The 144,179-nt window shown below is 40.6% G+C and overlaps 3 protein-coding genes and 1 long non-coding RNA gene across 19 annotated transcripts in view; 2 read left to right on the top strand and 2 right to left on the bottom strand.

The window, feature by feature from the left end:
- The window catches only part of LOC138852691 (uncharacterized), a 7,227-nt gene extending 3,203 nt beyond the window's left edge, over positions 1 to 4,024 (top strand). The window contains exons 1-2 of the long non-coding RNA XR_011392015.1: positions 1 to 2,044; positions 2,704 to 4,024. The exon at positions 1 to 2,044 is cut by the window's left edge and continues 3,203 nt beyond it. This is a non-coding gene — a long non-coding RNA (uncharacterized lncRNA). The remainder of the gene's footprint in view (positions 2,045 to 2,703) is intronic.
- A 3,008-nt stretch (positions 4,025 to 7,032) lies between these two features.
- Positions 7,033 to 56,659, bottom strand: LOC128689652 (GDP-D-glucose phosphorylase 1). 6 transcript variants are annotated; one of them, XM_053778013.2, is made up of 11 exons: positions 52,621 to 52,720; positions 42,268 to 42,628; positions 41,245 to 41,472; positions 39,901 to 40,047; positions 38,914 to 39,021; positions 27,818 to 27,996; positions 18,685 to 18,787; positions 13,159 to 13,259; positions 10,753 to 10,901; positions 8,282 to 8,347; positions 7,033 to 7,282 (listed from the first exon to the last, which is right to left on the bottom strand). In XM_053778013.2, exons 3-11 carry the CDS (start codon positions 41,467 to 41,469, stop codon positions 7,152 to 7,154), a joined length of 1,209 nt encoding a protein of 402 aa, XP_053633988.1. In that variant the 5' UTR covers positions 41,470 to 41,472; positions 42,268 to 42,628; positions 52,621 to 52,720; the 3' UTR covers positions 7,033 to 7,151. The 6 variants fall into 6 exon arrangements, 5 of the variants coding, with proteins under 5 accessions (XP_053633988.1, XP_053634003.1, XP_053633996.1 ...); XM_053778028.2 differs by lacking the exons at positions 42,268 to 42,628; positions 52,621 to 52,720 and adding an exon at positions 56,395 to 56,659; XM_053778021.2 differs by lacking the exons at positions 42,268 to 42,628; positions 52,621 to 52,720 and adding an exon at positions 42,165 to 42,253.
- Positions 56,660 to 75,803: 19,144 nt separating this feature from the next.
- LOC128689682 (endoplasmic reticulum membrane-associated RNA degradation protein-like) lies at positions 75,804 to 95,672 on the bottom strand. 8 transcript variants are annotated; one of them, XM_053778053.2, is made up of 10 exons: positions 95,033 to 95,672; positions 94,711 to 94,775; positions 94,343 to 94,602; positions 91,001 to 91,224; positions 89,532 to 89,683; positions 89,232 to 89,342; positions 88,477 to 88,566; positions 81,582 to 81,782; positions 80,705 to 80,847; positions 75,804 to 77,366 (listed from the first exon to the last, which is right to left on the bottom strand). In XM_053778053.2, the coding sequence occupies exons 4-10, from the start codon at positions 91,170 to 91,172 to the stop codon at positions 75,938 to 75,940; spliced, it is 2,298 nt and encodes a 765-aa protein (XP_053634028.2). In that variant the 5' UTR covers positions 91,173 to 91,224; positions 94,343 to 94,602; positions 94,711 to 94,775; positions 95,033 to 95,672; the 3' UTR covers positions 75,804 to 75,937. The 8 variants fall into 8 exon arrangements, with proteins under 8 accessions (XP_053634028.2, XP_069940986.1, XP_069940965.1 ...); XM_070084885.1 differs by having other exon boundaries at positions 95,400 to 95,672; XM_070084864.1 differs by lacking the exon at positions 94,343 to 94,602.
- Positions 95,673 to 103,014: 7,342 nt separating this feature from the next.
- On the top strand, positions 103,015 to 139,563 carry LOC128689688 (uncharacterized). Of its 4 annotated transcripts, XM_070084836.1 has the most exons (3): positions 103,721 to 103,858; positions 122,978 to 123,054; positions 132,787 to 139,563. In XM_070084836.1, the coding sequence occupies exon 3, from the start codon at positions 132,795 to 132,797 to the stop codon at positions 134,895 to 134,897; it is 2,103 nt and encodes a 700-aa protein (XP_069940937.1). In that variant the 5' UTR covers positions 103,721 to 103,858; positions 122,978 to 123,054; positions 132,787 to 132,794; the 3' UTR covers positions 134,898 to 139,563. The 4 variants fall into 4 exon arrangements, with proteins under 4 accessions (XP_069940944.1, XP_069940927.1, XP_069940935.1 ...); XM_070084843.1 differs by lacking the exons at positions 103,721 to 103,858; positions 122,978 to 123,054 and adding an exon at positions 103,015 to 103,177; XM_070084826.1 differs by lacking the exon at positions 122,978 to 123,054 and having other exon boundaries at positions 103,585 to 103,858.
- Positions 139,564 to 144,179: the final 4,616 nt, after the last annotated feature.

Here is a 144,179-nt window from a genome sequence, read left to right as displayed (position 1 = left end):
GCAATCGTGTCATTATGATTTCGTGAGTCACAGTAATAGGTTCAGTGGAATAACAGAAAAGAGCAGGAAGGGTAAAGAGAAAGGAGGGTCCTTAAATATATATTACACAAATAGTCGTAGTGCTAGGAATAAGATGGACAAGTTGAGACTAGTTGCTATTGCAGGTAACATTGATGTATTTGCCTTAACTGAGACATGGTTTAATATGAAAAATCGGGTCATGCCTGCTGAATGTCACATACAGGGTTTTAAATTGTTCGAAGTAGACAGAAGTATCAGGAAGGGGGGTGGGGTGGCACTCTATGTCCGAGATCACTTGAACTGTTGCATAAAAATGGGTATTAAGTCTGAAGTAACACATACAGAGTCTGGATAGAATTTTCAGAGGGACATGAAAAATTGATTTTAGATATGATATACCGTCCCCCAAAATTGTATAGGGACCAAGGGAGACTACTATGGGAGGAAATTGTTAATAAGGCCACAAGGCACGATAACGTAGTAATTCTAGGAGACTTTAACTTTAGTCATATTGATTGGAATTTCTTGACTGGGAATTTAGAAACAAACAACTTCTTAGAAGTAGTTCAGGATTGTTTTTTGAAGCAGTTTGTGACAGAGCCTACAAGGGGAAATAACCTGCTTGACTTGGTTTTGGCAAACAAGGAAACCCTTGTTAATAACTTAGAAACTACAGAGGAACTCGGCACAAGCGATCACAAATCAATTACCTTTAGCATTGAAGTATGATAGTAGGGATAATTCAGTACTGGTCCCTGATTTTCGCTTAGCAGATTACAATGGGCTTAGAGAACACTTATCATCTGTGGACTGGGGTAACGAAGAGAGCTATCAGTATGACAGCTTTCTTAACACAATACATGCTGCCCAAAGGACATTTATCCCATATAAGGAAATTAGATCGAAAAGAAATGACCCCAAATGGATGAATAATAGGCTTACATATCTTTTAGGACAAAAAAGGAATTTATAGGCGTATCAAAAGAGGTGAGGGTCATCTTATGAATCGGTATATTGACATTAAGAGGGATGTTAAAAAGGGGATAAGAAAAGCTAAACGTGACTATGAAATTAAAGTTGCTAGGGATTCGAAAACTAACCCGAAAAGTTTTTTCCAGGTTTATAGAACAAAAGTTAGAGATAAGATAGGTCCCCTTAAAAATAACTCTGGGCATCTCACTGACAAGAAGAATGAAATGTACTCTATTCTTAATCATTATTTTCTCTCAGGAAGACACTAACAATATCCCAGTAATTAATTTTTATAAGTGGGCCTGATGATGATAAATTATGCAATATCACAATCACTACCGAATTGGTTATCAAACAGATAGACCGGTTAAAGCAAAATAAATCCCCGGGCCCTGATGAACTTTTTTCAAGGGTTCTTAGAGTGTAAAATGGAACTTTGTGAACCATTGACTGATATTTTTAATATTTCTCTTCAAACAGGTGTAGTGTCTGATATGTGGAAGATGGCTAATGTAATTCCTATTTTTAAAGCAGGGGACAAGTCGTAGTTACCGTCAAATTACCGCCCAATAAGCCTAACCTCAATTGTAGGCAAATTACTAGTCAATTATAGCTGATAATATAAGAAACCATCTCGATAAGCACAGCTTGATTAATGATACTCAGCATGGATTCACGAGGGGCCATTCCTGCCTAACTAATTTATTAACCTTCTTCAGTAAAGCTTTTGAGGCCGTTGATCATGGTAAAGAATTTGATATTGTTTATTTAGATTTTAGTAAGGCTTTTGATAGAGTACTGCACCAGAGACTGTTAAAAAAAGTGGCAGCTCATGGCATTGGGGGAAAAGTGCTCTCATGGATCGAGTCATGGCTCACTAATAGGAAGCAGAGAGTATGCTTAAATGGGGTTAAATCCGAGTGGGGATCTGAAACAAGTGGCGTACCACAGGGATCAGTCTTAGGCCCGTTGTTGTTTATAATATATATCAGTGACCTTGATGAGGGTATTACTAGTGATATGACCAAATTCGCCGATGACACAAAGATAGGTAGGATGAAGATTGAGACACTTATGCAGCATATGGGAATCTTTATTCAGGAAACGTTTCGCCACGCAGTGGCTTCATCAGTCCAATACAAAGAAGGCGTAAGGAGAGGAGGAGAATGAGGTAATCAGTCCCTCAACCTGGAGTCGATGTGTTCAGTCCATCAATCTTGTAGAATGTACAGCATAGGGCCGTAGACGTGGCTTATATACTGTAGAGATGTGAGGTGAAGCAGGCGGAGGCGGGGTCATAGTGGTACCATCCACTAGTCGAAGTAGGTCTTCGTCCAAAGGTTGAACAAGTGTTGAAGAATTCTTTGTAACAAGATCCCATGATGCTGCTGTGTCTGACAGTTGTGATGAATGGTTTGAAAAACCGACAAGTTGAAGATTGAGACACTTATGCAGCATATGGGAATCTTTATTCAGGAAACGTTTCGCCACGCAGTGGCTTCATCAGTCCAATACAAAGAAGGCGTAAGGAGAGGAGGAGAATGAGGTAATCTGATTACCTCATTCTCCTCCTCTCCTTACGCCTTCTTTGTATTGGACTGATGAAGCCACTGCGTGGCGAAACGTTTCCTGAATAAAGATTCCCATATGCTGCATAAGTGTCTCAATCTTCAACTTGTCGGTTTTTCAAACCATTCATCACACACATAGGTAGGATGATTGATTCAAATGTGGATGTTAGGGAACTTCAGGACGACCCCTACCCCGCCTTCCTTCCCCTATAGATTTGAATGCTCTCCATGTCATTCTACTTTGATCCATTCTCTCTAAATGATCAAACCACCTCCGAATTTTCTGCACAATATTTACACCACACATTGCCCTTAGACAGGACGCCTCCAACCGCCTCCTCCGCTGCTGCATTCACAACCCAAGCTCTTCACACCCATATAAGAGTGTTGGTACTACTATACTTTCATACATTCCCTTTTTTGCCTCCATAATGTTTTTTTTGTCTCCACATATACCTCAACGCACCACTCACGTTTTTTCCCTCGTCAATTCTATGATTAACCTCATCCTTCATATTCATAAGTCCATCCGCCGACACGTCAACTCCCAAGTATCTGAAAACATTCACTTCTTCCATATTATATATTCTTATATAATTTTAAAATTGGTCTCTCCAAAGAGCCTTTGTTGTCCAGTCAAAATAGATGAGTGTGTTTTAGATTCATGACTAAAAGAAAGGTATCTAAAGATTACCTGGCATGATATCCTCCCTTGTTTAAGTTTGACATATAAGTATGTATGTACTGGTATACTGTCTTAAACTGCAGTTTATAAGAACACTTTTAAAAGGAGCAATGTTCATATTCAAGTTTGGTAAAACAAAGCACTAAATTTGAAATGGTTTAGTTTTGTCACTTATGAGAACATAATGTTCAGTACATATAACATTGAACTCCTAATCCCACTCGAGAGTTCTCAAGGAAGGTTCCTTGCTGCTAGTGAGGGGCTCTTTAAGCCTTAAACTATCCAAATGCAGATCGATGTTCATGCGCGTAGCGCTCCGAACATAATCTAAATTTTTTCACATAATGCATGTAAAAATGGATGTAGATCTACATTTGGACAGTTTAAGGGTTAAGTAAATGATTACAGAAGGGCCCTGCTTATACAGCAGGTTAGATTCTGGGCCACCACTAAGTGAAACAGCCATTTTTTTCACCTTTAAATGCATATAAAACCCTGATATGTTAGTTTAATCATATATTAAGTCAGCAATAGAGCTAGGCCTAACAACTGCATATACAGTGCACACATTAGTCACCTTAAAGTATTGTCATACATAGCTAATAGTGAGTGGTGAATAGGTAGGTAGCCTGAATATTAAAGACCGGGTATAATTTTAAACTGCTGCATTAGCGAAGCATTCCTGTTGTTATAATCATAACTAAATGCTAAACCCATAAGGGTCATGCAGTGCTGCTTTAAGTAATTAAACCTTTGTTCCAATTCCCTGAATCGAGCCTGAATGCCTTCTATACCCCCAGGTGCTGTATGACCCCTATGGGTGTAGTGCACCCTCCATGATTTCAGTAGTCCCTTAAGAGAGGTTCTTTGATGCTGGCAAGGAGTTCTTGATGAGCAAGACATGTGCAACAATTGGATATCTTTGTTGAAATGTTTGCCTACTCTGCAGATATTTCACCTGTAGAACAGGCTTCTTCAATTATACCCTTCAAGGGAGGTTCCCTGATGCTGGTGAGGGACTTTGCTCTGCTCCAGTTTCCTGAATTGAGCCTGAATACCTTCCAACCCACCCACCCCTCCCACGCGCTGGATAATCCTACGGGTTTAGCACTCCCCCACGATTATAATCATTCTTCAATTATAATATGCAGGATGCACAAACAAATTTATACAAGAGCAGTCAGGTGAGTGGCTAGGTCAATGTGGTCACTACATCAGTGAACTAGTATGTGACAAAGAACTGGAAGGGCTCCTAAGACCAGCTGGGTGTCCTTCCAAGACATCAAGTGTGCACCCTGGTCAATATTCAATCATCACACATTTATGCAAGACCATTTTGGGTAGTGCTTAGCTAATAATAATAATTATTATTGTATCATGCATGAATTATTCATGTGATTCCTGCAAACATGCTGGTGTTCACACAACCAGATCTGTAAGCTACAGGAGATCTCTTCCCTAGCCACATGGAATGATGTAAATATTTAACCGAATTGTTGTGTTCCTGGAGTTTTTTTTCCTGGTCAAGTCCTTGATGTTAGCGAGGGTTTGTGTAACATATCCTGTAGGAAAGAATCTTCCGTCTGTGCTATTCTCTGGTTTTAGTGAAGTGAAAATTTTGTATGCACGATCTCTACAGTCCTGGATGGTGTGTGGGCGCTGAAAATTTTAGTCCAGATGATGTCTCTTATGAATGTTGCACTCTTCCCCCAGAAAGTCTGGGCTATAGATCCTGTAAGCATGTAAAACATGCCAGCAAAGGCATCGTCATTCCTACAGGCCACATCGCAGTATATATTACACACATCCTTGCCAACAACAACATGGGTATTGCCACTATCATGTCCAAACCATCAAAGACATGACCAAGCATATACAGGTGTGTGCATAATCCCATGTAGCAGGTGTAACCAGAAATACATGGGGAGACCTCTCATAGTTTACCAATCAGGGTGAAAGAATGCCTAAAGAACTTGCATGAAAAATGTAATGGAAGGATGCCCAGCTGGTCATAGAGGAAATGGACAAAATGACACGGATGCCTGGCTGTGCTAATCTGTACACAAAATACCCTTCCAGCCTTTTTCTTCTCTCACCTCTGATCCCCTCTCCACCTAGCTGTTTATAGCCTCAGCAGCATTTTCTGCCCCACAGTGCTGTATGACCCTTGTCAGTTCAGCACTTTCTTTGATTATAATAATAATGTACACAAAATACAGTTCAACAGAATCAAAGGAGCTTTCAATTTAGCCAAACCTGTAGTCTAACTCATCTTATGCAAGTAGGTCATTGGAAGAACTAGTAGGTCATTTGCAGTGTGCCTATCTTCCAATTCGCCTGCACTGTGACCTCACTGACCTGGACACTTGCCTGACTATGCTTGCATATTATTATTATAATCAAAGGGGAAGCGCTAAACCCGGAAGATTATACAGCGCCTGGGGGGAGGATGTGGAAGGCATTCAGGCTTAATTTGGGGAACTGGAGCACAGATCTATGCTTGCATAAATCTGTTTGTTGTACATCCCTGTGTACTGACAGAAAAAGCTTCTTCCACAGGCAAAACGTCTCAATAAATCTCCTTTCTGCACTTGTCTTTTCACCACTTTTTGGCTTTGTGCCATTGTTTCCAATAGTCCTAATAACTAAAAGCAGCCTGAAAAATCCAAACTTGTCATGCTATAAAAATTACTGAACTCCTCAAGGTGCCTTCATGTCAGTAAGAGGCTATTTATCTGAGGAACTACACCTACCCTGCTGTATAGTCCTTGTGGCTTAGCGCTTCTTTTTGATTATAATAATAATACACCTACCCTGCCTTAGATCAAACCTGAATGCCTTTCAGTTCCTAGGCACTGTATAACCTATATGGGTTCAGTGCTTCTCCTTGGTTAAAATAAAATTCTTTGGGAAATATCACTTATGTTACTATTATATTAATAGAAAAAGGCTTATCTTGTCAAGTTTAATGCCTAGTTTAGCACTACCCCATGATAATAATTAGTGCCTAGTTTTAATTGTAACAATAATTAACTTGTAAGAGTCAAACAGTCTGGGGAATGTGAGGTATTCAGTTTTGAGCCAAGGAAGGAGAGGGTACCTCCAATTCCTTGGATCAAGAGCCCTTGAGCATCAAGGCACTTTTGATACAAGTTATTGTACCTATTTTCCCTTGAATCAAACTTGACTGACTATTCTTCAGATGCTGTATGACCCATTTGAGTTCAGCATTTCCCCATTAATATATGCAAAATGACAATTCACTGTTTAAGAAGTATGAAGTGTATAGCCTCCTGAAGTAAAAGTCCAGCTATATTATTATAATGATTGGGATGTACTAATCTCATGAAGGTCAGTGTGTCCATAATAGTGATTTTTTGCCAAAGACATGAATGCTTTAATATCTAAGGTCCCCTCAAGGGAGGTTCCTTGACGCTGGCGAGGGGCTTATGATCTAAGGAATTTGATCTGTGCTCCGGTTCCCTGAATTGAGCCTGAATACCTTCCATCCCTCCCCCACAGGTGCTGTATAATCCTATGGGTTTAGTGCTCCCCATGATTATAATAATTTAATGTCTAAAACTATGCCCTTATAATTAAAAAATAAGCTGGAAAACTTAGATAGGCATTTGATAAAAATAAATACATGTATTTCCAACATCTGATGTAACATGACTTATAATCACAGGCAAATGATAAACCCATTAGTCATACAGCATCTGGGAAATGGAAGGTAATCAGATTTGGTCCTGAGAACACAACAATAATAATAATAATAACGAAGTACTAACTAATTTTAAGATTACCTTCACTTAACAGTTAAATACAATTAATTCTCAACCATACTTTAAAAGTGTTAAAAGATATGCTAAAAAAAAAAATGAACAGCACATAAAGATGAATTATTCTACATCATTATTGTCCAAGAACAACCTCATGATTTTTGGACTCATGTCTTCAAATTCTTCCTCACACACTCCTTTTATGGTAGGGATGATGTCTTCCTCTGACAGGTTGTTCCAATGATCACATGCTAAAGAAAATATTAAGTTTATTAGTGTAATGATCACAAGTTACGACATGTCAAAATACTGTTTGATTAAGTTCTCCAATATACAGTATCCTTAATCTAGAACATGTATCTAAATCAACCTGATGGACAAAAACTCAAGCAAAAATTCTTCCTTTGGGCACATACAAGTAGACCAACAGCACTGTGTGACCCTGGTGGGTTCAGCTCTTAGTTTTGATTGTAATAACAATTAGGGCAATATACTCTAGGTATGTGCCATGGGGAAGTGGAAAAGAATTCTTCCGTATGCCATGCTTGTCATAAGAGACAACTAAAACGTCAGGAGTAAGGGGCAAGTAACCCCTTCTGTATAAATTACTAAATTTAAAACAAAACATTTTTGTTTTTTTAAGTCACCCTGCCTCGGTGGGATACAGCCAGTTCATTGAAAAAAGAAAAGTGCACATTTCATGATATTGTATAGTTAACAGTATAGTAGTACAGGCTGACCTCTAATCCAAAACTTGAACCACTAAAAACATAACCAAAACATTTTTGTAAATTATAAACATGCACCTGGCCAGTGCTGTAGCCTCAGACTACTGTTAGTGTACATGTGCTAACCCCTCAGAATTTTTCCTTGGTAAAATATAGCTGAAGGTGATGTCTGACAAAATATAAAATGATCTGTAGTGGTTATACATTTTACATCCAATTAAAAGATAGCACCAAATTTGAACAACAGAATCTGCAGAGGCAACTCAACTTACTTTCCTATGCCTATGTGCATTTGCAATACTCAAAATTCAACCCCAGAAATAAATGACATTACCTTTCCTGTGCTATTATAGTTTACCCATATAGTAATACTTTTCATAAAGCATAATTTCCTTACACAAGTCTTGTAACATGATTACATTAAATTTCTCTGAAACACTATTTTAGATCAGCATAGTTTGGTTTGTGTGTGTATAGGTCAACTACAAAAATGATCTTGGAACAATAATCTGCAATACTTACAGTATATAGGTACATGTCCAGCAAGTTCACAAACTGCTGTAGCAAACACAGAAATGTCTTTAATACCTGAAAAATAGAAATATTATAAATATATCAGTATATTCCAGAAGCTGCTGCTACAAAACCAAATTATTTTGGCTGAGCAAGATACACACATGTACACATAAAATATTACTTTAGAGTTTACTGTCCATACAATTCAACATTAATTTATTTGATCTGAAATTGTCAAAACCTATTAACTGTGATAAAGGCATTTAAAAAATTAAAACATTAAAATAACACGTATAAGAAGTGTTTAAAATGTAATAGCCCCCATTTTTATAATAAAAAAAATAAAAAACTATTCTGAGCTATATTCTGGGATCCTGGTCAGCACAGATTAATCCAGGAAAGAAAAAGAATGCACTGGGAAGAATTTATATGATATTAAGGTCAGCGTTTTTATAAGACTTGAACCACTGTAGCAACAGTGTTTCGGTTACCTCAATGGCTGACTTTTTTTTTTTTTCAACAAACCGGCCGTATCCCACCAAGGCAGGGTGGCCCAAAAAGAAAAACGAAAGCTTCTCTTTTTAAATTTAGTAATTTATACAAGAGAAGGGGTTACTAGCCCCTTGCCCCCAGTATTTTAGTCACCTCTTACAACACGCATGGCTTACGGAGGAAGAATTCTGTTCCACTTCCCCATGGAGATAAGAGAATATAAACAAGAACTAGAAAGAAAATAGCAGAAAACCCAGAGGGGTGTGTGTGTGTGTGTGTGTGTGTGTGTGTGTGTGTGTGTGTGTGTGTGTGTGTGTGTGTGTGTGTGTGTGTGTGTGTGTGTGTGTGTGTGTGTATATATATATATATATATATATATATATATATATATATATTCTTTCAACAAACCGGCCGTATCCCACCGAGGCGGGGTGGCCCAAAAGGAAAAACGAAAGTTTCTCCTTCTACATTTAGTAATTTATACAGGAGAAGGGGTTACTAGCCCCTTGCTCCCGGCATTTTAGTCGCCTCTTACAACATGCATGGCTTACGGAGGAAGAATTCTGTTCCACTTCCCCATGGAGGTAAGAGGAAATAAACAAGAACAAGAACTAGAAAGTAAATAGAAGAAAACCCAAAGGGGTGTGTATATATATGCTTGTACATGTATGTGTAGTGTGACCTAAGTGTAAGTAGAAGTAGCAAGACGTACCTGAAATCTTGCATGTTTATGAGACAGAAAAAAGGACACCAGCAATCCTACCATCATGTAAAACATTTACAGGACGGTAGTACCTCCCTGGGCAGTTGCTGTTTACCAACCTAGTACCTAGGATAACAATGGCTGACTATTTTCAGCATAAATAGCAAGCGGATTTCCCCTTTCCTTAAATTTTAATGCGACTTGTAACTTGACTGTGATTGAATCATAGATATTGTATGGACTGTGACAATGAACTTAAAATAGCTCTGAGTACATTATATTGTGATTATGAGATGTGTGATACGACAAATAATTTAGTTGTGATGTTAGTAAATCAGTAATGATAGCAGCAGGGATATTTTGTGGAGGGATTCAGGGAAACCGGTTAACCGGACTTGAGTCTTGGAGGTGGAATGTACAATGCCTGCACTATAAAGGAGGAGTCTGGGATATTAGCTTTTTGGAGTGACATCTACACTGTCATATCAGGGTACCTCTGCAAAGACAGTGATTATGTGTGAATGATGGTGAAAGTGTTTCTTTCTTTTTTCGGTCATCCTGCTTTGGTGGGAGACAGCTGACGTGTTGAAAAAAAAAAAAACCAGCAAATTGTTAAGATAGCTGAAAATTAGTAATAACAATGCATTAATAATGTCGTTAGCAGCTTTATGTTTTAGTGTTATGTGCTTTGTGAATCATGCAACTTACTAATACACATGGATTTGTTCACATTTTAAAATAGTCTCTCCTCACTTAGCGACATACTCGTTTACTGACGACTCGGACTTACGATGGGCTCTCTGACTAGTATGCATACCTAAATAATATATATTAGAGATTTTTGTAAGTGCTTTTGTATGTGTATTTTTGGGGGTCTGAAACGGACTAATCTAATTCACAATATTCCTTATGGGAACAAATTCGGTCGGTAACGGCACCCGAACAGACTTCTGGAATGAAATAATATTGTAAGGCAGGGGTCGACTGTATACCAGAAATGTTATAAATGGTGCAAAGGTGACATTAAAACAATACCAGAGATGGTTGACACAAACCCATTATAGTATGCTCCTCAGTTAGCAACGAACTCATTTACTGACGTGGTCTTAGGAACGGAACTACGTCGTTAAGTGAGGAGAGGCTGACAGTACAGCACTTTATCTTCACAATATCATTTTCCCCATTTAATCCTTCACAGTCTATGCATGAATAATGCTCAAATTTGATTCAGAAACCCTCTAGACTTGAAGCATATTAAATACTGTACCTATAGTTAACTAACCATAGGAAGGTTTGCGTGCCCAGAGAATGACTCTTACGGTGTCATATTCTCCATCAGTGGAGTTGCCGTCCAGAGACGTCCCACGAGTAATGTAAAGATTGTGAGCTATCTCTTTACTGAGGAACAGCTTTATAACTTTCATTACAGATCTGTTGGGAGGAGCTAAATGATAACAAATGCAAAATAATAAATCTCTTTTAAGAGGAAGGAAAGAGAGTACATTCACTGAAGTTCATTCCTTTGCACATTCACACTAAGTACATACTATTGGATGGTCTGTTACATTTTTTCATATTCCTTTCAATGGCCTTGATACTGGTGAAGAACTGTTGATATAAGGAATTTAGATTATTGTCAACTGGATCAAACCTGATTACTTCCTATTTTCCTTAAACTTATAACCCGCTTGCATTTAGCATTTTCTTGTGAATAACATAATAATGACTTCTACAGGTTTAGCACTTACCCATAATAATAAAAATAAAATTGCTAGCTATTTTAAATAGCACTGCAGGTTTGATCTGGACATTCAATAATATATAAAATAAGTTAAATTTGTTGGTCACACAATGAGCTGATATGATATAAATAATGGTATTTTCCAGTGGTTATATTTAGTACAGTATTGTATAAACAATCATTAGAAGAATTTCAGATTTTGAATTTCATATTCAAATTTCATTTAAAATTTTTGTTTGGTTGTAAGGTTTGAATAACATGAGCACAAAAATAAAAATTAGTAAGATGTTCAAATTGTAAAGGATTTTTAAATTACTTTATTGGGCTGTAAAAAAATTTAAATTTACTTTACAGTATCACAAATAGCAAGACTACAGAACTTATGAGAAACCAAATGGTACTACAGTTAAGGTGAATGGGAGAGTGATAAACTTGTGAACACAATAAAGGAAATGATAGGAAAAACTGCAGGTGTTTGAGGTAAAACAGAATTAATAAAGCAAGTTTTTATTGGACAATGTTTTGCTGAAGTGTGACCTTAATCGAGTCATCGAGAAGACTACAACACCTGCTTATAAACTCCACAACAGTAGGCAAGGTGTAAGAAAATGTGGGAGTGACAGTACATGGGGTGGGCTTAACATCATTAGGTGAGATTTCATGTCATGTTCATACGAATGTGTTGCGCAAGAGGTGTAATGCTAATGAGAGCACCAACTTTTTCAATAATATTTTGTTTTTAGACATCTTTTCCATATTTTTTTCTAAACCCTTTCTTTGTCTCCCACATATAGACCTGTCTCAGTGGGAGACGACCGACTTGTTGAAAAAAAAAAAAAAATTCAGGCCTGTGGTTCTAACATATGTATTTTTTTAAACACACTGACCACCACCCACCATGGTAGGGTGACCCATAAAAGAGGAAAATTTTTCTTCTTTTTACATTTAGTAATTACATAAGGGGTTACCAGACCCTTGCTCCCAACATTTTAGTCGCCTCTTACAACACACAAGGCTTATGGAGGAAGGTTTCTTCACTTTCCCATGGAAATTTACAGAGATATTATGTGTGAGTGTGTTAGATAGGAGTGAATGGAGACAAATGGTTTTTGGGACCTGACAAGCTGTTGGAGTGCGAGTAGGGTAATATTTTGTGAAGGGATTTGAGGAAACCGGTTACCTGGACTTGAGTCCTGGAGGTGGGAAGTACAATGCCTGCACTTTAAAGGAGGGAGATTTGGGATATTGGGTGTTTGGAGTGACATCTAAACTGTCATATCTGAGCTCAGTATAATATCTATATTATGCACCCCATACTCATCCTGTGGGCGGCATATCTGAGCGCCTCTGTAAAGACAGTGATTATGTGTGAATGATGGTGAAAGTGTTGAATGATGGTGAAAATGCTGAATGATGGTGAAAGTGTTTGTTTCTTTTTTGGGCCACCCTGTCTCTGTGGGAGATAGCCAATGTGTTAAAAAAAAAAAAAAAGCACGTGTTAATCATATTGCCCTCAAATATGGGTGTGTGTGGTGGGTGTGTACAGTAGAAAACCAACCCTCCCCCACACAATGAATTATGGAAAATGCTTTCCTCTGACCTTGTGTTTGGGTTAAAACAAACTTTGAGGTGTTTTCTAAAGTGGTTTTTCATGGTTTTATTGGCTATTTCTTGGATCCACCTGATAGATTGCAAGGCATACTAGTGAAAAAGCATCAATGAATGGGTCATTTTATGACAAAAAACTGCGTTGGGTGATTTTCTCCTCACAGATAAACCAATATTTAACATCCTTTGTAGGACATGATTAAGCTCACACTTCAGTATAGTGTCCAATAAAAACTCACCCTATTAAGCATCTTTGTTTAATCTCAACATGGTTATTGAGAAGAATAATGTAAAAAAAAAAAAAAAACATAGATATTATAACAACATATGTACTATTACCTGATCAGCTCATCAACATCTTTATTTTCAAGCTGAAAAACAAAAGCTGGACATGGGAAGTCCTTGAAGACATAACAAGGCCCAGCTAGTCTCCGACATTCCTGTAATTACAAGAAGAAAGTAATCATTATACAATAAGCTGACAGCCACACTTGAATTTTATTAAATAAAAAACATAAAAATAAAGGAGAGGAGAGTATGGGATGGACAGAAAGTGTTGAGGGAAGGGATAATGAAAGTTTCAAAGGGAGGAAGGGGAGGGGAGAATTTAGTAGAAGGGTTACCGCACATGATGTGGTTGGTACTAAGTACAGCATAAGGGATTAGGGAACCTATCAATAAGAGTAACACTTATTTGGGACTCTAGAGTAGTCTTAGCTTGGGCAGTTGCTATGGAGAAACTATGAATTAATTAACAGGATTGCAGTGCTAAGTGACTCATATGGTTTAACATTTTTTTGTGAATACTGCATAGTAATCCTATGAACAACAACGATAGTCGAAAATGAAGAGGTACAGTTTTCAAAGGGTTTTATTGGTTTCTTTTTGGTGTTTTGACTGATCCTAGGATCTAAGACATTACTTAGTGCTTTTAATGATTTCTTTTATTCCTTTGAATCTATTTTAAATATTAATTTTGGACATTTCAATCATACTTTTGTGCAGAATCCCTTTGTTAATTTTTTCAAGATTAAGCATACAATGCACTTTTCATAGCCAAGAATCCCTCAAAGGAGGTTCCTTGATGCTGGTGAGGAGCTCTTGATTTATGGAATTGGATCTGTGCTCCAATTCCGTCAATTAAGCATGAATGCCTTCCATCCCCCCACAAGTGCTGTATAATCCCTACAGGTTTAGTGCTCCCGAGGATGATGATGATGATGATGATGATGATGATGATGATGATGATGATGATGATGATGATGATGATGATGATGATGATGATGATGATGATGATGATGATGATGATGATGATGATGATGATGATGATGATGATGATGATGATGATGATGATGATGATGATGATGATGATGATGATGATGATGATGATGATGATGATGATGATGATGATGATGATGATGATGATGATGATGATGATGATGATGATGATGATGATGATGATGATGATGATGATGATGATGATGATGATGATGATGATGATGATGATGATGATGATGATGATGATGATGATGATGATGATGATGATGATGATGATGATGATGATGATGATGATGATGATGATGATGATGATGATGATGATATAGGTAGTAGGTTGGTAGACAGCAACCACCCAGGGAGGTACTACTGTCCTGCCAAGTGACTGTAAAATGAAAGCCTGTAATTGTTTTACATGATGGTAGGATTGCTGGTGTCTTTTGTCTGTCTCATATATATGCAAGGTTACAGGTTTGTTGAAAAAAAAAATTACAGGTACGTCTTGCTACTTCTACTTACACTTAGGTCACGAGGGAGCATTCACCAAATTCAACTTCAATAACAAAAACATAAAGTGGGACCAAGTAAACCAAGTCCTAACCGATATAAGCTGGGAAGATATACTAAGCAACACAGACCCAAACTTATGCCTAGAACAGATTAACTCGGTGGCACTCGATGTATGCACAAGGCTTATTCCTCTAAGAAAAAGGAGGAGTAGATGTAAAATAGAAAGAGACAGGCGCTCCCTTTACAGGCGACGGAAAAGAATAACAGAGCGGCTAAAAGAGGTCAATATATCAGAAATGCGCAGGGAGACACTGGTCAGAGAAATAGCAAGCATCGAACTTAAGCTAAAAGAATCCTTTAGGAGTCAGGAATCGCGGGAAGAACTAAAAGCCATAAATGAAATCGAAAGAAACCCAAAGTATTTCTTCTCCTATGCCAAATCAAAATCGAGAACAACGTCCAGTATTGGGCCCCTACTTAAACAAGATGGGTCCTACACAGATGACAGCAAGGAAATGAGTGAGCTACTCAAGTCCCAATATGACTCAGTTTTTAGCAAGCCGCTAACCAGACTGAGAGTCGAAGATCAAAATGAATTTTTTATGAGAGAGCCACAAAATTTGATTAACACAAGCCTATCCGATGTTATCCTGACGCCAAATGACTTCGAACAGGCGATAAATGACATGCCCATGCACTCTGCCCCAGGGCCAGACTCATGGAACTCTGTGTTCATCAAGAACTGCAAGAAGCCCCTATCACGAGCCTTTTCCATCCTATGGAGAGGGAGCATGGACACGGGGGTCGTCCCTCAGTTACTAAAAACAACAGACATAGCCCCACTCCACAAAGGGGGCAGTAAAGCAACAGCAAAGAACTACAGACCAATAGCACTAACATCCCATATCATAAAAATCTTTGAAAGGGTCCTAAGAAGCAAGATCACCACCCATCTAGAAACCCATCAGTTACACAACCCAGGGCAACATGGGTTTAGAACAGGTCGCTCCTGTCTGTCTCAACTACTGGATCACTACGACAAGGTCCTAAATGCACTAGAAGACAAAAAGAATGCAGATGTAATATATACAGACTTTGCAAAAGCCTTCGACAAGTGTGACCATGGCGTAATAGCGCACAAAATGCGCGCTAAAGGAATAACAGGAAAAGTTGGTCGATGGATCTATAATTTCCTCACTAACAGAACACAGAGAGTAGTCGTCAACAGAGTAAAGTCCGAGGCAGCTACGGTGAAAAGCTCTGTTCCACAAGGCACAGTACTAGCTCCCATCTTGTTCCTCATCCTCATATCCGACATAGACAAGGATGTCAGCCACAGCACCGTGTCTTCCTTTGCAGATGACACCCGAATCTGCATGACAGTGTCTTCCATTGCAGACACTGCAAGGCTCCAGGCGGACATCAACCAAATCTTTCAGTGGGCTGCAGAAAACAATATGAAGTTCAACGATGAGAAATTTCAATTACTCAGATATGGTAAACATGAGGAAATTAAATCTTCATCAGAGTACAAAACAAATTCTGGCCACAAAATAGAGCGAAACACCAACGTCAAAGACCTGGGAGTGATTATGTCGGAGGATCTCACCTTCAAGGACCATAACATTGTATCAATCGCATCTGCTAGAAAAATGACAGGATGGATAATGAGAACCTTCAAAACTAGGGAGGCCAAGCCCATGATGACACTCTTCAGGTCACTTGTTCTATCTAGGCTGGAATATTGCTGCACTCTAACAGCACCTTTCAAGGCAGGTGAAATTGCCGACCTAGAAAATGTACAGAGAACTTTCACGGCGCGCATAACGGAGATAAAACACCTCAATTACTGGGAGCGCTTGAGGTTTCTAAACCTGTATTCCCTGGAACGCAGGAGGGAGAGATACATGATTATATACACCTGGAAAATCCTAGAGGGACTAGTACCGAACTTGCACACGAAAATCACTCACTACGAAAGCAAAAGACTTGGCAGACGATGCACCATCCCCCCAATGAAAAGCAGGGGTGTCACTAGCACGTTAAGAGACCATACAATAAGTGTCAGGGGACCGAGACTGTTCAACTGCCTCCCAGCACACATAAGGGGGATTACCAACAGACCCCTGGCAGTCTTCAAGCTGGCACTGGACAAGCACCTAAAGGCAGTTCCTGATCAGCCGGGCTGTGGCTCGTACGTTGGTTTGCGTGCAGCCAGCAGCAACAGCCTGGTTGATCAGGCGCTGATCCACCAGGAGGCCTGGTCACAGACCGGGCCGCGGGGGCGTTGACCCCCGAAACTCTCTCCAGGTAAACTCCAGGTAAACACTACACATACATGTACAAGCATATATATACACACCCCTCTGTGTTTTCTTCTATTTTCTTTCTAGTGCTTGTTCTTGTTTATTTCCTCTTATCTCCATGGGGAAGTGGAACAGAATTCTTACTCCGTAAGCCGTGTGTGTTGTAAGAGGCCACTAAAATGCCGGGAGCAAGGGGCTAGTAACTCCTTCTCATGTACAAATTACTAAATTTAAAAAGAAAAACTTTTGTTTTTCTTTTTGGGCCACCCTGCCTTGGTGGGATACGGCCAGTTTGTTGGGAATAAAAATGTTCCTTAATAATATGCACAGCATTGCTCTGCAAAGACTGCCAGGTCGAGCAGTTAATCTTATCATAATATAGCAGTATATCTTATCAGATAACAAGCAGAATTCACTTTTGACATCTGCAACGCCTTGGCACACTCACTCTAGTTGACCTCACTAAAAGCTCCACCCTCGATGCAGATTCACTCTTTGATTTTTTAACAGAAACTAACCCACTGCACTGACTTTGATATTAATTTTGCATCAGCATTAACCCCAATTTCATTAATCCATACCCTTCTGCATCCTCACACAGTAGAGTTGTATGATGTATAAGGGTTTAACACTAATAATAATCTGTTCCTTAACTTAGGTGTCAAGCTCTCTGGAAGTCTTGTCTATACTATAAATATATTTCAGATACCAGGCCTTGGAATAAAACAAAGAGCTTTTTAAACTGTATCACCTTAGACCTCACTTGTACCTGAAAGATGACCCAAGGACTCATGAATAAGTGATCCATGACATATTGTCATTACCACCATCACCTCTCTCATTTCCTTTGTTCCAGTTGTTCCAGCAAGTATGCATGTGTGTTCTTATGTTTTTTCTGTTTTTCTATAAATGTTGTATAGTTTCAACAAAATGGTGGCTGTCAAAACTGTCATAACTTTTTTGTTTACATGTTTATTCATACAAAGCACTGCTAAATATATGTCTATACCTCTTGGATCATGCCTTGTATTTACAATAATGAACATTCAGATTAAGAAATTTACCAAAAAAATTAGACATAGGTAATGGAACAACAGACAAGGCCCATATGTTCTAATAGTAAAAGTTACATTTACTGTTTAGAAATAAAAGCAACTGCCAAAAATGAGTAAAATAATGGTCATCTGTTTGAGCAAAACATGGTAGAAAATAGAAACACTAAACATGTCTAATGTTACACAAATGAATGCTCACAATTTTAAGAAATAAGCTTGCCAAGTCATTATATATAATAGACAACAAGAAGTACTTCCTTTTTCAGACCATGAAAGACCCATAGAAAGGTGTATTTAGTGAACTTAATTTTAAAATGCAGGTGGACTTCCTAATCAGGAATAAGTGTGAGATCCTAGATAATGGTGTTGACTGTACTCAAGAAAACCACTACATATAACAGCTGACAGAAAAGTTTGGGTATATCTAGGTTAAAGATATGCAATTACAAGGGAAAGGAGAGTTCCCGAGATATAAATGCCTAGATTAAGATATACCCACACTTACAAATAAGGTAATTAGAACCAATTAAATTTTTATGGAAGCCAATCTGCAGTTCCAAAAGTGCAAAATGCAACCATTCTTTGCACTACTGCTTCCTACAGGTAAAAAGTGTTCCGTATTACAAACAGCTCCCTGCCTAGCAGGGAGCTGGGCGCTCCCTGCTAGGCAACATTTGTTAGACAAAATACTTGTTAATAAAAGTTAGCACAGCACTTACAGCAGTTTCAATGTTAAGCTTGTGAGAGAGGTAGTACAGGTGGAAGTGGAAGTGGTTTACCGAAGCATACCCAGTCAGAGAATTAAATCCAATTCTAATGTCTCTGTAAAGAAAATACTTTTACAATTAAGAAGCAATATTAAATTTCCCTTAATTATATATAGAATAGTATTTACTAAAGATATACACAATTATAACATCTTTTAGGAGTGAAGAACAACAGGATGTGAGTGTGGGGGGAGGTGCGCGAGGCATGGCGTAGAATGAAAGGGGGTAAAGCAGCTGGAACTGACAAGATTATGACAGAAATGTTAAAAGCAGGGGGGATATAGTGTTGGAGTGGTTGGTGTTTTATTTAATAAATGTATGGAAGAGGGGAAGGTACCTAGGGATTGGCAGAGGGTATGTATAGTTCCTTTATATAAAGGGAAGAGGGACAAGAGAGACTAAAAATTACAGGGGAAAAAGTTCACTGATTTGTAGGTAGTAGGTTGGTAGACAGCAACCGCCCAGGGAGGTACTACCGTCCTGCCAAGCGAGTATAAAATGGAAACCTGTAATTGTTTTACATGATGGTAGGATTGCTGGTGTCTTTTTTCTGTCTCATAAACATGCAAGATTTCAGGTAAGTCTTGCTACTTCTTCTTACACTTAGGTCACACAACACATACATGTATACAAGCATATACATATATACACACCCCTCTGAGTTTTCTTCTATTTTCTTTCTAATTCTTGTTCTTGTTTATTTCCTCTTATCTCCATGGGGAAGTGGAACAGAATTCTTCCTCTGTAAGCCATGAGTGTTGTAGGAGGCGACTAAAATGCCGGGAGCAAAGGCCTAGTAACCCCTTCTCCTGTATAAATTACTAAATTTAAAAAGAGAAATTTCGTTTTTCTTTTTGGGCCACCCTACCTTGGTGGGATACGGCCGGTTTGTTGAAAAAAAAAAAAAAAACACACCCCTCTGGGTTATCTTCTATTTTCTTTCTAGTGTTTGTTCTTGTTTATTTCCTCTTATCTCCATGGGGAAGTGGAACAGAATTTTTCCTCTATAAGCCATGTGTGTTGTGAGAGGCGACTAAAATGCCGGGAGCAAGGGGCTAGTAACCCCTTCTCCTGTACAAATTACTAAATTTAGAAAGAGAAACTTTCATTTTTCTTTTTGGGCCACCCTGCCTTGGTGGGATACAGCCAGTTTGTTAAAAAAAAAAAATGTTTACTGAGTATACCAGGAAAAGTGTACGGTAGGGTTATTATTGAAAGAATTAGAGGCAAGACAAAGAGTAAGATTGTGGATGAGCAAGGAGGCTTTAGAGTGGGTAGGGGATGTGTAGATCAAGTGTTTACATTAAAGTGTATATGTGAACAGTACGTATTTAGATAAAGATAAGGAAGTTTTTATTGCATTTATGGATTTAGAAAAGGCACATGATAGAATGGATAGGGGAGCAATATAGCAGATGTTGCAATAGGTAGTAAGTTACTAAATTCTGTAAAGAGTTTTTATGAGGATAGTGAGGCTCAGGTTAGGGTGTGTAGAAGAGAGGGAGATTAGACAGGGATGTGTAATGTCACCATGGTTGCTTAATACGTATACAGTGGACCCCTAATACGTATACAGTGGACCCCCGGTTAACGATATTTTTTCACTCCAGAAGTATGTTCAGGTGCCAGTACTGACCGAATTTGTTCCCATAAGAAATATTGTGAAGTAGATTAGTCCATTTCAGACCTCCAAACATACACGTACAAACGCACTTAAATAAATACACTTACATAATTGGTCGCATTCGGAGGTAATCGTTATGCGGGGCTCCACTGTATTTATGGATGGGGTTGTAAAAGAAGTAAATGCTAGGGTGTTGGGGAGAGGGGTTGGATTAAATTATGGGGAATCAAATACAAAATGGGAGTTGACACAGTTACTTTTTGCTGATGATACTGTGCTTATGGGTCATTCTAAAGAAAAGTTGCAAAGGTTAGTGGACGAGTTTGGGAGGGTGTGTAAAGGTAGAAAGTTAAAAGTGAACATAGATAAGAATAAGGTGATGAGAGTATCAAATGACTTAGGTAAAGAAAAATTGGATATCACATTGGAGAGAAGGAGTATGGAAGAAGTGAATGTTTTCAGATATTTGGGATTTGATGTGTCAGCGGATGGGTTTATGAAGGATGAGGCTAACCATAGAATTAATGAGGAAAAAAAGATAAGTGGTGCACTGAGAAAAAAAATTATTTACCACATGAAATATACATTTTCCTACACACAAAAAGAAGGATACATGCAGAATATATATATTGTGCATGTACTAGATCACTAAATGAAGAATAAATGACACTTACTTTTATTGAAGATGTAGTGATGAGACACTGTGTCCTGGAAGTACCTTTTCCTCCTGAGTAATATAGGTCTTGTTTGGCATTTTCTTCCAGAACATGCCTTATCACACTATGTATGCCAGTACGATTCTTAAATCCCTCAAACCAACCTTTGCTGGCCTTAAATTCACCAATATGAGCACTAGTTCCAGGCATTTTTTCCTGTTCACTTGGGTGTTAGTCGACTGGTGTGGGTCGCATCCTGGGGGACAAGATTAAAGACCCCAATGGAAATAAGTTAGACAGTCCTCGATGACACACTGACTTTCTTGGGTTATCCTGGGTGGCTAACCCTCTGGGGTTAATTGTTTCTCGGTATTCTCGATAAGCCACACCAATAACAGTCTCTCCACATCTTCGAATAGTACAGCCGACCGTTGTGCAGCAGCAGCTGACCATGGTACAGCAGCAACTGACAGTAAGCACAGCAGCAGCAGCTGACCATGGTGCAGCAGCAGTAGCTGACAGTGGTGCAGCAGCAGTAGCTGACAGTGGTGCAGCAGCAGCTGATGGTGCTACAGCAGAAGCAGACCATGGTGCAGCAGCAGCTGACTGTGGTGCAGCAGCAGCTGACCATGGTGCAGCAGCAGCTGACCATGGTGCAGCAGCAGCTGACCATGGTGCAGCAGCAGACCATGGTGCAGCAGCAGATGACCATGGTGCAGCAGCAGCTGACCATGGTGCAGCAGCAGCTGGCTGTGGTGCAGCAGCAGCTGACCGTGGTGGTGCAGCAGCAGCAGCTGACTGTAGTGCAGCAGCAGACTGTGCTACAGCAGCAGCTGACCATAGTGCAGCAGCAGCTGACTATGCTACAGTAGCAGCAGACCGTATTGCAGCAGCAGCAGACCGTATTGCAGCAGCAGCAGCAGACCTGGGTGCAGCAGCAGCAGCAGACCTTGGTGCAGCAGCAGCAGCAGACCATGGTGCAGCAGCAACAGCAGACCGTGGTGCAGCAGCAGCAGACCGTGGTGCACCAGCAGCTGACCGTGGTGCAGCAGCAGCAGACCGTGGTGCACCAGCAGCTGACCGTGGTGCAGCAGCAGCTGACCGTGGTGCAGCAGCAGCTGACTGTGGTGCAGCAGCAGCTGACCGTGGTGCAGCAGCAGCTGACCGTGGTGCAGCAGCAGCTGACCGTGGTGCAGCAGCAGACCATGGTGCAGCAGCAGCTGATCGTGGTGCAGCAGCAGCTGACCGTGGTGCAGCAGCAGCAGACCGTGGTGCAGCAGCAGCAGACCGTGGTGCAGCAGCAGCTGACCGTGGTGCAGCAGCAGCTGACCGTGGTGCAGCAGCAGCTGACCGTGGTGCAGCAGCAGCTGACCGTGGTGCAGCAGCAGCTGACCGTGGTGCAGCAGCAGCTGACCGTGGTGCAGCAGCAGCTGACCGTGGTGCAGCAGCAGCTGACCGTGGTGCAGCAGCAGCTGACCGTGGTGCAGCAGCAGCTGACCGTGGTGCAGCAGCAGCTGACCGTGGTGCAGCAGCAGCTGACCGTGGTGCAGCAGCAGCTGACTGTGGTGCAGCAGCAGCTGACCGTGGTGCAGCAGCAGCTGACCGTGGTGCAGCAGCAGCTGACCGTGGTGCAGCAGCAGCTGACCGTGGTGCAGCAGCAGCTGACCGTGGTGCAGCAGCAGCTGACCGTGGTACAATAGTATTTCTCACCCTTTTTACCACAGGGTTGGCACTAGAAGCTTTCTTTGGGCCCATGATGGCTTATTTAGCAGTTACAAGCACTAAAAACACTGGAATAATCCAAAATTTATCGAATGTACGCATGCAACCATGTCCGCCCCGGCTTGTACACAATGTCACATTAGCTCAGCTGAGGCGCTCAGGCCAGACAGATGTGTGGACGCGTATGGGACGAATGATGCAAGTCGAGTTTTTCAACGTACAGTAAGACCCCGCTTTACTGCGTTTCGCCTTATGGCGTTCCGCTAATACGGCGATGTCAAATTATGACCAGAGTTTGCTATACGGCAAGCGGTCTTTCAAATATGGCGCCCCCACCCGGTTTGTTTACATTTTCCGTGACCACATCTATTATGTCAGGAAACTTTCCAAAATTTCAAGTGTTTTAAAGTTACTGCATATTTTATATGTACTCTGATAATTATACTTATGTGTACCTGTACCTAAATATACTTACACACTGTGCTGGTGTGCAGGTACACATTAAAATCACTAAGTCTCTCTCTACTCATGATGCCAATACTATGTAATAATAATCACTCTTGGGCACACTAAATGTCTTATTTTACATCAATATAGGCATTTTCATTAATCCATCTATGATATTTTCCTCAAAATTATATATGAAACCCATTACATAGCATATAAACATGACACATACACTCACAGAATAAAAATTGATGTAAATATAAGATTTGTTTACAAAGCAGCTGTGTAGGTAGTGTCGGAAGAATTATGTTTTCTCTAGTCAAACTGGGTGATAACTGTAGAAAAATATTCTTTTCGTATGCCTTTACTCTATATATAGCAATTCACGACCCGTGTGGGTTTAGTGCTTTTTATTATAATAATAATATTATTATTATTATTATTATGAGTCCTGGAGATGGGAAGTACAGTGCCTGCACTCTGAAGGAGGGGTGTTAATGTTGCAGTTTAAAAACTGTAGTGTAATGCACCCTTCTGGCAAGACAGTGATGGAGTGAATGATGGTGAAAGTTTTCCTTTTTCGGGCCACCCTGCCTTGGTGGGAATCGGCCAATGTGTTAATAAAAAAAATATTACTATTATCTTCATTCACTCTAAAAATGGTGTGTTGCTGTTTGTTTATTCTGTACTAACTTGTACAACTTGTACACAATGTAAGAGTATTTGTACTGTGAGGTAATAATTATTATTATAAAAAATACTGAGGTAAAAGTTTTACAAACTCTTACAAATGTATGTCGGGGTCAAATTTTACACTGACAAGCATCATAAGTCGGTTTTAACGTAGGTTGAGGACATCATAAGTTGGGGGTCCACTGTCTAGTGGGACAACACTCTTATATGGGTGTGAAGCTTGAGTTATAAATGCTGCAGTGAGGAGGCAGTGGAGATGTCCTGTCTAAGAGCAATGTGTGGTGTAAATATCATGCAGAGAATTCGAAGTGTGGAAATCAGAAGATGTGGAGTTAATAAAAGTATTAGTCAGAGGGCTGAAGAGGGATTGTTGAGGTGGTTTGGTCATTTAGAGAGAATGGATCAAAGTAGAATGACATGGAGAGCATATAAATCTGTAGGGGAAGGAAGGCGGGGTAGGGGTCGTCCTCGAAAAGGTTGGAGGGAAGGGGTAAAGAAGGTTTTGTGGGTGAGGGACTTGGAATTCCACCAAGTGTGCACGAACGTATTAGATAGAAGTGAATAGAGACGAATGGTTTTTGGGACCTGATGAGCTGTTGGAGTGAGAGCAAGGTAATATTTAGTGAAGGGATTCAGGGAAACCTGTTATTTTTATGTAGTCGGACTTGAGTTCTGGAAATGGGAAATACAATGCCTGCACTCCAAAGGAGGGGTTTGGGATATTGGCAGTTTGGTGGGATGTGTAATAGGATGGTATATATATAATTGGGGCCCTGATATTATATTCTATATGGTAAATAGTATAGTTTATTATTATTATTATTTCAAATCACTTTTTATATTGTATTTTTATATATGCTTCTAAACTGTTGTATCTGGGTGCCTCTGCAAAATCAGTGATTATGTATGAATGAGGTGAAAGTGTTGAATGATGATGAAAGTATTTTCGTTTTGGGGATTTTCTTTCTTTTTGGGTTACCCTGCCTAGGTGGGAGACAGCCGACTTGTTGAAAAAAAAAATACACACTTATAATAATGTTCAAAAAATGAATGAAGATAAATGCTGGTAAGAAACAACAACAGAATATAAACAAATAAAAATAATATAAATGAAGTGCTGAAAATATACCACAACAGACTTTAGAATTATGGATGCAACTGGAATAATTTCAGAATTAAAATTAAATAAATTGACTGATTTAGCAACAGTCACAGATGTTTAGAGGAAACTACCAAATACTTCGTAAAGTTTTTCTCTGCCATGCAGTACTGAATGTCTGTAGCGTAACCATTTAGAAATTATTTGAAATGCTCAGACATGTTAGTGGCTATTTGTGCTTAACAATATTTTATAACATGCAACAAAATAAAAATTTGAATTTGAATTTGGACCCTATTAGATGGATGAAATTGGATGAAATCTTTTTTTTAATATTTCTAACACCAGTGGGGTGCATTCAGACAACTGACATGAGGTATAGTATGTAATTTGAATATTACTAAAAATCCACAACATTTTACCCCTGAATGTTAAATATCAAATATAAAAAATAAATCAAACATAATACACGAGTTATGTTCTGAAAATCAATCCTTTATGTAATTTTGTATGTAAATGTGAATAATTAGGGTTAGGTTCTTAGCACCTTCAAAAATGCCGTTTTTCTTTTTTTAATTTCTGACACATTTATATACCCTACTGCTTGGTGATCTAGAAATGACTTATGTTCAGCACCTAAAATCTAAATAAAAGCTTACTCACTAAATAAAGTTACTTAAGTCAGGTTTGGAAAAAAGCTGGTTTGTGGCAATATATTGTCTATTTCTTCCAGATAAAATAGGCATGGCTCTCTTTCCAAAGAAAATGGACATTCCTCATGCAGGAGCAATGACTTATAATTTTTTTTATGCAATTTCAATAGTTTAACATTTTAAAATGAAGACTCAGACATGAAAATATTTCTGATAAGAGATTTCCATGGCTTGGGAAAAGCCTGTGTCTGACTCTGGATCAATACTGTATATGCTGTAGTGGCACTATGAACTTCAATAGATGAGTCACCGCTATCAGCCGATAGGTAAAAAGCAAGTGCTGCAGCCGACTACTGCATTGAAAAGATACAATCTCCAAACACTTCTATATAAACAAATCTGAGGAAAGAATAAAGAATTTAAGATAGGTTAAAATTCTTTCCTGTTAATTTAGGATATTTTCAGTCAAAAACACAGTACTATTTATTGAAAAGAAATATGGAAAGTGTTTCATTAAAAACAAGATATCAAAGCATGCACTATGAACGACTAACTAAAATGCTCTATGTTCCCATTGTATGATACAATCAAAATGAGACCTGATTTGTACCCAAATACACAAATAACCCACACATAGGAGAGAGGAACTTATAAAGATGTTTTAGTTTAACCTGGACCATGAAGTAGTCACACTAGTTAATGGTCGGACTGAAACATCTGTTTCTTTTTCCTATGGGCGGGTTATTTCTGTGTTTGTTACAGTCACGGTATTGTGCCCTTTTATTCTTTTTGTACCCAAATACATTATCTTTGGAATAGATGATCAAAACTTTTCCACCTTTCCCTCAACATTTCTTACTAACTAGTGCATGAACTGGAACACAAATTTCTGCATACAGCCTTCCAATAAATGAAAAAAAATCTGTAAATTACAGATAAAGGAGAAAGAGGGAAGCCACCTGCTACAAGATATGTCACTAACTGCCTCCTCTCACAAAAGCAAAATTTCATGTTGTAGAGTATGTCATAGGGATGAGGGAAGTCATTTGCAGAGATCATAACTACAGTTATTACTCAAAATGACAGGAAATTTTTGAAACTGACCAGGCTAGTTAGCTGGTTTACAGGTAATGTACTTCCACTAGAACAGTCAGATTTGAAGACTGATTTCATTATGGAAAATGTATTGCATATCTGCACTGCTTTATTGCTACTATAGTAAATATCCAAAAACTTCCTAAAAATCCACATCAACTTACTGGCAGATCTATAAAATAAAAAAACTTTTTAGACAAAGTACAGTTGACCCTTGAACAACATGGATTTAAAGTGCACGGGTCCACTTATACACAGAATTTTTCAGTCAACACACTGGAAAATTTTTTAGAGATTTGTGACCGCAAAAAATTAAGAAAAAGTTAGGTATGTCATGAATGAATAAAATATATGTAGATACTAATCTATTTTATCATTTATTAGCATAAAATGTACACAAATCTATTATAAAAGTTAAAACTTATCAAAACTTACACACACAAACAATTACAGATCGTACATGTTCTATTGGCACCTGAGAGAAATTTAAACATATGTAAAGATGCAATATTAAATCATAAATATGAATTTCTTTTTCACATTGTCTTTTCATTTCTGATGTCTAGAATTAGTGTTTTGTATCATATAAAACAATAGTGATGTAGTTACTGCTATCTAGACAGATAATTCATCTTTTAAACAGAAAACAAACTTATGGTATCAATACATACAGTACAGTATAGTACAGTACTGTAAATGCATTTTCTCTTCATTATGATTTTTCTTAACATTTTTTTCTCTAGCTTACTTTATTGTAAGAATACAATACATAATACATATAACATACAACATTTGTGTTAATCAACTGTTTATGTTATCAGGAGGGCTTCCAGTCAACAGTAGGCCATTAGTAGTTAAGTTATTTGTGGAGTCAAAAGTTATACCCAGATTTTTGACTGCACGAGGGATTGGTGCCCCTAACATCCACATTGTTCAAGGGGTCAACTGTATATATACCTCTCACCTTATGCATAACAATATATGGTAATTATTAAACATGGTATAGATACTCTTATTTAAAGTTAACAACAGGAACACTAAACAGATATAAAACTGTTTTCTATACCAAAATAAAATGGTTTTACTTTCTACTCACGGTGTCGTAGATAACAAAATTGTATGGAGAGCGATCATGAGTCCTTTCTCATTGAGTACTTGAGGCTGACACTGGTCCAGAAAAGGAACAAGTAAACTATGGTTGCTGCAGATAGGAGCATTATTGATGACCACGCTACCTTCCAAGACTGCTGTTCCTTTTCCTACTGTATCCACTGTCTATCAACAGCATAGGGCAAGTTATAGAAAACTGTCTAAATTTCAGTGTAAATGAACAATTTTAAACATCTCACACAAGATTCCTACACCTAACAAAATAAAAAAAAATCCAAACAGAGGAGTAAAGTTTTAGAATATTTTATGATACTGATAAGAATTCAAGCTTATTTAACAATGATTCTTTTATTTAATATTCCAGGATTGTAAGGTTATCTTAGTCTTACAATGACAAACCATATACAGACTATGTGACAGATTCCTCTATAAATTTAACATTCAACTACTTAAGCTTGCTAAAGTAGTTTTCCTGATTAAAAATAACATTTTACATCATACATGGATCAGAAGAGTTTGAGTTCACTTACAAAGTGAGTACTGTACAAACAATATTTGACTAATATTATCTGAATGTATCAGAGCTCTCTAGCACAGCAGAATATTCTGTTTCAAGAGAGTTTCACATTCTTATGGTGGATTTTTATATATTCCACACAAAAAAAACAGGGCAGTGGAATGTAAAGCTAAAATGTGTAGCAGACATTAACAAAATTAAGTAATGGAGGAAGAAATACGAAAGTAACTCTTATACACAACATTCCTAACATGAATTATAGACCTAGCTTTGTTTCAGATGTCCACCTCTCTCTCAATACACTGTCAAATGTTCTTATCTTCAGAACACTTGTGACCTGACCTGACCTGACCTTACCTTCACTTTCTCTTCACCTTTTCTACTGACTTGTTTTCTATAACCCCTCTGTCTTTCCTGTCTTCTGACTTTCTCCTGTTTTGCCTCCTTTTTTCTTTCTAGCATGGGCCAGTAAGCCTACAGCATGCTCTTCTGCCCTTTGGGGATAGGTGTTAGAATGCTAAATTATTAGAATATTGGAATACATGATAACTGTAAGTTAAATAATGTAGAACTTAGCCATACAGATTGCAAAAAGGACTTGGGGGTTATGGTGAGCAGCAACCTTAACCCAAGACAGCAATGCCTAAGCGTATGTAATAAGGCATATAGATTATTGGGATTTATATCAAGAAGTGTAAGCAACAGAAGTCCAGAGGTTATACTGCAGCTTTATACATCATTAACATGTGGAGTTCCCCAAGGTAGTATTCTGGGTCCCTTATTATTCTTATGTTATGTCAATGATATGCCTATCAGTGTCAAGTGCAAACTCCTACTGTATGCAGATGACAGTGCTCTGTTAGTGACATGTAAAGACCCACAAGATATTGCTAATGTTTTAACACTGGAACTGGAGTCCTGCAGCAAATGGTTAGTAGACAACAAACTATCATTATACCTAGGGAAAACTGAAGCCATTCTCTTTGGCACGAAACATAAACTGAGAAGGGTAATTAATTTTAATGTTCAGTGTAATGGGGAGCCCATCACTTTGGTTTCATCAGTAAAATATCTGGGAATCCCCTTTGACCCATGCATGTCAGGAGAATTGATAGGGAACAGTGTAGTAAAGAAAGCGAATGCCAGACTGAAGTTCTTGTATAGACAAGCACAGTGTCTACCTACTGAGGCTCGCAGGACCCTATGTCTAGTCCTTATACAATGCCATATGGATTACGCTTGCTCTTCATGGTACTCTGCCTTGACAAAAAAACTGAAAGATAGACTGCAAATCACCCAGAACAAAATCGTAAGATTCATCCTGGGGCTGGGACCAAGAGAACATGTAGGCCAGGATGAATTACAGCAGTTGGATATGCTGAATGTTGAAGACAGAGTAAAACAACTGAAGCTAAATCATGTTTATAAAATTGCTCACAAACAGTGTCCAGAATATCTTGCTGTCAATTTTGTCAAGGTTGGGAACCAAAGCAATCATAGTACTAGGGGGAGAGAGCACAACTTTGTAGTACCCACAGTCATTGGCCAGGCGTCAAACACCTTTTATTGTACAGCAATAAAGGAATGGAACAGACTACCCGCACATGTCAAAGCCAGTCATAGCATGAACCAGTTCAAGAAGAGTGCCAAAAGGTGTCTGATGAATGTAGCTACAGAAAGGGAGGGGAATGATTTTCTATTTTTTAGCTAACATACGTGTAAATTTTACCTTATTCCTAGTAATGACCCTAGTATTGTAGATAGTCTTAATGACCCTCGTGTAGTAGATAGTCTTTTTAGTATGATAATAAGATGTTATCTTCATTGTAGAATAATAAGAAAATATTATAACCTTTATATTATAATAATAAGGTAAAAGGACCCCAATGGAAATAAGTCACTCTGTCTGACTTTTTTGGGTTATCCTAGGTTCTCTACACATATGCTGCTATGTATGATAATTCTATGTAACTGTATTTGTGTATACCTGAATAAACTTACTTACTTACTTAACCCTTTGACTGTTTCAGGCCCCTCTCTGAAACTGTCATTTTATGTCGCTCAATTTTTGAAAAAAAAAAAAAAAAATATTTTTTCTTATGAAATGATAGAGAATCTTTTCCTGATGGTAATGACACCAAAAGTTCGAAATTTGGTCGAAAACTCGTGGAATTATGCTCCCGCGAAGTTAGCGGTCTCGGCGACATATGCGTATCGGCGATTTCGCCGACTTTGAGCCCAATTTTCAGCCAATTCCATTGTTCCAGTTGACCAAACTCATAGCTATTTCTTTAGAACTCCATTTTATCTATCAGCTGAGTACAAGAAACCTCCCATTTACTAATTTGGACTACCCAATATGGTGGTCAGAAATTGGCAATTTGGCCAATTTCACGCAAAATAAAAAAAGATGCCAATTTCAAAATAGGGTCCAGAATAAACAAGGTAGACATTCGTGGCACTAAAATAACATATGCTCTGTTCATTAGTCACATCTCTAGGCCCCTCTTATATTATTATTGCTTTCTATTTTGATTTTTTATTCATACAAAAAAATACAAAATTTACTGTTATGCAGACGACTGCATTATTGTAAAAATGGTATAAATAATATTAGTGCACTAGTGAAAGAATATTAGACTCCCCAGTTGACGTGTATTGGACGTGTGGTGTGATTTATTTACTCTTGAACATTGGTAAAAATCGAACATTTCCGCTACTTTGAGCTCAGTTTCAAGGTCGTTTTCATCGTAAAAGTAATGAAAATCATCTCTATTTCTGTAATATGTTTTCCATTTTATCACCTAAGACCATGAAAACGCGAATACAACGATAAATACTATACGAAAATACACCTCAAAGTCGGCGTTTTATTCCAAAAAAACGATCAGTTTTTTTTTCTCATTACGCAATGTGTGCTGCAGGATTTTTTTTATGTGGTGCACACTGACCACACAGACCCATTCTCTCACATGTGGGCCTACCAGCTTTCTCCCACTTGATTTGAAGCGGCTAGAATTATTGAGTATATATACGTCAGAAACATTGGCTCGTAAGACGTATTTATACGTCGAAAACAGTCAAAGGGTTAAGGCCTCACCTAGATTATGCAGCTCAGTTCTGGTCTCCATATTACAGAATGGACATAAATTCGCTAGAAAACATTCAGCGTAGAATGACTAAATTAATAAATGGCATTAGAAATCTCCCTTATGAAGAAAGACTGAAGACTCTTAAATTACATTCACTTGTAAGACGAAGAATGAAGGGAGACATGATCAAAGTGTACAAGTGGAAGATGGGTATTAATAGAGGGGATATTAATAAGGTCTTGAGGATGTCTCTCCAAGAGAGAACCCGCAGTAATGGATTTAAATTAGACAAGTTTAGATTTAGAAAGGACATAGGAAAGTATTGGTTTGGAAATAGGGTAGTTGATGAGTGGAACAGTCTACCTAGTTGGGTTATTGAGGCTAGAACTTTGGGTAGTTTCAAATTTAGGTTGGATAAATATGAGTGAGAGGGGTTGGATCTGAGTGGGACTTGCAAATGAGTGGATCGAGTTATCAGAGCTTATTTCTTGGGTAGCATTGAAAATTGGGTTGGGCAAATGTTTTGTTAGTGGGATGGACTGTAAAGGACCTGCCTAGTATGGGCCAACGCCTGCTGCAGTGATCCTTCTTTCTTATTTTCTTATGTTCTTACATTTCTTTTTTTTTTAACATGTTGGCTGTTTCCCACCAAGGCAGGGTGACCCAAAAGAAAGAAAAATCCAAAAAGAAAAAAAAAAACTTTCATTATCAGTCAACACATTCACCATCACTCATACATAATCACGACAGTTTAGACAGTCACTCCAAACTGCCAATATCCCAAACCCCTCCTTTAAAGTGCAGGCACTGCACTTCCCATTTCCAGGACTCAAGTCCAACTAACCAGTTTCCCTGAATCCCTTCACAAAATATTACCCTGCTCACACTCCAACAGCTCGTCAGATACCGAAAACCATTTGTCTCCATTCACTCCTAACACGCTCATGCATGCTTGCTGGAAATCCATACCCCTCGCCCACAAAACCTCATTTACTCCCTCCCTTCAACCTTTTCGAGGACAATCCCTACCCCGCCTTCCTTCCCCTAAAGATTTATAGGTTCTCCAAGTCATCTACTTTGTTCCATTCTTTCTAAATGACCAAACCACCTCAACAACCCCTCTTCAGCCCTCTGACTAATACTTTTAGTAACTCCACACCTCCTCCTAATTTCCACACTATGAATATAAGAGGTAGCCTGGCTAGACGAGTACTTCTTGTCTGGCTGGTCTACTTTTTTAAGATGTAGTAGGTTGGTAGACAGCAACCACCCAGGGAGGTACTACTGTCCTGCCAAGTGAGTGTAAAACAAAAGCCTGTAATTGTTTTACATGATGGTAAGATTGCTGGTGTCTTCTATCTCATAAATATGCAAGATTACAGATACGTCTTGCTACTTCTACTTACACTTTGGTCACAGTAGACATACATGTACACGTTTATTTATACACACTCATCGGAGTTTTCTTTGATTTTATCTTAATAGTTCTTGTTCTTAGTACTTTTCCTTTTATATACACCTACCATCCGACTTTAAGACCGAGTTCGGTTCCGAGAAACCGGTCGTAAGTCGACATGGTCGTAAGTCGAACTTTACTACTGAATATATCAACAAAACATTTTGGTAATGACTTTATTTTATTGTTTTATTTTGGTATTTCATGTTTTACTTTACTTTTTATGTTATTAGTACTGTATTTTATACTGTAAGGTTTAGGATAAACACTGTGTACAACACAAATAGTTGTTTATTTCCCAGAAATTTGGCATAAAAAACACGGTCGTAAGTCGAGTGGTCGTAAGTCGAGCAGGTCGTAAGTCGGATGGTAGGTGTACATGGGGAAGTGGAATAAGAATCTTTCCTCCGTAAGCCATGCGTGTTGTAAAAGTCAACTAAAATGCCGGGAACAATGGGCTAGTAACCCCTTTTCCTGTAATGGTTAATAAAATGAATAATAAGAAAATTGTCAAAGTGAGATGTCTGAATGTGCGTGGATGTTGTGCAAATGATAACAAAAAAAGATGATTGTGGATGTTCTGAATGAGAAGAAGCTGGATGTCCTGGCTTTAAGTGAAACAAAGCTGAAGGGGGTGGGAGAGTTTTAGTGGAGAGAAATAAATGGGATTAGGTCAGGGGTTTCAAATAGAGTTAGAGCTAAAGAAGGAGTAGCAATAATGTTGAAGGATGAGCTATGGCAGGAAAAGAGGGAGTATAAATGTATTAATTCAAGGATTATGTAGAGTAAAATAAAGGATGGATGTGAAAAGTGAGTTATAGTAAGTGTATATGCACCTGGAGAAGAGAGAAGTGTAGAGGAGAGAGATTTTGGAAAATGCTGAGTGAATGCATGGGGAGTTTTCAACCAAGTGTGAGAGTACTTGTGGTTGGGGATTTCAATGCTGAAGTGGGTAAAACTGTTGTGGAGGGAGTAGTAGGTAAATTTGGGGTGCCAGGGGTAAATGAAAATGGGAAGCCTTTAATTGAGCTATGCGTAGAAAGAGGTTTGGTAATAAGTAATACATATTTTATGAAAAAGAGGATAAATAAATATACAAGGTATGATATAGCACGTAATGAAAGTAGTTTGTTAGATTATGTATTAGTGGATAAAATATTGATTTGTAGGCTCCAGGATGTACATGTTTATAGAGGGGCAGCTGATATATCGTATCATTATTTAGTTGTAGCTACAGTTAGAGTAAGAGGTAGATGGGACAAGAGGAAAATGGCAACAACAAGTAAGAGAGAGGTTTAAGTGTATAAACTAAGGGAGGAGGAAGTTCGGGTGAGATATAAGCAACTATTGGCAGAAGGTGGGCTAGTGCAAGTATGAGTAGTGGGGGGGGGGGGGGTTGAAGAGGGTTGGAATAGGGTTGGAGCAGAGGTTTGTGGCTATAGGAGGGTGGGTGCAGGAGGAAAGAGGAGTGATTGTTGGAATAATGAAGTAAACGGTGTGAAAAAAGAGAAAAAGGTAGCTTATGAGAGGTTTTTACAAAGGACAAGTGTTATAAGAAGAGCAGAGTATGTGGAAAGTAAAAGAAAGCTGAAGAGAGTGGTGAGAGAGTGCAAATGGAGAGCAGATGATAGAGTGGGAGAGGCACTGTCAATAAATTTCAATGAAAAGAAAAAATTTTGGAGCGAGTTAAACAAGTTAAGAAAGCCTTGGGAACGAATGGATTTGCCAGTTAAAAACAGAGTAGGGTAGTTAGTAGATGGGGAGATGGAGGTATTGGGTAGATGGCGGGAATATTTTGAGGATCTTTTAAATGTCGACACAGAAAGGGAGGTGGTAATGTCACACACTGGCCAGGGAGGTATACCATCTTCTAGAAGTGAAGAACAGGATGTGAGTGTGGGGGAGGTGCGTGAGGCACTATGTAGAATGAAAGGGGGTAAAGCAGCTGGAACTGATGTGATCATGACAGAAATGTTAAAAGCAGGGGGGATATAGCGTTAGAGTGGTTGGTATTTTTGTTTAATAAATGTATGAAAGAGGGGAAGGTACCTAGGGATTGGCATAAAGCATGTATAGTTCCTTTATATAAAGGGAAGGGGACAAAAGAGATGGTAAAAGTTATAGAGGAATTAGTTTACTGAGCATACCAAGAAAAGCATACAGTAGAGTTATTATTGAAAGAACTAGAGGTAAGACAGAATATAGGATTGCGGATGAGCAAGGAGGTTTTAGAGTGGGTAGGGGATGTGTAGATCAAATGTTTACATTGAAGCATATATGTGAACAGTATTTAGATAAAGGTTGGGAAGTTTTCGTTGCATTTATGGATTTAGAAAAGGCATATGATAGAGTGGATAGGGGAGCAGTGTGGCAGATGTTGCAAGCATATGGAACAGGTGGTAAGTTACAAAATGCTGTAAAGAGTTTTTATGAGGGTAGTGAGGCTCAGGTTAGGGTGTGTAGAAGAGAGGGAGACTACTTCCCGGTAAAAGTAGGTCTTAGACAGGGATGTGTAATGTCACCATGGTTGTTTAATATATTTATAGATGGGGTTGTTAAAGCAGTAAATGCTAGGGTGTTCAGGAGAGGGGTGGGATTAAATTATGGGGAATCAAATACAAAATGCGAATTGACTCAGTTACTTTTTGCTGATGATACTGTGCTTATGGGAGATTCTAAAGAAAAATTGCAAAGGTTAGTGGACAAGTTTAGGAGTGTGTGTAAAGGTAGAAAGTTGAAAGTGAACATAGAAAAGAGTAAGGTGATGAGGGTATCAAATGATTTAGATAAAGAAAAATTGGATATCAAATTGGAGAGGAGTATGGAAGAAGTGAATGTTTTCAGATATTTGGGACTTGACATATAAGCGGATGGATTTATGAAGGATGAGGTTAATCATAGAATTGATGAAGGAAAAAAGGCGAGTGGTGTGCTGAGGTATGTGTGGAGACAAAAAAACGTTATCTATGGAGGCAAAGAAGGGAATGTATGAAAGTATAGTGGTACCAATACTCTTATATGGGTGTGAAGCTTGGGTTGTAAATGTTGCAGCAAGGGGATGGTTATAGGCAGTGGAGATGTCCTGTCTAAGGACAATGTGCGGTTTAAATATTATGCAGAAAATTCGGAGTGTGGAAATTAGAAGGTGTGGAGTTAATAAAAGTATTAGTCAGAGGGCTGAAGATGGTTTGTTGAGGTGGTTTGGTCATTTAGAGAGAATGGATCAAAGTAGAATGACATGGAGAGCATAAAAATCTGTAGGGGAAGGAAGGCGGGGTAAAGATCGTCCTCGAAAAGGTTGGAGGGAGGGGGTAAAGGAGGTTTTGTGGGCGAGGGTCTTGGACTTCCAGCAAGAGTGTGTGAGCATGTTAGATAGGAGTGAATGGAGACAAATGGTATTTGGGACCTGACGAGCTGTTGGAGTGTGAGCAGGGTAATATTTAGTGAAGGGAGTCCGGCTATATAAAGTAACCGGTTTCCCTGAGGAGGGGTTTGGGATATTGGCAGTTTGGAGGGATATGTTGTGTACGTTTATATGTATATGCTTCTAAAATGTTGCATTCTGAGCACCTCTGCAAAAACAGTGATTATCTGTGAGTGAGGTGAAAGTGTTGAATGATAATGAAAGTATTTTCTTTTGGGGGATTTTTTTTTTTTTGGGTCACCCTGCCTCGGTGGGAGACAGCCGACTTGTTATAAAAAAAAAAATACAAGATGACAATATACTGTAATAGGATATAATATACGAGGATAAAAGGAAATGAAAGATTTGATAAGAGAATTTCTTAGCATTGTACCTGCTACAGGGATAACAAAGCTCACAGTTGTAGGTTAAGGAAAAAAGTGGAGCCAAAGGGATACCTGGAGAGGGTTTTGGGGATCAATGCCCCTACAGCCCGATCTGTAACCAGGCCTCATGGTGGATCAGGGCCTAATCAACCAGGCTGTTACTACTGGCCACACTCAACCCGACGTACAAACCACAGCCTGGCTGATCAGGTACGTACTGACTTTAGGTGTCTGTCCAGTGCCTTCTTGAAGACAGCCAGGAGTCTATTGGTAATCCCCCTAATATATGCTGGGAGGCAGTTGAACAGTCTTGGGCCCTTGACACTTATTGTGTTGTCTCTTATCGTGCTAGTGGCACCCCTGCTTTTCACTGGGGGTATGTCGCATCATCTGCTGAGTCTTTTGTTTTCATAGGGAGTGATTTTTATGTGCAAGTTTGGTAGTAATCCCTCTAGCATTTTCCAAGTGTATATAATCGTGCATCTCTCCCGCCTGCATTCTAGGGAGTACAAGTTGAGGAACTTCAAGTGTTTCCAGTAATTGAGATGTTTTATCGCAGTTATGTGTGCCGTGAAGGCTCTCTGTACACTTTCTAGGTCAGCAATTTCACCTGCTTTGAAAGGTGCTGTTAGTGTGCAGCAATATTCCAGCTTAGATAGAACAAGTGACCTTAAGAGTATCATCATGGGGTTGGCATCCCTATTTTTGAAAGTTCTCATTATCCATCCTGTCATTTTTGTAGCAGATGCGAGTGATACAATGTTTTGGTCTTTGAATGTGAGATCCACTTACATGATCACTCCCTGGTCTTTTATATTAGTTTTTCGCTCTATTGCGTGGTTGGAATTTGCTTATACTCCGATATAGTTTTAATTTCCTCACGTTTTCCATATCAGAGTAATTGAAATTTCTCATCATTGAACTTCATACTGTTTTCTGCAGCCCATTTAAAGATTTAAACAACTATAGGCCAATATCAAACTTGCCATTGCTATCCAAAATCTTCGAGAAACTCGTGCGCAAGAGATTATATTCATTTATAACAGCACAAAGCATATTCAACCCTTGCCAATTTGGCTTCAGAAAAAATAAAAGCATAAACGATGCAATTATAAAAATGCTAGATCTGCTTTACACAGCACTGGAAAATAAGGAACATCCATTAGGATCTTTTATTGACCTAAAAAAAGCCTTTGACACAGCAGACCATGGCATCCTACTCCACAAACTTAACCATTACAGTATAAGAGGCCATGCACTTGCATATTTCAAATTCTACCTTACTAATAGGTATCAGTACGTCACCATTCAAGACACAACCTCATCAACACGACCACTTGATACTGGAGTGCCACAGGGAAGTGTGCATGGTCCCCTACTCTTCCTCTTATACATCAATGATCTTCCCAATCTATCACAACACTTGAAACCCATTCTCTTTGCTGACAACACAACTTATGTCACCCCCCACCCAAATCTTGCCACAGTCAACACCATTGTTAACAAGGAGCTACTAAAAGTATCTACTTGGATGACAGCCAATAAACTTAAACTTAACACTGACAAAACCTTCTATATTATGTTTGGTAATAGAGCAGATGTTGCCCAACTTAACATGAAGATCAACAACACTCTTATTGCCAAACATAATGAGGGTAAATTCCTAGGCCTACACCTTGACAGCAACCTGAAATTCAGCACCCCTATCCAACACATGGAAATCACTACCGGAACAGGTCAAGGATCCTCTGACAACTTATAAACTTAGGACTTTGCTAAAAAATCATCTTATCTCTCAATATTAACCAAATCAACCAAAACATATGCTAACTAGTTTTATTATATGACCTCTAGGCTTTTAATTCTGTCAATCCATAAAATATTACCACCTGAACCATTACTTGTAATGTAGATTTTGTGTGCAATTTCAAGATTATTTTACCGAACCCTACTCCACCTTACTACCTCACATTTGTATTAAGTTTAAATAAGATTGTAAAACAGTTAACCACTACTTCTTGTCTAGTTTTAAGTATAGTTACTATGTACTATTATCTTGTCTAGTTTTAATTAGTTACTATGTACAGTATTAGGATTAGTCTGCAAAAAATGTCCTGGCATGATAGTGGCTATCTTTGTACTTAGCAAATCAAAATTGTAATTACACACTGTAACCTTTATAAAGAAATAAACTTCACTTTACTTTACTAAAATCTGGAACTAGCTACCTGCAGTAACCAACCTTGAATCATGTTAACAGGAATGACAGCTACATGTCCAACTCCAGTGGCAGATTTAGAACCATCTGTATACTCACTTGTAGCATCAAAGTGTGACTGAAAATGATCAAGAAAGCATAAGCACCTGTTCAAAGTCGAAGGGTGAGACTTTGGAAATAACAGAAGAGTAGGGAATAGTAAGGAATATGAAAATCACAAAAAGGAGGTAAACCCAAGGATTCAACAAGGGTTTGTAAGCATAAACTAGAGGGACATAATAAGGATGAGCAACGATTAAATCCCACAGCTTTGTAATAACATCCATAATAATTCTGCAAGTCATTAGATCATGAAGATCATGGAAATTAACAAGATAACAAAGATAATGTGTAGTTGGTCAACATCACACATAAGAGATATAAGATTCTGCATAGAAGCTTCAGCCAGGGACGACCAAAAAGTCCCTAAACAGAAAAGCAATCCCAGAAAGATTAGCAACTGAAGCAGAGGAATATACCTGATCTCCATAGTTTTAACTTGGATAAGACAAAGCTTGAGCGACGATGAAGGTTTCATCTACCAGCCCTTCAGTAAAAGTGAAATAAATACATATCAACTTTAAAGCTAAATCGAAATCCTACAACCTACTTCCTTTCTGTAATGAACATGTTCACCACTCTGTGGTGCTTTTTTTTTCCTCTACCAGAAGCTTATGCAGTGGTGTGATTATTCATATCATATACATGTACTTTTCCTACTATGCTCGTTATAACTGATGGAATAGCATGCTTACTGAAACAACCATGTTATTAAAAACTAAAATAATAAAAAGGCCCCCCAATGGAAATAAGTCACTCTGTCTGACTTTTTTGGGTTATCCTAGGTTCTCTACACATATGCTGCTATGTATGATAATCTATGTAACTGTATTTGTGTATACCTGAATAAACTTACATACTTAAAAGCACTGAAATAATAAAAAGAACTAAACCTCACCTTGGGAGAGTTCTGCTCATAGTGAAGGTTTGTAAGAATCTCTTCTGTCTTAATCTTGGTGAAATTAAAACATTCAGGTTCAAAAGGCTGCACTACATTTAAAATATTTTGCGATTTTCTCTTCATAATTTTTCGGTTTGCATTCATCTGTAAAGTAATCATTTTAATGTTATGAGGTGGTCAATTTTATACAGTACATGTGAATTTTTATGAAAATAAAATTGCATTTACCCATGAATGCACACACATGCATGCATGCATGTAATTGTTGTGAATCAGTTTGAAATAATAAATCACACTTTTAAAAATTGTACTACTGTTCATTTAGCTTGATAGATGAGTACAAATAGGTAGTGTGTGTGTCTGGCGATCGATCAGAAAACGGAGGCTTGAGCCTCCACCACACTTTGCGCCGAATGCCCCACATGGGTATAGAGCTTAACATGAATGATTATTATGCTCATTTAGCTACCTTTATTATTATGCATAAAATTTAGTTAACTGCATAAAAATACTACTTAACAGCCTATGTCCAATTCTTAAGTAGTCTTTAAGCATTAGGATTAATCTGTCTAAAATGCATTTGCATACTAATGACTTTCTTTTCTGCCTAACAATGTTTTATTATATGTAAACTACATTATCTTTGTACAGCATATAAAGAAATAAAAATATGAATCTGAATTAAATTTCTAATGCAGTTGACCTTAACATTCATGACCTTCGTTAAAATCATTCTATTTATTTACATATAGCAATAATAATCTTTATTTCCACAAGTACAAGGCATACAGGCCTAGATGATATCAATGACATACTACTATATAGAAAACCCCTTGTTATGCAGAGCATTCTGGGCAAATTAGATGCAACCCACACCAGTCGACTAACACCCAGGCACCTATTGTACTGATAGATGAACTTGAACAGCAGGTGTCTTAAGGAAACATGTCTTAATATTTCAAGCCATACCGGGGATTGACCCCCGGACGTCAGTGTGTGAGCTGAGTGCATAGCAACTGAGCTATGGAACCACCTGATTATTATATACATACATGATTATTATGATTATTATATATATTCCCTGGCAAATGATGAACCCACAGTGGTCACACATTGTCTTGAAAGTGAGAGGTAATCAGGTCTGATCTAAGGGGTGCTTCAATTTATTGGATCAAGAGCCTTTCATCAGCATCAAGGGACTCCACTCTGAAGGGAAAAAGAAGTTAGCTCCTAGTCTTTGGATCAACAGCTGTTCTCTGCTGTCCAGTACAGCACACCTTGGAAGGGGTTTTACCTGGGTGTTTTCAAAATACTGTATCAAAAATACATCTTACTACTCACCTGGACAACAAATTTATATTTTCCAGCTAATAATTTTGTTTCAACATCATCAACTTTGTAATTAAATAAAGATGCATCATCTGCTGCCTTCCACTTTTCCAGGAGTAATGAATCAAAAGCTGACATCATGTCTTGGCCATGGTCACTGCTGGTATTATATACAAAATCACTGTTGGAATATTTGAAAACTAACTCATGAGATGCCTTGACCTCCTTGCTAACCATAGCCTGGAAATTAAGATAATGTGAATTAGCTTAATACTGTGCTATGAAAGGCTAGTTTGTACACCAGTGATGAAAAGACATGGAAATTTCATCTGCTACTTGGAATTACAACCCCCCCCCTCCCTTGAGCTATATATACCCACTTCATAAAGCTATGGATATTCCCTCCCTTGAGCTATATATACCCACTTCATAAAGCTATGGATATTCCCTCCCTTGAGCTATATATACCCACTTCATAAAGCTATGGATATTCCCTCCCTTGAGCTATATATACCCACTTCATAGAGCTATGGATATTCCCTCCCTTGAGCTATATATACCCACTTCATAGAGCTATGGATATTCCCTCCCTTGAGCTATATATACCCACTTCATAGAGCTATGGATATTCCCTCCCTTGAGCTTTATATACCCACTTCATAGAGCTATGGATATTCCCTCCCTTGAGCTATATATACCCACTTCATAGAGCTATGGATATTCCCTCCCTTGAGCTATATATACCCACTTCATAGAGCTATGGATATTCCCTCCCTTGAGCTATATATACCCATTTCATAGAGCTATGGATATTCCCTCCCTTGAGCTATATATACCCACTTCATAGAGCTATGGATATTCCCTCCCTTGAGCTATATATACCCACTTCATAGAGCTATGGATATTCCCTCCCTTGAGCTATATATACCCACTTCATGCAGCTATGGATACCCCATCCCTTGAACCATGTACACCCTCTCCCTTGAGCCATAAACACCACGTCCTTCAGCTCTTCCTTGAGCTATGGACACTGACCTGAAATTTGCCTAAAAAGTTCTAAGATGTGGAAGAGTTGTTTGGTGGTGTAGCTGTTGTTAGGTGACGTAGCACTGGTGAGGTGGTGTAACATTCTTGTTAGGCAGTGTAGCACTCTTGACAGGTGGTCTGGTAACTGATGGGTGACCCGTGGCCTGGTAGGCAACGTTTCTTTGGACCTGACTAGCTTGTGCTAGGTCTAATGCCGTGTTCATTCCTTAAGTGGATGTGACCTGGACCTGACTAGGTTGGGTCAGTGGCATAAGCCGGTAGGTAACTTGGACCTGCCTTGCATGGGCCAGTAGGCTTGCTGCAGTGCTAATTCTTTCTTATATTCTTCCTTCATGCACACACACACACACTGGAACCATTATGTACCTCTGTAATCTTTTTGACTACCGTCCACAGGATGAGTATGGGATTAAGTAAGTAAGTAAGTTTATTCAGGTATACACAAATACAGTTACATAGAATTATCATACATAGCAGCATATGTGTAGAGAACCTAGGATAACCCAAAAAAGTCAGACAGAGTGACTAACACAGACGCTTTTCCTTCACACAATTTTATAATATTACAATGAATAATATAACAAAATGATCAGTTTACTATATGTAGTCGTGCAATTTATTAATCAGATCTAATCAAATCAAAACAACGATCTGTAGTGCAGTAACAGTTCATATGGTAATTAGATGAGTTATAGTGCATTCAAGAGAATGGATTATTCTACTAGGTAATGCTATAATAGCATAGTTTGGTAAGGTTTCTCTAATTATACAACTGAGTTATACATTTATGACAACAGGAAAATGCAAACTCCCTTCCTGTAAGCTTTTTCACCCTGAAATGTGTACCTCTTCAGTACACGAAAGACTGTGCTATAACTTAAATTGCCAGGCACACCATCTAAAGGGTACAAAAAGATACAAAACATCCAGGCCATGGGAAAACCTGGGTAGCCACAGCCACTCAAGAGGGAGAGGTTTTTTAGTGCCAGGAAGGAAAAAAAACTGGCAGGAAGATCAAAATGAATTTTTTATGAGAGAGCCACAAAATTTGATTAACACAAGCCTATCCGATGTTATCCTGACGCCAAATGACTTCGAACAGGCGATAAATGACATGCCCATGCACTCTGCCCCAGGGCCAGACTCATGGAATTCTGTGTTCATCAAGAACTGCAAGAAGCCCCTATCACGAGCCTTTTCCATCCTATGGAGAGGGAGCATGGACACGGGGGTCGTCCCACAGTTACTAAAAACAACAGACATAGCCCCACTCCACAAAGGGGGCAGTAAAGCAATAGCAAAGAACTACAGACCAATAGCACTAACATCCCATATCATAAAAATCTTTGAAAGGGTCCTAAGAAGCAAGATCACCACCCATCTAGAAACCCATCAGTTACACAACCCAGGGCAACATGGGTTTAGAACAGGTCGCTCCTGTCTGTCTCAACTATTGGATCACTACGACAAGGTCCTAAATGCACTAGAAGACAAAAAGAATGCAGATGTAATATATACAGACTTTGCAAAAGCCTTCGACAAGTGTGACCATGGCGTAATAGCGCACAAAATGCGTGCTAAAGCAATAACAGGAAAAGTCGGTCGATGGATCTATAATTTCCTCACTAACAGAACACAGAGAGTAGTCGTCAACAGAGTAAAGTCCGAGGCAGCTACGGTGAAAAGCTCTGTTCCACAAGGCACAGTACTAGCTCCCATCTTGTTCCTCATCCTCATATCCGACACAGACAAGGATGTCAGCCACAGCACCGTGTCTTCCTTTGCAGATGACACCCGAATCTGCATGACAGTGTCTTCCATTGCAGACACTGCAAGGCTCCAGGCGGACATCAACCAAATCTTTCAGTGGGCTGCAGAAAACAATATGAAGTTCAACGATGAGAAATTTCAATTACTCAGATATGGTAAACATGAGGAAATTAAATCTTCATCAGAGTACAAAACAAATTCTGGCCACAAAATAGAGCGAAACACCAACGTCAAAGACCTGGGAGTGATTATGTCGGAGGATCTCACCTTCAAGGACCATAACATTGTATCAATCGCATCTGCTAGAAAAATGACAGGATGGATAATGAGAACCTTCAAAACTAGGGAGGCCAAGCCCATGATGACACTCTTCAGGTCACTTGTTCTATCTAGGCTGGAATATTGCTGCACTCTAACAGCACCTTTCAAGGCAGGTGAAATTGCCGACCTAGAAAATGTACAGAGAACTTTCACGGCGCGCATAACGGAGATAAAACACCTCAATTACTGGGAGCGCTTGAGGTTTCTAAACCTGTATTCCCTGGAACGCAGGAGGGAGAGATACATGATTATATACACCTGGAAAATCCTAGAGGGACTAGTACCGAACTTGCACACGAAAATCACTCACTACGAAAGCAAAAGACTTGGCAGACGATGCACCATCCCCCCAATGAAAAGCAGGGGTGTCACTAGCACGTTAAGAGACCATACAATAAGTGTCAGGGGCCCGAGACTGTTCAACTGCCTCCCAGCACACATAAGGGGGATTACCAACAGACCCCTGGCAGTCTTCAAGCTGGCACTGGACAAGCACCTAAAGTCAGTTCCTGATCAGCCGGGCTGTGGCTCGTACGTTGGTTTGCGTGCACCCAGCAGCAACAGCCTGGTTGATCAGGCGCTGATCCACCAGGAGGCCTGGTCACAGACCGGGCCGCGGGGGCGTTGACCCCCGAAACTCTCTCCAGGTAAGCTCCAGGTAATCGTACACCAAATCCAGTCATTCTTGGAGTGGAACCACAGTCGATGGCCTCCACTCCAAACCAACAGATACAGATACTAATGCCGGAAAAAAATCCCCCCCCCAGTACCAACAATACCACCAGTCCGATAACATTCTTCTTTGCAAATATACAGGGTCTAAAGCCAGCAATAAACAACACAATACCTTTCATCCGTGGACTGCTTGCAGAGGCAAAGGCAATGTTCGCGGCTTTCACTGAGACCCACATAAAGGATCACTTGGACAACGAAATATGGATCCCAGGTTACAACCTATACAGATGTGATAGAGTGAACAGGCAAAAGGGGGGGGGGGTTGGCCTGTACATTGCAGAGTCACTTGTTTGCACAGAACTGCTAAATGCCTCAAATGATGTAGTGGAAGTTTTAGCAGTAAAGGTCGAGAACCAAAACCTAGTCATTGTGGTAGTCTACAAGCCTCCGGATGCAACATCCCAGCAATTCCAGGAACAGCTGTTAAAAATTGACCACTGTCTGGAAAATCTTCCAGCTCCTGCACCCAACATCTTGCTCCTGGGGGATTTCAACTTAAGGCACCTAAAATGGAGGAATATAGCAAATAATATTGTTGCAGTAATAACACCAGGAGGCAGCTCTGATGAAAACTCTCACTCACACGAGCTTTTAAATCTCTGCACAAAATTCAATTTAAACCAGCAAATAATAGAGCCTACTAGACTGGAGAATACACTAGACCTCATCTTCACTAACAATGATGATCTGATAAGAAATGTCACCATATCAAAAACAATATACTCAGATCACAACATAATTGAGGTTCAGACATGTATGCGTGGAGCCCCAGACCGACATAATGAGACTAGTCACGAGGGAGCATTCACCAAATTCAACTTCAATAACAAAAACATAAAGTGGGACCAAGTAAACCAAGTCCTAACCGATATAAGCTGGGAAGATATACTAAGCAACACAGACCCCAACTTATGCCTAGAACAGATTAACTTGGTGGCACTCGATGTATGCACAAGGCTTATTCCTCTAAGAAAAAGGAGGAGTAGATGTAAAATAGAAAGAGATAGGCGCACCCTTTACAGGCGACGGAAAAGAATAACAAGAGCGGCTAAAAGAGGTCAATATATCTGAAATGCGTAGAGAGACACTGGTCAGAGAAATAGCAAGCATCGAACTCAAGCTAAAGGAATCTTATAGGAGTCAGGAATCGCGGGAAGAACTACAAGCCATAAATGAAATCGAAAGAAACCCAAAGTATTTCTTCTCCTATGCCAAATCAAAGTCGAGAACAACATCCAGTATTGGGCCCCTACTTAAACAAGATGGGTCCTACATAGATGACAGCAAGGAAATGAGTGAGCTACTCAAGTCCCAATATGACTCAGTTTTTAGCAAGCCGCTAACCAGACTGAGAGTCGAAGATCAAAACGAATTTTTTATGAGAGAGCCACAAAATTTGGTTAACACAAGCCTATCCGATGTTATCCTGACGCCAAATGACTTCGAACAGGCGATAAATGACATGCCCATGCACTCTGCCCCAGGGCCAGACTCATGGAACTCCGTGTTCATCAAGAACTGCAAGAAGCCCCTATCACGAGCCTTTTCCATCCTATGGAGGGGGAGCATGGACACGGGGGTCGTCCCAGTTACTAAAAACAACAGACATAGCCCCACTCCACAAAGGGGGCAGTAAAGCAACAGCAAAGAACTACAGACCGATAGCACTAACATCCCATATCATAAAAATCTTTGAAAGGGTCCTAAGAAGCAAGATCACCACCCATCTAGAAACCCATCAGTTACACAACCCAGGGCAACATGGGTTTAGAACAGGTCGCTCCTGTCTGTCTCAACTATTGGATCACTACGACAAGGTCCTAAATGCACTAGAAGATAAGAAGAATGCAGATGTAATATATACAGACTTTGCAAAAGCCTTCGACAAGTGTGACCATGGCGTAATAGCGCACAAAATGCGTGCTAAAGGGATAACAGGAAAAGTCGGTCGATGGATCTATAATTTCCTCACTAACAGAACACAGAGAGTAGTCGTCAACAGAGTAAAGTCCGAGGCAGCTACGGTGAAAAGCTCTGTTCCACAAGGCACAGTACTCGCTCCCATCTTGTTCCTCATCCTCGTATCCGACATAGACAAGGATGTCAGCCACACACCGTGTCTTCCTTTGCAGATGACACCCGAATCTGCATGACAGTGTCTTCCGTTGCAGACACTGCAAGGCTCCAGGCGGACATCAACCGAATCTTTCAGTGGGCTGCAGAAAACAATATGAAGTTCAACGATGAGAAATTTCAATTACTCAGATATGGTAAACACGAGGAAATTAAATCTTCATCAGAGTACAAAACAAATTCTGGCCACAAAATAGAGCGAAACACCAACGTCAAAGACCTGGGAGTGATCATGTCGGAGGATCTCACCTTCAAGGACCATAACATTGTATCAATCGCATCTGCTAGAAAAATGACAGGATGGATAATGAGAACCTTCAAAACTAGGGAGGCCAAGTCCATGATGACACTCTTCAGGTCACTTGTTCTATCTAGGCTGGAATATTGCTGCACACTAACAGCACCTTTCAAGGCAGGTGAAATTGCTGACCTAGAAAATGTACAGAGAACCTTCACGGCGCGCATAATGGATATAAAACACCTCAATTACTGGGAGCGCTTGAGGTTCCTGAACCTGTATTCCCTGGAATGCAGGCGGGAGAGATACATGATTATATACACCTGGAAAATCCTAGAGGGACTAGTACTGAACTTGCACACGAAAATCACTCACTACGAAAGCAAAAGACTTGGCAGACGATGCAACATCCCCCCAATGAAAAGCAGGGGTGTCACTAGCACGTTAAGAGACCATACAATAAGTGTCAGGGGCCCGAGACTGTTCAACTGCCTCCCAGTATACATAAGGGGGATTACCAACATACCCCTGGCAGTCTTCAAGCTGGCACTGGACAAGCACCTAAAGTCGGTTCCTGACCAGCCGCGCTGTGGCTCGTACGTTGGTTTGCGTGCAGCCAGCAGCAACAGCCTGGTTGATCAGGCTCTGATCCACCAGGAGGCCTGGTCACAGACCGGGCCGCGGGGGCGTTGACCCCCGGAACTCTCTCCAGGTAAACTCCAGGTATTAAATATTTGCATTAGGTTAGATATGAGAATTTATTGATCTTTGATTTTTTTTATTATAATCAAAAAGAAGCGCTAATCCACAAGGGCTATACAGCTATTGATCTTTGAGTACTCTATTTATTGGGTCATAATGCTAGGGGAGTTATACAGTGAGTAATGATATTTTGAGGCAGTAGAAAATGATTTGTTAACTATGTAGGTAAAGTTAATTTAAGTACTGTGTGTTTAGTTTTGGGTGAGTAGGTGGTTTTTTAGAAGAGTCTTGAATTGATATACAGACAGTGGTTCGATCCCAGCAAGGGTGAAAAATCAGTTAGTTTAATATATTTATTATGTACCCCATACCCATCCTGTGGGCGGCAAAAAAATGATTAGAGATACATATTGGGTCCAGGGATTGGGCCGCAAAGTTTGATAGATGAACAAGTTACGAAGGTAATGACCTGGAAAACCTGGAAAACACTCTCTCAGATTCTAGGGACCCACAAACTGAGAAAAACCAAGAATACTGTCCTAACTAAACCTAATGAAACACCACTACATCCCACTGACACAGCTAACAAGATAAACGACTTCTTCTCAACCATAGGATCTAATCTCGCCAGTAAAATCCCACATACCAATGCCCATGCCGGGGACTACCTAGATGGGAATTTCCCTAATTCCTTCTATCTTGCACCAACTGAGCCCACGGAAGTCACTGAGATTATAAAGTCACTTAAAAATAACTCCGGGAATCTGTCTCATGTCCCACCACTACTGTACAAGCGAGCGGCCCATGTCCTTTCGCATGCTATTTCATTACTTTTTAACAAGTCACTAGAGACTAGCACCTTCCCGAAACTACTCAAGATGGCAAGGGTTACAGCAATACATAAAGGTGGTGACCCTACAGACTTAAACAACTAATAGGCCAATATCTAACTTACCATTGCTATCTAAAATCTTTGAGAAACTCGTGCACAGGAGACTGTATTCATTTATAACGGCTCAAAACATACTCAACCCCTGCCAATTTGGATTCAGGAAAAATAAAAGCACTAATGATGCAATCATAAAAATGCTAGATCTGCTTTACACAGCATTGGAAAATAAGGAATATCCACTAGGAATTTTTATTGACCTAAGAAAAGCTTTTGACACAGTAGACCACGACATCCTACTCCACAAACTTGATCATTACGGTATAAGAGGCCATGCGCTTGCTTATTTCAAATCTTACATTACTAATAAGTATCAGTACGTCACCATTAAAGACACAGCATCAGCAACACGGCCACTTGATACTGGAGTTCCGCAGGGAAGTGTCCTTGGTCCCCTGCTCTTCCTCATATACATCAATGACCTTCCAAACGTATCCCAACACCTGAAACTCATTCTCTTTGCTGATGACACGACTTATGTCATCTCTCACCCTAATCTTGCCACCCTCAACACCATTGTGAATGAGGAGCTGATTAAAATATCGACTTGGATGACAGCCAATAAACTTACGCTTAACACTGACAAAACCTACTATATTATGTTTGGTAGCAGAGCAGGAGATGCACAAATTAACATTAAGATTGACAACACTCTAATTACCAGAAATAATGGGGGCAAATTCCTAGGCTTATACCTTGACAACAACCTGAATTTCAGCACCCATATCCTGGAGTTTACCTGGAGTTTACCTGGAGAGAGTTCCGGGGGTCAACGCCCCCGCGGCCCGGTCTGAGACCAGGCCTCCTGGTGGATCAGAGCCTGATCAACCAGGCTGTTGCTGCTGGCTGCACGCAAACCAACATACGAGCATACCAACATACCAGCATATAACCAAAAAAGTATCCAAAACGGTTGGGATCCTCTCCAAGATACGATACTACGTGCCGCAAAATGCCCTTCTCACACTATACCACTCACTTATTTATCCATACCTCACCTATGCTATTTGTGCTTGGGGATCAACTGCAGCAACACACCTAAAGCCAATAATAACCCAACAAAAAGCTGCAGTAGGAATAATCACTAAATCCCATCCCTGGCAACACACCCCCCCACTCTTCATAGACCTAAACTTACTCCCAGTTCAGTACATCCACACTTACTACTGTGCAATCTACATCTACAGGACCTTAAACTCTAATATCAACCTTGACCTAAAACGCTTTCTTGATAGTTGTGACAGAACCCACAGGCATAACACCAGACACAAACATCTCTACGACATTCCCCGTGTCCGACTAAACCTTTACAAAAATTCAATGTATGTCAAAGGCCCTAAAATCTGGAATACCCTACCTGAGAACTCTAGAACTGCAGACACATTCATCACCTTCAAAACTACCATTAGAAAACATCTTATCTCCCTGATACACCCTGTCAACTAACTACACGAATACCACCTGGTGGTTCACACTTACACTCACTCACTCATTTGACCATAAACAGAAATATTAACCTCAATCTTAAAATAATGAATCCTGCGATACTCCAATACTGAAACTATGTACTGTGCCAAAACCAAAGCATTCACATTGCTAAACTCACAAACTAGTATTTAGTCACTTAGCCATAATACCACCTTACCTCATAATTTGTAATATTTTACAATTAAGAATGGTATAAACCTTGGTAATAAATACCGACAAGTTGGTTTAGAAAGACACGTAAGCAAACACTATAACATATTTATTAGAAAACGTTTCGGTCCTGGGACCGATCAAGTTCCCAGGACCGAAACGTTTTCTAATAAATATGTTATAGTGTTTGCTTACGTGTCTTTCTAAGCCAACAATTAAGAATAAAACTAAGTCTGCCCGAAATGCCTAGCCATGCTAAGCGTTCTAGTGGTACACTCTGTAATCACTATTTTACTACATGTAAACCACACAATAACCAAATTTCTGTAAACTCAGCATTGTAATCATTATAGAGAATAAACTTTGAATTGAATTGAATTGAATTCAGTTTAGAAAAACACGTAAGCAAATACTAGGACATATTAGAAAACGCTTCGGTCCTAAGACCTTGATCTCTTCTAACATACAGAGATTGAAAGACTATATATAGGGGGAGAGTGAGGTGTGAGTGATGTATGGTGACCTGAAGAATGCTATACTGGGATGAGGACGGGTAGACGATGAGATCATGTGACTCCTGTGTTGCTGGGTAGGTAGTGCTTTCCCTAGTTATCCTGTGATACTCCAATACTGAAACTATGTACTGTGCCAAAACAAAAACATTCACATTGCTAAACTCACAAACTAGTATTTAGTCACTTAGCCATATTACCAACTTACCTCATAATTTGTAATATTTTAAATTTAAGAATTAATCTAAGTCTGCCCGAAATGCCTAGCCATGCTAGGTGTTCTAGTGGTACACTCTGTAATTATTATTTTACTACATGTAAACCACACAATAACCAAATTCTGTAAACTCAGCATTGTAATCCTTATAGAGAATAAACTTTGAATTTGAATGTATGCTAATGTTTTTTAAATTTTGTGGTTTCCACTGTTACGTTCTATTGTGTCGGTGACGGCGATTAGCGAGGCTTCTAAACACCGTCGGTGTCTAAGGTCTTGTTCGATGAGAATGAGTTGTGCCTCATCCCAATTCATCAAATGTCCCGTGGAATCTGTGTGGACACAGTCTCCACGGGGCATTTGATGAACTGGGATGAGGCACAAGTTGTTCTCACCGAACAAGACCTTAGACACCGACGGTGTCTAGAAGCCTCGCTAATCGCCGTCACCGACACAAAACGTAACACTGGAAAACACAAAATTTCAAAAAGATTAGCATACATGATACTCAACCAGGGAAAACACCACCAACTCAGCAACACAGGAGTCGCATCGTCTACCTATCCTCAGCCCAATAAACATTTTAATTTAATTAATTTAATTTAATATGGCATTCTTCAGGTCACCATGCATCACTCACACCTCACTCTCAGTCTATATATACTGTCTTTTAATCTCTGTATCATCATGTTAGAAGTGATCAAGGTCTCAGGACCGAAACGTTTTCTAATGTCCTAGTGTTTGCTTACGTGTTTTTCTAAACCAACTTGTCAGTATTTATTACCAAGGTTTATACCAATGAACTGTTTACATGTTTATAACTGGTCACAATCGTAATGAGTTATTTATGCAAGCATTAATTAGGTCATATACACATACTGTGTACATAGTTTAACATCCTTACAGAGGTACATAAATGGTCCAGGGACTGGGCTGCGAAGTTTTCATAGCTGGACAAATCACTTGTAATGGAAATATTGGGTGTTTCCTTACACCTGTTGTCCCGTTCACCTAGCAAGCAAGTAGGTACAGTACCTGGGTGTTAGTCGGCTGGTGTGGGTCGCATCCTGGGGACAAGATTGAGGACCTCAATGGAAATATGACACACAGTCCCTCGATGACTCACTTTCTTGGTTATCCTGAGTGGCTAACTCTCCGGAGTTAGTAATCCGAACAAAATCATATCTTATCTAGGGGGTGTAGTACTCTTGTTAGGGGGAGTAGCAGTTGTTAGGTGGTGAAGCAGTGATATATTACTGTTACTGTAGTTGGCTCGTAGCACGATCACTGGCGCACTCCGCTCACTCACTGAGGTCGGAAGTTCGAATCTCCTCCGGTACGGCTCGAAAACATTAGGGACGTGTTTCCACAAGACACCTGCTGTTTCTGTTCACCCATCAGTTCAGAATGGGTACCTGGGTGTTAGTCGATTGGTGTGGGTCGCATCCTGGGACAAAGCTGACCTAATTTGCCCGAAATCCTCAGCATAAAAAGGGGCTTTCTATATAGTACTATGTCGTTGATGTCAGCTATGGCGTGTATACCATGTACTTGTAGTAAATATATTTATTATTATTATTGTAGTGTAGCACTGTTGTTAGGTAGTGTAGCACTGTTGTTTGGTGGTGTAGCACTGTTGTTTGTTGGTGTAGTTAGTAGTTTAATATGTTTATTATGCACCCCATACCCATCCTGTGGGCGGTAGTCAAAAGATTACAGAGGTACATAATTGGTCCAGGGACTGGACTCCAAAGTTTTGATAGCTGAGCAAGTTACAGAGGTAATGAACTCACAATTTACAAAGGTAATGAACTCACAATTTACAAAGGTAATGAACTCACAATTTACAAAGGTAATGAACTCCAGGTAAGTCTGGTCACAATCATGACAAGTTACAAAGGTATTTACAGATTACAGAGGTACGTAATGGGTCCAGGGACTGGGCCCCCAAAGTTTTGATAGCTGAACTAGGTACAAAGGTAATGAGCTCACAAGTTACAAAGGTAATGAATTCTGTAGAATGGTTACTTACGTTTATACTTTGGCTACAATCATGAACAAATTATAGAGTAATGAGCAATTCACACTTCCACACCCGGTCACAACTGTAATGAGTTATTGGTGCAAATATTGATTGTTGAGTCACACACACCACACACACACACACACACACACACACACACACACACACACACACACACACACTTTAGTGTGTGTGTGTGTTGTTTGGTGGTGTAGCACCCTGGTGGTGTAGCACTGCTGTCGGGTGGTGTATCACTGTTCTTTGGTGTTGTACTGTTGTTAGGTTGTTTAACACTGTTGTTAGGTGGTGTAGCACTCTTGTTTGGTGGTGCAGTAGTTGTTAGGTGATGTAGCACTCTTGTTAGGTGGTGGTGTACTGTTTGGTGGTCTAACAGTTATTTTAACACTGTTGTCAGGTGGTGTAGCAGGTGTTAGGTGGTGTAGCAATTGTTAGGTGGTGTAGTACTGCTGTCAGGTGGTGTAGCAGTTGTCAGATGGTATAACAGTTATATGTAGCATTTGTGAAGTGGTGTAGTAGTTGTTAGATGGTGTAGCAGTTGTTAGATGGGGTAGCAGCTGTTTGATAGTGTAGCAGTTGTTAGATGGTGTAGCAGCTGTTAGATGGTGTAGTTGTTAGAAAGTGTAGCACTTGTTAGATGGTGTAGGAGCTTTTAGATGGTGTAGCAGCTGTTTCATGGTGTTGCAGTTGTTAGATGGTGTAACACCTGTTAGATGGTGCAGCAGCTGTTAGATGGTGTAGTTGTTAGAAAGTGTAGCAGTTATTAGATGGTGTAGTAGCTGTTAGATGTAACAGCTATTAGATGTAGCAGCTGTTAGATGGTGTAGCAGTTATTAGATGGTGTAGCAGTTGTTCGATGGTATAACAGCTGTTAGATGGTATAGTAGTGAAAAGCAGTTCCACAAGGCACAGACAAACATAAGTGCGATAAGGCACCTAAACTACTGGGAACGGTTGAAGTTCCTTGATCTGTATTCCCTGGAACGCAGGCGAGAGAGATACACGATAATATACACTTGGAAGGTCCTGGACGGATTGGTACCAAACCTGCACACGAAAATCACTCCATATGAAAGCAAAAGACTCGGCAGAAGATGCAACATTCCCCCGATGAAAAGCAGGGGCGCCACGAGTACACTGAGAGACAACGCAGTAAGTGTCCGGGGCCCAAGACTGTTCAATTACCTCTCAGCATACATAAGGGGGATTACCAATAGACCCCTGGCTGTCTTCAAGAAGGCACCTAAAGTCAGTACCTGACCAACCGGGCTGTGGTTCGTACGTCAGCTTGCGTGCGGCCAGCAGTAACAGCCTGATTGATCAGACCCTGATCCACCATGAGGCCTGGTCTCAGACCGGGCCGCGGGGGCGTTGACCCCCGAAATCCTCTCCAGGTAAATTCGCTCCCATCCTGTTCCTCATCCTCATATCTGACACAGACAGGGATGTAAGCCACAGCAAGATGACACCCGAATTTGCATGACAGTGTCCTCCATTCCCCTCAGGGAAGGTTCCTTGATGTTGGTGAGGGGCTCTTGATTTAGGGAATTGGATCTGTGCTCCAGTTCCCCGAATTAAGCCTGAATGCCTTCCATATCCCCCCAGGAGGTGTATAATCCTACGGGTTTAGCGCTTCCCCTTGACTATAATAATAATAATGTGTCCTCCATTGAACACTCCACAAGACTCCAGGCGGATATCAAACAAATCTTTAAATGGGCCGCAGAAAACAATATGAAGTTCAATGATGAGAAATTTCAATTACTCCGATATGGAAAACGTGAGGAAATTAAAACTATATCGGAGTATAAACAAACTCCAACTACGTAACAGAGCAAAAAACTAATGTAAAAGACCTGGGAGTGATCCTGTCAGAGTTTAGTTAGTTTAATATGTTTATTATGCACCCCATACCCATCCTGTGGGCGGTAGTCAAAAGATTACAGAGGTACATAATTGGTCCAGGGACTGGACTCCAAAGTTTTGATAGCTGAGCAAGTTACAGAGGTAATGAACTCACAATTTACAAAGGTAATGAACTCACAATTTACAAAGGTAATGAACTCACAATTTACCAAGGTAATGAACTCCAGGTAAGTCTGGTCACAATCATGACAAGTTACAAAGGTATTTACAGATTACAGAGGTACGTAATGGGTCCAGGGACTGGGCCCCCAAAGTTTTGATAGCTGAACTAGGTACAAAGGTAATGAGCTCACAAGTTACAAAGGTAATGAATTCTGTAGAATGGTTACTTACGTTTATACTTTGGCTACAATCATGAACAAATTATAGAGTAATGAGCAATTCACACTTCCACACCCGGTCACAACTGTAATGAGTTATTGGTGCAAATATTGATTGTTGAGTCACACACACCACACACACACACACGTGGACCATAACATTGTATCAATCGCATCTGCTAGAAAAATGACAGGATAGATAATGAGAACCTTCAAAACTAGGGATGCCAAGCCCATGATGACACTCTTAAGGTCACTTGTTCTATCTAGGCTGGAATATTGCTGCACACTAACAGCACCTTTCAAGGCAGGTGAAATTACTGACCTAGAAAGTGTAGAGAACCTTCACAGCACACATAACTGCGATAAAACACCTAAATTACTGGGAACGCTTGAAGTTCCTAAACCTGTACCCCTTAGAACGCAGGCGGGAGAGATGCATGATTATATGTACTTGGAAAATCCTAAAGGGATTAGTACCAAACTTGCACACGAAAATCACTCACTATGAAAACAAAAGACTCAACAGAGGATGCAACATCCTTCTAGTGAAAAGCAGGAGCACCACTAGCACAATAAGAGACAACACAATAAGTGTCAGGGTATTTTATACCTTTCTTGCACAATAACAACCTGGTTGATCAGACCCTGATCCACCATGAGGCCTGGTCACAGACCGGGCCGCGGGGGGCGTTGATCCCCGAAACCTTCTCCAGGTATTTGATGGTGTAACAGCTGTTAGACGGAGTAACAGTTGCTAGATAGCCTAACAGCTGTTAGATGTTGTAGCAATTGTTAGATGGAGTAGCAGTTGTTAGATGGTTTAACAGTTGTTAGGTGGTGTAACACTTAGGTATACCAGTGTTTAGATGATGCTACACTGTTATTAGGTAGTCTAACTGTTGTTAGGTCGTGTAGCATTGTAGCACTGGTGGCAGGTGAGCGTTGGGTGTCACAGGTGTTGCTGCCGCTGCCGCGTCACCTGGAGTTTACCTGGAGAGAGTTCCGGGGGTCAACGCCCCCGCGGCCCGGTCTGTGACCAGGCCTCCTGGTGGATCAGAGCCTGATCAACCAGACTGTTACTGCTGGCTGCACGCAAACCAACGTACGAGCCACAGCCCGGCTGGTCAGGTACCGACTTTAGGTGCTTGTCCAATGCCAGCTTGAAGACTGCCAGGGGTCTGTTGGTAATCCCCCTTATGTATGCTGGGAGGCAGTTGAACAGTCTCGGGCCCCTGACACTTATTGTATGGTCTCTTAACGTGCTAGTGACACCTCTGCTTTTCATTGGGGGGATGTTGCATCGTCTGCCAAGTCTTTTGCTTTCGTAGTGAGTGATTTTCGTGTGCAAGTTCGGTACTAGTCCCTCTAGGATTTTCCAGGTGTATATAATCATGTATCTCTCCCGCCTGCGTTCCAGGGAATACAGGTTCAGGAACCTCAAGCGCTCCCAGTAATTGAGGTGTTTTATTTCCTCCGTTATGCGCGCCGTGAAGGTTCTCTGTACATTTTCTAGGTCAGCAATTTCACCTGCCTTGAAAGGTGCTGTTAGTGTGCAGCAATATTCCAGCCTAGATAGAACAAGTGACCTGAAGAGTGTCATCATGGGCTTCGCATCCCTAGTTTTGAAGGTTCTCATTATCCATCCTGTCATTTTTCTAGCAGATGCGATTGATACAATGTTATGGTCCTTGAAGGTGAGATCCTCCGACATGATCACTCCCAGGTCTTTGACGTTGGTGTTTCGCTCTATTTTGTGGCCAGAATTTGTTTTGCACTCTGATGAAGATTTAATTTCCTCGTGTTTACCATATCTGAGTAATTGAAATTTCTCATCGTTGAACTTCATATTGTTTTCTGCAGCCCACTGAATGATTTGGTTGATGTCCGCCTGGAGCCTTGCAGTGTCTGCAATGGAAGACACTGTCATGCAGATTCGGGTGTCATCTGCAAAGGAAGACATGGTGCTGTGGCTGACATCCTTGTCTATGTCAGATATGAGGATGAGGAACAAGATGGGAGCGAGTACTGTGCCTTGTGGAACAGAGCTTTTCACCGTAGCTGCCTCGGACTTTACTCTGTTGACTACTACTCTCTGTGTTCTGCTAGTGAGGAAATTATAGATCCATCGACCAACTTTTCCTGTTATTCCTTTAGCACGCATTTTGTGCGCTATTACGCCATGGTCACACTTGTCGAAGGCTTTTGCAAAGTCTGTATATATTACATCTGCATTCTTTTTGTCTTCTAGTGCATCTAGGACCTTGTCGTAGTGATCCAATAGTTGAGACAGACAGGAGCGACCTGTTCTAAACCCATGTTGCCCTGGGTTGTGTAATTGATAGGTTTCTAGATGGGTGGTGATCTTGCTTCTTAGGACCCTTTCAAAGATTTTTATGATATGGGATGTTAGTGCTATCGGTCTGTAGTTCTTTGCTATTGCTTTACTGCCCCCTTTGTGGAGTGGGGCTATGTCTGTTGTTTTTAGTAACTGTGGGACGACCCCCGTGTCCATGCTCCCTCTCCATAGGATGGTTTTTTTTTTTAGATTTTGCCACCGAAGTGGCTAGTTTATTGTGCACCCCATATCCATCCTGTGGACGGTAGCGCGAGAGCATGTAGATACACAAAAGGCCTAGGAACTAGGCCCCAAAGGGTTAACAGGAATACATATGGATTTATATCTACATATCTATAGTTCACTTATCTGTTACAAGCAAATTTAGGAAATTTGCTTAGTATATCTGGTATCTTATTTTCATTAATAAGATATCTTGACATGTCACATAGGTTATTATACTGTCTGTCTCTGTATTCCTCAATAAGTGGACAATTAAGCACATAGTGTTCAAGAGAGTGACCATATGCCTGATCACATAATTTACATTTAGTTTGATCATCATCTGTGTGTCTCCCAAACTGCCAGAAGTACTTGTAACCAAGCCTAAGCCTGGCCACTACAACATCAGTCAGTCTGTTCACATTGCAAGTTGCTCCATAAACATACTTATCTACGTTCATGTTATCATAGTGGGTTATAGATCTACTCAGGCTTCTAACTGCATTCCTATAACAATCATCTTCATTATTTACTTCTCTCCTAATATTATTCATAATGCTAGACACAGTTATACCAAAGTTATATTCTACGTTCTCCTTCTGGATACTCTTCTTGGCTAACATATCAACTTTATCATGAAGGAGTAATCCAATGTGTGATGGGATCCATAGCAATTGTACATTAATTCCTTTGTCCCTAATTTTGGATGGTAAAGGCTAGTGATAGGGGCTTCTTGCAGTTCTTGATGAACACGGAGTTCCATGAGTCTGGTCCTGGGGCAGAGTGCATGGACATGTCATTTATCGCCTGTTCGAAGTCATTTGGCGTCAGGATAACATCAGATAGGCTTGTGTTAACCAAATTCTGTGGCTCTCTCATAAAAAATTCATTTTGATCGTCGACTCTCAGTCTGGTTAGCGGCTTGCTAAAAACTGAGTCATATTGGGACTTGAGTAGCTCACTCATTTCCTTGCTGTCATCTGTGTAGGACCCATCTTGTTTAAGTAGGGGCCCAATACTGGACGTTGTTCTAGACTTTGATTTGGCATAGGAGAAGAAATACTTGGGTTTCTTTCGATTTCATTTATGGCTTTTAGTGTGACTTTGTCAATGGTCCAAGTCGGACCGAAACGTCGTCGTAAGCTTCTCTCTTTTATGTGCGGGTTATTTGTGTATGGCTTTTAGTTCTTCCCGCGATTCCTGTCATTAACCTCAGCTATTTTTTTTAAATAGAGCACTTGTGTAATGAGAAGTAGTCAGGTTTTATTCAGAGACAACATCGGCTGAATAATCTGAATGGATTGTGGTTGTGTGTTCAAAACATATTTTTTTTTATTTTTAACTGGGCCAGTATATACATATATAATGTATATATATACACATATACATATATATATATATATATATATATATATATATACATCTATATATATACACGCAAGTTATACTTTTGTATCAATCAAATCACATATTACTCGGGTAGATAATTTCCAGTAGATCCTTCATGTGTTAGCTCAAATCACCGACTAGTATGGTTTAAATAAGTGACCCACTGATCAGATCAGATAGACTGGTCCGAACCCTTGACTGGTCCGAACCCTTGACTGGTCCGAACCCTTGACTGGTCCGAACCCTTGACTGGTCCGAACCCTGGACTGGTTTCAAACGGTTTCGTTGTGCACCACCTAGCAGGTTATTAATAGAATATTCAAGAGGTTGCTAGTAGAATTGCAGTAAATCAACCATTCAAATCATTATGAAGCTGTGTGTAGTCTGTGGTCAGTCAAACAAACGGGCTTCCACATGCATAAATTGTCATTTCTGTGGAAATTGGTGTCACGCCCCTTGTGCAGATATCTAAGAACTAGCTACAAGCAGTATTAAAACAGGGAAGTGTTTTTGGGTATGCCCAAATGAGATAAATCTGTGGACTAAAATCACAAGGGTATTAAAAGAGGTCAACATCAAAGCTGCTTTCATAGAAAACCTGGAAGCTTTCTACAACAGATGGGAACATAAAAAGTCCGGGCTGAATGGTACTGCCCTTGATACTGGCCATGTAGTCAGAAACTGTAAGGCTGGAGATGATGTCCTGGTAGTCAGTAAATGGGGGGCTGATAGTGCTGTCCTGGGAGACAGTAATGGGGAAGCTGGAGGTGCTGTCCTGGGAGACAGTAATGGTGAAGCTGGAGGTGCTGTCCTGGGAGACAGTAATGGTGAAGCTGGAGATGCTGTCCTGGGAGACAGTAATGGGGAAGCTGGAGATGCTGTCCTGGGAGACAGTAATGGTGAAGCTGGAGATTTTGTCCAGGTAGTCAGGAATTATACACAGGAAGGAATACATATGAATGACCTCATAGGGGACAGGAGCCATAGTAGGGAAACAAGTGTAGTCAAAGATAAGATAAAACCAATATTGCAAACTAGAAATACCGCAGGAAATAGCAAACAAGAGGACTCCACTAGCAATAGTGAGGATATATTACCAAAAACAAATGGTGGGAGCTCCATTGTTGGTGCTAGGGAGGATAGAAGTAAGACAGGGAAACATGCACCAACAGGGAATACAGTCACAGAAACCCAAGGCAAACGGAAACCAAGCCTGTGCACATACTATGCACTCGGTATCTGCTGGCATGGGAAATCTGGAAAAACAGATGGGACGTGCAACTATGACCACCCTAGGAAATGCCATGCCCATATGACAACAGGAAAATGCAAACTCCCTTCCTGTAAGCTTTTTCACCCTGAACTGTGTACCTCTTCAGTACAGGAAAGACTGTGCTATAACTTAAATTGCCAGGCATACCATCTAAAGGGGACAAAAAAATACAAAACATCCAGGCCATGGGAAAACCTGGGTAGCCACAGCCACTCAAGAGGGAGAGGTTTTTTAGTGCCAGGAAGGAAAAAAAACTGGCAGGAAATGGCAGAAATCGTACACCAAATCCAGTCATTCCTGGAGTGGAACCACAGTCGATGGCCTCCACTCCAAACCAACAGATACAGATACTAATGCCGGAAAAAAATCCCCCCCCAGTACCAACAATACCACCAGTCCGATAACATTTTTCTTTGCAAATATACAGGGTCTAAAGCCAGCAACAAACAACAAAATACCTTTCATCCGTGGACTGCTTGCAGAGGCAAAGGCAATGATCGCGGCTTTCACTGAGACCCACATAAAGGATCACTTGGACAACGAAATATGGATCCCAGGTTACAACCTATACAGATGTGACAGAGTGAACAGGCAAAAGGGGGGGGTTGGCCTGTACATTGCAGAGTCACTTGTTTGCACAGAACTGCTAAATGCCTCAAATGATGTAGTGGAAGTTTTAGCAGTAAAGGTCGAGAACCAAAACCTAGTCATTGTGATAGTCTACAAGCCTCCGGATGCAACATCCCAGCAATTCCAGGAACAGCTGTTAAAAATTGACCACTGTCTGGAAAACCTTCCAGCTCCTGCACCCAACATCTTGCTCCTGGGGGAGTTCAACTTAAGGCACCTAAAATGGAGGAATATAGCAAATAATATTGTTGCAGTAATAACACCAGGAGGCAGCTCTGATGAAAACTCACACTCACGCGAGCTTTTAAATCTCTGCACAAAATTCAATTTAAACCAGCAAATAATAGAGCCTACTAGACTGGAGAATACACTAGACCTCATCTTCACTAACAATGATGATCTGATAAGAAATATCACCATATCAAAAACAATATACTCAGATCACAACATAATTGAGGTTCAGTCATGTATGCGCGGAGCCCCAGACCGACATAATGAGATTAGTCACGAGGGAGCATTCACCAAATTCAACTTCAATAACAAAAACATAAAGTGGGACCAAGTAAACCAAGTCCTAACCGATATAAGCTGGGAAGATATACTAAGCAACACAGACCCCAACTTATGCCTAGAACAGATTAACTCGGTAGCACTCGATGTATGCACAAGGCTTATTCCTCTAAGAAAAAGGAGGAGTAGATGTAAAACAGAAAGAGACAGGCGCTCCCTTTACAGGCGACGGAAAAGAATAACAGAGCGGCTAAAAGAGGTCAATATATCTGAAATGCGTAGGGAGACACTGGTCAGAGAAATAGCAAGCATCGAACTTAAGCTAAAAGAATCCTTTAGGAGTCAGGAATCGCGGGAAGAACTAAAAGCCATAAATGAAATCGAAAGAAACCCAAAGTATTTCTTCTCCTATGCCAAATCAAAATCGAGAACAACGTCCAGTATTGGGCCCCTACTTAAACAAGATGGGTCCTACACAGATGACAACAAGGAAATGAGTGAGCTACTCAAGTCCCAATATGACTCAGTTTTTAGCAAGCCGCTAACCAGACTGAGAGTCGAAGATCAAAATAATTTTTTTATGAGAGAGCCACAAAATTTGATTAACACAAGCCTATCCGATGTTATCCTGACACCAAATGACTTCGAACAGGCGATAAATGACATGCCCATGCACTCTGCCCCAGGGCCAGACTCATGGAACTCTGTGTTCATCAAGAACTGCAAGAAGCCCCTATCACGAGCCTTTTCCATCCTATGGAGAGGGAGCATGGACACGGGGGTCGTCCCACAGTTACTAAAAACAACAGACATAGCCCCACTCCACAAAGGGGGCAGTAAAGCAACAGCAAAGAACTACAGACCAATAGCACTAACATCCCATATCATAAAAATCTTTGAAAGGGTCCTAAGAAGCAAGATCACCACGCATCTAGAAACCCATCAGTTACACAACCCAGGGCAACATGGGTTTAGAACAGGTCGCTCCTGTCTGTCTCAACTATTGGACCACTACGACAAGGTCCTAAATGCACTAGAAGACAAAAAGAATGCAGATGTAATATATACAGACTTTGCAAAAGCCTTCGACAAGTGTGACCATGGCGTAATAGCGCACAAAATGCGTGCTAAAGGAATAACAGGAAAAGTCGGTCGATGGATCTATAATTTCCTCACTAACAGAACACAGAGAGTAGTCGTCAACAGAGTAAAGTCCGAGGCAGCTACGGTGAAAAGCTCAGTTCCACAAGGCACAGTACTCACTCCCATCTTGTTCCTCATCCTTATATCCGACATAGACAAGGATGTCAGCCACAGCACCGTGTCTTCCTTTGCAGATGACACCCGATCTGCATGACAGTGTCTTCCATTGCAGACACTGCAAAGCTCCAGGCAGACATCAACCAAATCTTTCAGTGGGCTGCAGAAAACAATATGAAGTTCAACGATGAAAAATTTCAATTACTCAGATATGGTAAACATGAGGAAATTAAATCTTCATCAGAGTACAAAACAAATTCTGGCCACAAAATAGAGCGAAACACCAACGTCAAAGACCTGGGAGTGATCATGTCGGAGGATCTCACCTTCAAGGACCATAACATTGTATCAATCGCATCTGCTAGAAAAATGACAGGATGGATAATGAGAACCTTCAAAACTAGGGAGGCCAAGCCCATGATGACACTCTTCAGGTCACTTGTTCTATCTAGGCTGGAATATTGCTGCACACTAACAGCACCTTTCAAGGCAGGTGAAATTGCCGACCTAGAAAATGTACAGAGAACTTTCACGGCGCGCATAACGGAGATAAAACACCTCAATTATTGGGAGCGCTTGAGGTTCCTAAACCTGTATTCCCTGGAACGCAGGAGGGAGAGATACATGATTATATACACCTGGAAAATCCTAGAGGGACTAGTACCGAACTTGCACACGAAAATCACCCACTACGAAAGCAAAAGACTTGGCAGACGATGCACCATCCCCCCAATGAAAAGCAGGGGTGTCACTAGCACGTTAAGAGACCATACAATAAGTGTCAGGGGCCCGAGACTGTTCAACTGCCTCCCAGCACACATAAGGGGGATTACCAACAGACCCCTGGCAGTCTTCAAGCTGGCACTGGACAAGCACCTAAAGTCAGTTCCGGATCAGCCGGGCTGTGGCTCGTATGTTGGTTTGCGTGCAGCCAGCAGCAACAGCCTGGTTGATCAGGCTCTGATCCACCAGGAGGCCTGGTCTCAGACCGGGCCGCGGGGGCGTTGACCCCCGGAACTCTCTCCAGGTAAACTCCAGGTAATATATATATATATATATATATATATATATATATATATATATATATATATATATATATATATATATATATATATATATATTATGGAATTCATTAGCTAAACATATATTATATCGTATAGAATTTATTTTTAGAGTGGAAAGGTTCTTATGTAAATTCGTATGTAAAGTATAATGTGTAAAATAGTGTTTTTTTTTTTTTTAATGGTCTACCAACCTCATGTTTCTTGTTGGGTTGAAGGGTGATGACGGCCGGAGGAACTAATGAACCCGGCTGCCGACTACCTGGAAAACATAAGATAAGATTTCGTTCGGATTTTTAACGCCGGAGGGTTAGCCACCCAGGATAACCCAAGAAAGTCAGTGCGTCATCGAGGACTGTCTAACTTATTTCCATTGGGGTCCTTAATCTTGTCCCCCAGGATGCGACCCACACCAGTCGACTAACACCCAGGTACCTATTTGCTGCTAGGTGAACAGGACAACAGGTGTAAGGAAACGTGTCGAAATGTTTCCACCCGCCGGGAATCGAACCCGGGCCCTCCGTGTGTGAAGCGGGAGCTTTAGCCACCAGGCCACCGGGCCATTATTATTATTATAATAAAAAAGAAGCGCTAAACCACAAGGGCTATAATAGGACATTACAGTAAGTTTATTTAGGCACAGGTACACACAAGTATAATTATCATACCTAGTAGCTTATGTGTAAATTGCCTGGGATAACCCAATTATTATTATTATAATCAAAAAGAAGCGCTAAGCCACAAGGACTATACAGCTGGGATAACCCAAAAAAGCGAGACAAAGTGACTTATTTCTACTGGGGTCTTTAAAATTTATTCCAATACCGGGAATCGAACCTAGGCCACTTGGGTGAAAGTTCTTTTATGATGATAACTTTATTTCCATGTGTACAATTCAAATTCAAATTCAAATTCAAAGTTTATTCTCTATAAGGATTACAGTGCTGAGTTTACAGAAATTTGGTTATTGTGTGGTTTACATGTAGTAAAATAGTGATTACAGTGTACCACTAAAACGCTTAGCATGGCTAGGCATTTCGGGCAGACTTAGTTTTATTCTTAATTGTAAAATATTACAAATTATGCAGTATACACTTGAAATGGGTTAACTGACATGCATAAACTACTTTATATATAGCCCCTGACCCCTTTGTTATACAGACTTGGGACCATGTTCAACGCAAACACAGTGTTTGGTTGTTTTCTCATGTACTTTTAACAACTTATTAGCCCATGCTAGACAGGTCCAGCCACACCCACTCACGTACCCGTCCAACCTGTATTTATGGCTACCCAAAGTTCTCGCTTCAGTACCTGGAGTTTACCTGGAGAGAGTTTCGGGGGTCAACGCCCCCGCGGCCCGGTCTGTGACCAGGCCTCCTGGTGGATCAGCGCCTGATCAACCAGGCTGTTGCTGCTGGCTGCACGCAAACCAACGTACGAGCCACAGCCCGGCTGATCAGGAACTGACTTTAGGTGCTTGTCCAGTGCCAGCTTGAAGACTGCCAGGGGTCTGTTGGTAATCCCCCTTATGTGTGCTGGGAGGCAGTTGAACAGTCTCGGGCCCCTGACACTTATTGTATGGTCTCTTAACGTGCTAGTGACACCCCTGCTTTTCATTGGGGGGATGGTGCATCGTCTGCCAAGTCTTTTGCTTTCGTAGTGAGTGATTTTCGTGTGCAAGTTCGGTACTAGTCCCTCTAGGATTTTCCAGGTGTATATAATCATGTATCTCTCCCTCCTGCGTTCCAGGGAATACAGGTTTAGAAACCTCAAGCGCTCCCAGTAATTGAGGTGTTTTATCTCCGTTATGCGCGCCGTGAAAGTTCTCTGTACATTTTCTAGGTCGGCAATTTCACCTGCCTTGAAAGGTGCTGTTAGAGTGCAGCAATATTCCAGCCTAGATAGAACAAGTGACCTGAAGAGTGTCATCATGGGCTTGGCCTCCCTAGTTTTGAAGGTTCTCATTATCCATCCTGTCATTTTTCTAGCAGATGCGATTGATACAATGTTATGGTCCTTGAAGGTGAGATCCTCCGACATAATCACTCCCAGGTCTTTGACGTTGGTGTTTCGCTCTATTTTGTGGCCAGAATTTGTTTTGTACTCTGATGAAGATTTAATTTCCTCATGTTTACCATATCTGAGTAATTGAAATTTCTCATCGTTGAACTTCATATTGTTTTCTGCAGCCCACTGAAAGATTTGGTTTATGTCTGCCTGGAGCCTTGCAGTGTCTGCAATGGAAGACACTGTCATGCAGATTCGGGTGTCATCTGCAAAGGAAGACACGGTGCTGTGGCTGACATCCTTGTCTATGTCGGATATGAGGATGAGGAACAAGATGGGAGCTAGTACTGTGCCTTGTGGAACAGAGCTTTTCACCGTAGCTGCCTCGGACTTTACTCTGTTGACGACTACTCTCTGTGTTCTGTTAGTGAGGAAATTATAGATCCATGGACCGACTTTTCCTGTTATTCCTTTAGCGCGCATTTTGTGCGCTATTACGCCATGGTCACACTTGTCAAGGCTTTTGCAAAGTCTGTATATATTACATCTGCATTCTTTTTGTCTTCTAGTGCATTTAGGACCTTGTCGTAGTGATCCAGTAGTTGAGACAGACAGGAGCGACCTGTTCTAAACCCGCAGTTTGTTCTACTTATCTACAACTCCATTGCGAAACTAATAATTCCATATATTCTAAATCTATTTGTTCTAACTTGAATACATTACTGCGAGTCCTGTCTTGGTTAGGCATTTTCAGCACGTTATTTATATTACCTTTATATTACGCTTGCTCTTCTTGGTACTCTGCCTTGACAAAAAAAACTGAAAGATAGACTGCAAATCACCCAGAACAAAATCGTAAGATTCATCCTGGGGCTGGGACCAAGAGAACATGTAGGCCAGGATGAATTACAGCAGTTGGATATGCTGAATGTTGAAGACAGAGTAAAACAACTGAAGCTAAATCATGTTTATAAAATTGCTCACGAACAGTGTCCAGAATATCTTGCTGTCAATTTTGTCAAGGTTGGGAACCAAAGCAATCATAGTACTAGGGGGAGAGAGCACAACTTTGTAGTACCCACAGTCAGTGGCCAGGCTTCAAACACCTTTTATTGTACAGCAATAAAGGAATGGAACAGACTACCCACAAATGTCAAGGCCAGTCATAGCTTGAACCAGTTCAAGAAGACTGCCAAAAAGTGTCTGATGAATGAAGCAACAGAAAGGGAGGGGAATGATTTTCTATTTTTTAGCTAAAATACGTGTAAATTTTACCTTATCCCTAGTAATGACCCTCGTATTGTAGATAGTTGTAATGACCCTCGGGTAGTAGATAGTCTTAATGACCCTCGTATTGTAGATAGTCTTAATGACCCTCGTGTAGTAGATAGTCTTTTTAGTATGATAATAAGATGTTATCTTCATTATAGAATAATAAGAAAATATTATAACCTTTATATTATAATAATAAGGTAAAAGGACCCCAATGGAAATAAGTCACTCTGTCTGACTTTTTTGGGTTATCCTAGGTTCTCTACACATATGCTGCTATGTATGATAATTCTATGTAACTGTATTGTGTATAACTGAATAAATTTACTTACTTACTTACTTATTCCTGTTTTTTATTTGGACACTTCAGTTCCTAATTCTATGTCTTTCCATAGAGTGCAAACTCACGACCTTCACTCTATCTTCATAAAAAACGTTTTTATACATGTGAACAACTTCTTTATTTGCATTAATCTCTAAAAGTTAATAATGCAATAAAGCTAAGCAGTGTTGCTTATTTCCATAGGGGTCTCTTGTATGCACACTAGGATTATAACTTTTTTGCAACGTGATATTCCTGTACCTTAATGAGATGAACTTTTGCCTAAAAGCAATGACCTTTCATTTCAATATCTTTTAGAAAATGGCGCCCCTAAATGAAAAAAAAAGTAACGAAAACAAGTAACTTGAATGCATATTGAATGTAATATTAATAATAAAACAGCTTACAGCATCACTGTTACCATGTTTGCACATAAATTACTACTTATTGCTTAGAATAAACCTAACTTGCAGTTTGCTTTTGTTTCTGCAGACAACATACAGTTCCTGCATAACTTTGATCGTACATTCAGCACACATTACTTCTTGGTATATTGAGTGTGGACGGCTCCTTCTTCCAGCGATTTTTCAATGAGTTCAGTGCTTTCTTGTAAGGTTTCTGTGGAAAATTAAATTTACCTGGATGTAACTCATAAGGTACATACCAGTAAATGGTAACAAAGATAATTATTCTTTATCAAGGTTACAGAGACAAGTAGGAATTTTAGGACACTTAGGTCGCAAAAAATGTCCCCCTTCGATACCTACTATGGAAAATTTTATAGGGGGCTACCTGTATGTACCTCAACATTACATGCATACGAGTAATCTCATTGGGAGACAACAACCATATTGTTTACCGTAGTCACCCCATGTAGACATGTGAGAAAACTTAACCACCCCTGGTCACTGCAGGTGGTCCCTTCGACCTCACAATCTTATCCATATCTATCCGAAACCAGTATGAATTGGATAGCACCCACAAATACGGCACTACTAATTAGTTGTGGACTTTATAGATTATATTAGTTTAACTGAATGAAGGGGGGGGGGGGTAGGTTACACATGGATATATTCATCAAGGAAAAACACTTGTATATAATCCCACCACTTACCAGATATTCTCTGGTGGTCACTTGATGTAGCTGGATCACCCACAACCTATCCAATTACAACATACCTAACTGGCCAGTATCAGTCTGCTAGAACTAGAAGGGTTACTTAACTGTGGGTGATTGATGCTCCTTATTTCCTCCATTCACCATCTCATTTCGATGTCCTGCTACACCGACACGGTTCTTATTCCAGCAGGACGAGGTATCCGTTGGTTTGTCCTGGTTTAGAAGTCATGACTCCATAAAAACTTCACTATCCTCGGACAGGAACCATGAGGTAAACAGATGCTCACTCTGAGAATGGCAACTCATTTCACTTCACACATTCTCTTAACTTGGTGTTATTATCACTGATTACTTCTTAGCCCACCATACGGTTTAATGTCTCATAATTATTATACACATTGGAGGCCACTCCATTAAGATCCGAGACCGATGAGTGATTAAATCACGGGTATTTTTCCCCGGGACACACTCCATGGCGACGCACCAGTCACCACCGGTCCTACCATTATTTACTAATTTTGCCACTTTATTACGGTGGTCCCGTCAATCACGTTCCCTCATTCTTCATAAGGGCCAGTTATGACACTTCCTATTATGAAGTGAGGCCTATATTAATCCTGATTGATCAGACCCTGATCCATCATGAGGCCTGGTCTCAGACCGAGCCGCAGGGGCATTGACTCCTGAAACCCTCTCCAGGTAAACTCCAGGTATGTAAGTAAGTTTATTCAGGTATACACAAATACAGTTACATAGATTATCATACATAGCAGCATATGTGTAGAAACCCTAGGATAACCCAAAAAATTCAGACAAAGTGACTTATTTCCATATGCCTTCACTCAGAGCATCATTTCTTCTAAAAATGGTGTTATGTGAGAATGGGAGTGTTTCTCTTTATTTATTCTACTGTATCAACATGGAGATAACTTCTACACAATGTAAAGTGTTTTATTATGGTATAATACAAAAAGTGTATGAATGAAAACTAGACGTGTTTGCCTGGGTTGTTTACATTACGTGTGGGTGGGGTGGGACGGGGAGGGCTGCCCTGGCTGGCTACCATACTTCACAAACCTGACTTCCTACCAATAAAACTCACCTCTCACCCTACATTAAGACTATGCATATTTTAAGGTAACTAATGAATGTACTGTATATTATGTATTTTATCATTCAGGGGCACTTTAATTAAATGTAGTATATTATGTGTGGGTGGGGTGAGGTGGGGTAGGCTGACCTGGCTGGCTACCATACCTCCCAAACCTGACTTCATACAAATAAAACTCACCTCTCAATTTGGTTAACACAAGCCTATCTGATGTTATCCTGATGCCAAATGACTTCGAACAGGCGATAAATGACATGCCCATGCACTCTGCCCCAGGGCCAGACTCATGGAACTCCGTGTTCATCAAGAACTGCAAGAAGCCCCTATCATGAGCCTTTTACAATCCTATGAAGAGGGAGCATGGACACGGGGGTCGTCCCACAGTTACTAAAAACAACAGACATAGCCCCACTCCACAAAGGGGGCAGTTAAGCAATAATAAAGAACTACAGACCGATAGCACTAACATCCCATATCATAAAAATCTTTGAAAGGGTCCTAAGAAGCAAGATCGCCACCCATCTAGAAACCCATCAATTACACAACCCAGGGCAACATGGGTTTAGAACAGGTTGCTCCTGTCTATCTCAACTATTGGATCACTACGACAAGGTTCTAGATGCACTAGAAGACAAAAAGAATGCAGATGTAATACAGTGGACCCCCGGTTTGCGATATTTTTTCATTCCAGAAGTATGTTCAGGTGCCAGTACTGATCGAATTTGTTCCCATAAGGAATATTGTGAATTAGATTAGTCCATTTCAGACCCCCCAAACATACACATACAAACGCATGTACATACAATAAGTGTCAGGGGCCTGAGACTGTTCAACTGCCTCCCAGCATACATAAGGGGGATTACCAACAGACCCCTGGCAGTCTTCAAGCTGGCACTGGACAAGCAACTAAAGTCGGCTCCTGACCAGCCGGGCTGTGGCTCGTACGTTGGTTTGCGTGCAGCCAGCAGTAACAGCCTGGTTGATCAGGCTCTGATCCTCCAGGAGGGATGGTCACAGACTGGGCCGCGGGGGCGTTGACCCCCGGAACTCTCTCCAGGTAAACTCCAGGTAAACATAATTGGTCGCATTGGGAGCTGATCGTAAAGCGGGGGTCCACTGTATATACAGACTTTGCAAAAGCCTTTGACAAGTGTGACCATGGCATAATAGCGCACAAAATGCATGCTAAAGGAATAACAGGAAAAGTTGGTCGATGGATCTATAATTTCCTCACAAACAGAACACAAAGAGTAGTAGTCAGCAGAGTAAAGTCCGAGGCAGCTACGGTGAAAAGCTCTGTTCCACAAGGCACAGTGTACTCGCTCCCATCTTGTTCCTCATCCTCATATCTGACATAGGGCTCTGGTGGCCTGGTGGCTAACGTTCTCACTTTACACGGCGAGGGCCTGGGTTCGATTCCCAGCCAGAGTAGAAACATTGGACGTGTTTCTTTCCACCTGTTGTCTATGTTCCCCATCAGTAAAATGGGTACCTGGGTGTTAGTCAACTGGTGTGGGTCGCATCCCGGGACACTGACCTAATTTGCCCAAAATGCAGAGCATAACAAGGGAGTTTCTATGTAGTAGTATGTCATTGATGTCAGCTAGGACTGTATACCTTGTACATGTACTTGTAGTAAATAAAGATATTATTATTATTATTATTATTATTATTATTATTATTATAGACAAGGATGTCAGCCACAGCACCGTGTCTTCCTTTGCAGATGACACCCGAATCTGCATGACAGTGTCTTCCATTGCAGACACTGCAAGGCTCCAGGCGGACATCAACCAAATCTTTCAGTGGGCTGCAGAAAACAATATGAAGTTCAACGATGAGAAATCTCAATTACTCCGATATGGTAAACACGAGGAAATTAAATCTTCATCAGAGTACAAAACAAATTCTGGCCACAAAATAGAGCGAAACACCAACGTCAAAGACCTGGGAGTGATCATGTCGGAGGATCTCACCTTCAAGGACCATAACATTGTATCAATCGCAGCTGCTAGAAAAATGACAGGATGGATAATGAGAACCTTCAAAACTCTTCAGGTCGCTTGTTCTATCTAGGCTGGAATATTGCTGCACACTAACAGCACCTTTCAAGGCAGGTGAAATTGCTGACCTAGAAAATGTACAGAGAACCTTCATGGCGCGCATAACAGAGATAAAACACCTCAATTACTGGGAGTGCTTGAGGTTCCTGAACCTGTATTCCCTGGAACGCAGGCGGGAGAGATACATGATTATATACACCTGGAAAATCCTAGAGGGACTAGTACCGAACTTGCACACAAAAATCACTCACTACGAAAGCAAAAGACTTGGTAGACGATGCAACATCCCCCCAATGAAAAGCAGGGGTGTCACTAGCACGTTAAGAGACCATACAATAAGTGTCAGGGGCCCGAGACTGTTCAACTGCCTCCCAGCATACATAAGGAGGATTACCAACAGACCCCTGGCAGTCTTCAAGCTGGCACTGGACAAACACCTAAAGTCGGCTCCTGACCAGCCAGGCTGTGGCTCGTACGTTGGTTTGCGTGCAGCCAGCAGTAACAGCCTGGTTGATCAGGCTCTGATCCACCAGGAGGCCTGGTCACAGACCGGGCCGCGGGGGCATTGATCCCCAGAACTCTCTCCAGGTAAACTCCAGGTCACCCTACATTAAGACTACAAATACTTTAAGGTAAGTAATGGGTGTACTGTGTGTGCATTTTACTTTTTATTGTTTTTAATGCCTACTTCTATTGCTAACTTAATACTGTACATGTATATGTTAGTGTAAACTTATCAGGCATTTATATGCATTTATAAATGGAAAAAAATGGCGTTCTGCTTTCTGGCGATTTCTGCTTTCCGGTAGTAGCCTGGAACCTAACCTGCCATATAAGTGGGGCCCTACTGTATAAATACTGAGAGGAACTGACTGATAAGGTGGACAGGGACAGAATGTTTCAGAGATGGGACACAGCAACAAGGGGTCACAGCTGGAAATTGAAAATTCAGATGAATTACAGGGATGTTAGGAAGTATTTCTTCAGTCAGAGTTGTCAGGAAGTGGAACAATCTGAAGAATGATGCAGTGGAGGCAGGATCCATACACAGTCTTAAGAAGGGGTTTGATAAAGCTTGTGTGGAAGGGAAAGTGGACCTAGTAACGACCAGTAAAGTGGCAGGGCCAGGAGTTATGACTCGACCCCTGCAACCACAACTAGGTGAGTATGTACACACACACACATATAACCACATATAGGTAGGTACACACACACATACAACCACATATAGGTAAGTACACACACAACCACATACGTATAGGCGAGTACACACATATACACAATAAAAACAAAAATAAAATTAATAAAAGCTACAGATTAATGTAAACAGCTGTAGTTTTTTTAAAACCCATATTATTTATGAAGAGCACAATGAAATTTATGATAAAGTTTCAAAGCATTTTAATTTTCCCAATAAAAGCTTGTTATCAACTTTTTTTCTTCATATTTGTTGCTAAAATACCATTTACATAATTCAGTTTTATTAAAGCTGGTCAGTAAAAGCTTTTACTGACCTCTTTTTCTTCATACTTGTTGTTAAAATACCATTTAAATAAATTTTATTAAAGCTGGTGCTATATTGCTTGGTAATGAATAAACTTTAACTAAAAGCTTTTACTGACCTACAGTAGAAATGCTGGAAGGATTTGGATGTGTTTCTTGTATGTTATAGATTAGCTCTTTCTAAGACCTTTTTACCCCTGTGAGTTTTGCTGTATTGTAGTTGTTATGACTTTTTCAAAGTAATTCCCAAAGTAATTACATTATGAGTGACTGGAAACCACCCATTTCCAAGTCTGGAAATGCACAATTTACATCTCATCTCCTCACTCCCATTGGGAAAGAATTGGGGCTTTCTGATTGGTTACCTGAGGATGATGAGTTTCTCTTACTGATTAAAAGCAATTTCAACAAGTTTATATTTCCCAATTAGGCTCTGAAACCACTCCAGATGTGGGTATCTAATGGGGCCTTGGAATGCTATCAACAGTCTGTCTATCCATTATTTATACAGTACATACTCACCCTCTGCTGCCAGGTGGAGACACCCGAGTTTCTCATCCTGGAGATTGGGAATCACGCCCTATGAGGATGATCGAGTCTTCATCATTTCCCACATCTATGCTTTAGATAAATAATTTATAAACTAGTAGTCTTGGCAAGAGGCGTGGAGTTAAAAGATAAAGAATCACACATAAAGTGGGAGTTGTCACAGTTGCTCTTTGCTGATGACACTGTGCTCTTGGGAGATTCTGAAGAGAAGTTGCAGAGGTTAGTGGATGAATTTGGTAGTGTATGTAAAAGAAGAAAATTAAAAGTGAATACAGGAAAGAGTAAGGTTATGAGGATAACAAAAAGATTAGGTGATGAAAGATTGGATATCAGATTGGAGGGAGAGAGTATGGAGGAGGTGAATGTATTCAGATATTTGGGAGTGGACGTGTCAGCGGATAGGTCTATGAAAGATGAGGTGAATCATAGAATTGATGAGGGGAAAAGGGTGAGCGGTGCACTTAGGAGTCTGTGGAGACAAAGAACTTTGTCCTTGGAGGCAAAGAGGGGAATGTATGAGAGTATAGTTTTACCAACGCTCTTATATGGGTGTGAAGCATGGGTGATGAATGTTGCAGCAAGGAGAAGGCTGGAGGCAGTGGAGATGTCATGCCTGAGGGCAACGTGTGGTGTGAATATAATGCAGAGAATTCGTAGTTTGGAAGTTAGAAGGAGGTGCGGGATTACCAAAACTGTTGTCCAGAGGGCTGAGGAAGGGTTGTTGAGGTGGTTCGGACATGTAGAGAATGGAGCGAAACAGAATGGCTTCAAGAGTGTATCAGTCTGTAGTGGAAGGAAGGCGGGGTAGGGGTCAGCCTAGGAAAGGTTGGAGGGAGGGGGTAAAGGAGGTTGTGTGTGCGAGGGGCTTGGACTTCCAGCAGGCATGTGTGAGCGTGTTTGATAGGAGTGAATGGAGACAAATGGTTTTTAATACTTGATGTGCTGTTGGAGTGTGAGCAAAGTAACATTTATGAAGGGATTCAGGGAAACTGGCAGGCCGGACTTGAGTCCTGGAGATGGGAAGTACAGTGTCTGCACTCTGAAGGAGGGGTGTTAATGTTGCAGTTTAAAAACTGTAGTGTAAAGCACCCTTCTGGCAAGACAGTGATGGAGTGAATGATGGTGAAAGTTTTTCTTTTTCGGGCCACCCTGTCTTTGTGGGAATCGGCCAGTGTGTTAATAAAAAAAAAAGAATTGTATAAGAATACTGAAAAGTTGTAGTCAAACAAGACACACGCTTGATAAAGCATACTGTGCATGCAAAATGCTATCCTTAGTTTCCAAGTGCTGCTTGTGACTTTGTCTACTACAGACTATAAATTAAAAACATTTTATCTATTCCTACTTACTTACAGAGAAGGGGGTTGAGGGGACAAGTCAAACACAGAAAACTTCCTTATATTTATCCTCACCTTATACACACACACTGAATTTGAAGTGAACAGAATATTCCATATTAATAATTTCATTACTTGACTTACATAAAATGGTTTAAATTACATTATTTTACAGAACAATAATTTTTAAGAAGAAAAATATTGTCTCAGAGTCTCAATATTTCTGAGAGAGTTTGATGCTGCTTCATCCCAATGATTAGCATTAAGATCTGTTTGTGATACAATATTCTCCTGAACCTTGAGCATCAATTTAAACATTTTAATTAGATTATTAAAACATGGCTTACTAAGCTCAGAAACTTTATTTACTGAGAAAAATACCATATATATTATTTGAAGGGTGAAATAAATATTAAGTATTATCACTGGAATGGCATTTAATTGTCTACGATACGTTTCCCTCTGCCTTGATCGTAGTTTTTTGTCAATATATTGTGAATATTTGATGGAAAGATTTTTACAAATGTTGTCAAGAGCTGAGTGAACATTTGAAGCAATTCTCTGAAGAATAGATACAATTTCAAGTTCTGGCTTTGGTCTGTACAGGACTTCATAATTGACATTGCAAATCTGGGAAGAGAAATCTTTAATATTATTTAGGCCTTTGATCTCATGTGTATTGCCAAGAGAAGAAATAGATACTATCTCTGGCAGCTCTAAATTGTTCCAACCTTCCCAATTATCATAGCCTAGCTCATCAGCATCTACTTTCTTCCACGTTAACCAGTCCTTTAGCTGAGATGCTGAAGAAACTAGTTTATTGTGAAGTATGGCAGTTGGATGGTAAATGCTTTTATACTTTTCAATACCGTCACTTAACACTGCTAAAAGATCATTCAAGTTTTCTGATGTTTCAGTTATAGAAATAAAATCAAATAAGCCATTAATGCAATCCTTAATTTTATGATTACCTGCAACACTTTTGATATATATTTGTTTCAAATCACAGCACATAATGCCCATTCCTGGATCTAAAAAATGAACATAGTCAGCATTACATTGACTACAGTGCTTGTTTTTATTGCAAATACATATACCTTGCAATTTTGACCTCCAGTTGCCAAGTGATAACACAAGGATACAGAGGCACAGTGTATGTTGAGCTATTTCCTGAGGGAATTCTTTCAGTCTGACCTCACCATGGCTTATTCTATCTCGCACACGAGGACCCTGTACAAAATTCAAAAGATCATGAAGTGCTTCATTAAGCTTTTTGCCAATAAAAAGTAATATATGATTATTACTTGACAACTTTCTTGCTTCAGTAGATGTATATGAAGGAATTTCATGTTTGAAATAGATATCAGTGTTATTCCTAGTATTTTCCTCCAATACATTATGAGTGGACTGTTCTGCACTCTGATCATCGTTTACAAGATCTACAGAATCACAGATTCCTTCATTAATACAAGGTTCAAGAATTTCATCCAAAGTGGTATATAATGTTGAATTTTCCGCAGTTAAAACTCGTTCTGAGACTTCATTAGTATGAGCAAATAAGCATCGCAGAGAACACTCCAACATTGGCAGAAGTGCTGTTACACTCAAGCCCCACCTAGAGATATAGATACAAGAATTATTCTTAGATTATCTTACAGTATAGTGTATTTTGTAACAAATAGTATCTGATTAATTTTACATAGTTTGCTCATTAAAGAGTCGTATTTTAATAATCCACTTATAAAGTACAGTACCTCTATATAACAAGTTTAGCTGCAATGGCCTCCTTAAAATAGTCTATTGAACAAGCTTTCAATAATCTGTCACAGAACTTTCTTTGACTTCTTGGCAGTGATGCAACGGCCAGCTGGCCGTCCTAATATGCACTGTAAATCCTTCCTCAGTGAGTGCCACATCTTTAATGCAACATACCACAATGATCCATCAATCTGATATCCTATCCTTGCTGTCTTACTTGCATACTCCTAACCTGGGAAATTCAATGGAGTGGTTGGTGTTATTATTTAAGAAATGTATGGAAGAGGGTAAGGTACCTAGGGATTGACAGACAGCATGCATTGTTCCTTTGTATGAAGGCAAAGGGATAAAAAAAAAGTGCAAAAACTATAGGGGAATAAGTCTGTTGAGTATACTTGGTAAAGTGTATAGTGGAGTTATTATTGAAAGAATTAAGAGTAAGACGGAGAGTAGGATAGCAAATGAACAAGGAGGCTTTAGGAAAGGTAGGGGGTGTGTAGACCAAGTGTTTACAGTGAAACATATAGGTGAACAGTATTTAGATAAGTGTAAAGAGGTTTTTGTGGCATTTACGGATTTGGAAAAGGCATATGACAGGGTAGATAGGGGGGCAATGTGTCAGATGTTGTAGGTGTATGGTATAGGAGGTAGGTTACTGAAAGCAGAGAAGAGTTTTTACAAGGATAGTGAGGCTCAGGTTAGAGTATGTAGGAGAGAGGGAGATTATTTCCACGTAAAAGTAGGCCTTAGACAAGGATGTGTGATGTCACCGTGGTTGTTCAATATATTTATAGATGGGGTTGTAAGAGAAGTGAATGCGAGGGTCTTGGCAAGAGGCGTGGAGTTAAAAGATAAAGAATCAAACACAAAGTGGGAGTTGTCACAGTTGCTCTTTGCTGATGACACTGTGCTTTTGGGAGATTCTAAAGAGAAGTTGCAGAGGTTGGTGGATGAATTTGGTAGGGTATGTAAGAGAAGAAAATTAAAAGTGAATATAGGAAAGAGTAAGGTTATGAGGATAACAAAAAGATTAGGTGGTGAAAGATTGGATATCAAATTGGAGGGAGAGAGTATGGAGGAGGTGAATGTATTCAGATATTTAGGAGTGGACATGTCAGCAGATGGGTCTATGAAGGAGGAAGTGAATCATAGAATTGATGAGTGGAAAAGGGTGAATGGTGCACTTAGGAGTCTGTGGAGACAAAGGACTTTATCTGTGGAAGCAAAGTGGGGAATGTATGAGAGTATAGTTGTACCAACAGTCTTGTATGGGTGTGTAGCATGGGTGATGAATGTTGTAACGAGGAGAAGGCTGGAGGCAGTGGAGATGTCATGTCTGAGGGCAATGTGTGGTGTGAATATAATGCAGAGAATTCGTAGTTTGGAAATTAGGAGAAGGTGTGGGATTACCAAAACTATTGTCCAGAGGGCTGAGGAGGGGTTGAGGTGGTTCGGACATGTAGAAAGAATGGATCAAAACAGAATGACTTTGAGAGTGTATAAATCTGTAGTGGAGGGAAGGCAAGGTAGGGGTCAGCCTAGAAAGGGTTGGAGGGAAGGGGTAAAGGAGGTTTTGTGTGTGAGGGGCTTGGACTTCCAGCAAGCGTGCATGAGTGTATTTGATAAGAGTGAATGGAGATGAATGGTTTTTAATACTTGACGTGCTGTTGGAGTGTGAGCAAAGTAACATATATGAAGGGATTCAGGGAAATTGGCAGGCTGGACTTGAGTCCTGGAGATGGGAAGTACAGTGTCTACACTCTGAAGGAGGGGTGTTAATGTTGAAGTTTTATAACTAGCGTAAAGCACCCCTCTGGCAAGACAGTGATGGAGTGAATGATGATGAAAGTTTTTCTTTTTCGGGCCACCCTGCCTTGGCGGTAATTGGCTGATGTGTTAATAAATAATAATAATTTTTTGGAAGAATCACTTCTCTGCTATGGACCTGTTCATTTTCTTTATTATTTCCAATGGCATTCAGATTGTATCAGTACTGTTGCAAACAATGATGATTTCATGTCCTCTGCTATAGTAATATATGCTGCTATTTTTCCTTGTCAAATCCTCCTAGAATAACTACAGTACTACTGTCAGTTAATACAGCATACATTGTGGAATTACATATATATTTTTTTCTCACAATCATTATCTACCTTGTTTCATAATCTACTGTAGCCCCAGACTTTCAAAGTATGGTGCAAGTGACCCAGCCTTTACTAGATAAGAGACTTTACCAGATACTGTCTCCCCCTCCCCAATAGCCAACTAAATCAAAGTTTCACTGTATAAACAATAATATGGGCTCTTCTAAAATAAGAGCAACTTACAACAGCTGGTAGACAGCAACCACCCAGGGAGGTACTACCATCCTGCCAAGTGAGTGTAAAACGGAAGCTCATAATTGTTTTACATGATGGTAGGATTGCCGGTGTCTTTTTTCTGTCTCACAAACATGCAAGGTTTCAGGTATGTCTTGCTATTTCTTCTTACACCCAGGTCACACTACACATGCATGTACAAGCATATACGTATATACGCACCCCTCTGGGTTTTCTTCTATTTTTCTTACTAGTTCTTGTCCTTGTTTATTTCCTCTTATCACTATGAAGAAGTGGAACAGAATTCTTCCTCCTTAAGCCATGCATGTTGTAAGAGGCGATTAAAATGCCAGGAGCAAGGGGTTAGTAACCCCTTCTCCTGTATGTATTACTAAATGTAAAGGGAGAAACTTTCGTTTTTTCCTTTTGGGACACCCTGGTTTGGTGGGATAAGGCTGGTTTGTTGAAAGAAGAACCTTACATGAAGGAAGGTTACCAATGGAAAAGAGCTATTATAGGATGCAGATACATGTACAAATTTTAAATTTTGCCAGAATTATAGTCTTAAAAATATCCAGATACTGTACTTGTTTTTACAAGACTTTTAAATACAAATATTTTTGCCCTGCACATAATTCTAATACAGTGGACCCCCGCTTAACGATCACGTGTATGTACGTATTGTACGTGTATGTTTGGGGGTCTGAAATGGACTAACCTACTTCACAATATTCCTTATGGGAACAAATTCGGTCAGTACTGGCACCTGAACATACTTCTGGAATGAAAAAATATCGTTAACCGGGGGTCCACTGTATAGGCAGAAAAAATTAATATCGATGCTAGCTGTACATTGTACATTTGTACATCACCTTACCTTTTCTCCGCTAACAGATCAAGTGCCTTCATCCACACTGGAATCATAATAGTTGGAACAAGAGGAGATTTAGTTATCACCTCTTCCATTACTGGTCTTGGTGGGATGTCAACCTTTTCAAATACACTCATTGGACAACATGCCTAAAAGTGTGCAAATATTATTATCAATATCATACAGTACATTATTTGAAGTGCTAAAAGATTTCTGTATACGTCTGACATAAAAATTCAGTATATAATTACATAGGAACAACAAGTGAATGGAGAAAAAAGAAACATACGTACATAGAAAAGGTTATTTATATAAATGAATGTATGCAACATTCTCACCCCTCCTTCAGTGCCTGCACTCTGAAGGACGGGGGTAGGAATGTTGCAGTCAGAGTATAATCTGAACTGTGATGTCAGCACATTTCTGACTGAACAGTGAATTAATGAATGATGGCAAATATGTTACCTTCTTTAGGTCACCCTGGCTTGGAAGGAGATGGTCATTTAGATAAAAAAAAATATAGTTATAGGAGGACAAATTCATTTAAAGATCAGAGAGGTGCCAGTACAAAAGTTTTTGTTAAACAGGTAGAGGTTTTTAAAAGAAAACTGGCCTATTACTTGCTCGAGTTACCTGGTCAGAAAGGTTGTGATGGTTTTGTAGGCCTGCAGGCCACTATCAGCCACTGTCCTGTTGATCAGGCAATCAACAAGGAAATCTGATCCTCCAGCAAAGCTGTGAGGGCAGAACTCTTGAAACCAGCCACAGGTAAAACACAAGCTATTTCCTATGAAGTCATTGTGGACTCAAGAAGAAAACACATTACCAATCATTGCCCCTTTCATATCTTAAAGTTGAGAATCTATGAGTGAAATACTCTTACCTCTTTGAATGATACAAATGGTCTACAGGGAACATTAGTAACACTGCAGTCTTTGAGCCATCTGCCACAGTCAGCAAGAATAATGATGAGGGTAGCAACAAATGCTGGATTTGCTTCACAGGGGCTAAGGAAGCCATGCCATGCAATGTTGCGGAGATTTATGCCCAACACAGAACCCAGTAATATCCTCAGCAGCTGAACCTGGCAGGGCGATACAAAGACACACTCAGCATTATCTGCTCTCTGGCTAGTCCACAGATATCATGATTCTAATAAAATATTAAGGTAGCATTTGACTAATAATTCTCCTATTCATCCATTTATACATGTGATGAATGGTTTAAAAAACCAACAAGTTGAAGATTCAAACACTTATGCAACATATGGGAATCTTTATTGAGAAAATGTTTTGCAACACAGTGGCTTCATCAGTCCAATACAAAGGAGAAAGGTGTAAGGAGAGGAGGAGTTTGAGGTAATCAGTCCTTCAGCCTGGAGTCGATGTGTTCAGTCCGTCAATCTTGTAGAATGTACAGCATAGAGTTGTAGACATGGCTTATATGCTGTAGTCAGGTGAGGTGGAGCAGTAGAAGGCAGGGTCATAGTGGAACCATCCACAAGTCTAAGTAGGTCTTTGTCCAAAGGTTGGACAAGTTTTGAAGAATTCTTTGTATCAAAATCCCATGATGCTGCAGTGTCTGACAGATGTGATAAATGGTTTAAAAAAACGACAAGTTGAAGATTGAGACACTTATGCAACATATGGGAATCTTTATTGAGGAAACATTTTGCCACACAGTGGCTTCATCAGTCTCGATACAAAGAATTCTTCAAAACTTATCCAACCTTTGGACGAAGACCTACTTATACTTGTGGATGGTTCCACTATGACCCCGCCTCCTACTGCTTTGCCTCACCTGACTATGGTATATAAGCCATGTCTACGGCCCTATGATGTACATTCTACAAGATTGATGGACTGAACACATCGACTCCAGGCTGAGGGACTGATTACCTTAGTCTTCTCTCCTTACAACTTTCTGCTTTGTATTAAACTGATGAAGCCACTGTGTGGCGAAACATTTCCTCAATAAAGATTCCCATATGTTACATAAGTGTCTCAGTCTTCATCCATTTATACAGCCTCTCCTCACTTAACGATAGAGTTCCATTCCGAAGACCACATCAGTAAACAAATTTGTCACTAAGTGAGGAGCATACTATAATGGTAGTGGGTTTGTGTCAACCATCTTTGATATTATTTTAATGTCACCTTTGCACCATCTGTAACATTTCTGGTATATTTTTAAATGTTTATACAGTAGTGTATTGTATATTGTAATAAACAGAATAGAGGAAATCAGTTGTATTAGAGTGGAACCCTGACTTATGAGTGTCCCAACGTACAAGTTTTTTGAGATGCAAGCCGTCGCTCGGTCGATTTCTTGCTCTGAGTTACGAGCCAACATCTGAGTTACAAGCCAGCTCCCCTCATTTCCCCCTCAAACCAAAACCTGCACACCTTGCTTCTTTATCTATATTTTCATGCTTTAATTCCATGGGAATCATCCTCTTTTTCTTCTCAGTATTGTCCTTTACACTTACTTTCTTAGGACCTATGCTTAGAAAAATTAAAGTTTGCAAAATGACTGCAAAAAATGTAAGCAAAGCATGAGAGAAATACTCCCACACAGTGATATAAAGTGCACTGGTGGCATTCTGAAGCTCTCATTATTATTATTATTATTATTATTACATATGTATTATTATTATTATTACATATGTATTATTATTATTATTATTATTATTATTATTCAAATATCAATAATAATGAGTGAGTTTCAGTTCCTTAAATTAATAATAATATTTTTATTATTTATTATCACACTGGCCGATTCCCACCAAGGCAGGGTGGCCCGAAAAAGAAAAACTTTCACCATCATTCGCTCCATCACTGTCTTGCCAGAAGGGTGCTTTACACTACAGTTTTTAAACTGCAACATTAACACCCCTCCTTCAGAGTGCAGGCACTGTACTTCCCATCTCCAGGACTCAAGTCCGGCCTGCCGGTTTCCCTGAATCCCTTCATAAATGTTACTTTGCTCACACTCCAACAGCACGTCAAGTATTAAAAACCATTTGTCTCCATTCACTCCTATCAAACACGCTCACGCATGCCTGCTGGAAGTCCAAGCCCCTTGCACACAAAACCTCCTTTACCCCCTCCCTCCAACCCTTCCTAGGCCGACCCCCTACCCCGCCTTCCTTCCACTACAGACTGATACACTCTTGAAGTCATTCTGTTTCGCTCCATTCTCTCTACATGTCCGAACCACCTCAACAACCCTTCCTCAGCCCTCTGGACAACAGTTTTGGTAATCCCGCACCTCCTCCTAACTTCCAAACTACGAATTCTCTGCATTATATTCACACCACACATTGCCCTCAGACATGACATCTCCACTGCCTCCAGCCTTCTCCTCGCTGCAACATTCATCACCCACGCTTCACACCCATATAAGAGCGTTGGTAAAACTATACTCTCATACATTCCCCTCTTTGCCTCCAAGGACAAAGTTCTTTGTCTCCACAGACTCCTAAGTGCACCACTCACTCTTTTTCCCTCATCAATTCTATGATTCACCTCATCTTTCATAGACCCATCCGCTGACACGTCCACTCCCAAATATCTGAATACATTCACCTCCTCCATACTCTCTCCCTCCAATCTGATATCCAATCTTTCATCACCTAATCTTTTTGTTATCCTCATAACCTTACTCTTTCCTGTATTCACCTTTAATTTTCTTCTTTTGCACACCCTACCAAATTCATCCACCAATCTCTGCAGCTTCTCTTCAGAATCTCCCAATAGTAATAGTAATAGTAATAGTAATAGTAAGAAAAAATTTTGGAGTGAGTTAAACAAGTTAAGAAAGCCTAGGGAAAATATGGATTTGTCAGTTAAAAACAGAGTAGGGGAGTTAGTAGATGGGGAGATGGAGGTATTGGGAAGATGGCGAGAATATTTTGAGGAACTTTTAAATGTTAAGGAAGAAACAGAAGCAGTAATTTCATGCACTGGTCAGGGAGGTATACCATCTTTTAGGAGTGAAGAAGAGCAGAATGTAAGTGTGGGGGAGGTACGTGAGGCATTACGTAAAATGAAAGGGGGTAAAGCAGCTGGAACTGATGGGATCATGACAGAAATGTTAAAAGCAGGGGGGGATATAGTGTTGGAGTGGTTGGTACTTTTGTTTAATAAATGTATGAAAGAGGGGAAGGTACCTAGGGATTGGCGGAGAGCATGTATAGTCCCTTTATATAAAGGGAAAGGGGACAAAAGAGACTGTAAAAATTATAGAGGAATAAGCTTACTGAGTATACCAGGAAAAGTGTACGGTAGGGTTATAATTGAAAGAATTAGAGGTAAGACAGAATGTAGGATTGCGGATGAGCAAGGAGGTTTCAGAGTGGGTAGGGGATGTGTAGATCAAGTGTTTACATTGAAGCATATATGTGAACAGTATTTAGATAAAGGTAGGGAAGTTTTTATTGCATTTATGGATTTAGAAAAGGCATATGATAGAGTGGATAGAGGAACAATGTATCAGATGTTGCAAGTATATGGAATAGGTGGTAAGTTATTAAATGCTGTAAAGAGTTTTTATGAGGATAGTGAGGCTCAGGTTAGGGTGTGTAGAAGAGAGGGAGACTACTTCCCGGTAAAGTAGGTCTTAGACAGGGATGTGTAATGTCACCATGGTTGTTTAATATATTTATAGATGGGGTTGTAAAGGAAGTAAATGCTAGGGTGTTCGGGAGAGGGGTGGGATTAAATTTTGGGGAATCAAATTCAAAATGGGAATTGACACAGTTACTTTTTGCTGATGATACTGTGCTTATGGGAGATTCTAAAGAAAAATTGCAAAGGTTAGTGGATGAGTTTGGGAATGTGTGTAAAGGTAGAAAGTTGAAAGTGAACATAGAAAAGAGTAAGGTGATGAGGGTGTCAAATGATTTAGATAAAGAAAAATTGGATATCAAATTGGGGAGGAGGAGTATGGAAGAAGTGAATGTTTTCAGATACTTGGGAGTTGACGTGTCGGCGGATGGATTTATGAAGGATGAGGTTAATCATAGAATTGATGAGGGAAAAAAGGTGAGTGGTGCGTTGAGGTATATGTGGAGTCAAAAAACGTTATCTATGGAGGCAAAGAAGGGAATGTATGAAAGTATAGTAGTACCAACACTCTTATATGGGTGTGAAGCTTGGGTGGTAAATGCAGCAGCGAGGAGACGGTTGGAGGCAGTGGAGATGTCCTGTTTAAGGGCAATGTGTGGTGTAAATATTATGCAGAAAATTCGGAGTGTGGAAATTAGGAGAAGGTGTGGAGTTAATAAAAGTATTAGTCAGAGGGCAGAAGAGGGGTTGTTGAGGTGGTTTGGTCATTTAGAGAGAATGGATCAAAGTAGAATGACATGGAAAGCATATAAATCTATAGGGGAAGGAAGGCGGGGTAGGGGTCGTCCTCGAAAGGGTTGGAGAGAGGGGGTAAAGGAGGTTTTGTGGGCAAGGGGCTTGGACTTCCAGCAAGCGTGCGTGAGCGTGTTAGATAGGAGTGAATGGAGACGAATGGTACTTGGGACCTGACGATCTGTTGGAGTGTGAGCAGGGTAATATTTAGTGAAGGGATTCAGGGAAACCGGTTATTTTCATATAGTCAGACTTGAGTCCTGGAAATGGGAAGTACAACGCCTGCACTTTAAAGGAGGGGTTTGGGATATTGGCAGTTTGGAGGGATATGTTGTGTATCTTTATATGTGTATGCTTCTAGACTGTTGTATTCTGAGCACCTCTGCAAAAACAGTGATAATGTGCGAGTGTGGTGAAAGTGTTGAATGATGATGAAAGTATTTTCTTTTTGGGGATTTTCTTTCTTTTTTGGGTCACCCTGCCTCGGTGGGAGACGGCCGACTTGTTGAAAAAAAAAAAAAAAAAAAAAAAAAATAGTAATAATAATAATAATAATAACAATAATATAAGAATAATAATAATAAAAATAATAATAATAATACATACATAATACGTAATAATAATTCAGAATGCTGCCACTAGTTGGTGCAGCCGATGGCAAAACATCCGGTAAGGAGTCCACATGTTTACATCGCTGTGGGAGCATTTCTCTCGTGCTTGCTTGCATTTTTTTACGGTTATTTGGCCAAATTTCTTTTTTCTAACCATTGGTCCTAAGAAAATAAGTGCAAAGGACAGTGCTGAGTAGAAAAAGAGGATGATTTCCATGGAATTAAAGTAAATTGTACCAGTTAAGTTTAGCAATCAAACAAAACAAATTGTATCATCACTCATCATATTATGGCCTATTTTATTCATTCTATTGTATATATCATGTTTCTCTGTTAATCATATTGTTTATTATGTCATATTAGATGAAATGTGATTGATAAATAAGCCTAGAGTTGTTATATTGAAACATTTTGTCCTGCCGCTGGGACGGATTAATGGCATTTCAATTAATTTAAATGAGGAAAGTTGATTTGATATATGAGTAAATTGATTATGAGCAAGGTCATGGAATGGATTAAACTCGTAAGTCAAGGTTCCACTGTACATTATTTAGGTATGCATACTGGTCATAGAGCCTGTCGTAAGTCTGAGTTGTTGGTAAACGAGTATGTCGCTAAATAAGGAGAAGCTGTATTCATTATTTGTTATACAGTATGCATAACTTTCTTTATGCTAAGTGTACAAATACATATTCCATGAGGAAATGGAAGAGAATTCTTCTTCTGTAAGCCATGCATGTCATAAGAGGCAACTAAAATGCTGGGAGCAACGGGTTAGTAACCCTTCTGTTTAAATTACTAAATTTAAAAACAAAAACTTTTTAATTTTTCTTTTTAAGTCACCCTGCCTCTGTGGGATATGGCCAGTGTGTTGATAAAAAAGTGTACAAGTGACATTTTCAGCACATTAGTCAGGAGTAAATGTTGCCTTTGAAGACCCAGTGAGTGTACAAAAGAATGAGGACTTGTGGACCTTAATTAGGCCCCAACAAGACTCCAGAAGGATCATTACTACCCCCAGTCCATGTTTAAATTCATTCATGAAGCCCCTTGTGGCTAGTGTAATGTCTGTTCATTATATCCTTTCCCCTCTCGATGCAACTTAAATCTTACATTATCATGAAATTACAAATTTCAAAGGAGGAGTAATATGATACGAATTCATGCTATATGACCTTCTACCTGTACCCAGGTAGAAGACCAAAGAGCTACTAAAAATTATGTGGACAAATTTTCAGGTTTAATGGAAGAGTATGATTATCTTAATGAATTTATACTGTACTGTCAAGAAAATATATTTATGCTGGAGAGGTACTGAATGAAATACTCTCTATATACATAGTTTCTAGCCATGAGAAATCAGTGGATGGTCAGACAGAATCAAAAGAGAGGGTTACTACACTGATCTACACAAATGAAGACTGCATACACATGCAGCAGTAAAGCCTTTGAGCTCAAGGATGTTAAAATAATCTTTTATTTAAAACGTGGGCCAGAAGGCTGGATTAAACAATACATTGCCAATAATTAGTTTAAAAAATTTTTATTAATAAAGCTAGACAGTATTGTGATCAAAGCTGGGTTTTCTAAAGACTATAAAATGCTACTCCTTAAAAACTACTCTGCTTACCCACCAAGAAAATATTTAGTGTAAGAGAACTGTTTGTGCAGTGTACATTCCACTTAACTATGGCTCACAGATAATGCAGGGGTATTAGATATCTCTTCTAAAATTAATTACTGCCTTGGTGGGAGACTGCCAGCATGTTAAAAAAAATATAGAATTAATAATGATCTTACTGCTTACCCTTGTGTTTCCAAGCAATTCCTTCAATTCTGTTGTAACAAGAAGGTCTCGAAGCAAAAATGGCACTTGTTCCTGTTTCATTAGTACAAGCTGAAAGCATACAAATACAATACAGGTCTATATTCATAAAAATATTACAGTCACAGGTATGGTACAAAGGTGAGTAATGAAAATAATATTTTTAAAAAGAATAATAAAAAGTACAAAAAGGTAAATAAGATACTGTACCAATAATTGATTGAACAGGTAGGGTCAAAATCAGAACAAAAAGCAAAAAAATATATAGGTATGCCATGAATTATGCAGTTTCTATATTACTCTGCAGACACAGGAATACAATAATGATAAGATGAAAGCTAAAGATAAAGATTAAAGAGCTGAATTTTTCACAATAAGAAAATCAGTGCACTGTAAGCAATAAAAAAAATAAAAACCAAGTAATGAGACTTGCAGGCCTTCCATCTATCATTCATAATACATCAAGATGCTACAAGTGCTGAATGTAAAAAAATAAATTCAACAGGTAAAATATTAATGCTAATTAAACCAAGCAATAAAATACAACCAGCAAATAATGGTAGTTAAAAAGACAATAATTACTTAAAATATGGAATCTGTAATGGAAGTTGCTGTTACTGAAGTGCCAAATATGTTAAGTTTTACTGTAAATGCATTTATGTAGTATACTATATACCGACACTATATATGTCCATGACGTGAGAGGGGAAAAATATAATATATAATAGAGTATTTACATTTCCTAAAGATCTCTCTGTAATGGCTGTAACAGTAAGCAGAGCAACAAGATGGTCACTGTTGAAACTTCCCTCAGATATTTCCTTCATGCAGGCATCAACTTCAGCCCCCTGGAAAAAAAATAAGAAAAAGATTTATTGCTGACAGCAAAACTATTTCAAACAACAAATTTATCAAATAATAATAAGAAAACTTTATTAAGCTAATTCTTTTGCTTTTTACAATTATTTTTATTATGATTTAATACTACACATGTTTTACTTTCAGAAGTAATTTTCTTATGAAATATGTGTATGTACCTGATGAGTCCATTCCAGATATGGTTGAATGAGTCTTCTGTAGTCATCTTGTGTGAGTTTCATCAATATATTATAGCAGTGAGTGAAGAGTGGAGCTAGCTTGACAACAGCCTCAAAATACCATTTTTTACTTGCATATTCTTCCTCAATACCTGAAAATACATTTCCAAATATACAAATAAAACTAAGGAGTATGAGGATATGAATATATTTAGACATTTAAGAACAGACATGTTGATAGATGGGTGTATGAAAAATGAGGTAAGCCACAGAATATATGATAGGATAAAGGTTGGTGGCGTGTTGTGGCATTTGTGAAAAGAAAGAGGCTTATTTATGAAGGCAAAGAATGTACCAGAGTACACTGCAATAGTACCAATAATTTCATATAGATGTGAGTGAGGAGGAAGAGGCTAGAGGCAATGGAGATGCCATGTTTGAGAGCAATATGGTGTGAGTATTATGCAGAGAATTCAGAAAGTAGATATTAGAATATGGTGAAGAGTTACCAAAGGTATAATTCAGAAAGTTGTGGAGTGGTTACTGAGGTGGTTTGGGCATTTAGAGGATGGAACAAATAGAACGATCAACAAGGTGTTTAAATCTGGGTTGGAAGGAATGTGTGGTAGGGGTCAGTCCAGGAAGTGTTGCAGGGAGATGGTAAAGGAGGTTTTGCAGGGAGATGGTAAAGTTGGTTTTGAGTGTAAGGGGCTTGAGCATCCACCCAGGTGCTCTACCACTGTGTGATTCTCAGAGAACCCACAGTAAAATAAGCAACTGATAAAAAAAAAAAATAGCATAATGAAACAAGATGGACATGTAGTTAGAAAAATATTGTAGGAATAAATAAAAGAGATGAGTCATATTAGAGTTAAAAAGGAATAACAACATGAGTTGGATTAGGAAGACAGCAAGGAACAAGAAAAGGATTTTTTGTATGTAGGAATAATTTCATAGGCTATCATGTATGTATGCTGAAAATGGTCATCTAGTATTGTACAAAAACCAATACTTTTATTACTGTATAAACTACTCAAGACTGCTAGTGTATGGTATTTTATGAAGTACAATTTTCCCTACACTATCCCTATATTATTACATTATCTAACATTTTCAGTGATGGGTGACCAGCAAAGAGATCTGGTTATTCATGGGTTTTCTGGCAGTACATATTCTTCAAACTCTGCTCATGACCCATAAATTTAAAACTAATCATAATATTTCAGATGCCAATATTAACCAGAATAGTGATATACTACAGCCATATGGTTTCTGAAACAAAACAAACTCAAATCTGAAACAAAATTTGCTTTTTAAATGTAGTTTGGTATTATCCAGTTTTTATTTTCACAAGGCCTTTAGCAACCAAAACAGCTCATAAATTTATATAGATGACCGTACTGTAAGGTATATGGCATATCAAATACAGAAATATAATATATAGTACCAACAAAATAGGATCAATGTACCTGACAGAAGTTCCTCAAGTTTCTCCCAAACAATTCCACAGCTCTCTGTGACCCAGATTTGAGAGTCAGAAGAGATTGCCTGATCAGTGCCAACACGCATACTCTCCTGAAGCAGATTTCTCACCTCTGGAGAGAGGAAGCTTCTTTGGCTTTTGATCCATTCCAAGCTCATGGTGGAAAATTTAGAAAACTTTGAGATGCTATGTATGAGGTCCCATTAATATCTGAAAGATAAGTGGATGAATTTCTCAATGGTGTACTGAAAACAAAACTGATTTGTTAGCTTATAATATTTGGTTTCAAGAAGCATAAAGCATTTTTACATATTATCATTCTTCCATGATTTTGGAGAAGTACTGTATTATCAAATTAATGTCATAAATCTGATAACCTCTTTAATCTTTCTGGCAGTGTACATTAGCATTATTATTTTTCATTACATTTAAGAAGAATCGCTAAGCACAGGGTCATACAGTTCGTGGGAAATAGGAGGTAGTGTATATAATGGTATACTGTACCTGCCATATAATACAAAATGGTTACTGGCCTATAGTACGTATAGGCTTTGTAAATGTTACTGTATTCTGTGCATTTATGCCTTCTTTGTTTTTAACCTATGTTTGTATTTATTTTACAAATAAATATGGGACATTTTTAATTAACTGGAAGCATAAGACTGGTAATACAAGACTCTTCGATTAGCTTTTGGCATATGTAGTCAGAATTTTCATTCTCCCCAAAATTACATTAAAAGTTTTGTAGAAATTCATTATTACTAAGTAAAGCAATTTTATAAGGTTTGTATAACTAAAACAAATAGCATTTCAGGTACAGCTCTTTTCTAAAAGTGTATGACAAGTTAGGTGAAGTTCTCTGTTCTGCCAAGATGTATGATGTGTTAAGCAAAGTGTTCCAATTCGTATTTGATACACATCAGAAGCATTTTCTGTATGATATCAGCATCAAAGCAATTTAAAAAATACATTAGAAAAGTGTGAAAAAGTTCATGTTGCACAATGTAAGTTAATTGCCAACTTGAAGTGAGATAAGAGAAAATCATGAAATTACTGTTATTATTGTAATCACTGTTTTCATTCAATGGTATCATTTTCAGCTAACAGCTGAAAAACCCAGGTTCAATCCTGGGTGGGGAAAATATAGATGTCTCCTAGCACTATTGCACCTGTTCACCTAGCAGTAAATAGGTACCTGAGTGTTAACTGACTACTGTATATCACATCCTGGATGGAGGAAAGAACCCCAATGGAAACAAGCCACATTAATTGACTTACTTTGGATGATCCTGGATTACTAACTTTATGAAAATAATGTCTGCTTCTACTCTAATGCTTGTTACCATTGCCTTTAGGTTAGCTTGATATGGTGTCTAGATTTTAAAACTTATGCAAGAGTTGAAATGAACACAACAGTAGAAATTATCTACTGCATTTAAGTGTCATTAACTCCACCTTATCATATTTACATTACATAACATTCTGGTTCCATTTACAGGCATACATTGGTGAAAATTTAATTTAAAATTAACCCATTATAATTGTTGTTATATTCATGAGGAAGTGCCAAGCCCATAAAGGCATCTGTGGAATGTGAGGTAGTCAGGTTTGATCCAAGGAAGAGGAGAGTGGCTTGAATTCCTTGGACCAAGAGTCCTTCACCAACATCAAGACAACCCCCTGAAGGGCTAGGATAACCCTAAATATTTTGTCTGCCTAATTTCCATTGTGTTAAAAGATTGGGTTAATTAGGTGTAACATTTTTGTGTAAGTGGTACATTTACATTTAATTACTATTATGAAATCAGTCATGACAGCTGCCTGGATACCCACAAATACTGTGCATCAATAAATCCTATGAAGATAGGCTGAAAGCACTGAGTCTGCTGTCTCTGGGAAAATGTAGAATTAGGGGAGATATGACTGCAAGTGTACAAATGGAAAACCAAGAATAAATAATGGGGATATAAATAGCACGTTGAAAATATCTATGGCAGAACTCGCAGCAATGAATTGAAGTAGGAAGCATTCAAATTTAGAAAGGATATAGGGAAGTACTGGTTTAGCAGTGGAATTTTAGACGAGTAGAACAAACTTCCAGGTAGCGTCACTGAGGTGAGAACTTCAAGTAGTTTTGTAGGCTGGATGGGTATAAGAGTGGGTGTGAGCTGGAGCAGCCTAGCATGGGCCAGTAGGCCTACTGCAGTGCACTTTCATTTAATATTATCCTCTGAATAAACACAGTATTATAATTATTACTTTCATGGGGAAGCAGTAAACTCATAGGGGTCATTATTATTACATGTATTATTATTATTATCATTGTAGATGAATGGTTCAAAGAACCAACAAGTTGATAAATTAGACACATGTGCAACACTTGGGTATCTTTAATGAGGAAACGTTTTGCCACACAGTGGCTTCATCAGTCCATGTTGTGTACGAAATGGTATATAATACCGACAAGATGAGAGTAAGACACATGTGCAACATCTGGGTATCTTTATTGTAGACGTTTCGCCATCCAGTGGCTTTATCAATACAAATTTTAGGACATAACTTGAAGACAGTAGAACTATGTACAGAAGATGAGGTAATCAGTCCCTCAACGGCTACGACAACTACCTCTACAACTAACCCATCTCTTTGGGAAGGACCTACTTCCACTGGGGAATCCCGCCTACCAGTGAATATGCCCTCGTCTGCTACACCTGACGTTACTATATAAGCGCCAGGATTCTTTCTTCTGCTTCAGAATCTCCACGACTATGGTGCTGTTCGCACCTACTCCTAGGTTGAGGGACTGATTACCTCATCTTCTGTACATAGTTCTACTGTCTTCAAGTTATGTCCTAGAATTTGTATTGATAAAGCCACTGGATGGCGAAACGTCTACAATAAAGATACCCAGATGTTGCACATGTGTCTTACTTTCATCAGTCCATACAAAGGAGAATTGTAAAAAAACAGGAGGAGTTTGAGGAGTTTGTATGGACTGACGAAGCCACTGTGTGGCGAAACGTTTCCTCATTAAGGATACCCACGTGTTTCACATGTGTCTAATTTATCAACTTGTCGGTTCTCTGAACCATTCGTTTACAATCCTGTCTGACACTGTAACTTCTTGGGCTCTTAATACTTGAGATTTCTTCACTTGCCTAACCCTTGGGCATGACCTATTTCTGCATTAGACAAATGTGTTACCACCTACAAGTGCTGCACCTCATCATCTACCTACAGTATATAAGCCACTTCTTCACACATATGCTGTATTCTTTTCAAGATTAATGGACTGATTACATCGACTCAAGGATGAGGGACTGATTACCTCAAACTCCTCCTGTTCTTCACGATTCTCCTTTGTATGGACTGATGAAGCCACTGTGTGGTGAAATGTTTCCTCATTAAAGATACCCAAGTGTTGCACATTTCTAATTTATTATTATTATTATTATATTCATGGGAAATGCTAAACCCCTAGGGGTCATATAGTGCCTGGAGGAATGGAAGGCATTCAGACTCGATTCAAGGAGCCCCTTAACATCATCAAAGAACATCCCTTGAGGTGTCATAGGGATCATGCAGCACCTAGAATACATATAAATACAAAAATTTAATTAGGTACAGGTACACTAAGTACAATTATCATACACTGTATATTACCTAGGATAACCCAAAAAAGTCAGAGTGACTTACCTTTATATTTCTTAATGCTGGTGAAGGTCTTTAGATCAGAGGAACTGGAGCCACCCTCCCATTTCCTGAATTAAAACCAACTGCACAGTATTATTATAATCATAACTAAGCGGTGAACCCACAAGGGTAACCCAGCTGCACAAATAACCCTCACATAGGAAACAAACTTGACAACATTACAGTCAGACTTATACTATTAACTAGTCACAGTTTCAGTCTCCTAGATGACAGTTATTTGTCTATTGTTCCACTCACGGTCGTGTGCCTTTTTTCTTATTTTTTAAACCAAACTGCCTTTTCCCCGAGGTTGTATCGCCCTTACCGGTTGAGCGCTTCATCAAAATGATGGTAATAATGCTCTGAGGTTCCTTCTAATGACGGAGATGTAATGTGTGTGATGGTACAGTGTCACTAGGTGATGTTTATATTAATGTTTGTTGTCAAGGTAATGTTTGTTGTCAGGGTAATGTTTGTTGTGAACATCAAAATGGTATACAATACCGACAGGTTGTTAGGTAAGACATATGCAACAGTTAGACAACTTTATTCCGAAACGTTTCGCCTACACAGTAGGCTTCTTCAGTCGAATACAGAAAGTAGGCAGGAACAGTAGAGATGTGAAGACGATGTAACTGTGTAGGCGAAACGTTTCGGAATAAAGTTGTCTAACTGGTGCATATGTGTCTTACCAGGTAATGTTTGTTGTTAAGGTAATGTTTGTTGTCAAGGTAATATTGACTTCTGCCCAAAATCCTCCGAGAGGTTAGTGGATTTCTTTGTGCTTAAAGCATTTTATAAAGCGTAAATCGCACATTGTAACCTTTGCAAAGAAACAAAAATTGTATTGTATTGTATATGGCGTTGTTGACTTGAATTACTATGGTTGTAAAGGTGTTTTTGTTGTTGGACTTGTTAAGAGCCACCAAAGCTCGAGTCTTACTGAGTTTTGCTTCCCGGGAGTCCGGGGGAAAAAAATATGCTGTCCAAATATGGGCGGGAATTATAAAGGAAGAAAAGTTTCCCCCTGGGAGATAAACGGGAACAAAATGTTCCCAGTTAGGTCAAGTGGCCCCTCCCTCCCTGCCTACACCCATGCAAAGCCAGACGTTCACACATCGGGGCCAGGAGCTAGGACTCGACCCATGCAACCTCAACTAGGTGAGTATACACACAAGTGGCTTCTGGAGTTTAACCTCAACAAGTGTAAAGTTGGGAAGTTTCGGAAAGGACAAAGAAGACCGCAGACGGAGTACAGGCTAAGCGGGGATGGGGGAAAGGTTGCAAACCTCACTCAAGGAGAAGAACCTTCGGATAAGTAAATAACAAAAAGGCACAATACCGTGACTGGAACGATACACAAATAACCCGCACATAAAAGACAGAAGCTTACGACGACGTTTCGGTCCGACTTGGACCATTGACAAAGTCACACTAACAGAGGAGGAGCAGGACGGCTATATATAGGCAGGAAGAGGTGGAGGTAGTAGTAGTGGTAGTAGTAGTGGTAGTAGTAGTAGTAGTAGTAGTACAAGAATTGTATATAATACCGACAGGATGAAATGACACATGCACAACACCCGGGCATCCCCACCGTAGACGTTTCGCCATCCAGCCAGCCACTGGATGGCGAAACGTCCACAACAAAGACAACCAGACGCCGCACATGTGCCTAATTTCATCAGTAGATGTAGTAGAAGAAGAAGAGGTAGTAGTAGTGGTAGAAGTGGGAAATAAGGAAGACGAGCCAGTCAAATACAAAGGAAGGGGAGCACTGCAAGAGAGCTAGAAACCCACAGAGGGAGAGCAAGCACACCGAGGTGCGTGAAAGGGGAAGTGGTGAAATAAAATAAAGAAGGAACAGAAACACGAGACAGGAGAGAGAAAGACAACCCGTGTCTCGTGTTTCTGTTCCTTCTTTATTTTATTTCACCACTTCCCCTTTCACGCACCTCGGTGTGCTTGCTCTCCCTCTGTGGGTTTCTAGCTCTCTTGCAGTGCTCCCCTTCCTTTGTATTTGACTGGCTCGTCTTCCTTATTTCCCACTTCTACCACTACTACTACCTCTTCTTCTTCTACTACATCTACTGATGAAATTAGGCACATGTGCGGCGTCTGGTTGTCTTTGTTGTGGACGTTTCGCCATCCAGTGGCTGGCTGGATGGCGAAACGTCTACGGTGGGGATGCCCGGGTGTTGTGCATGTGTCATTTCATCCTGTCGGTATTATATACAATTCTTGTACTACTACTACTACTACTACTACCACTACTACTACCACTACTACTACCTCCACCTCTTCCTGCCTATATATAGCCGTCCTGCTCCTCCTCTGTTAGTGTACAAGAGAGAGAAGACGATTCTGCTCTTGACTCTTGCCCTGGCAGGTCATAGCAGCTCTCCTTACTTACTCAGTCTCCCTACGATCCCCGTTGGGGAGGGGAACCTTTACCAGCGTTGTCTTCACCTTGACTTGCACGATGAGCTACGCAAATCGTGTCAAGATCAAGCCAACAAGTGGTACCGTTGATGATTCAACGAAGATTGCTCTTGCAACTGTTGTTCAAGGAACACTGAAAGTTAAATTCAACACCATTTTGTCTCTGAAAGAAGCATTCATTGTTGTGTGTCACGATGATGCTGAAGCAGAGAAGCTACTCACTACAGATGCCACCACTACACTTACTGCTCAAGGGTTTACTGTTATGTCATCTCCTGCCCTCAAGGCCAGGAAATCAGTATTCCTTAAAAAACTAGACAAGATTCTGACGTCTCAATCACCTGCAGAACTCAAGACATCCATCGAGACGCAAAATACTTGGGCTACTGTTGACAGCATCACAAAAATCCCGAATGCATCGTCCATGCTCAAGGTCACCTTCACTGACGTTAACATGGCTGCCACTGCTCTGAACGAAGGTCTTGCTGTTTATTACTACTTCATCAGTCCAACTTACATCGAAGCAGAAAGATATCAGTACATCCAACACTGCTGGAACTGTTATTCTTACCATCACACCACCAAAGCATGTCCTGTAAAAGAGAAGAAGTTCTGCACTACATGTGGTAGTGAGGGACACACCTTCAGTTCCTGCACCATTGCTACTCCACCACAACCATCGTGCTTAAACTGTAAAAGTAACGACCACCATACACTGGCAGCAAAATGTCCTACACGTAAGGATATTGTGAAGAAAACACAAGAAGCAGCAAAGAAAAAACCTACTAGCAACACACCAACGTATGCAGCAATTGCAAAGATCCAAGCTAATACTACGAAATTACTTCAAGCTACTACTCAGCCAGCCTCCACCATTATCACTCCTCCAGCTTGTGACGTAACCAAGATCCACTACTGTCTACTATACGCTCACATGCAGAATATGGCTGTACCTGGATCTTTTAACTCTACCATCAACGAGTTATTTGCACTAAATAATATGCCATCATTTATATTCCCAGCATCTCCACCTTCGGAAGAAATACTCAAATTTACCAAGGATCTAATCAACACTTCTGCATCAGCAGCTCCAACACCACCAACACCTAGTGACGTCACTCCAACAAGGCCTCCTATTCGTCGATCGCCTCCTGCTCGTCGATTGGCTCGTCGTGGCGGCGTACCTCCTTCACCTCCACCCACCACTACTCATATGGACCAATCAGAAGCCACGATTCTCCCACAGTCTTCTACACACTCTCTAGCGGAGACACCAACATTGAAAGAACCTTCAATGCGGCAACCACCAACAAAAACCTCTCCAGCTATCTCTCGACGTATTAATATAGAAGACCAACATCAAGATCAATACCTGCACTGGAAAGATATAACTTTTTATACGACTCCTGACCAAGAACCTAACATGGATGTCGACACTTTGTACAAGAAAATAATCGACAGTAGAGTCAAGTTTACAAACCGTAAAGGATCCCACTGCTCCATCACTACTCTCCAGATGACCTTTGACCAGTTACTAGCCAACCCAGCATTTCGACCTAAGATTACAAGACTACAGATCGTTTCCATCCAAAAACTGCACAACATAAGGAATGCCTCCTTCACGAAAGAAACGAAGTAACTCCAGACACACATATAAAAGACACCTGACCAATCAAGAAGCTTGCCTCCCTTGACCACTCCTCCAGCTCCTGCCAGCCGCCAATCAACATCAAGATGCAGCAATTTTTCGTCCAGCAAGTTGCAGTCAGTGCCTGCAGAGCTCCTGTTGTATCTACATCGTCTTTTGTTATCGTTATTGTGGCTTAGCAGTTGGGTCTAGTCCTGACTCTTCTCTCTTCGACTCAAGACATTCCTCTCACCGTCTATTCTTCGCACTGTCCCCACTTGCCCCTCGCCCCTCGTGGGTACTTACCTGTGAGTCCTATCCTATCCTGTTAGTGTGACTTTGTCAATGGTCCAAGTCGGACCGAAACGTCGTCGTAAGCTTCTGTCTTTTATGTGCGGGTTATTTGTGTAACCTTCGGATAAGTATTGTACCGATCATATCGCTTGCCTGAGGCGCACAGTTACTTTAATATGTTTATTATGCACCCCATACCCATCCTGTGGGCGGTAGTCAAAAGATTAAAGAGGTACATAATGGGTCCAGGGACTGGACTCCAAAGTTTTGATAGCTGAGCAAGTTACAAAGGTAATGAACTCCAGGTAGATCTCGTCACAATCATGACAAAGTTACAAATGTTTTTACAGATTACAGAGGTACATAATGGGTCCAGGGACTGGGCCCCAACGTTTTGAAAGGTAATGAACTCACAAGTTACAAGGATAATGATTCATGTAAGTAAGTAAATTCACTTACTTACGTTTATACATGGCTACAATCATGAACAAATTATAGAGTAATGAGCAATTCACCCCCTCAAGGAAGGTTCCTTGATGTTGGTGAGGGGCTCTTGATTTAGAGAATTGGATCTGTGCTCCAGTTCCCCGAATTAAGCCTGAATGCCTTCCACATCCCCCCCCCCCAGGCGCTGTATAATCCTCCGGGTTTAGCGCTTCCCCCTTGATTATAATAATAATAATGAGCAATTCACACGTCCAAACCTGGTCTGAGGCACACATCAACCACATAACGGCTGCAGCAATTATACGTATACATGGAGAGAGTTCTGGGGGCCAATGCCCCCGCGGCCCGGTCTGCGACCAGGCTTTATGGTGGATCAGGGCCTGATCAACCAGGATCTTACTGCTGGCCGCACGTAATCCAATGTACGAACCACAACCCAGCTGGTCAGGTACTGACTTTAGGTGCCTGTCCAGTGCCTGCTTGAAGACTGCCAGGGGTCTATTGGTAATCTCCCTTATTTATGCTGGGAGGCAGTTGAACAGTCTTGGGCCCCTAACACTTATTGTGGTGTCTCTTATCGTGCTAGTGACACCCCTGCTTTTCATTGGTGAAATGTTGCACCGTCTGCCGAATCTTTTGTGTCGTAGGGAGTCATTTTCGTGTGCAAGTTTGGTACTAGTCCCTCTAGGATTTTCCGGGTGTATATAATCACGTATCTTTCCCTCTTGCGTTCTAGGGAGTACAGGATTAGGAACATCAAGCATTCCCAGTAACTGAGGTGGTTTATCTCCGTTATGCGCGCCGTGAAGGTTCTCTGTACATTTTCTAGGTCAGCAATTTCACCTGTCTTGAAAGGTGCTGTTAGTGTGCAGCAATATTCCAGCCTAGATAGAAAAAGCGACCTGAAGAGTGTCATCATGGGCTTGGCATCCCTAGTTTTGAAGGTTCTCATTATCCATCCTGTCATTTTACGAGCAGATGCGAGTGATACAATGTTATGGTCCTTGAAGGTGAGATCCACTGACATGATCACTCCCAGGTAGTATTTGACATTAGTTTTTCGCTCTATTGTGTGGTTGGAATTTGTTTTATACTCCGATGAAATTTTAATTTCCTCGCGTTTTCCATATCGGAGTAATTGAAATTTCTCATCACTGAAGTTCTTATTGTTTTCTGTAGCCCATTTAAAGATTTGGTTGATGTCCGCATAGAGTCTTGCAGTGTCTTCAGTGGAAGACACTGTCATGCAGATTCGGGTGTCATCTGCACAGGAAGATACGGCACTGTGGCTTATATCCCTGTCTATGTCCGGTATGAGGATGAGAAACAAGATAGGACGAGTACTGTGCCTTATGGAACAGAGCTTTTCACCGTAGCCGCCACAGACTTTACTCTGTTGACTACTACTCTTTAGTAATTTAAGCATACAAACAGGAAATTATAGATCCATCTACCGACTTTTCCTGTTATTCCTTTATCACGCATTTTGTGTGCTATTGCACCATGGTCACACTTGTCAAAGGCTTTTGTAAAGTCTGTGTACGTTACATCTGCATTCTGTCTTCTAGAGCATCCAGGACCTTGTCGTAGTGGTCCAGTAGTTGAGACAAACAGGAGCGATCTGCTCTCAACCCATGCTGCCCTGGGTTGTGTAACTGATGGGTATCTAGATGGGTGGTGATCTCGCTTCTTAGAACCTTTTCAAATATTTTTATCATATAGGACGTTAGCGCTATCGGTCTGTAGGTCTCTGCTATTGCTTTACTGCCCCCTTTGTAAAGCATACCTCAAGTGCCACATAGTTAATTTGTTCTAGACATAGGGTAGGATCCATGTTGTTTAGTCTGTCTTCTCAGTTTATATCATTTTACACTTGGTTTACTTGGTCTCACCTTATATTTTTGTTACTGAAGTTGAATTTGGTGAAGGCTCCCTCGTGACTGATCATTTTGTCGGTCTGGGGCTCCCCACATACATGTCTAGACCTCTACTGAGTTATGACCTGAGTAAATCTAAGACTGGCTTTTCATACATCTAAGAAATGAATCACAGCGCTGTATGACCTTTGTGGGTTTAGTGTTAGTTTTGATAATAATAATAATAATAATAATAATAATAATAATAATAATAATAATAATAATAATAATAATAATATGAAATGAGTCGTTATACAAATGCAAATTGATATCATTTCAATATGACTCATTGTTTGTACAGAAATGGGTGACACTTTGGTGTTTAAAGCTCATTGTTTTGCAGAACATTTCGGGTAAGCTTAAGCTTAACTTAAGACTACAATGGGAATAAATGTTATTTGCTTATATATAAGGATATTGAAGGTATACAAACATAAATTTAGACATTACAAATAGTACAAACAAGTAGACAATCATTTCTTTAAAGGTGGATTATGACTGCAAGTAATAAGAATAAAAATATTGATAGTTATTAACATATTTGTAATAGAGTGAATAATGATTAGCATATTTAAGACATTTACGACATTGTGTACCGTGTACGTTAGGCCCACACTGGAGTATGCAGAACCAGTATGGCACTCATACATGGTCAAGCATGTCAAGAAATTGGAGAGAGTGCAGAGGTGTGTATGAGACTAGTCCAGGAGCTAAGGGGCATGTTCTATGAGAAGAGGTTAAGGGAACTCAGCCTGGTGTCACTGAAGAACAGAAGGACTAGGTATGATATGATAACATTGTACAAAATACTAAGTGGAACTTATAGGGTGAACAGGGACTGAGTGTTCTAGACTTAGGAAATAGGAACACGAGAGCACAGCTGGAAATTGAAGACTCGGATGAGCTGCAGAGACGTTAGGAATTATTGCTTCAGTCTTAGATTAGTCAAGAAATGGAACGACCTGGAGAATGAGGGAATAGGCAGTATCCACATATAACTTTAAGAAGTACGATAAGGCTCTCGGAGCCAAAAGTGAACCTAGTAGTAGCTAGCGAAGAGGCAGGGTCAGGAACTGAGAATCGACCCCTGCAACTACATATAGGTGAACACAAAGACCCCAATGGTAATTATATAATTATGTATTTATCTAATAATGTATGTTCAAATGTACCTATATCAACATAGAGTAAGAATTAGTATTAGTCTGCCCGAAATGCCTGGGATGCAAGTGGCCTTCTTTGTAATTTATATTTTATAACATGTAAACCCCACATTGTAAGCTTCATAAGGAAAACATTTTGATTTTGATTTTTTTTTATTTTGAAGTCATTTCGTCTGACTTTTTGGATTACCCTAGGTAATCTACACATGTGCTGCTATGTATGATAATTTATATAACTGTATTTATGTGTACCTGTACCTGAATAAACTTACACACACACACATGATAACGACATAAAATACTGAGAGGAATCAATAAGATGAACAGAGACATGATATTCCAGATACGACACAGCAACAAGGGATCACAATTGCAAGTTGTAGACTCAGATGAGTTACACGGATGTTAGGACTGCTGTCAAGAAGTGGAACAGTCTGAAGAGTGAGGTAGTGGAGGCAGATACCATACATAGCTTCAAGAAGAGGTACGATAAAGCTCACGGAGCAATGAGAGAGTGGACCTAGTGGCGACCAGTAAAGAGGCAGGGCCAGGAGTTAGAAATCGACCCCTGCAACCACAATTAGGTGAGTACACAGGATCGGGGATTAAAGGCTGAAAAGTTGACTCAAAAAGGCCCTCAGGCCATGAGTATTATTATTATTATAATCAAGGGGAAGCGCTAAACCCGGAGGATTATACAGCGCCTGGGGGGATGTGGAAGGCATTCAGGCTTAATTCGGGGAACTGGAACACAGATCCAATTCCCTAAATCAAGAGCCCGTCACCAACATCAAGGAACCTTCCTTGAGGGGCATGAGTAAGTCTTAGAGTAAACAGGATGTTAATATTATTTGTTATTGTTATTACTATTATTATTGTTATTATTAATTATTAAATTATGTATGATAATTGTACTTACGTATGCCTGCACCTAAATAAACTTACTTATTTGCTATACGTAATTCAAGAGTGAACATGTTTAGGTATCCTGGACGGTCGTGTTGTTAAGGTTCTCGCTCAGCCCTTCAACCCAACAACAACATGGAGCCACTTTTGGCTTAGTTTAGCATTGCATCAGTAAGACATTGTTGCTGATGCGATGAGTGGCCAGCCGTGGAATACCCCAATATGGGGCAGCAGAAAGAACTCGCCGAGAGTCCCAGCTTCCAAGCAGCTGTACCCCAGACACCTAGACTGGAGTAGTGTGGGGCCAGGCGTGGAGGTCACCCACACAGTTAATAATGCTGCTCTCTCTAGTTCTCAGGGTAATATTTTCGTCCTGTGTTGTAGCTTAACAGTGGCAGTTTTCTTCATTGTCTTTCAGGTACTACTTGTAGTGCGACAGCGAGATCAGAAGATGAGGCAGGTGGAATGCGTTGGTGTGTTGGGATGTTTTAAAAGTCGCTTGATAAATGAGACTGGTGCGACACTTAAGTATATTTTAATTTTTAAAAGGGTGGACGGGTAAGCTAGCTGAAGGCCTCGGTCAGGTGACCAAAAGCTCCAGTGGTGGGTTAATATATAACTCAGGCCGATGTCAGGAAGCACTTGTTCTGTTTCTTGACAAATCTTACTTAACCTAACCAAGGTATCTTTATTCTAAAGACATTTCACCAACCAGTGGCTTTATTAATTGCGTATTGAATTGATAAAGCCATTGGTTGTGAAGGTTTTAAAAATAAAAACTCCCAGGTGTTGCAGAGGTATCCGATTTATCAACTTGGTATTGTACACTATTAATTTCAGGATATTTAAAGTTGTTGATACTATCATGGTGAATCGGGAAGTAGTGCCCACTGCTTTTGTCACAGGGCTAGTAATGTAGAATAACTTAAGTAGGTCAATCAGTGTGGTTCATTTCCATTAAGTAAGTTTATTTAGGCGCAGGTACACACAAGTACAATTATCATACATAGTGTAAATTACCTAGGATAACCTCCAAAAAGTCAGGCAAAGTGACTTACTTCCAATGGAGTTCTTTGGTCCTCTTTCCCAGGATGTAACCCACAACATCAGGCCTGGTCACAGACCGGGCCGCGGGGGCGTTGACCCCCGGAACTCTCTCCAGGTAAACTCCAGGTAAACAACAATCAACTTACAAGAATGTTAATTAGCCCCCCTCAAAGAAAGTGCCTTGATGCTGGTAAGAGGCTCTTAATCCAGGAAACTGGACTTATTTCCCCCTTCCTTGGATCAGAGTCTGATTGACCTCCATTCCCTATGCATATAACAATTGCAGGTTTAGTGCTTCCCCTGATAGTAATGGTTATAATTGACAAAATTTCATGGTCCCAAGTCGGCACCATTTCATGAACAAATCGTCCAAAATTTATGTGCTTTCTGTCGGAAACATATGTATCTGTTGTGGAAATTGCTATTTGTCGACATCATCTATAACACAATAAAACAGTGGACCCCCACCTTACGATATTAATCCGTTCCTGAGAGCTCATCATAAGCCGATATTATCGTTAGTCGAATTAATTTTCCCCATAAGAAATAATAGAAATCAAATTAATCCATTCCTGACACCCCAAAGTATGAAAAAAATTTTTTTTACCACATGAAATATTAATTTTAATACACACAAACTGAAGAAGACATGCACAGTTACTACTCTAATAAGAATAGAATACATGACACTTACCTTTATTGAAGATCTGGTGATGATTAATGGGATGGGAGGAGGGGAGAGTGTGGGAGTTATTGTTTAGAAGGGGAATCCCCTTCCATTAGGACTTGAGGTAGCAAGTCCTTTTCCAGGGTTACTTCCCTTCTTCTTTTAATGCCACTAGGACCAGCTTGAGAGTCACTGGACCTCTGTCGCACAAAAATCTGTCCATAGAGCGCTGTACCTCCTGTTCCTTTAAGACTTTCCTAAAATGGGCCATAACATTGTCATTGTATAGGTTGCCAACACGGCTTGCAGTAGCTGTGTCAGGGTGATTTTCATCCGTAAAGGTTTGCAGTTCAACCCACTTTGCACACATTTCCTTAATCTTTGAAGTAAGCAACTTCCTCAATTTCTCTCTCCCCTCCTCTGAAGCAGTTTCCTCAGGTCTGGCCTCTTGCTGTTGAAGATGATCTTGCAGCTCATCAGTTCTTCATTGTACTCCACCAACTCTTCCACATCCTCCCCACTAACCTTCAACCCCAAGGACTTCCCCAATGCCACAATGGATTCCACAACTGGCATACACTTCTCAGGGTTAGCCCCAAACCCTTCAAAATCCCTTTCTTTTAAACAATGTGGCCACAGTTTCTTCCAAGCAGAGTTCAAGGTCCTCTTAGTCACTCCTTCCCAAGCCTTACCTATAAGGTTTACACAACTGAGGATACTAAAGTGATCTTTCCAAAACTCTCTTAGAGTCAATCGAGTGTCTGAGGTCACTTCAAAGCACTTTTGAAACATAGCTTTTGTGTAGAGTTTTTTGAAGTTTGAAATGACCTGCTGGTCCATGGGCTGCAGGAGAGGAGTGGTATTAGGAGGCAAAAGCTTGACCTTAATGAAGCTCATGTCCCCAGAAAGTCGCTCTGCCAAGTCTGAAGGATGACCAGGAGCGTTGTTTAATACCAGGAGGCACTTAAGGTCCAATTTCTTTTCCATTAGGTAATTTTTCACAGTTGGGGCAAATGCATGGTGTTTACCTGGAGTTTACCTGGAGAGAGTTCTGGGGGTCAACGCCCCCGCGGCCCGGACTGTGACCAGGCCTCCTGGTGGATCAGAGCCTGATCAACCAGGCTGTTACTGCTGGCTGCACGCAAACCAACGTACGAGCCACAGCCCGGCTGGTCAGGAACCGACTTTAGGTGCTTGTACAGTGCCAGCTTGAAGACTGCCAGGGGTCTGTTGCTAATCCCCCTTATGTATGCTGGGAGGCAGTTGAACAGTCTCGGGCCCCTGACACTTATTGTATGGTCTCTTAACGTGCTAGTGACACCCCTGCTTTTCATTGGGGGGATGTTGCATCATCTGCCAAGTCTTTTGCTTTCGTAGTGAGTGATTTTCGTGTGCAAGTTCGGTACTAGTCCCTCTAGGATTTTCCAGGTGTATATAATCATGTATCTCTCCCGCCTGCATTCCAGGGAATACAGGTTTAGGAACCTCAAGCGCTCCCAGTAATTGAGGTGTTTTATCTCCGTTATGCGCTCCGTGAAGGTTCTCTGTACATTTTCTAGGTCAGCAATTTCACCTGCCTTGAAAGGTGCTGTTAGTGTGCAGCAATATTCCAGCCTAGATAGAACAAGTGACCTGAAGAGTGTCAACATGGGCTTGGCATCCCTAGTTTTGAAGGTTCTCATTATCCATCCTGTCATTTTTCTAGCAGATGCGATTGATACAATGTTATGGTCCTTGAAGGTGAGATCCTCCGACATGATCACTCCCAGGTCTTTGACGTTGGTGTTTTGCTCTATTTTGTGGCCAGAATTTGTTTTGTACTCTGATGAAGATTTAATTTCCTTGTGTTTACCATATCTGAGTATTTGAAATTTCTCATCGTTGAACTTCATATTGTTTTCTGCAGCCCACTGAAAGATTTGGTTGATGTCCGCCTGGAGCCTTGCAGTGTCTGCAATGGAAGACACTGTCATGCAGATTCGGGTGTCATCTGCAAAGGAAGACACGGTGCTGTGGCTGACATCCTTGTCTATGTCAGATATAAGGATGAGGAACAAGATGGGAGCGAGTACTGTGCCTTGTGAAACAGAGCTTTACACCGTAGCTGCCTCGGACTTGACTCTGTTGACTACTACTCTCTGTGTTCTGTTATTGAGGAAATTATAGATCCATCGACCAACTTTTCCTGTTATTCCTTTAGCACGCATTTTGTGCGCTATTACGCCATGGTCACACTTGTCGAAGGCTTTTGCAAAGTCTGTATATATCACATCTGCATTCTTTTTGTCTTCTAGTGCATCTAGGACCTTGTTGTAGTGATCCAACAGTTGAGACAGACAGGCGTGACCTGTTCTAAACCCATGTTGCCCTGGGTTGTGTAACTGATGGGTTTCTAGATGGGTGGTGATCTTGCTTCTTAGGACCATTTCAAAGATTTTTATGATATGAGATGTTAGTGCTATCGGTCTGTAGTTCTTTGCTGTTGCTTTACTGCCCCCTTTGTGGAGTGGGGCTATGTCTGTTGTTTTTAGTAACTGTGTAACCAGTCATACAAAAAGTCCCTAGTGATCCATGCCTTACTGTTTGCCCTCCACAGCACACACAAATTAGCCTTGAGGACATTGTTTTGCCTGGACGCTCTGGGAGTTTCAGAGTGATACACCAATAAAGGCTTCACTTTGCAATCACCACTAGTATTAGCACACATAAAAAGAGTAAGCCTATCTTTCATAGGCTTATGTCCTGGGAGTGCCTTTTCCTCCTGAGTAATGTAGGTCCTGCTTGTCATTTTCTTCCAAAACAGGCCTGTTTCGTCGCAATTAAACACTTGTTCAGGTTTCAATTCTTCACTGTCTATGTACTCCTTGAATTCCTTCGCATATTTTTCAGCCACTTTTTGGTCCGAATTGGCAGCTTCATCATGCCTTATCACAGTATGTATGCCACTATGATTCTTAAATCTCTCAAACCAACCTTTGCTGGCCTTAAATTTACTCACATCACCACTAGTTGCAGGCATTTTTCTAATTAAATCGTCATGCAACTTCCTAGCCTTTTCACATATGATCGCTTGAGAGATGCTATCTCCTGCTATCTGTTTTTCGTTTATCCACACCAATAACAGTCTCTCAACATCTTCTATCACTTGCGATCTCTGTTTCAAAAACAAACTTGCACCTTTTGCAAGAACAGCTTCCTTGATTTCCGTTTTGTTGGCCAAGATAGAGCGATGGTTGATTGGGGTTTGGTATACAACCTGGCCAGCTCTGAGACACGCACTCCACTTTCGTACTTAGCAATTATCTCTTTCTTCATTTCCATAGTAATTTTCACTCTTTTTACCACAGGGTTGGTCCATGGTGACTTATTTTGCAGTTACAAGCACTAAAAACACTGTGATAATATGAAATGTATCGAATGTATGCTTAGATGCAACCACATTGGCTGGCTTGTAAACACTGGCACCCACGGGGCAGCTGAGGCCACACATGGGACGCGTCTTGGACGAATCACGTAAGGCGAGTTTTTTATTGTGAGGCGAAGCAAAATTTTTGCTTTCAAATGCTTCGTATGGCGGATTTAATGTAATGCGATGCATTCGTAAGGCGGAGGTCCACTGTATTAATAATAATGATAATACAACTGAAGCAACCCAGCAGCAGCTGGTCACAGGTCACAACCTTTTCACTTTCAACACCTCTTCAAGGGGGGCTCCTTGGCGTGGTGAAGAGGCTCTTGGTCTGAGGAATTAGACCTGTCGGTCTTCTTCCTCAGACCGAACCTAATTACCCCCCAATCTCCCCTCCCCTATCCCATCCTCCCCTTTTTCCTTTCCTCCTCCTCCTCCCCACCCCTCCCTTTTGCCCTTCCTCTTTTTGGCCTTTGGGATTTCTCCCACAGGCACGCTAGTTCCTAGGTAGGGGAAAGGATACCAGGGTCCATCCCATTCCGTTGAGGTTCTTGGCGGTGGCTTAGTTTGCCGTGGAATCTGGATCGCCTGGGGATGTCCCGATCCCTCTCCTGTATCCCGGAGTAGCTTTGGGTGTCTTTCGGGCGACGGGTGTATCTCTGGAAGCCACCTTTCGGATTCCGGGGTGGTGGCCGAAGGAGGCATGCTTTGTGGCGGATATCTGGCCACCCTCTCTTTTGTCCACCGAGGTAGCTCGGCAGATGTGAGGTTGCTATCCCGGATTGCTGGTTTACTGGCATGAAGGGTAGGGTATGGCACGGGTTCCATGCTGCATCTGCGCTACTAGCGGTGCTGAGGTCCTCTTGGGCGCGGAGGGAGATTTCCGGCTCTTTCATTCCTCCTGGGAACTATTCCTCCCCGCTCCCCCCTTTTTTTATTCTTTTTTTTTATTTTTATTTTCTTTTTTTCTTTCTTTTTTTTCTTAAAAACAAAAAGAGAAGGAGTAACCTAACCATGGAGAACCCAATCCATGAACCCACTACCCCCGGGCCCCTTCTTGATACCGCACCCCATTCTGACCCTGCCTTGTTTTTAGACCACTCTTTGGACACTCCTGATGCCCCTGTACCTCTTGCTGGTGCTGTTTCCTCACCCGCTTCAGGTACCGGGGCTTCGACTGACTCCTTCGATTTGTCTGAACTCCGCTCTCCTTTGACTATGCTTCCGGCTTCTCCCTCTAGGGTATGGCAATTTTCGAATCACCCGCCCATTTCACGCCGGACCAACTCCGGTCCTACTCCTAAATGCCAACGTCAATCTCCTGATGATGCTCCTTCGTTACCTTCCCATTCTACTCGGAAAAGACCGACACGTCGTGCACTCCCTCTCCACGCTCAGTTTCGGACCACACAATGGACTAAATTCTTTACTTTAAGACCGACTTCTTCTTCTGCCTACGTTTCTGACCATAGTATTGGCAAAGCGCTCCTGTGTCATGTTGGTATAGATATTTCATTTCATGCTCTCAAGAGCGGTACGCGCATCGTCACTGTCCAGAATGCTACCCAAGCTCATGATCTTTCTCTCCTTTCGCATATAGATACTACTCCTATCACTATTGAAAAACATCTTTCTCTCAATTCTTGTAGTGGTACTGTCATTCTGCCCCATACCATAGTCCAACAGAATTTCCAGTCATGTGGCAATGACATTCTTGAACAGCTGGAACTCCAGGATCTCCCAATCCTCAAAGTAGACACTTATGTCCTTCCTGCCCGTGGGCGGAGACGTTACCCTTGCAATGTAGCTCGTTTAACTTTTGACAGCCGAGAACTCCCATCCTCTGTATATGTCGTGGGACATCGGTTACAAGTTCGAAAGGTGATACCTACACCGCAACAGTGTAGAAATTGCTGCCATTTTGGTCACCCAGCGAAATATTGCAGATCTATGGCCGAATGCCCAGTCTGTGGTGCAGTCGACCATTCTAATACATCTTGCAGTCAACCTCCATCTTGCCTTAATTGTAATGAAGCTCGCCCTTCGTATTCCCGCCGTTGCCAGGTCTACTTAAATGAACGTGAAATCCGTTGCCTCAAAGAGGCAGAAGGTCTCCCTTATGCTATGGCAGTTACTCATCTCTGCCTCCAAGGGAGACTATCCCGTGTTTCTTATTCTCGTGTTTCAAAACATCCCCCCACTTCTGGGGTCCCATCTTCTGCAGCCTCCTCTGTTGTTACCCCTCCCGTAGCCACTCCTGCATCTAATCCTTTTGCTGTCCTTGGCTCTGACGTCCCGACTACAACTCAGTCTGTTCTCACATCTTCGCGTCCTTCCTCACAAGCCCCAGTATCGACAAGACCTCGTACAACACCTAATAACAATCGCTCCTCTACTTCTCAGAAGTCCAAAAAATCCACATTGCTCAAATCTTCTTTGCCCCTTCCTTCCCTTCTTCGACCTCCACACTTTACCTTTCCAGTCTCTGTGCCTAGTTCTTCCCCTCTCTCTGGCTCTATTCCAAGTGTGGAGATTCACCCTCCTCCTCGTACTATGCCTTCCACCCCCGTCCCCTCCCAAGTTTCTCCCTCTTCTGCCACTTCCCAGGTTTCTGCCTCTTCTGTCCCCCCCCCCCACAGTTCATCTCCAGTCCCTTACACTCTTTCCTCCCCCTCTACTTTGGTACAGTCCATTACTGTCCCAATCTTTACTCACCCTCCCCCTTTTATCTCCAATATGGTCTCCCATACATCTTTGAATTCAGAAACACTTGAAGCCATTTCAGAATATATTGCAGAGACTAAACCTTCAATGGACACTGATTCACTTCCTGTTCCTTCTCTTCCCTCTCCTCCATCTTCACAACCCCATTCTTCGCAACGCTCCGTTCCTTCGCTGCTTGAACGTCTTCCAATGCCACCACATGTTGACTTTTCTAACCCCTCTAGTCCGTAGGTGCCTTTCCCTACGGATTCCTGGTATTTTCTTCATCACCAATCATGGCCTATTTACAGTGGAATATCCGCGGCCTCAGGGGTAATCGGGGTGAGCTTCAGATGTTGCTTTCCAGGTTTTCCCCTGTTGGTGCTTGCTTACAAGAACCAGAATTACACTCGGCTGTTTTCCAACCTATCTCAGGCTATAATTTATTGTATTCTTCGGATCCTTTCTCAGATGGGACCTTTAATGAAAGTGCCCTTCTTCTACGCAATGATATTCCGTACTGTCAACTATTTGTCCATACCTCGCTGCATTACACTGCAGCCCGTATCCGCTTGAATAAGTGGTTTACAATATGTTCTTTATATCTCTCTCCTTCTCGAGCATTTTCTATCCCAGACTTTACCTTTCTTGTTTCATCCTTACCACCACCACTTCTGTTACTTGGTGATTTTAACGCCCACCATTTCCTCTGGGGGGGTCTCATTGTGACTCAGGTGGCATCCAGTTGGAGGCTTTTCTCGCCTCTCACCCCCTCCATGTTTTAAATACGGGTACTCCCACCCATTTTGATCCCGTACTCATACTCTCTCTTGCATCGATCTATCAGTCTGCTCTTCCTCCACTGCACTAGACTTCACCTGGTCTGTTCTACTGGACTTACATGACAGCGATCATTTTCCAATCATTCTTACTTCTCCTTCCTATTCACCACCTTTCCATAGCCCTCGCTGGCAATTTGATTGGGCAAATTGGGATCTTTATTCGCAACTCACTGCTTTTAGTGAGGTTCCTTCTTCATCCTCCATTGATGAGCTCCTACGCCTCTTCTCGACGTCAGTTTATACCGCAGCTTCTCATTCTATACCCCAAACCTCAGGCAGGCATTCTCAGAAGTGCGTGCCTTGGTGGTCTCCTGCTTATGCTCGTGCAGTATGTTTGAAACGCGCTGCATGGGGCAGGTACCGGTACAATAGAACCGCTGAGAGACTTCTTGATTTTAAGCAGAAGCGTGCGATCGCTCGCCGTGTCATCCGTGAAGCTAAACGCACTTGCTGGCGAGACTGTTTCCACCATCACCTCTGCTTCTTCTATGAGTGCAGTCTCGAAAAAAGTGAGGAAACTGAGTGGTAAATACTCTCCTGACCCGGCTCCTGTTCTACGGGTCGCTGGTGTTGATGTAGCAAACCCTCTCGACATTGCCATTGATCTTGGCACACATCTGGTCCGTATTTCCCGGAGGCTCCATCTATGCCCCTCGTTTCTTTCCTCAAAGTCTGCCAGAGAGTTAGTACCCTTGGACTTTTCTTCTCTCAGAGAAGAACAGTATAATGTGCCTTTTACACTTCAAGAACTGGAGGCAACGCTCTCAGCTTGCCGATCATCGGCAGCTGGGCCTGACGACATTCATATTCGTATGTTACAACATTTACATCGGTCAGCCTTTGTAGTCCTCTTACACCTCTTCAATCTTATTTAGGCACAAGGAGTTCTTCCCCAGCTGTGGAAATCTGCCATTGTTCTCCCTTTCCTCAAACCGGGTACTACAGGACATGATGCCTCCCACTATCGTCCCATCGCTCTTACTAGTGCAGTTTGCAAAGTGATGGGACGTCTCGTAAATCGACGTTTAATGTGGTATTTAGAGACACACAACAGTCTCTCCGCTAGTCAATATGGCTTTCGTAAGGGCCGTTCTACCATAGACCCCTTACTACGCTTGGATACGTATGTTCGTAATGCCTTTGCGAATAATCACTCAGTTATTGCCATATTTTTTGACCTTGAGAAAGCATATGACACAACTTGGAGGTATAATATTTTGGCCCAGGCCCACTCCTTAGGCCTCCGAGGCAATCTACCATCCTTCCTTAAGAACTTTTTAACTGACAGACATTTCCGTGTTCGAGTCAATAATGTTCTTTCCCCGGACTTCGTCCAAGCTGAAGGTGTCCCTCAGGGATGTGTTCTAAGCACAACACTTCTCCTTGCTATAAATGATTTGACCTCTGTTCTTCCACCCAATATTTGGTCATCACTCTATGTTGATGACTTCGCTATTGCTTGTGCAGGCGCTGACTGTCATCTCATTGCAGTTTCTCTCCAGCATGCGGTCGACCGTGTTTCCACTTGGGCCACCACGCATGGGTTTAAATTTTCAAGTACCTAAACTCGCCAAATTACTTTCACTAGACGCTCTGTCATCTCCGATCATCCTTTGTATCTCTATGGCTCCCGTATCCCTGAATGTGATACAGTCAGGTTTCTAGGCCTTCTCTTTGACTGTAGGTTATCCTGGAAACCTCACATTACCTCTCTGAAGGCAACTTGTCACAGCCAGCTAAACCTTCTTAAAACCCTTGCTCATCTTTCCTGGGGAGCTGATCGTTGAACTCTGCTTCGCCTACATTCAGCCCTCGTTTTATCGAAACTCGATTATGGTGACCAGATTTATTCAGCGGCCTCTCCTGCTACTCTCTCTAGCCTTAACCCCATCCATCACCAAGGATTACATTTGTGCCTTGGTGCTTTTCGCTCTTCCCCTGTCGAGAGCCTCTATGCAGAAGCAAATGTTCCATCCTTGTCTGATCGCCGTGATGCCCATTGCCTTCGCTACTATGTACGCTCTCACGATCTCCACAATCCTTCCATTTATAGAATGGTCTCCGATATTAGTAGACATTCTTTATTCGTTCGCCGCCCCTGTTTGCTCCGTCCCTTTTCTCTTCGCTTAAATTCACTCTTGTCTTCCCTTCAGTTACCACCTTTATATGTTCATGTAGCATCTCACTTTTCCCTACCCCCCTGGGAAGTTCCAGCTGTTCGGGTCTGTTCTTTCTCACTCCCATGCTCAAAAGCTCAACTGCCTACGGTGGCTTCCCGCTCTCTTTTTCTTGATCACTTCCACTCCCATTCTCATGCCACCGCTGTGTACACAGATGGCTCTAAGTCTTCAGATGGCGTCGGATTCGCAGCAGTGTTTCTGGACAGCGTCGTGCGGGGGCATTTACTATCTTCAGCTAGCATTTTTACTGCTGAATTGTATGCCATTCTTGCAGCACTTATTCGTATCGCATCTATGCCTGTGTCATCATTTGTGGTAGTCTCAGACTCCCTTAGTGCTCTACAGGCTATACAAAAATTTGATACATCTCACCCCCTAGTTCTCCGTATCCAACTTTGGCTACGCCGTATCTCTATGAAGCATAAAGATATTATTTTTTATTGGGTCCCTGGTCATGTCGACGTACAGGGCAATGAACAGGCAGACACTGTTGCGCGGTCAGCAGTACATGACCTACGAATTTCCTATAGAGGTGTTCCATTTCTGGACTATTTTGCTGCAATAGCTACCCACCTTCACGCCCGTTGGCAACTACGTTGGTTAACTCTGCTTGGTAACAAACTTCATTCTATTAAACCGAGCATAGGTTACTGGCCGTCTTCTTGTCATCAGTGCCGTGGTTGGGAGACCACTCTCTCCCGTCTTCGCATTGGCCACACTTGTCTTACTCATGGGTATCTCATGGAGAAGCACCCTGTACCTCTCTGTGAGCAGTGTCAAGTTCCTGTATCGATTAGCCACATTCTGTTAGACTGCCCTCTCTATCAACGAGCACGCAGAATTTACCTCGTGATGAATGGTTTGAAAAACCGACAAGTTGAAGATTGAGACAAGATTGATGGACTGAACACATCGACTCCAGGCTGAGGGACTGATTACCTCATACTCCTCCTCTCCTTACGCCTTCCTCTTTGTATTGGACTGATGAAGCCACTGTGTGGCGAAACATTTCCTGAATAAAGATTCTCATATGCTGCATAAGTGTCTCAATCTTCAGAATTTACCTCCAACGCCGTCTTCGTTCTACTACTCTCTCTTTACCTTCCCTTCTTGCTGATGGACCCTCCTTTAATCCTGACTCTCTCATTGACTTCTTGACAACGACTGATTTACTCCACAAACTCCTTACTCACTCCCCTCAGCCCCTTCTAGCTCAGTCTCTTGCTGCCCTTTACCCTTTCACCATCCACTGCTCCGCTGTTATCCGTAACCTATTACTCATCCACCTCCCTTTTGCCACCTGATGCCCTTGCTTCCTTCCTGCCCTGCAGCGCTGTATAGCCCTTGTGGCTTAGCGCTTCTTTTTGATTATAATAATAATAATTCACTTTCAACAACCACTAATGTATACCTGGACCACCCCGCTATCCTTCATTATTTAGCTTAATCTAACCTAACCCGCACTAGGATAATATACAGTGGTACCTCGAGTTACGAACTTATTTCATTCCAGAAGGCTGTTCGAGTGCAGATGCCGAACGAATTTGTTCCCATAAGGAATAATGTAAATTAGATTAATCCATTTCAGACCCCCAAAAATACACTTACAAAAGCACTTACATAAATACATTTACATAACTGTTTGCGTTTTGAACTGTTCGTATCCCAAGGTACCACTGTATATTGATGGAGGAAGTGGTGGGGTGTGGGCCACTGTTGGCGGTAGTGAGGCAGTGACCACTGACCAGTCCTAGCCACCCTCCACTGCCATGTCATTGCTTATATCTGGAATAACAGTGCATTATTTTTATTATCATTATTATTTACTTATTTTTTTAACATTCTGGCCGTCTCCCACCGATTAAGGGTGACCGAAAAAAATTAATGTTTTCTTTTTACATTTAGTAATTTATACAGGAGAAGGGGTTACTAGCCCTCATGCTCCCAGCATTTAGTTGCCTCTTAGAACATGCATGGCTTATGGAGGAAGGATTCATTTCCACTTCCCCATGGAGATGGAAGGAAAGAAATAAGAACAAGAACTATATAAGAAAATAGAAGAAAACTTGAATAGGTATGTATACATATATGTACATGTATGTGTACATGAGTGTGTAATGTGACCTGTGTAAGTAGAAATGGCAAGATATACCTGTTATCTTTTGTGTTTGTGTGTGTTTGTTTTTGTGTGTGTACTCGCCTGTTTGTGGTTGCAGGTGGTCGAGTCATAGCTCCTGGCTCCACCTCTTCACTGATTGCTACTAGGTCCTCTCTCTCCCTGTGTTTGTGTGTGTACATATGGTTGGTAGACAGCAACTTGTAAAAATGGAATAAATTTCATTGTGAGTAAAGTTAAAAAGTCGTCAACCAAGATAACATATCGTTAGAAATTGGAAAATCTAGTGCTCTGTTTATTCGTGTGAAAGATTTTAACCACTCAGTTGATATTTAATAAACCAAGAAGGTTGTAACAAGGCAAGGTAATGAATCATGTAAGTAAGTAAGTAAATTTACTTACATTTATACAGTACATGGTTACAATCATGAACAAATTATAGAGTACATAATGAGCAATTCACACGTCCACACCCAGTTACAACTATAATGGGTTATTGGTGCAAATATTAATTGTTGGGTCACTCACTCACTCTCTCACTCTCGCTCACTCTCACTCTTGCTCACTCTCACTCACTCTCACTCTCGCTCACTCTCACTCTCACTCACTCTTCACTCACACTCCTCCCTATCTCTCTCTCACACACACACACACACACACACACACACACACACACACACACACACACACACACACACACACACACACACACACACACACACACAAAAATGTAAGGAAGCTGAGGAGAGGTTTGTACCCAAGGGTAACAGGAATAATGAAAAAGCCAGGATGAGCCCATGGTTCACCCAAAGGTGCAGGGAGGCCAAAACCAAGTGTGCTAGGGAATGGAAGAAGTATAGAAGGCAAAGGACCCAGGAGAATAAGGAGAGCAGTTGTAGAGCCAGAAATGAATATGCACAGGTAAGAAGGGAGGCCCAACGGCAATATGAGAATGACATAGCAGCGAAAGCCAAATCTGACCCGAAGCTGTTGTACAGCCACAGCAGGAGGAAAACAACAGTCAAGGCCCAGATAATCAGGCTAAGGAAGGAAGGAGAAGAGATCACAAGAAACCACCGAGAAGTATGTGAGGAACTCAGCATGAGATTCAAGGAAGTGTTCACAGAGGAGATAGAAGGAACTCCAGTAAGACAGAGAGGTGGGGTATGTCACCAAGTGTTGGACACAATACATACAACCGAGGAAGAAGTGAAGAGGCTGCTGAGTGAGCTAGACACCTCAAAGGCAATGGGGCCGGATAACATCTCTCCATGGGTCCTGAGAGAGGGTGCAGAGATGCTATGTGTACCCCTAACAACAATATTCAACACATCTATCGAAATAGGGAGATTACCTGAGGTATGGAAGACAGCAAATGTAGTCCCAATTTTTAAAAAAGGAGACAGACAAGAAGCACTAAACTATAGACCAGGGTCACTGACATGTATAGTATGCAAAGTCATGGAGAAGATTATCAGAAGAGTGGTGGAACACCTAGAAAGAAATGAGCTTATTAACAACAGCCAAAATGGCTTCAGGGATGGGAAATCCTGTGTCACAAACCTACTGGAGTTCTATGACAGGGTGACAGCAGTAAGACAAGAGAGAGAGAGGGGTGGGTAGATTGCGTTTTCTTGGACTGTAAGAAGGCATTTGATAGTTCCACACAAGAGATTAGTGCAAAAATGGAGGACCAGGCAGGGATAACAGGGAAGGCACTACAATGGATCAGGGAATACCTGTCAGGAAGACAGCAGCGAGTCATGGTACGAGGCAAGGTGTCAGAGTGGGCTCCTGTGACGAGTGGGGTTCCATAGGGATCAGTTCTAGGACCGGTGCTGCTTCTGGTATTTGTGAATGACATGACGGAAGGAATAGACTCCGAAGTGTCCCTGTTTGCAGATGATGTGAAGTTGATGAGAAGAATTCAGTTGGACGAGGACCGGGCAGAACTACAGTGGGATCTGGACAGGCTGCAGGCCTGGTCCAGCAATTGGCTCCTGGAGTTCAACCCCACCAAATGCAGTCATGAAGATTGGAGAAGGGCTAAGAAGACTGCAGACGGAGTACAGTTTAGGGGGCCAGAGACTACAAACCTCACTCAAGGAAAAAGATCTTGGAGTGAGTATAACACCAGGCACATCTGAGGTGCACATCAACCAAATAACTGAACATAAGAACATAAGAAAGGAGGAGCACTGCAGCAGGCCTGTTAGCCCATACTAGGCAGGTCCTTCACAATCCATCTCACTAACAGAATATTTGCCCAACTAAATTTTCAATTCTACCCAAGGAACAAGCTTTGATAATTCTATTAACTCATGTGCAAGTCCCACTTAAATCCAACCCCTGTCACTCATGTATTTATCCAACCTAAATTTGAAACTACCCAAGGCCTTAGCCTCAGTAACTCTACTAGGCAGACTGTTCCACTCATCACTACCCTATTTCCAAACCAATACTTTCCTATATCCTTTCTAAATCTAAACTTCTCCAATTTGAATCTATTATTTTGGGTTCTCTCTTGAAGAGATATCCTCAAGACCTTATTAATATCCCCTTTATTAATACCCATCTTCCACTTGTACACCTCAATCATGTCTCCCCTCATTCTTCATCTTACAAGTGAATGTAAATTAAGGGACTTCAATCTCTCTTCATACAGAAGATTTCTAATGCAGTCAATTAATTTTGTCATTCGTCACTGAATGTTTTCTAACGAATTTATATCCATTCTGTAAAATGGAGACCAGAACTGAGCTGCATAATCTAGGTGAGGCCTTACTAATGACATATTAAGCTGAAGTATAACCGCTGGACTTCTGTTGCTTACAGTTCTTGATGTAAATCCCAGCAATCTATTTGCCTTATTATGCACACTCAGGCACTACTGTCTTGGTTTAAGGATGCTGCTTACCATAACCCCCAAATCCTTTTCGCATTCTATACGGCTAAGTTCAGCATTATTAAGCTGGTAGATGCTAGGGTTATGAACATTTTTGAGCTTTAGAATTTTACATTTATCTACATTGAATTGCATCTGCCACTTTTCTGACCACGAACTGAGTTTGTCTAAATCCTCCTCAAGTTCCGAGACATCAACGTCTGAATCGATTATCCTACCTATCTTCGTGTCATCAGCAAATTTGCTTATGTCACTAGTAATTCCCTCATCAAGGTCATTTATATACATTATAAACAGCAATGGGCCTAAAACTGATCCCTGCTGAATGCCACTTGTTACAGATCCCCACTCAGATGTAACCCCATTTATGCACACTCTCTGCTTCCTATTAGTGAGCCATGACTCGATCTATGACAGCACTTTTCCCCCAATGCCATGAGCAGCCACTTTCTTCAACAGTCTCTGATGTGGTACTCTATCAAAAGCCTTACTAAAATCTAAATAAAAAATATCGAATTCTTTATCCTGGTCAATGGCCTCAAAAGCTTTGCTGAAGAAGGTTAACCCATTCAGGGTCCGTGCCATAGATCTACGGCTTTATGTTGAGGGTCCGAACCGTGGATCTACGCCATGAGCTCAGCTCACTCTGATAAGCTGTGAGCGTTAAATTTGGACCTAGATATGAGATAATACATCTATGTGGTATGTGTGCACTACATAAAGCAAATCCTGCAGCACACAGTGCATAATGAGAAAAAAAAACTGAGACCGTAATTTTCGATTAAAACAGCAACTTTGCAGTGTTTTTTCGTATGTTTTTTATAGTTGTATTTGCGATTTCTTGGTTTCATTTGATAGAATGGAAGGTATATTACAGAAATAGAGATGATTTTGATTAGTTTTAGTATTGAAAATGGCTAGAAATTGAGCTCAAAGTACCGGAAATGTTAAATTTTTGCCGATGTTCAAGAGTAAACAAATGACTTCGCACATCTAATACACGCCAGTTGGTGAGTCTAATATACGTTCACAAATGTACTGATATTATTTATACAATTATTTGAATAAAAATTCATTATGTGAATTAAAAATAAAAATCGAATTCATTTGTATAGCCTGAAAACATAACTAATGAACAGAGGAAATGTTAGTTTAGTGCCAGGAATGCCTCCTTGGTTATTTTGGACCCTATTTTGAAATTGCAATATTTTGAACTTTGCACTAAATTGGCCAAATTACCAATTTCCAGTCACTTTATTTTGTCGATGAAACAGCTGAGTTGGCGATTTCTCGTGCTCAATCAATAGAATAGAAGTAATACTAGTGAAATAGCTAAGGAATGAGGTAATTGGCCTAAAATGGGAGTCAAAGTTGGCAAAATCGCCGATGCGTAAATATCACTGACACGTTAAAATTTGCAAGAGCATAATTTCGTCAGTTTTCCATCAAATTTCACATTTTTTGTTTTATTACCTTCAGAAAAAGATTCTCTACCATATCATAAGAAAAAATAGCAAAATTATTTTTTGAAAATTCCTGGACACTGGGCAAACTTCGAAATTTGGCCTCTGGACCCTGAAAGGGTTAATAAATTAGTTAGGCAGGAACAGCCCCTGGTGAATCCATGTTGAGTATCATTAATCAAATTATACCTATTGAGATGGCTTATATTATCAGCTATACGTAATTGACTCTAGTAATTTGCCTACAATTGAGGTTAGGCTTATTGGGCAGTAATTTGACGGTAACTGCTTGTCCCCTGCTTTAAAAATAGGAATTACATTAGCCATCTTCCACCGTATGCTGAGGTCAGTGGTCACCTGCAGTCATACCTGCCTAAGCTCTTGGGAGTTAGTGTGGGCTGTTACCAAGCACCATGGCTTGTTGTAGTGTTTTAGAATCTCAGGTTCAAGTGTTAAGAAGGAGATTCTACTTCAGGAGGAAAATAGGAGGCTGAAGCTTCACATAGATGAGTTTGGGAGCAAGTGTGAGAAGGATTTAGCTGGTAAGGAGGAAATGTTCACCAGCAGTGATAGTGGCAGCCGCTTTAAGTGGCAAGTGGTTCACAGTTCAGGAAGAAGGAAGATGAGGAGAGTAATAGAGAAGATGTGAAGGTAGGAAATCGATTCTCTGTTCTCCAAGACGAGTGTACTTCAGTGGTTAGTGAGGTTGAAGGTACCGCTGATTCCCCTGCTAATCAAGGTAAGAATATTTTAATAGTAGGTAATTCTCAGGTAAGATATATGGACCATGCATTTTGTAACAGAGACAGAAAGGTCAGACAGAGAGTGTGCCTTCCTGGAGCTGGTGTTGGTGACATAGTCAGCAGGTTAGATAATATTATGGCAGGTAATGGGAACAAGCCCATTATCTGTCTTAGTGCTGGGGGTAATGACATTGGGAAGGGCAGGAGAGAGGAGCTGCTGGATAAGTACAGGTTAGCCACAGAAGTAGTTAGGTCTAAGGGAGGGATCCCAGTCATATGTAGCATCTTGCCTAGAAAGGGAGTGGGCAGTGAATGGATGTCTAGGGCAATTGGTATAAATTGCTGGCTAGACAGGTACTGCAAGGAACTTGCAATCCCATTCATTGATAACTGGGACCTATTCTTTGGCAAACGTGATATGTATGCAAGGGATGGGGTTCATCTCTCTGGGGATGGAGTGGTTGCATTAGCCAATTCAATTGGGAGGGTAATTGATGACTTGTCTAGGAATTTAAACTGATAGATTATAGAGGTATGGGTGTTTGTGGGAAACAATCAGGCTGCAGCATTAGGATTAAAAACAGCAGTTATTACCGGGATACCTCAGGGATATGTTTAAGACAATATTCAAAATAAAGTTGCTAGTAATGGCAAATCAATTGATCAACAAACAAAGAGAGATAGTAGAGGGCAACGAGTGACTAGCTCCATTAAGGTTTACTATACAAATAGTAGGAGTCTAAGAAATAAGGTAGATGAGCTAAGATTACTTGCAAGTGTAGGTAATATTGATATTATTGGTATAACAGAGACCTGATTCAACCTGAAAGATAGAGAAATGCCTTCTGAATGCAACATACAGGGTTATAAACTATTCCACACTGATAGGGCCAACAGGAAGGGTGGTGGAGTGGCGATGTATGTCAGAGAAAATTTAAATTGTTGTCTTAGACATGATATAAGATTAGAAACATCGAACACAGAATCTGTTTGGCTACAGTTTCTCGAGGGACTTGACAAATTAATTTTGGGTGTGATTTATAGGCCCCCAAACCTTGATAGGGAGTGCAGTAAGCTGTTATGGGACGAAATTCATAAGGCATCTAGATATGAAAATGTTGTGATAATGGGAGATTTTAACTTTAGACAAATTGATTGGAACAATATGACAGGAAATCTTGAGTCTAGTGACTTTCTTGATACAGTTCAGGATTGCTTTTTAGAACAGGTTGTGACAGAACCAACTAGAGGAAACAATCTGCTTGACTTGGTTCTTGCCAACAAAGATTCACTAATTAATAATCTTGAGGTTAATGATGAGCTTGGGGAAAGTGATCACAAATCACTTAGTTTCAATATATCATGGAATTACCCAGATAACTACAATCAAATCTCTGTCCCAGATTTTCGCTTGGCCAACTTCATGGGACTGAAAAATTACCTGGGTGGACTAAATTGGGATGTCCTGACTATGGATCAGGTAGGTGATCTTGGTTGCCAATATGACGTTTTTCAGAGAATAGTTCTAGCTGCCCAGACAATTTTTGTTCCAAGTAGGGAAATTAGATCTAACAAAAATGATCCCAAATGGATGAACAATAGATTAAAACATCTCACTGGTCAAAAGAAAGGCATATACGTATAGGCATATCAAAAGAGGGGATGGGCAGTTAAGAAATCAATATATTCAATTAAAGAGAGAAATAAAGAAAGGAATAAGAAAAGCAAAAAGGGATTATGAGGCTAAGGTCGCAAGGGATTCAAAGACTAACCCAAAAGGGTTCTTTCAGGTATACAGAAGTAAGATTAGGGACAAGATTGGCCCACTTAAGAGTAACTCTGGTCAGATCATTGACAGTGATAAGGATATGTGTGAAATTCTCAATACCTACTTCCTCTCAGTTTTCACCCAGGAAAATACTAGCGATATTCCTGAAATAATAGATTATGTAGAACAGGATAATAAACCATGTACGATTGCGGTAACTAGTGACATGGTCCTCAGACAAATAGAGAAACTAAAACCTAACAAATCCCCAGGTCCTGATGAACTGTTTGCAAGGGTGTTAAAGGAATGTAAAGAGGAACATAGCATACCTTTGGCTAATCTTTTTAACATATCACTACAAACTGGCATAGTGCTTGATAAGTGGAAAATGGCAAATGTAATACCTATTTACAAGGCAGGTGACAGGTCCTTGGCTTTGAACTATAGACCAATAAGCCATACCTCCATAGTGGGAAAATTTATGGAATCAATAATTGCCGAACCAATTCGTAGCCATCTTGACAGGCACAGATTGATTAATGAATCTCAACACGGTTTTACAAAGGGGCGTTCCTGTCTTATGAATTTACTAACTTTTTTCACTAAGGTGTTTGAGGAGGTAGATCATGGTAATGAATATGATATTGTGTATATGGACTTCAGTAAGGCTTTCGATAGAGTTCCACACCAGAGGCTATTGAGGAAACTTAAGGCACACGGAATAGGAGAAATTTTTTCCTGGGAAGAGGCATGGCTGACAAATAGACAGCAGAGAGTTTGCATAAATTGGGAGAAATCAGAATGGGGGCACGTCACAAGCGGTGTTCCTCAAGGGTCAGTGTTGGGCCAGTTGTTGTTCACAATTTACATAAACGACATAGATGAGGGAATAAATAGACATAAGCAAATTTGCTGATGACACCAAAATAGGCCGTCCAGTTCATTCTAATGAGGACACTAGAGCACTCCAGGATTTGAATAGACTGATGCAATGGTCGGGGAACTGGCAGATGCAGTTTAATATTGACTAATGCAAAGTTCTAAATGTTGGACAGTTAAATAACCATGCCACATATAAACTAAATAATGTAGATCTTAATACTACTGATTGCGAAAAGGATTTAGGAGTTCTGGTTAGCAGTAATCTAAAACCAAGACAACAGTGCATTAGTGTTCCCAATAAAGCTAACAGAATTCTTGGCTTCATATCTAGAAGTATAAATAATAGAAGTCCTCAGGTTCTTCAACTCTATATATCCTTGGTTAGGCCTCATTTAGACTATGCTGCTCAGTTCTGGTCACCATATTGCAGAATGGATATAAATGCTCTGGAAAACGTACAGAGGAGGATGACAAAGATGATCCCATGTATCAGAAATCTTCCCTATGAGGATAGACTGAGGGCCCTGAATCTGCACTCTCTCGAAAGGCGTAGAATTAGGGGGGATATGATCAAGGTGTATAAGTGGAAAACAGGAATAAATAAAGGGGATGTAAATAGCATGCTGAAAATTTCCAGCCAAAACAGGACTCGCAGCAATGGTTTCAAGTTGGAAAAATTCATATTCAGGAAGGATATAGGAAAGCACTGGTTTGGTAATAGAGTCGTGGATGAGTGGAACAAACTCCTGAGTACAGTTATTCAGGCTAAAACGTTGTGTAGTTTTAAAAATAGGTTAGATAAATACATGAGTGGGTGTGAGTTGAACCTGACTAGCTTGTGCTGCTGGGTCTGGTGCCGTGCTCCATCCTTGAGTGGAGGTGACCAGACTGGGTGGGTCATTGGGCTAATCCAGGGGGGGGACATGGACCTGCTCCACATGGGTCAGTAGGCCTGTTGCAGCGTTCCTTCTTTCTTATGTTCTTATATCAGGCACTACACCTGTTTGAAGAGGCAAATTAAAAATATTAGTTAAAGGTTCACAGAGTTCCATTTTGCATTCCTTAAGAACCCTTGAAAAAAGCTCATCAGGATCAGGCAATTTATTTTGCTTCAAATGGTCTATCTGTTTGATAACCATTTTGCTAGTGACTGTGATATTACATAATTTATCTTCTTCAGGCCCACTAAAAAACCTATTTATTGGGATATTCATGTCTTCCTGAGTAAAAACCGAGAGAAAATAATTATTAAAAATAGAGCACATTTCATTCTCTTTGTCAGTAAGAACTCCATATGGGTGCCTAGCAAACCTAAGAACAGCATTCCGACATCTTAATAAGGAATCGTTCAGGACCCTGTACACTGTGTACGTTAAGCCCATATTGGAGTATGCGGCACCAGTTTGGAACCCACACCTAGCCAAGCACGTAAAGAAACTAGAGAAAGTGCAAAGGTTTGCAACAAGACCAGTCCCAGAGCTAAGTGGTATGTCCTATGAGGAGAGGTTAACGGAAATTGACCTGACGACACTGGAGGACAGGAGAGATAGGGGGGGACGTGATAACAACTTATAAAATACTGAGAGGAATTGACAAGGTGGACAGAGACAGAATGTTCCAGAGATGGGACACAGCAACAAGGGGACACAGTTGGAAGTTGAAGACACAGATGAATCGCAGGGATGTTAGGAAGTATTTCTTCAGTCACAGAGTAGTCAGGAAGTGGAATAGTTTGGGAAGCGATGTAGTGGAGGCAGGATCCATTCATAGCTTTAACCAGAGGTATGATAAAGCTAATGGTGCAGGGAGAGTGACCCAGTAGTGGCCAGTGAAGAGGCAGGGCCAGGAGCTATGACTCAACCTCTGCAACCACAACTAGGTGAGTGCACACACACACACACACACACACACACACACACACAAATAGGTGAGTACACACACACACACACCAATAGGTGAGTACACACACACACACACACACACACACACACACACACAAAATCTGAAACAGCCTAAAGAACTAAAGAACATTTTGGGATTGACAACAGAGACTGCTACCTTAGCCACAAATAAGGGGACTGTAGGGAAAGAAGGGGCACAACTGCATGGAGAAGCTCTATCAGAGGAGACTGTAGTAAATGAAAGAGCTAAGCTTTATGTGGAGGCCCTAACAGACAACAACAGAGCCCAAGGAAAGCCGAGAAGGGAAAATGACAGGCCACTGAGCCCAAGTACATTAGCCAGTGAAACTGAAGAAAGGAAAGCTGCAGTGAAGGAAACCAAATTAAATGAGGGGATACACAGGGATATGCAGTGGGAGAATGAAAGGGTGAGGTCAGTCTTTGTGTATGGGCTCCAGGAAGTTGAAGGGGAAACATATGAAGCAAGAAAACAAGGGGGAAAAAAAGCAATTGAAAGCATCATGAAAGCAATAGGAGAAGACGACATGACCCAGCTGGAAAATTTTCGGAGAATAGGGGGGTTTGTAAAAAAAAGAACCCGGCCAGTGAAAGTGACCTTCAAGGCAGAAGCGACTCGGACCAGGATCCTGCAGGAGAAAGCACGATTAAGGGACATGCCGGCATACAGGAAGGTGTATCTCGACTGCGACAGAACACAAGAAGAAAGGCAGAAACTGAGAGAGATGGTACAAAGGCGAAAGGAGGAAAGAGAGGGGATGGAGAAGACAGACAGGAGATCCCAGACCCAGGAATAGATCAAATACAGCCTCCCTCACAACTTCCTATAGAAGCCTCCCAACCAGGTCAGCCCCAGTGCAACCAAACACACTAAATCAAAACACCCATGCCACATCCAATGCCCCCACCCACTACATTACAAACTCCACCCCCACAGCAACAACCCATAGTTCCTTACCAGGTCTCCCACTTCCCCAACCCCAATATACCTCCCAGACCAGAGTCTTAGAAAAGAAGTTGAAGGTGTGGTATACAAATGCAGATGTAATAATAAACAAGTATGAGGAGTGGCACGAAAGAATCAAGGAGACATCCCCAGACATAATAGCACTCACAGAAACAAAACTCACCAGAATAATAACAGATTCAATCTTTCCATCCGGATATCAAATCCTCAGGAAAGACAGAGGGAGGAGAGGGGGAGGAGGAATTGCACTGCTCATTAAAAACCAGTGGGGTTTTGAGAAAATGGAAGGAATGGATGGCACGGGCGAAAGGGACTACTTACTAGGAACAATCCAGTCTGAGGGACATAAGGTGATAATTGCAGTAATGTACAACCCACCACAGAACTGCAGGAGGCCAAGAGAAGAATACGATGAGAGCAACAGAGCAATGATCGACACACTAGACGAGGTGGCCAGGAGAGCACACATGGGGGGAGCAAAGTTACTAGTTATGGGTGATTTCAATCACAAGGAGATTGACTGGGAAAACCTGGAGCCCCATGGGGGTCCCGAAACATGGAGAGCCAAGATGATGGATGTGGTACTGGAAAGCCTCATGCATCAACATGTTAAGAGACACTACCAGAGAGAGAGGAGAGGATGAACCAGCAAGACTGGACCTTGTATTGACCTTGAGATGTTCGGACATTGAGGGTATCATGTATGAAAGGCCCCTGGGAGCTAGTGATCATGTGGTTCTGTGCTTCGACTACATAGTTGAGCTCCAGGTGGAGAGAGTAGCAGGAATAGGCTGGGAAAAACCAAACTACAAAAGGGGGAACTACTCAGGCATGAGGAACTTCCTTCAAGACATTCAGTGGGAGAGGGAACTGACAGGAAAACCAGTACAAGAAATGATGGACTATGTGGCAACAAAATGCAAGGAGGCAGAGGAGAGGTTTGTTCCCAAGGGAAACAGAAATAATGGGAAGAACAGAACGAGTCCTTGGTTCACCCAAAGGTGTAGGGAGGAAAAAACTAGGTGTACTAGAGAATGGAAAAGGTACAGAAGACAGAGAACCCAGGAAAATAAAGAAATCAGCCGAAGAGCCAGAAACGAATATGCACAGATAAGAAGGGAGGCTCAGAGACAATATGAAAATGACATAGCATCAAAAGTAAAGACTGACCCGAAGCTGTTGTACAGCCACATCAGGAGGAAAACAACAGTCAAGGACCAGGTAATCAGACTGAGGAAGGGTGATGGAGAATTCACAAGAAACGACCAAGAGGTATGTCAGGAGCTCAACACAAGACTTAAAGAGGTATTTACAGTGGAAACCAGTAGGACTCCAGGAAATCAGAACAGGGGGGCACACCAGCAAGTGCTGGATGAGGTACATATAACCGAGGAGGAGGTGAAGAAGCTGCTATGCGAACTTGACACCTCAAAGGCGGTGGGCCCAGACAACATCTCTCCATGGGTCCTTAAAGAGGGAGCAGAGATATTGTGTGAGCCATTAACAAAGATCTTCAACACATCATTTGAAACTGGGCAACTCCCTGAGGTATGGAAAATGGCAAATGTAGTCCCAATTTTTAAAAAGGGAGACAGACATGAGGCACTAAATTACAGACCTGTATCACTAACGTGTATAGTATTCAAGGTCATGGAGAAGATCATCAGGAGGAGAGTGGTGGGGCACCTGGAAAGAAACAAGTGTATAATTGACAACCAGCACGGATTCAGGGAAGGAAAATCCTGTGTCACAAACCTACTAGAGTTTTATGACAAGGTGACAGAAGTAAAACAAGAGAGAGAGGGGTGGATCGACTGCATATTTTTGGACTGCAAGAAGGCCTTCGACACAGTTCCTCACAAGAGGTTACTGCAAAAGCTAGAGGATCAGGCACACATAACAGGAAAGGCACTGCAATGGATCAGAGAATATCTGACAGGGAGGCAACAAAGAGTCATGGTACGTGACGAGGTGTCAGAGTGGGCGCCTGTGACAAGCGGGGTTCCACAGGGGTCAGTCCTAGGACCAGTGCTGTTCTTGGTATATGTGAACGACATAATGGAAGGGATAGACTCAGAAGTGTCCTTGTTTGCAGATGATGCAAAGTTAATGAGAAGAATCAAATCGGATGAGGATCAGGCAGGACTACGAAGAGACCTGGACAGGCTACAAGCCTGGTCCAGCAACTGGCTCCTTGAATTTAACCCTGCCAAATGCAAAGTCATGAAGATTGGGGAAGGGCAAAGAAGACCGCAGACACAATATAGTTTAGATGGCCAAAGCCTGCAAACCTCACTCAAGGAAAAAGATCTGGGGGTGAGTATAACACCGAGCATATCTCCTGAGGCGCACATCAATCAGATAACTGCTGCAGCATACGGGCGCCTGGCAAACCTATGGATAGCGTTCCGATACCTCAGTAAGGATTCGTTTAAGACTCTGTATACCATTTACGTCAGGCCCATACTGGAGTATGCAGCACCAGTTTGGAATCCACACCTAGTCAAGCACGTCAAGAAATTAGAGAAAGTGCAAAGGTTTGCAACAAGACTAGTCCCAGAGCTACGGGGATTGTCCTACGAAGAAAGGTTGAGGGAAATCGGCCTGACGACACTGGAGGACAGGAGGGTCAGGGGAGACATGATAACGACATATAAAATACTGCGCGGAATAGACAAGGTGGACAAAGACGGGATGTTCCAGAGAAGGGACACAGACACAAGAGGTCACAATTGGAAGTTGAAGACTCGGATGAATCAAAAGGATGTTAGGAAGTATTTCTTCAGTCATAGAGTAGTCAGGCCGTGGAATAGCCTAGAAAGTGACGTAGTGGAGGCGGGAACCATACATAGTTTTAAGGCGAGGTATGATAGAGCTCATGGGGCAGGAAGAGAGAGGACCTAGTAGCAATCAGCGAAGAGGTGGGGCCAGGAGCTGTGAATCGACCCCTGCAACCACAAATAGGTGAGTACACACACACACACACACACACAGGAGCTCAGACTCGACCCTTGCAATCTCAACTAGGTGAGTACACACACACACATACATGAGTATACATACACACATGAGCACAAGCACTCACACACATATGAGTACACAAATATACATGCAAACACAAGGACGTCCATGGTTAAGCAAATTATAATCAAGCTTCATAAAAAATAGTATTGATTGCAATTTGAATGTAAGTTCATGATTGTATCAGTTAGATTCATTTAGGGTTATATGTTATGTTGACAAAATTTCCCTTGGCTTAATACTTTTTTTTTTCTCTCTACAAGTTGGCTGTCTCCCACTGAGGCAGGGTGACCCAAAAAGAAAGAAAATCCCCAAAAAGAAAATACTTTCATTATCATTCAACACTTTCACCTCACTCACACATAATCACTGTCTTTGCAGAGGCATCCAGATACAACAGTTGAGAATCATGTATAAAGATATATAACATATCCCTCTAAACTGCCAATATCCCAAACCCCTCCTGTAAAGTACAGGCATTGTACTTCCCATTTCCAGGACTCAAGTCCAGCAAAATCTAATAACCAGGTTCCCTGAATCCATTCACTAAATATTACCCTGCTTACACTCCAACAGCTCATCAAGTCCCAAAAACCATTCGTCTCCATTTACTCCCATCTAACATGCTCACACACACTTGCTGGATGTCCAAGCCCCTCACCCACAAAACCTCCTTTACCCCCTCCTTCCAACTTTTTCAAGGATAACTCCTACCCCTCCTGCCTTCCCCTACAGATTTATACGTTTTCCAAGCCATTCTACTTTGATCCATTCTCTCTAAATGACCAAGCTGCCTCAATAACCCCTCATCAGCCCTCTGACTAATACTTTTAGTAACTTCACACCTCCTCCTAATTTCCACACTCCAAATTCTCTGCATAATATTTACACCACACATTGTCCTTAGACAGGACATTTCCACTGCCTCCAGCCGCCTCCTCGCTGCAGCATTTGCAACCCAAGCTTCACACCCATTTAAGAGTGTTGGTACCACTACACTTTCATACATTCCCTTTTGCCTCCATGGATAACGTTTTTTTTGTCTCCACAGATACCTCAACGCATCACTCACCATTTTTTCTTCATCAATTCTATGGTTAACCTTATCCTTCATAAACCCATCTGCTGACAAGTCAACTCCCAAATATCTGAAAACATTCACTTCTTCCATACTCCCTCTCTCCAATGTGATATCCAATTTTTCTTTATCTAAATCATTTCATACCCTCATCACCTTACTCTTACCTATGTTCACTTTCAACTTTCTACCTTGACACACCCTCCCAAACTCGTCCATTAACCTTTCCAACTTTTCTTTAGAATCTCCCAAAAGCACAGTATCATCAGCAAAAAGTAACTGTGTCAATTTCCATTTTGTATCTAATTCCCCATAATTTAATCCCACCCCTCTCTTGAACATCCTAGCATTTACTTCTTTTACAACCCCATCTATAAATATATTAAACAACCATGGTGACATTACACATCCCTGTCTAAGACCTACTTTTACCAGGAAGTAATCGCCCTCTCTCCTACACACCCTAACCTGTGCTTCACTATCCTCATAAAAACTCTTTACAGCATTTAGTAACTTACTACCTATTCCATATATGTACTTGCAACATCTGCCACATTGCTCCCCTATCCACTATCATATGCCTTTTCTAAATCCGTAAATACAATGAAAACTTCCCTACCTTTATCAAAATACTGTTAATAGATATGTTTCAATGTAAACACTTGATCTACACCTCTCTCTCTCTCTTACTTGCTGTTGCCATTTTCCTTTTGTCCTATCTGCCTCTTACTCTAACTGTAGCTACAACTAATAATGATCCGATATATCAGTTGCCCCTCTATAAACATATACATCCTGAAGCCTACCCATCAACCAACCTTTTATCCACCAATACATAATCTAACAAACTACTTTCATTACGTGCTATATCATACCTAGTATACTTATTTATCTTCTTTTTCATAAAATATGTATTACTTATTACCAAACCTCTTTCTATACATAGCTCAATTAAAGGCTCCCCATTTTCATTTACCCCTGGCACCCCAAATTTAACTACTACACTGTACTCCCTCCACAACATTTTTACCCACTTTGGCATTGAGATCCCCAACCACAAGTACTCTATCACTTGGTTCAAAACTCCCATGCTGAGTGAGTAGAATCATATGTGAGATTATGTGGTTTAGTGCTTCTTTTTTATTATAATAATGTAATATGTGAGGTTATATCTCAGCTTTTTTAAGTTTTCTGTTGTCCTGTTGCTTTTACTGTTCCTTGATAATATGAGAAATCACAAAAGCACTTTGAATTTAACTACCATATTTTGTGGCTTATTAGACTCATTTTTTTCCATAAAATGCCTCCAAAAACCAACCTGTGTCCTATAAACTGAAGGTCACCGACAGGAGATATAAGTTTGGGGTGTTGGGTGGGCTGTAGCTCTCCCAGTTACGTCTGATGCCGAGCCATTGAAACTGAAACAAGCCTTATAAGCCGTGAAAGACTGTATTTTTCACTGTGGTTATTTTGCAAATATGTACATGTAATAACATTAGAATAATATTTGCTCTTCATTATTAATCCTTGTTATTAAAAATTTTTGTTCCAAAAGTAAACATTACCTATTTTTCCAGAGCAGCAGATGCAACCTGGTCCACAGCTTACCCCTCAATCTATCCAGTATAGATACATGAAACGGAAGGACATTGAGAAAACATTTCCCTTAGGGAAGACCCTGGACTTTGCATATCCTCTTCTCCATCCAAAGAAAATACAGCCATCTAGGAAAGAAACAAAGCAGGAAAGTGTCTTTGCTGGAAACTGCCTAGAGGTGCTAGAGGTACATGGAAAAAACTATGTTATTCATCCAGAGTGGAAAGATGGGCAGGAGCAAATTATGCTTTCCAAACTGGAGAAGGGTATCTATTGTGGCGATGATTACAAAAGAAACAATTTATTTTTTAAGTTAAATAAATTTGCTTGCCTTCCTCAAGAGAAAACGGTTCTTCAGATTGTATCTAAAGAAGTGTACAATAGTGGGTATATACTCCTTCGCTCACATAGAAGTGCAGAGTTCATTTGTTTGGAAGGAGGACAGCAGGAACATAAAAGTACTGAGTGTAATATAATTAATGAATATTCTACAACAGATGTGGCTTTGAGTGACACCCTTCCTGGCATATGGGCAGTAGCTTGTACAGATGGAGATGTATCTTTACGAAATGCCCAAGATGAATGTCCTATTTGGAATGCCAGCTTCCAAGAGAAAAAGATTATGTCAAAATTTTCCTTGTACCACTGTGATTTTGGTAGGCATCCACAGTCTCTTCTTGTAGGTAATGAATCTGCAGTATGGTTATGTGACACACGTGTCAAAGCTAATGTGCATAAATATAAAAATTACCAAACAAATAAGTCTTGTTTTACAGTATTAGTAGTTAAAGAGGTGCAAAAGTATTTGTCCGGTTTTGAGGAAATTTGCTCATTTTCGAAAATCAGTGAATCGCCATATTTGTATGTAGTGACAGAAGATAGTGTCTTTGTAGTAGATGAACGCTTTTGTAAAATGCCTGTGATGAATTGGAAGCATATGTTAATTAAAAGACCATTCTATACAAGCACTAAGAGATTCGATGACATGGAGTTTCTTATGCTAGCAAACAGTCATGAAAAGAAAGTGAGTATAATAGCTAATGAATGGATTACAAATAAGTATAACAGACAGTGCAGAGGTGTAAGCTTACCCAAGCATTTTCAAATTGTCCAAGACACTGTAAACTTCGCTCATAAACAAGACCTTTGGTTCAGACACCAAGTACAGGATCGGTTAGATAACAGTTGGAAAGGTGTAACATCTGTTGTTCATCCAAAAGACAGTTTAGGTATGTTATTTCTGGTGTTGTACAGTAATGGAGACATTTTTTCTCAAGTCTTCAAAGTTTCTCAGGAAGATTCAGACTTCCCACATGGTGGAGCTGCAGAAAACATTCAGTATGGTAAAAGCATGTTAAGTAAGTGGGAAGAAGAAACAGTTAAAGTCAGTGTAAATAAATCATTAACAGATAAGATTACCTACTTTGACACATCATCATTTTATCAGAAAGTCTTGAAGAAAAGTGTTACAAAAGAAATAGTTGAAATATTTGAAGATAACCCAGACATTGACACTGTTAAGAAAAAGATGATTTGGAACATTAGAAAACAAGTACAGAAGCTTCGAGAACAAAAGAAGGTGAATAAACTTAAGAAGGCTAAAAAGCAACTACGAACTACTCATTGGTTAGATGTCCTATTTGATAATTATATTACAGATTGCAGTAGCAGTGAGCTAAAACATCTGCCTCCTCCTAAAAATTTAAAGCCAAGTGTTCTTAGTAATTATTTACCACCAAAAATTATGTCTTTTTTCAATATTGAGAACCTAAAGAGCTTTCAGGATTTTTTGGCTCCCAAAATTCTCTCTGTATGGGTAGGAAGTGATACAGAGAAAATCAATAACATTGAATCAAATTTCCATTACCAAACAGCACCCTTTGATAGTTCTCTTTTATCAAGCCTACCTGCTAAGATGCGAGTAGATGATCAGATAAATGCCTTGGAAGTTCCTGATCTTGAATTTGAGGAGTTTAGTCAGTTTTCACAAGTTTCTAGGAATATGTCAATGTGTGAATCACAATCATCTCGTCAAACTGAAAAAAAATCAAAGAAACCCCTTAAGAGGAAACCAAGGTTAGATGGATTTTAATAATGCATTGTATTACTGTCTGTAAAAGTTGGTAATTTTTTTATTTATAACTACACATGTTTATCTCACAATTGGTTTATTACACTAGCTGTAATCCTCAAAGTGTAAGGGATATTAATTTCATGTTTACATATTTATACTTAATTGCAAGGTATTATCATAGTAATTAGTATTTAATATGTAAGAGTATTTTTTGTAATACATACTGTACTATCTAGTATACTTTACAGTAAAAAACTTATCCCACTGAGGCAGGGTGGCCCAAAAGGAAAAACGAAAGTTTCTCCTTTTAAATTTAGTAATATATACAGGAGAAGGGGTTACTAGCCCTTTGCTCCCGGCATTTTAGTCGCCTCTTACGACATGCATGGCTTACGGAGGAAGAATTCTGTTCCACTTCCCCATGGAGAGAAGAGGAAATAAACAAGAACAAGAACTAGAAAGAAAATAGAGGAAAACCCAGAGGGGTGTGTATATATACGTGTATATGCTTGTACACGTATATGTAGTGTGGCCTAAGTGTAAATAGAAGTAGCAAGACGTACCTGAAATCTTGCATGTTTATGAGACAGACAAAAGACACCAGTAATCCTACCATCATGTAAAACAATTACAGGCTTTCGTTTTACACTCACTTGGCAGGACGGTAGTACCTCCCTGGGTGGTTGCTGTTTACCAACCTACTACCTAGGATTATTATTATTGTTATTATTTTTTATTATTAGCACATCAGCCGATTCCCACCAAGGCAGGGTGGCCCGAAAAAGAAAAACTTTCACCATCATTCACTCCATCACTGTCTTGCCAGAAGGGTGCTTTACACTACAGTTTTTAAACTGCAACATTAACACCCCTCCTTCAGAGTGCAGGCACTGTATACTTCCCATCTCCAGGACTCAAGTCCGGCCTGCTGGTTTCCCTGAATCCCTTCATAAATGTTACTTTGCTCACACTCCAACAGCACATCAAGTATTAAAAACCATTCAACTCCATTCACTCCTATCAAATACGCTCACACAAGCTTGCTGGAAGTCCAAGCCCCTCGCACACAAAACCTCCTCTACCCCTTCCCTCCAACCTTTCCTAGGTTGACCCCTACCCCGCCTTCCCTCCACTACAGATTTATACTCTTGAAGTCGTTCTGTTTCGCTTCATTCTCTCTACATGTCCGAACCACCTCAACAACCACTTCCTCAGCCCTCTGGACAACAGTTTTGGCAATCCCGCACCTCCTCCTGACTTCCAAACTACAAATTCTCTGCATTATATTCACATCACACATTGCCTTTAGACATGACATCTCCACTGCCTCCAGCCTTCTCCTCGGTGCAACATTCATCACCCATGCTTCACACCCATATAAGAGTGTTGATAAAACTATACTCTCATACATTCCCCTCTTTGCTTCCAAGGACAAAGTTCTGTCTCCATAGCCTCCTAAGTGCACTGCTCACCCTTTTCCCCTCATCAGTTCTATGATTCACATCATCTTTCATAGATCCATCCGCTGACACGTCCACTCCCAAATATTTGAATACATTCACCTCCTCCATACTCTCTCCCTCCAATCTCATATCCCATCTTTCATCACCTACTCTTTTTATCCTCATAACCTTACTTTTTCCTATATTCACTTTTAATTTTCTTCTTTTACATACCCTACCAAATTCATCCATCAACCTCTGCAACTTCTCTTCGGAATCTCCCAAGAGCACAGTGTCATCAGCAAAAAGCAACTGTGACAACTCCCACTTTGATTCTTTATCTTTTAACCCCATCTATAAATATATTGAACAACCACAGTGACATCACACATCCGTGTCTAAGGCCTACTTTTACTGCGAAATAATCTCCCTCTTTCCTACATACTATAACTTGAGCCTCACTATTCTCGTAAAAACTCTTCACTGCTTCCAGTAACCAACCTCCTATACCGTACACCTGCAACATCTGCCACATTGCCCCCCTATCTACCCTGTCATACGCCTTTTCCAAATCCATAAATGCCACAAAAACCTCTTTAGCCTTATGTACTTACTGTTCACTTACATGTTTCACTGTAAACACTTGGTCTACATACCCTCTACCTTTCCTAAAGCCTCCTTGTTCATCTGCTATCCTACTCTCTGTCTTACTCTTAATTCTTTCAATAATAACTCTACCATACACTTTACCAGGTATACTCAACAGACTTCTCCCCCTATAATTTTTGCACTCTCTTTTGTTCCCTTTGCCTTTATACAAAGGAACTATGCACACACACTGCCAATTCTTAGGTACCTTACCCTCTTTCATACATTTATTAAATAATAGCACCAACCACTCCAAAACTATATCCCCACCTGCTTTTAACATTTCTGTCTTTAACCCATCAGTCCCAGCTGCCTTACCCCCTTTCATTCTACCCACTGCCTCATGAACTTCCTCCACACTCACAACTGGCTCTTCCTCACTCCTACAAGACGTTATTCCTCCTTGCCCTATACATGAAATCACAGCTTCCCTATCTTCATCAACAAATAACAATTCCTCAAAATATTCCCTCCATCTTCCCGATATCTCTAACTCTCCATTTAATAATTCCCCTCTCCTATTTTTAACTGACAAATCCATTTGTTCCCTAGGCTTCCTCAACTTGTTGATCTCACTCCAAAACTTTTTCTTATTTTCAACAAAATTTGTTGAAAGCATCTCAACCACTCTCTCATTTGCTCTCTTTTTACACTGATTCACCGCTCTCTTAACCTCTCTTTTTTTTCTCCATATACTCTTCCCTCCTTGCATCACTTCTACTTTGTAAAAACCTCTCATATGCTTTTTCTCCCTTACTACTATCTCTACATCATCATTCCACCAATCGCTCCTCTTCCCTCCCGCACCCACTTTTCTGTAACCACAAACTTCTGCTGAACACTCTAACACTACATTTTTAAACCTACCCCATACATCTTCGACCCCATTGGCTATACTCTCACTAGCCCATTTATCCTCCAATAGTTGTTTATATCTTACCCTAACTGCCTCCTCTTTTAGTTTATAAACCTTCACCTCTCTCTTACCTGATGTTCTGTTTTCCTTGTATCCCATCTACCTTTTACTCTCACTGTAGCTACAACTAAAAAGTGATCTGTCTGTGGCTCCTCTATAAAGATGTACATCCTGAAATCTACTCAACAGTCTTTTATTTGCCATTACATAGTCCAACAAACTACTGTCATTATGCCCTACATCATATCTTGTATACCTATTTATCCTCTTTTTCTTAAAATATGCATTACCTATAACTAAACCCCTTTCTATATAAAGTTCAATCAAAGGGCTCCCGTTATCATTTACATCTGGCACCCTAAACTTACTTACCACACCCTTTCTAAATGCTTCTCCTACTTTAGCATTTAGGTCCCCTACCACAATTACTCTCTCACTTGGTTCAAAGGTTCCTATACATTCACTTAACATCTCCCAAAATCTCTCTCCTCTACACTCCTCTCTTCTCCAGGTGCATAAAAGCTTATTATGACCCACTTTTTGCATCCAACCTTTATTTTAATCCACATAATCCTTGAATTTACACATTTATATTCTCTCTTCTCCTTCCACAACTGATCCTTCAACATTATTGCTACTCCTTCCTTATCTCTAACTCTCTCAGATACTCCTGACTTAATCCCATTTATTTCTCCCCACCGAAACTCTCCTACCCCTTTCAGCTTTGTTTCGCTTAGGGCCAGGACATCCAACTTCTTTTCATTCATAACATCAGCAATCATCTCTTTCTTGTCATCCACACTACATCCACACACATTCAAGTATCCCAGTTTTATAAAGTTTTTCTTCTTCTCTTTTTTAGTAAATGTTTACAGGAGAAGGGGTTACTAGCTCATTGTTCCAGGCATTTTAGTCGCCTCATACGACATGCATGGCTTACGGAGGAAAGATTCTTTTCCACTTCCCCATGGACAATAGAAGAAATAATGAAGAACAAGAGCTATTTAGAAAAAAAAAGAAAAACCTAGATGTATGTATATACATATCTGCATGTGCATGCCTGTGTAGTGTGATCTAAGTGTGAGTAGAAGTAGCAAGATATCCCTGTTATCCAGCATGTTTATGAGACAGAAAAAGACACCAGAAATCATTATTATTATTATTATTATTATTATTATTATTATTATTATTATTTTATTAATTTATTAACACATCAGCCTTCTCCCACCAAGGCAGGGTGGCCCGAAAAAGAAAAACTTTCATCATCATTCACTCCATCACTGTCTTGCCAGAGGCATGCTTATGCTAGTTATAAAACTGCAACATTAACATCCCTCCTTCACAGTGCAGACACTGTACTTCCATCTCCAGGACTCAAGTCCAGCCAGCCGGTTTCCCTGACTCCCTTATTATTATGGCTGTAAGGCCCTTACAGGTTTAGCACTTGGTTATTATTATTATTATTATTATTATTATTATTATTGCTTACCATATATTCATGAGGAAATGCAGAAACTATAAGTAATACTGGACTGAGAAATTTAGGCATCCCTTGTAGTCTCATATTTTCACAACCTTACAAACCCTTGTTGATTTTCTTTAAAAAACAAATTGTTCAACACTTCTATGGTGGAAGCAGAAAAAAAAAATATTAGCCCTAATAAAGATAAACTGTGTATGTCTTACTTTATTTTTATGTATTCAGTGCATGGTACCATAACATTTTATCTTACTGCACAGGAAATTTTTACTAGAGTATTTTCATTTTTTTTGTCTTTTATGTTTTGATCATCCTTATAGGTCAGCTGGCCTGCACCTAACCCTTTCACTGTCAGGAACCCCCCTCCTTCCCCAAGAAAAAAAAAATTATAAGAGCCAACAATGTTGGGAATTCAAAAAAAAAAAAAATCTTCCATGGTAGAGAATCTTTTTCTGAAGGTAATGGCATTAAAAATATGAAATTTGATGGAAAACTTTGGGAATTATGCAGGCATAAAGTTGGGGGTGTAGGTACAATTTATTCATTGGCAGTTTTGCCCACTGTGACTCCTCTTTTAAGCGAATTCCATTGCTAGTACGTCTTCCATTCTATGAAATAAATGCAAGAAACCGCCTACCCAGCTATCAGAACTACTAAAGTCGGTGATTTGGCCACTTTTACATTTACACTCGACTGAAAAAAATTAAAATTTAAAAACCGTCTAAAAACCACTGTAGGCATTGCAGCCACCAAAGCAACATATCCTCTCTTCATTATTCACATTCCCACACCTCTCCTGTATCACCCACTGTTTAGAATTCATCACAAAAAAATCAAAAGTTTTACCCTATTTTTCAGATCATAAAATATAACCAAGATTAGTTACTGTTTAGGGCAGGGGTTCCCAACCTGGGTTGCAAGATGGCATTGCAAGGGGTGCAACAAAGAGTCCTAATGAAAAGTATAATTCTGCTTATATTACCATAAACTTTTCTAATTGCTCAATTTATATTTGCATTTTATGCAATTGTGATATTACATTTGTAGGGGTGCAACATTAATCGAACATTTCCTAGGGGTGCGGGGCATGGAAAAGGTTGGGAACCCATGGTTTAGGCATCCCAATAATTGAGGCAAACCTAGTAAAAAATCTTAAAACAGACCAGGAGGGGAGGATGATGTGGGGGGCCTTACCTGTCCTCAGGAAAACCATCAAATATTTTAACTACTTTGAGCTCAGTTTCAGGCTACAGTACTTTCTCTCATGAAACCAACCAAAATCATCTCTTATTTTAGTAGTATATCTAACTTTCTACCAACTGATACTAAGAAACAACCAGTAAAATTATCCAAGCACACATCTCAAAGTCACTATTTTAAACCAAACAAGGTCAGAGCTTTGTTTACCCATCATGCACTGCATGGGACAGGATCTTTTTTTATACCGTGCACACTTGCTGCACAGACACATTCTCTCATGTCTAGGCCACAGTTTACTGCTCACAGTACATCTGAGGACAATGTGCTTCAAATGTAGATCTATGTGCTCCTCTCTCCTATGAGGGTTATTTGTGTAATTTATTTATTTATTTATTTAGAAATTTAGCATACATACAGAGGTACAAAAAAATACAGGTAAGAGCAGCATGCCATGTAGATCAAAGTAAGGGACAGTGAAGGGTTAATCTGGCCCTGCCCATAGGGGTCATAGAGTTTTTGTGGATTGTGTGATAATCAGGTTCAATCCAAGGAAAAGGAGGATAGGCCCAATTCCTTGACTCAAGGGTAATGTGAATTAACAGAGAAAACAAAGATGAAGGATGAAAAGGAGAGTACAATACAGTACTATATATTGTAAGAACGAATGTCAATATGAAAGAATACATTATGTACACTTGTAATATTCACATTGTGCTCCATTTGAATTACATATTTACTGTGTTCTTCACAAGAAAAGTTAATTATAAAAGATATTTCTATAATGTGGGGCAGAAGTTTGTGGCTATAGGAGGGTGGGTGCAGGAGGAAAGAGGAGTGATTGGTGGAATGATGAAGTAAAGGGTGTGATAAAAGAGAAAAAGGTAGCTTATGAGAGGTTTTTACAAAGCATAAGTGTTGTAAGAAGAGCAGGGTATATGGAGAGTAAAAGAAAAGTGAAGAGAGTGGTGAGAGAGTGCAAAAGGAGAGCAGAGGAAAGAGTGGGAGAGGCACTGGCAAGAAATTTTGCTGAATTAAGAAAAAAATTTGGAGTGAGGTAAACAAGTTAAGAAAGCCTAGGGAACGAATGGATTTGTCAGTTAAAAACAGAGTAGGGGAGTTAGTAGCTGGGGAGCTGGAGGTATTGGGTAGATGGCGGGAATATTTTGAGGAACTTTTAAAGTTCGATGATGAGAGGGAGGCGGTAATTTCATGCACTGGTCAGGGAGGGATAACATCTTTTAGGAGTGAAGAAGAGCAGGATGTGAGTGTGGGGGAGGTGTGTGAGGCATTACGTAGAATGAAAGGGGGTAAAGCAGCAGGAACAGATGGGATCATGACAGAAATGTTATAAGCGGGGTATACTGTGTTCGAGTGGTTGGTATTTTTGTTTAATAAATGTATGAAAGAGGGGAAGATACCTAGGGATTGGCAGAGAGCGTGCATAGTTCCTTTATATAAAAGGGAAGGGGGACAAAAGAGATTGCAAAAATTATAGGGGAATAAGTTTACTGAGTATACCAGGTAAAGTGTATTAAGGTTATTATTGAAAGAATTAGAGGTAAGAGAGAGAGTAGGACTGCAGATGAGCAAGGAGGCTTTAGAGTGGGTAAGGGATGTGTAGATCAAGTGTTTACATTGAAGTATATATGTGAACAGCATTTAGATAAAAGTAGGGAAGTTTTCATTGCATTTATAGGTTTAGAAAAGGCATATGATAGAGTGGATAGGGGAGCAATGTGGCAGATGTATGGAATAGTGTATGGAATAGGTAGTAAGTTACTAAATGCTGTAAAGAGTTTTTATGAGGATAATGAGGCTCAGGTTAGGGTGTGTAGGAGAGAGGGAGATTACTTCCCGGTAAAAGAAGGTCTTAGGGATGTGTAATGTCACCATGGTTGTTTAATATATTTATAGATGGGGTTGTAAAAGAAGTAAATGTTTGGGTGTTGGGGAGAAGAGTGGTATTAAAGTATGGGGAATCAAGTACAAAATGGGAGTTGACACAGTTACTTTTTGCTGATGATACTGTGCTTATGGGAGATTCTAAAGAAAAGTTGCAGAGGTTAGTAGACGAGTTTGGGAGGGTGTGTGAAGGTAGAAAGTTGAAAGTGAACATAGGAAAGAGTAAGGTGATGAGGGTATCAAATGATTTAGATAAAGAAAAACTGGATATCACATTGGAGAGAGGGAGTATGGAAGAAGAAAATGTTTTCAGATACAGTGGAACCTCAAAAATCGAACTGCTCCCAACACAACCAATTATGTAAGTGTATTTTTGTAAGTGCTTTTATAAGTGTATTTTTGAGGGTCTGAAATGGACTAATCTAATTTACATTATTCCTGATGGGAATAAATTCGTTCAGTAAAGGCACTCGAACAGCCTTCTGCTCTGAAGAAAGTTCGATATTTGAGGTTCCACAGTATTTGGGAGTTGAACTGTCAGCAGATGGGTTTATGAAGGGTGAGGTTAACCATAGAATTGATGAAGGAAAAAAGGTGAGTGGTGCATTGCGGTATCTGTGGGAGACCAAAAACCGTCATCTTTGGAGGCAAAGAAGGGAATGTATGAAAGTATAGTGGTACCAACACTTATATGGGTGTGAAGGTTGGGTTGTAAATGCTGCAGCAAGGAGGCGGCTGGAGGCAGTGGAGATGTCCTGTTTAAGGGCTGTAGACAGCCTGTACTGTCTGCACAGACAGCCCATGCTGTCTGCCAGCTTAGTTCATATTTCGCGCCACTCAAGTGCTGCCACCTATAGGCCTTGCCACTTCAGTATGCCCAGACTTGCCTCACCCTGACTCACACAGCGGCCTAGCAGGAAGACACAAGTCCTCCCAGCTCTCTCTGGTGGGCATGGCCCTGCCCGGGCCATGGGCTCAAACACACAAGCCTGTGTAACCCACCACGACTTAACAATAAAGTAAGAAGCCTCCGAAGAAGTATATCATTTAACCACCGCGTACAGCACCTACCAAAACAAGCTGTTATAGGGCAATGTGTGGTGTAAATATTATGCAGAGAATTCGGAGTGTGGAAATTAGGAGGAGGTGTGAAGTTAATAAAAGTATTAGTCAGAGGGCTGAAGAGGGGTTGTTGTAGGGTAAGGAAGGAGGGGTAGGGGTCATCCTCGAAAAGGTTGGAGGGAGGGGGTAAAGGAGGTTTTGTGGGCGAAGGCCTCTTCAAGGGGGGCTCCTTGGTGTGGTGAAGAGGCTCTTGGTCTGAGGAAGTAGACCTGTCGGTCTACTTCCTCAGACCGAACCTAATTATCCCCCGTTCCCTATCCCATCCTCCCCTTTTTCCTTTCCTCCTCCTCCCCACCCCTCCCTTTTGCCCTTCCTTTTTTTTTTTTTTTTTTCCCCCACAGGCACGCTAGTTCCTAGGTAGGGGAAAGGGTACCGGGGTCCATCCCATTCCGTTGAGGTTCTTGGTGGTGGCGTAGTTTGCCGTGGAATCTGGATTGCCTGGGGATGTCCTGATCCCTCTCCGGTATCCCGGAGGGTGGCTTTGGGTGCCTCTCGGGCGACGGGTGTATCTCTGGAAGCCACCTTTCGGATTCCAGGGGTGGTGGCCGAAGGAGGTATGCTTTGTGGCGGATTTCCGGCCGCCCTCTCTT

This window comes from Cherax quadricarinatus, chromosome 1 (genome assembly GCF_038502225.1).
Source record: "Cherax quadricarinatus isolate ZL_2023a chromosome 1, ASM3850222v1, whole genome shotgun sequence".
NCBI lineage: Eukaryota > Metazoa > Arthropoda > Malacostraca > Decapoda > Parastacidae > Cherax > Cherax quadricarinatus.
The sequence above is the reverse complement of the archived record's forward strand: the minus strand, read 5'-3'. Positions and strand labels throughout refer to the sequence as shown.

Excerpts from the sequence above, each read along its gene's own strand:
- LOC128689652 (XM_053778028.2), bottom strand. The coding sequence starts at position 41,469 with ATGGTTAGCAAGGAGGTCAAGGCATCTCATGAGTTAGTTTTCAAATAT. Across the intron at positions 27,997-38,913 it reads TTCAAGGTTGGTTACTGCAG|ACAGTGGATACAGTAGGAAA; the intron begins GTAGCTAGTTCC and ends TGCTGTTGATAG. Across the intron at positions 7,283-8,281 it reads TGGACATGTACCTATATACT|CATGTGATCATTGGAACAAC; the intron begins GTAAGTATTGCA and ends TATTTTCTTTAG.
- LOC128689688 (XM_070084826.1), top strand. The coding sequence starts at position 103,693 with ATGAGTGGCCAGCCGTGGAATACCCCAATATGGGGCAGCAGAAAGAAC. Across the intron at positions 103,859-132,786 it reads TGCTCTCTCTAGTTCTCAGG|AGCAGCAGATGCAACCTGGT; the intron begins GTAATATTTTCG and ends CTATTTTTCCAG.
- LOC128689682 (XM_070084855.1), bottom strand. The coding sequence starts at position 91,172 with ATGAGCTTGGAATGGATCAAAAGCCAAAGAAGCTTCCTCTCTCCAGAG. Across the intron at positions 89,343-89,531 it reads ATCTGGAATGGACTCATCAG|GGGGCTGAAGTTGATGCCTG; the intron begins GTACATACACAT and ends TTTTTTTTCCAG. Across the intron at positions 88,567-89,231 it reads CAGAGAGATCTTTAGGAAAT|CTTGTACTAATGAAACAGGA; the intron begins GTAAATACTCTA and ends GTATGCTTTCAG.